The 127,676-nt window shown below is 51.1% G+C and overlaps 1 protein-coding gene and 1 pseudogene across 4 annotated transcripts; both read right to left on the bottom strand.

The window, feature by feature from the left end:
- Window positions 1-27,838: 27,838 nt before the first annotated feature.
- Window positions 27,839-83,014, bottom strand: CERS4 (ceramide synthase 4). Of its 4 annotated transcripts, XM_054464383.2 has the most exons (12): window positions 82,841-82,995; window positions 81,459-81,615; window positions 38,992-39,165; window positions 35,792-35,909; window positions 34,570-34,688; window positions 34,427-34,484; window positions 34,021-34,071; window positions 33,596-33,688; window positions 33,221-33,349; window positions 32,315-32,421; window positions 28,427-28,583; window positions 27,839-28,341 (listed from the first exon to the last, which is right to left on the bottom strand). In XM_054464383.2, exons 3-12 carry the CDS (start codon window positions 39,162-39,164, stop codon window positions 28,159-28,161), a joined length of 1,188 nt encoding a protein of 395 aa, XP_054320358.2. In that variant the 5' UTR covers window position 39,165; window positions 81,459-81,615; window positions 82,841-82,995; the 3' UTR covers window positions 27,839-28,158. The 4 variants fall into 4 exon arrangements, with proteins under 4 accessions (XP_054320358.2, XP_054320359.2, XP_054320361.2 ...); XM_054464384.2 differs by lacking the exon at window positions 81,459-81,615 and having other exon boundaries at window positions 82,841-83,014; XM_054464386.2 differs by lacking the exon at window positions 81,459-81,615 and having other exon boundaries at window positions 38,992-39,197.
- Window positions 83,015-83,550: 536 nt separating this feature from the next.
- On the bottom strand, window positions 83,551-126,609 carry LOC129020333 (GDP-Man:Man(3)GlcNAc(2)-PP-Dol alpha-1,2-mannosyltransferase-like; annotated as a pseudogene).
- Between the last annotated feature and the right edge of the window lie 1,067 nt (window positions 126,610-127,676).

The raw sequence follows: 127,676 nt of genomic DNA, 5'->3' as shown, positions 1-127,676 counted from the left end.
TGTGGTGGCAGGCGCCTGTAATCCCAGCTACTCGGGAGGCTAAGACAGGAGAATCGCTTGGACCCAGAGGTTGCAGTGAGCTGAGACTGCACCACTGCACTCCAGCCTGGGCAACAAAAAAAAGGGAAAGAAACAGGGTCTTGCTCTTCTGCCCGGGCTGGAGTGCAGTGGGTGATCATAGCTGACTGCAGCTTTGACTTCCTAGGCTCTAGCAATCCTCCCACCTCAGCCTCCTGAGTAGCTGGGACTATGGGGCCTGCTCCACTGAGTCTAATTTTTTAAAAATTATTTTTGTAGGGCTGGGCGTGGTGGATCACCTGAGGTCAGGAGTTTGAGACCAGCCTGGCCAACATAGTGAAACCCCGTCTCTACTAAAAATACAAAAAATTAGCCAAATGTGGTGGCACATTCCTGTAATTCCAGCTACTTGGGAGGCTGAGACAGGAAAATCGCTTGAATGTGGGAAGTAGAGGTTGCAGTGAGCTGAGATTGTGCCATTGCACTCCAGCCGGGACGAGAGAGTGAGACTTTGTCTCAAAAATAAAAAAATAAAAATTTGTAGAGACAAGGTCTCACTATGTTGCCCAGCCTGGTTTTGAGTACCTAGGCTCCAGTGATCCTCCCTCCCTGGCTTCCCAAAGTGCTGAGTTTGCAGGCATGAAGCACCAAGCCTGGCCTGTATTTCATTTCATTTTATTTTATTTATTTTTTGAGACTGGAGTCTTGCTCTGTTGCCCAGGTTGGAGTGCAGTGGCATGATCCCAGCTCACTGCAGCCTTGACCTGGTTTAAGAGAGAGGCTCAGCCGGGCGTCGTGGCTCACACCTGTAATCCCAGCACTTTGGGAGGTCGAGGCAGGCAGATCACCTGAGGTCAGGAGTTCCAGACCAGACCAGCCAACATGGTGAAACCCTGTCTCTACCAAAAATATTAAAAATTAGCTGGACGTGGTGGCAGGCGCCTGTAATCCCAGCTACTCGAGAGGGTGAGGCAGGAGAATCGCTTGAACCCAGAAGGTGGAGGTTGCAGTGAGCTGAGATTGTGCCACTGCACTCCAGCCTGGGCGACAGAGATTGTCTCAAAAAAAGAAAAGAGAGAGAGAGAGAGAGGCTTAAGACAGAGGCTGGGTGCCATGGCTCATGCCTGTTACCTCAGCACTTTTGGAGGGTGAGGCAATAGAATTGCTTGAGCCCAGGAGTTTGGGACCAGCCTGGGTAACAGAGAGAGACTCTGTCACTATAAAAAAATTAACAAATTAGCCAGGCATGGTGGCAGGTGCCTGTAATCCCTCTACCTTATTTTAAAATGTAAGTTTTAGGCTGAGGTGGGTGGATCACATGAGACCAGGAATTCTAGAGCAGCCTGGCCAACATGGTGAAATCCCATCTCTACTAAAAATACAAAAATTAGCCTGTCGGGGGCAGGGTGGTGGGGCACGCCTGTAATCCTAGCTACTCTGGAGGCTGAAGCAGGAGAATCGCTTGAACCTGGGAGGTGGAAATTGCCGTGAGCCGAGATCACGCCATTGTACTGCAGCGTGGGTGACAGAGTGAGACTCTGTCTCAAAAAAGAAAAAAAAGGTTTTATTATTCATCCTGGGCATCATAGGGATCTCTGCAATTTTTTTTTTTCTTTGAGACAGAGTTTCGCTCTTGTTGCTGGGATTACAGGCATGTGCCACCCCGCCTGGCTAATTTTGTATTTTTAGTAGAGACAGGGTTTCTCCATGTTGGTCAAGCTGGTCTTGAACTCCTGACCTGAGGCGATCCGCCCGCCTCGGCCTCCTGAAGTGCTGGGATTACAGGCGTGAGCCACTGTGCCCGGCCTATACATTTTTTTTTTTTAACTAGCTGTGGGTGGTGGTGTGCACTTGTAGTCTCAGCTACTTGGGAGGCTGAAGTAGGAGGATTGCTTGAGCCCAGGAGGTCCAGGCTGCAGTGAGCTGTGATCAGGCCACTGCACTCCAGCCTGGGTGACACAGCAAGACTGTCTCAAAGAACAAACAAAAACAAGTAACATACTTGAATCATCCTGAAACCATCCCCACCCCCGGTCCGTGGAAAAATTGTCTTCCATGAAACCGGTCCCTGGTGCCAAAAAGGTTGGTGACCACTGAAGTTAATTCACACCCTGACTTCTGGGTGACAGGGCAAAGTTCCTCCCTGATCCTCAGTTTCTGAATCTCTGAATGGGATGTTGGGGGCCACAGTAGCCTCCTCGCAGGGGAGTGACCTCCCTGGGACCCTTAGAGATGGACTCAGATGGACCTGTTGCCCAGGTTGGAGTGCAGTGGTGTGATCACAGCTCACTGCAGCCTTGAACTCCTGGGAGCAAGAAATCCTCCTGGGCTGGGCACGGTGGCTTATGCCTGTAATCCCAGCACTTTGGGAGGCCGAGCTGGGCGGATCACCTGAGGAGGAGTTCGAGACCAGCCTGGCCAACATGGTGAAACCCCATCTCTATAAAAAATTAGCTGGGTGTGGTGGCAGGCACCTGTAATCCCAGCTACTCAGGAGGCTGAGGCAAGAGAATTGCTTTAACCTGGGAGGCAGAGGTTGCAGTGAGCTGAGATCCTGCCATTGCACTCCAGCCTGGGTGACAAGAGCGAGACTCCATCTCAGAAAAAAGAAAAAAAAAATCCTCCTGCCTCAGTCTCCCGAGTTTTGGGATTATGGGCACATGTATCACACCCAGCTAATTTTTTATTTTTGTAAAGTCAGGGTTGGGCTATGTTGCCCAGGCTGGCCTCCAACGCCTGACCTCAAGGAATTCTCCCACCTCAGCCCCCCACAGCGTTGGGATTACAGGTGTGAGCCACTGCATCCAGCAAGGTTTTTTCTCTAACGTTTTCTCCGTCACAAGTCAGCCTCGGCGGACAACAGGGTATGTCAGGGATGTGTGTGCCCGGCTGTGAGGCTGGTGTGGGTGCCACATGCCACCTAAGTGGACCTCTAGGCTCTGGACCTTCCTGACTGTCATGCATTCTTGTTCTCAGTGGAGCAAACCGCCCCATGCCCGCTGGCTCCAAACACCTGTTGTCACATCCTGTCTCCTGACTCTGGGCTGACCAGGCTGCCTGGGGGTTCATTTGTTCCCTGTGACAGTGGCTGCCATCATCTGGGGGCAGGGCTGGCTGGATGTCCCATCTAGAAGGTCTGTCACGTCTGGGACAGCTGACCTCTCCATGTGGCCTCCCCACGTGGACTCCTGAGCAAGGTGGCCACACTCCTGCCATGGTGACTTGGGGTTCCCCAACGCACAAAGCAGAGACTGTTGGGTCAGTGTCGCCAATGCCGTATTCTGTGGGTTCAGTGGAGTCCAGGTCAGCCCAGATCGTGTGTGTGTGTGTGTGTGTGTGTGTGTGTGTGTGTGTGTGTGTGTGTGTGTGTGTGTGTGTGTGTGTGTATGAGGGAGGGGAACACAAAAGGGCCTGAACACCCTTTTGAGACTGTCTAAAAAACATTATTTATTTATTTATTTATTTATTTATTTTTGAGAAGGAGCCTCACTGTCTCCCTGGCTGGAATGCAGTGGTGCAATCTCGGCTCACTGCAACTTCTGCCTCCCGGGTTCAAGCGATTCTCCCGTCTCAGCCTCCTGAGTACCTGGGACTACAGGCCTGCACTTAACACATCAGGAGAATTTTTTTGTATTTGTAGTAGAGACGGGGTTTCACCATGTTGGCCAGTCCGGTCTCAAACTCCTGACCTCAGGCAATCTGCTCACCTCGGCCTCCTAAAATACTGGGATTACAGGCATGAGCCACTGTGCCTGGCCAAAAAAACCTTTTTTATTTTAATTTTTCTTTTTTTTAAGTCTCCCTCCTCCCTGTCACCCTTTTTTTTTTTTTTTTTTTTTTTTTTTTTGAGGCAGAGTTTCCCTCTTGTTGCCCAGGCTGGAGTGCAATGGCTCCATCTCGGCAAACTTTGCCTCCTGTGTTCAAGTGATTCTCCTGCCTCAGCCTCCCGAGTAGCTGGGATTACAGGCATGCGCCATCACGCCTGGCTAATTTTTTGTATTTTTAGTAGAGACAGGGCTTCTCCATGTTGGTCAGGCTGGTCTCAAACTCCCAACCTCAGGTGATTCACCCACCTTGGCCTTCCAAAGTGCAGGGGTTACAGGTGTGAGCCACCACGTCCGCCCCTCTCCCCCTGCCTTTTTTTTTTTTTTTTTTTAGAGATGAGGTCTTTCTATGTTGCCCGGGTTGGTCTTTTAACTCCTCAGCCCAATTGATCCTCCCACCCTAGCCTCCCAAAGCACTGGGATCACAGATGTGAGCCATGGTGTCCGCTGTTACCCACTCTTAAGGGGATTGTTTGAGACTAATGAGTCCTTTCTCTGCGGGTTGCCATTTGCACCAACAGAACAAGACCAGGTTCAGTAAAGCAAGATAGAAATTTTATTCGTCAATCAATGAATGGAGAAAGGGAGGAACTCCCGCTCAAAGTGTGTGTCCCTGCAGGTGTGATGAGGGGAAGTTTTAAAGTTTCCTAGGGCATGTAGGTGCAGACTGGGGGCGGGGATTCCTGGAAAGAGGTGGGGCTTTCTAGGGGGAACTGAAGTGTTCAGCCTTTCTTTTCTTTTGTACCTGGCATTATATGTGTTTAGCAAAGTGCACCTCTCCCCACTGAAGACTTTTTTTTTTTGTTTTTCTTTTTTTGAGACAGAGTCTCGATCAGTCACCCAGGCTGGAGTGCAGTGGGGCGATCTCAGCTCACTGCCACCTCTGCCTCCCAGGTTCAGGCGATTATCCTGCCTCAGCCTCCTGAGTAGCTGGGATTATAGGTGTGACCCACCACACCCAGCTTTTTTTTTTTTTTTTTTTTGAAACAGCACCTCACTCTGTCGCTCAGGCTGAAGTACAGTGGTGCGATCGTAGCTCACTGCAGCCTTGACCTGGGCTCAAGCAATCCTCCTGCCTCAGCTTCCCGAGTAGGTGGGACTACAGGCATGCATCACCACGTCCGGCTAATTTTTACATTATTTTTTGTAGAGAGAGGGTCTTTTTTTTTTTTTCTTTCTGAGACTGAGTCTCGCTCTGTTGCTGAGGCTGGAGTGCAGTGGCACAATCTCAGCTCACTGCAACTTCTGCCTCTCGAGTTCAAACAATTCTCCTGCCTCAGCCTCCTGAGTAGCTAGGATTACAGGCACGCACCACCACACCCGGCTAATTTTTTTTTTTTTTTTTTTTTGTATTTTTAGTAGAGACAGGGTTTCACATGTTGGCCAGGCTGGTCTCGAACTCCTGACCTCGTGATCTGCCCACCTTGGCCTCCTGAAGTGCTGGGATTACAGGCCAAGAGAGGGTCTTACCATGTTGCCCAGGGTGGTCTTGAACTCTCTGACTGAAGCAATCCTCCCTCCTCCAACTCCCAAAATGCTGGGATGACAGCTTGGAGCCATTGTGCCCTGGCTGTGGAGATTTTACTCTGCCCATGGAGTGAGGATTCAGGCGGATGGAGCACTGCTGAGGTCAGCTCTCATCTTGTGGCTCAGTTGTGGTTAATGGCATCCGGCCTTCATGCCTGTAAGCTAGCACAGCTGTGAGCAGAGGTTAATTTCTTTTTTTTTTTTTTGAGACAGTCTCGCCCTGTTGCCCAGGCTGGAGTGCAATGGTGTGATCTCGGCTCACTGCAACCTCTGTCTCCCAGGTTCAAGCATTTCTCCTGCCTCAGCCTCCTAAATAGCTAGGATTACAGGCACACACCACCATGCCCGGCTACTTTTTTGTATCTTTAGTAGAGACCAGGTTTCATCATGTTGGCCAGGCTGGTCTCGATGTCCTGACCTCATGATCCACCCGCCTCAGCCTCCCAAAGTGCCGGGATTACAGGTGTGAGCCACTGCACCTGGCCAGAGCAGAGATTAATTTCACAGGTTCTGGGGCTCCCTAAAAGAATGGATGTTATAGTCCGGGTGTGGTGGCTCACGCCTGTAATCTCAGCACTTTGGGAGGCTGAGGTGTGGGGTATCACTTGAAGTCGGGAGTTTGAGACCAGCCGCCCTCCTCACCCTCCTAAAGTGCTTGGATGACAGCTGGGAGCCAGTGCACCCTGGCTGTGGAGATTTCAGTATGCCAGTGGAGTGAGGAATCAGGCCTATGGAGCACTGCTGAGGTCAGCTCTCATCTTGCGGCTCATTTGTGGTTACTGGCACTTGGCCTTTGTTCCTGTAACCTAGCACAACTGTGAGTAGCGGTTAATTTCTTTTTTTTTTTTTTTTTTTTTTGAGACAGAGTCTTGCTCTATCACCATGCTGGAGTGCAGTGGCACGATCTTGGCTCACTGCAACCTCCGCCTCCCGGGTTCGAGTCATTTTCCTGCCTCAGCCTCCCGAGGAGCTGGGATTACAGGCGCTCACCAGCACGCCCAGCTAATTTTTGTATTTTTAGTAGAGATGGGGTTTCACCACATTGGCCAGGATGGTCTCGATTTCCTGACCTCGTGATCTGCCTGCCTCGGTCTCCCAAAGTGCTGGGATTATAGGAGTGAGCCACCGCGTCTAGCCGAGGCATAGGAATTTCTATGTTGAAGTCCTCATCCCCACACAATGTGACTGTATTTGAATACAGGGTCTTTTTTGAGAGAGAGTCTCACTCTGTCGCCCAGGCTGGAGTGCAGTGGCAGGATCTTGGCTCACTGCAATCTCCGCCTCCCAGGTTCAAGTGATTCTCCTGCCTCAGCCTCCCAAGTAGCTGGGATTACAGGCGTGCACCACCACGCCTGGCTAATTTTTGTATTTTTAGTAGAGACAGAGTTTCACTATGTTGGCCAGGCTAGTCTCAAACTCTTGACCTCAGGTGATCTGCCCACCTTGGCCTCCCAAAGTGCTGGGATTACAGGTGTGAGCCACCATGCCAGGCCGGATACAGGGTCTTTAAAGGGGTGATTAAGGCCAGGTGTGGTGGCTTACACTTGTCATCCCAGAACTTCAAGAGGCTGAGGTGGGTGGATTGCACGAGGCCAGCAGTTTGAAACCAGCCTGGGCAACATAGGGAGAGCCCGCCTCCACTAAAAATACAAAAAATTAGCTCAGTGTGGTGGTGCACACTTGAATCCCAGCTACTCAGGAGGCTGAGGCACGAGAAATACTTGAGAACAGGAGGCAGAGGTTGTAGTGAGCCAAAGATCCCGCCACTGCACTCCAGCCTGGGCAACAGAGTGAGAGTCTGTTTCAAAAAAAAAAAAAGAAGCCTAGGCGTGGTGGCTCACGCCTGTAATCCCAGCACTTTGGGAGGCTGAGGCAGGTGGATCACCTGAGGTTGGGAGTTCAAGACCAGCTTGACCAACATAGTGAAACCCCGTCTCTACTAAAAATACAAAATTAGCTGGGCATGGTGACACATGCCTGTAATCCCAGCTACTCGGGAGGCTGAGGCAGGAGACTCGCTTGAATCTGAGAGGCGGAGGTTGTAGTGAGCCGAGATTGTACCATTGCACTCCAGCCTGGGCAACAAGAGTGAAACTCCGTCTCAAAAAAAAAAAAAAAAAAAGAAGAAGAAAAGAAAAAAATTTTTTTAATTAGCAGGAGTTGGTGGTGTGCACCTGTGGTCCCAGCTACTCAGGAGGCTGAGGTGGGAAGATTGCTTGATTCCAGGAGGCTGCACTGAGCTGTTAGCGCCATTACACTCCAGCCTAGGAGACAAAGCGAGGCCCTGTCTCAAAAAAAAAAAAAAAAGCTGCTGAGAGGTGACAGCGTGCTGGCAGCCCTCGCTTGCTCTGGGTGCCTCCTGGGCCTCCGCCCCGACTCTGGCCGCGCTTGAGGAGCCCTTCAGCCCACCACTGCACTTGGGAGCCCCTCTCTGGGCTGGCCGAGGCTGGAGCCAGCTCCTTCTGCTTGCCGAAGGTGTGGAGGAAGAGGCAGGGGCGGGAACCAGGGCTGCGCCCACTGGGCTAGCAGGCCAGCGCGAGTTCCGGGTGGGCGTGGGCCCCTGCACTTGGAGCCGCTGGCCGGTGCCACCGGCCCTAGGCAGGGAGAGGCCTAGCACCGGGGCCAGCAGCTGCCGAGGGTGTGCCGGGTCCCCCTGCAGTGCCAGCCCGCCAGCACTGCACTTGAATTCTCACGGGGCCTCAGCTGCCTCCCCGCGGGGCAGGGCTCAGGACCTGCAGCCCCCCATGCCTGAGCCTTCCCCCCACCGTGGGCTCCTGCTCCGCCCCAGCCTCCCTGACGAGCACCGCCCACTGCTTCGGGAAGCCTGGTCCCATTGACTGCCCAAGCCAAGGGCTGAGGAGTCCAGGCATGTGGCCCGGGACTGGCGGGCAGCTACACCTGTGGCCCCCTGCGGGTTCTACTGCGTGAAGCCAGCTGGGCTCCTGAGTCTAGTGGGGACTTGGAGAGCCTTTATGTCTAGCTGAGGGATTGTAAATGCACCCATCAGCACCCTGTGTCTAGCTCAGGGTTTGTAAATGCACCAATCAGCACTTTGTATCTAGCTAAGCTGGTGGGGACTTGGAGAACCTTTATGTCTGGCTAAGGGATTGTAAATACACCAATCAGCACTCTGTGTCTAGCTCAAGGTTTGTAAATACGCCAATCAGCAACCTGTGTCTAGCTCAAGGTTTGTAAATACACCAATCAGTGCTCTGGGGGGGACTTGGAGAACTTTTGTGTCTAGCTCAGGGATTGTAAACACACCAATCAGCACCCTGTCAAAATGGACCAATCAGCTTTCTGTAAAACAGACCAGTCAGCTCTCTGTAAAATGGACCAATCAGCAGGATGTGGGTGGGGCCAGATAAAGGAATAAAAGTAGGCTGCCCCAGCTAGCAGTGGCAGCTTGGGTTGTCTTCCACCATGTGGATGCCTTGTTCTTTTACTGTTTGCAATAAGTTGCCGTTGCTCACTGGGTCCACACTGCTCTTATGAGCTGTAACACTTACTGTAAAGGTCTGTAGCTACACTCCTAAGCTGGCAAGACCACGAACCCACCAGAAGGAAGAAACTACGAACACATCCTAACATCAGAAGGACCAAAACTCTGGACATGCTGCCTTTAAGAACTGTAACACTCATCGCGAGGGTCTGTGGCTTCATTCTTTAAGTCAGTGAGTCCAAGAACCCACCAATTCCGGACACACTGCTACATTGGGTTCTCATCCAATCTGCCTGGTGTCCCTACAAGAAGAAAGAATATGGACACTAAGAAATACAAAGGATGCATGTAGAGAAGAGAGCATGTGAGGGCACACAAGAGGCGGCCGCGGCTCTGTAAGACAAAGCAAGGGGGCTCAGGAGAAACCAGCCCTGGGCCGGGTGCGGTGGCTCACGCCTGTAATCCCAGGCGTGATCATTTGAGGTCAGGAGTTTGAGACCATCCCGGAAACATGGCAAAACCCCATTTCTACTAAAAACAGAAAAATTAGTCGGGCGTGGTGGTAGGTGCCTGTAATTCCAGCTACTTGGGAGGCTGAGGGATGAGAATTGCTTGAACCTGGGGCTACTCAGGAAGCTGAGGCATGAGAATTGCTTGAATCTGGGAGGTGGAGGTTGCAGTGCACCAAGATCGTACCACTGCACTCCAGCCTAGGTAGCAGAGCAAGACTTCATTTCAAAAACAAAAAGCAGGAAACAACCCTGATGACATCTTAATCTTGGACGTCAGCCTCCAGAAATGTAAGTTTCTATTTTTAACCCACCCAAGGTGGTATTTTGTTATGGTAGCCCTAGCAAACTGAAGCTAGTATGATAGCTCAGAAACTCTTTTTTTTCCTTTTTTTTTTCTTAGAGACAGGGTCTTGCTTTGTCTCCCAAGCTGCAGTACGGTGGTGCAATTATAGAATTATAGCTCACTGTAGCCTCAACCTCGCAGGCTCAAGAGATCTTCCCGCCTCAGCCTCCTGATTAGCTGGGACTACAGGTCTGCGCCACTGTGCCCAGCTAATTTAAAAAAAAAAAAGTTTCATACAGATAGGTCAACATGGCCAGACTCCGACTGGTAAAAGCTGGTTTAAAAAGATATTTGGTGAAGGTCAGGTGCAGCGGCTCACACCTGTTATCCAAGCACTCTAGGAGGCTGAGGCACGAGGATTGTTTGAACCCAGGTGTTGGAGATCAGCCTGGGCAATACAGTGAGATCTCATTTCTACTAAAAAAAAAAAAAAAAAAAAAATCAGCTGGGCATGGTGGCACATATCTGTAGTTTCTGTAGTTCAGGCTACTTAGGAGGCTGAGGTGAGAGGATTGCTTGAGCCTGGGAGATTGAGGCTACAGTAAGCTATGATCACCCATTGCATGCCAGTCTGGGCAATGGAGCAAGATCCTGTCTCTAAAAAAACAGTAAAATATATTGAATGCTACTGTGCATCAGTGCTGTTCCTGGTTCTAGCCATGAACAAAATAGCCCTGAAAAAATAGGGCTGAGCCTGGTGGCTTACGTTTGTAATCTCAGGACTTCGGGAGATCAAGGCAGGTGGATCGCCTGAGGCCTGGAGTTCGAGACCAGCCTGGCCAACATGGCAAAATCCCATCTCTGCTTAAAAAAAAAAAAAAAAAAAAAATTAGCAGCTGGGTGCACTGGTTCATGCCTGTAGTCCCAGCACTTTAGGAGGCTGAGGTGGGCAGATCACCTGAGGTCAGGAGTTCCAGACCAGCCTGGCCAACATGGTGAAACCCTGTCTCTCCTAAAAATACAAAAATTAGCTGGGCGTGGTGGCAGGCACCTGTAATCCCAGCTACTTGGGAGACTGATGCTGGAGAATCGCTTGAACCCAGGAGGCAGAGGTTGCAGTGAGCCGAGATCTCCTCATTGTACTCCAGCCTGGGCAACAAGAGCGAAACTCTCTTTAAAAAAAAAAAAAAAAAAATTAGCTGGATGTGGTAGTGCATGCCTGTAATCCTAGCTACTCAAGAGGCTGAGGCAGAAGAATCGCTTAAACCTGGGAGGCAGAGGCTGCAGTGAGCTGAGATCTGCCAATGCACTCCAGCCTGGGTGACAGCAAGATCCTGTCTCCAAAAAAAAAAAAAAAAAAAAAAAAAAGCCGGGTGCGGAGGTTCACCCCTGTAATCCCAGTACTTTGAGAGGTCGAGACCAGCCTGGCCAACATGGTCAAACCCCGTCTCTACTAAAAATACAAAACTAGCCAGGCATGGTGGTGCATGCCTGTAATTCCAGCTACTCAGGAGGCTGAGGCAGGAGAATTGCTTGAACCTGGGAGGCAAGAGGCTGCATGCAATTGTACTCCAGCCAGGGCCACAGAGCAAGACACTCTCTCAAAAGAAAACAAAAAAGCTGGGTGTGGTGGTTCACGCCGTTAATCCCAGCATTTTGGGAGGCTGAGGCGGGTGGATCACCTGAGGTCAGGAGTTCGAGACCAGCCTGACCAACATAGCGAAACCTCATCTCTACTAAAAATACAAAAAATTAGCCGGGCGTGGTGGCAGGCACCTGTAATCCCAATTACTAGGGAGGCTGAGGCAGGGGAATCACTTGAACCCGGGAGGCGGAGGTTGCAGTGAGCCGAGATTGCACCATCGCATTCCAGCCTGGGCAACAAGAGCAAAACTCTGTATCAAAAAAAAAAAAAAAATGAGAAGGTGTTTCTGGCTGCAGTGGGGAGAATGGAGCCTGCAGGGAGACCAGGGAGGGGACAACTGCACTGATCCCAGAAGTCAGGAAGGGGCTGGACCCAGGTGGCAAGTGCAGGTGGTCAGTAATAACTGGCTTTTGGGTCTGTTTTGAAGGAAAAGGCGATGGGGGGCTGCAGGATTGGCAGACACATTGGAAGCAGGTGGAAGGAGGCGTGGATGCCTCAGAACTGTCAGAGGAGAGCCTGGAAAGATGGTGCTAACTGAGAGGGTGAGGAGGATCGGACAAGGCTTGGGTGGGAAACCCCTAGGAGTCCAGATTGGGACCTGCAACACTGGAGCGGCCTGCGAGGCCCCCTTGTGGCAGAGGAAGAGAAGGCACTGGACCCTAGGGTTTGGGCTAGAATGATGAATTTGGGAATTGGCCCAGTTGGGCGTCTGGGCTGGAGAGGAGTGAATGCAGCCAAACCCTAGATGTTTTGGAGCTAAGGAAGAATCAGAAAAGAGACGGAAAGTTGGGTGCGGTGGCTCACGCCTGTAATCCCAACACTTTGGGAGGCTGAGGTGGGCGGATCCCTCGAAGTCAGGAGTTCAAGACCACCCTGGCCAACATGGTGAAACTCGGTCTCTTGTAAAAATGCAAAATTTAGCCGGATGTGGTGGTGGGTGCCTGTAATCCCAGCTACACGGGTGGCTGAGGCAGGAGAATCGCTTGAACCCGGGAGGTGAAGGTTGCAGTGAGCAGAGATCGTGCCACTGCACTCCAACCTGGGCAACAGAGCAATACTCTGTCCAAAAAAACCAGAAAAAAATGAAAAAGAGATGAAAGCGGGGCATGGTGGCTCACATGTTTAATCCTAGCTAGTTGGGAGGCTGAGATGGGAGGATTGCTTGAGTCCCGGAGGTCCAGGCTGGAGTGAGCTATTATTGTACCACTGTGCTCCAGCCAGGGCAACAGAGTGAGACCCTGCTGTATCTTAAAAAGGAAAAAGGGCTGGGTGTGATGGTTCACGCCTGTAATCCCAGCACTTTGAGAGGCCAAGGTGGGTGGATGACTTAAGCCCAAAAATTTGAGACCAGCCTGGGCAACATAGTGAGACCCCATTTCTACAAGAAATACAAAAATTATTTGGGTGTGTTGGTGCTTGCCTGTACTCCCAGCTACTCAGGAGGCTGAACTAGGAGGAATGCTTGAGTCCAGAAGGTTGAGGCTGCAGTGAGCCCTGATCTTGCCACTGCACTCCAACCTGGGCAACAGAGCAAGATACTAACTCGAGAAAAAAAGAAAAAAGCTCGTAGATTAAAGTTCATAGCAGCAGATCAGGCAGCAAAATTTCACCACTGTTCTCTTAGGATCCCTCTAGGCCTGAGAATTATTAAGTTGACATAAAATGGGTTAACAGGCAGGGTGCGGTGGCTCACACCTGTAATTCCAGCACTTTTGGAGGCCAAGGCAGCCGGATCACCTGAGGTCCAGAGTTCAAAACCAGCCTGACCAACATGGTGAAACCCCGTCTCTACTAAAAATACAAAATTTAGCCAGGCATCGTGGTGGGCACCTGTAATCTCAGCTACTCAGGAGGCTGAGGCAGGAAATTGCTTGAACCCAGGAAGCGGAGGTTGCAGTGAGCCAGGATTGCACCACTGCACTCCAGCCTGGGCAACAAGAGGAAACTCCATTCCCCCACAACCAAAAAAAATAGGGCCAGGCGCAGCATGTGGCTCACACCTGTAATCCCAGCACTTTGGGAGGCCAAGGCAGGCAAATCACAAGGTCAGGAGTTCGAGACCAGCCTGGCCAATATGGTGAAACCCCATCTCTACTAAAAATACAAAAAATTCTCTAGGTGTGGTGGCTGGTGCCTGTAATGCCAGCTACTTGGGAGGCTGAGGCAGGAGAATTGCTTGAACCCGGGAGAAGAAGGTTGCAGTGAGCTGAGATCGTGCCACTGTGTTCTAGCCTGGGTGACAGAGTGAGACTCTGTCTCAGAAAACAAAACAAAACCCAGGTTAACAGGAGAGAAGGATACATATTTACTTAATAGAAGTTTTACATGAAATAGAAGCTCTCAGAAGAAAATGAATTTGAGAGGTCAAGGCAGGAGGATCCCTTGAGGTCAGGAGTTCAAGACCAGCCTAGGCAACATAGCAAGACCCTGTCTGTACAAAAAATACAAAAATTAGCAGGGTATGGTGGCATGTGCCTGTAGTCCCAGCTACTCAGGAGGCTGAGGCGGGCGGTGGAGGTTGTGGTAAGCTGAGATCTAGTCACTACACTCCAGCCTGGGTGACAAAGACCCTCTCTGTCTCTCTGTCTCTCTGTCTCTCTGTCTCTCTGTCTCTCTGTCTCTCTGTCTCTCTCTCGTCTTGTCTCTCTCTCTCAAAAAGAAGGGGCCAGGCATGGTGGCTCACACCTGTAATTCCAGCACTTTGGGAAGCTGAAGCAGGTGGATCACTTGAGGTCTGGAGTTTGCGACCAGCCTGGCCAACATGGTGAAACCCTGTCTCTACTGAAAATACAATAATTGGCCAGGTGTGGTTGTGGTGGCACGAGCCTGTGGTCCCAGCTACTTGAGAGGCTGAGGCAGGAGAATCACTTGAACCTGGGAGGCGGGGTTTGCAGTGAGCTGAGATCACACCATTGTGTTCCAGCCTGGGCAACAGAGCAAGACCCTGTCTCTAAGTAAATAAAAATAAATTTAAAAAGGGAATGAAGGCCCAGAGAAGCATTTAGAATCAGTTACTTGTGTACTGAATTGGGCAAAAAATGTAAGTTGTGAAGAAGCAACAAAATTATGTGAGAGGCTTAAAAGATAAGCGTTATTTTATCAAAGGCTATATATAATTCAGTGCCAACTTCCCGTCCTTGATAAGATGTATAGGGAGAACATCTTTCACCTGGGAAATTTTAGGTCTTGTTTTTAAGAAAGAGCCTGGGCTGGGCACGGGGGCTCATGCTTGTAACCCCAGCACTTTGGGAGGCTGAGGCGGGCAGATCACCTGAGGTTAGGAGTTTGAGACCAACCTGACCAATATGCTGAAACCCTGTCTCTACTAAAAATACAAAAATCCACTGGACATGGGGGCACACACCTATAATCCCGGCTACTTGGGAGGCTGAGACAGGAGAATCGCTTGAACCTGGGAGGCAGAGGTTAGAGTGAGCCCAGATCATGCCATTGCACTGCAGCCTGGGTGACAGAGCAAGAGTCTCAAAAAAAAAAAAAAAAAAAAAAAAGCCGGGCACGGTGGCTCACGCCTGTCATCCCAGCACTTTGGGAGTCGGCGGTGGGCAGATCACCTGTGGCTGGGAGTTCGAGAGCAGCCTGACCAACATGGAGGAACCCTGTCTCTATTAAAATACAAAATTAGCCGGGCATGGTGGCTCAGGCCTATAATCCCAGATACTCAGGAGGCTGAGCCAGGAGAATCGCTTGAACCCGGGAGGCAGAGGTTGCAGTGAGCTGAGATCACGCCACTGCACTGCAGCCTGGGTGACAGAGTGATACTTTGTCTCAGAAAACAAAAAAACAAAGAGCCTGAAGATCAGAGTGATCTTTTTGCATATGTTGTTTTTCAAATGCCTTTGACTTAACTGGCTTGTAGGCGGCATACTCTAGAGTGTGTCACAGCATGATTCACAGCCGCCAAAAGGTGGAAACAACCCACATATCCATCAGTGCATGAAGAGATCAAAATGTGCTCGATCCATACAATGGAATATTATTCAGCCATAAAAAAGATGAAGTGGGCCAGGCATGGTGGCTGACGCCTGTATTCCCAGCACTTTGGGGGACCAAGGCGGGTGGATCACCTGAGGTCAGGAGTTCCGGAACAGCCTGGCCAACATGGTGAAACCCCATCTCTACTAAAAATACAAAAAGTAGTTGGGTGACGTGGTGTGCACCTGTAATCCCAGCTACTCGGGAGGCTGAGGCAGGAGAATCGCTTGAACCCGGGAGGCAGAGGTTGCAGTGAGCAGAGATCGCACCGCTGCACTCCAGCCTGGGCAATAGAGTGAGACTCAGTCTCAAAAAAAAGGAAAAATTAATTTTATGCCGTGTGAATTTCACCTTAATAATAAAAACAAAGGTGGGAAAAATGCATCAACCTATTTGTGTGCTGATAGGAATGCTCCAGGGGTGCGGGGAGCGTTGTTGAGGTAGGTGCTTGTCTAGGCCAATGAAGGGGTGGAGGAGTTGGTGGAGAAGGGGGCCTGGTTTTGCTGCATCCAGGGTAAATTGATTCTCCCAGGGCAAGAGGAAGAGACACTGTGTCTGGGTCCTGATGCAGGTCTGCAGGTTGATGGAGGGCGGTGGCTCTGGAAGGTCTCTCCTGCTGATTTCTATTTTCTCAGAGATGCCACCTGGTCTGTGACAAAGATTGGTAAACAGGAGGATGATGTCAGTATTAAGAGGAAATAACAGGCTGGGTGCGGTGGCTGACGTCTGTAATCCTAGCACTTTGGGAGGCCAAGGCCATCGGATCACTTGAGGTCAGGAGCTTGAGACCAGCCTGACCAACATGGCGAAATCCCATCTTTACTAAAAATACGAACATTAGCCAGGCGTGGTGGCCTGTGCCTATAATCCCAGCTTCTCGGGAGGCTGAGACAGGAGGATCGCTTGAACCTGGGAAGCGGGTATTGCAGTGAGCCGAGATCGGCCATTGCACTCTGGCTTAGAAGACAGAGTGAGACTCTGTCTCGGGGGAAAAAAAAAGGGAATAACAGTAGGGGAAGTTCCTAGTAATGCATGTTTTTCCAAGTCCCAGAAAGAACGTAGCAGCAGACGGCAAGTTGCCCCTAGGTGGTGCTCATTCCCCATGTCTGACACCCAATCAGCCTCGGGCTAATCCAGGCTCATTGACCACGTGCTTATCTGGCAGTTCTCCCTAGTCTTCACGCATTTTACTTTTGCTTTAACCCTTTCTGTTTCCCATCAAGTGACCATCAGCATTTTTTTCTACTGTTAAATATACATATAAATACATAAGTAATACAAAAAAATACAAAAAGTACATGAGTATTGTACCTAAAAATAACATAAAATTGACCACTTTAACAATTTTAAAGTGGGCTTCAAAGGTATTCGGTATTTTCACAATGTTGTGTGCTCATCACCACCACGCATCTCTAGAACTGTTTTTGTTTGTTTTTTGTTTTTGAGACAGTCTTGCTCTGTTGCCCAGGCTGGAGTGCAGTGGTGCTATGATCTCAGCTCACTGCAACTTCTGCCTCCTGGGTTAGAGTGATTCTCCTGCCTTAGCCTCCCGAGTAGCTGGGATTACAGGCATGCACCACCACGCCCAGCTAATTTTTTGTATCTTTAGTAGAGATGGGGTTTCACTATGTTTGCTAGGCTGGTCTTGAACTCCTGACCTTGTGATCCACCTGCCTCAGCCTCTCAAAGTGCTGGGATTACAGGCGTCAGCCACCACGTCTGGCCAAGAAATCTTTTTTGTTTGAGATGGGGTCTCGTTATGTTGCCCAGGCTGGTCTCAAACTCCTAGCCTCAAGTCATCCACCCGCCTTGGCCTCCCAAAGGGCTGGGATGATAGAATTTAGCCATGGTGCCTGGCGGCCTCTTTTTTTTTTTTGGAGATGGAGTCGTGCTCGGTCACCCAACCTGGAGTGCAGTGGTGTGATCTTGGCTCGCTGCAACCTCCACCTCCCAGGTTCAAGCAATTCTCCTGTCTCAGCCTCCCATAGCTGGGACAACAGGTACATGCTACCATGCCTAGCTAATTTTTGTATTTTTAGTAGAGATTCGAGATGGGGTTTCACCATATTGGTCAGGCTGGTCTCGAACTCCTGACCTCAGGTGATCAACTGGCCTCGGCCTCTCAAAGTGCTGGGATTACAGACATGAGCCATTGTGCCCGGCCACATCTGTTTTTATCAAAGTGAAATTCATATAACATAAAATTAACCATTGTGAAGTGAATGATTCAGTGGCATTCACAGTGTGGTGCAACCATATCTGGCAGTAGATATACTGCCAGAATATTTTCATGACCCCAAAAGGAAGCCCTGTACTCATTTTGGTGACTCACACATGTAATCCTAGTGCTTGGGAGGCCAAGGTGGGAGGATGGTTTGAGGCTAGGAGATTCAGATCATCCTGGACAACATAGCAAGGCCTCATCTCTACCAAAACTAAAAAAAATTAGCTGGGTGTGGTTGTGTGCGCCTGTCGTCCTAGCTACTGGGAAGACTGAGGCGGGAGGATTGCTTGAGCCCAGGTGTTGGAGGCTGCAGTGATCTGTGATCGCACCACTGCACTCCAGCCTGGGTGACAGAGCAAAACCCTGTCTCTAAAATAAAAAATTTAAAAATAAATTGGATATTCTCCCCCTTTCCCTCTTTTTTTTTCCTCCCCCTTTTCTTGGTATCAGCCTGAATTAGATGAGAAATAACTGTTACTTGAAATGTTGATAAAACTTGATTGGGGCCAGGCGCGGTGGCTCACGCCTGTAATCCCAACACTTTGGGAGGCTGAGGCGGGCGGATCACGAGGTCAGGAGATCGAGACCATCCTGGCTAACACGGTGAAACCCTATTTCTACTAAAAATACAAAAAAATTAGCCAGGTGTGGTGGCAGGCGCCTGTAGTCCCAGCTTCTCGGGAGGCTGAGGCAGGAGAATGGCGTGAAACTGTGAGGTGGAGCTTGCAGTGAGTGGAGATCGTGCCACTGCACTCCAGCCTGGGCGACAGAGCGAGACTCTGCCTTAAAAAAAAAAAAAAAAAGTTGATTGGAAAATTCTCTGGGTTTTGTCCTTTAGGGGAAGGTAGTTTGTTTCTTCCTTTCCCCTTCCCCTCCCTTCCTTTTCCCCTCTCTTCCTCTCTTTCTCTCATTTTTTTCTTTCTTTCTTTCAACAGGGTATCTCCCTCTGTCAACCAGGCTGGAGTGCAGTGGCACCACCATGGCTCACTGTAGGCTTGACCTCCTGGGTTCAAGCGATCCTCCAGCCTCAGCCTCGAGTAGTGGGGACTACAGGCACACACCACCATATCCAGTTAATTTTTAAATTGTTTTGTAGAGACCAGGTTTCTCTGTGTTGCCCAGATGGGTCTCAAACTCCCGGGTTCAAGTGATCTACCTCAGCCTCCCAAAATGTTGGGATCACAGGCATGAACCATATTGTCTGCCCTCTCCCCCAAGTTATTTTCATTTCATTAATATTATGGATTTAGTAGTTTTTTGGTGCCTCTTGGTGCCAGTTTTGCATTTTATATTTTTCCATAAAGGTATTCTTTTCATCTTCATCTTCATTTTCTTTTTGTTTTGAGACGGAGTTTCGCTGATGTTGCCCAGACTGGAGTGCAATGACGTGATCTCAGCTAACTGCAAGCTTTGCCTCCTGGGTTCCAGTGATTCTTCTGCCTCAGCCTCCCGAGTAGCTGGGACTACAGGCAGGCACCAGCAGGCCCGGCTAATTTTTTTGTTTGTTTGTTTGTTTTTTTGTTTATAGCAGCTTTATTCATAATTGCCAAAATTTGGAAACAACCAAGATGTCCTTCAACAAGTGAATGGATAAAAACTGTGGTATATTCATATAATGGAATATTATTCAGTGATAAAGATAAATGAGCTGTCAATAGCTATTAGGAAACATGAAGGAACCTTAAATTAATATTGCTAAGTAAAAGAAGCCAGTCTGAAAAGGCAACAATACTGTTTGACATTCTGGAAAATGCAAAATCATAGACAGTGAAAAAGATCAGTGGTTGCCAGAAGCTCAGGGAGTGGGGAAGGGGAAGAATCAATAGTTGTACCAGAAGGCATTTGGGGGATGGTAAAACGACTGTGTACAGTACTGTAATGGTGAATACATGACACTATGCACTTGCCAAACCCATAGTACTGTGCACCACAAAAATTGATTTCCTAAACTATGCACTTAAATTTTTTTTTTAATTAAGTAGTTCCTTTGTGTTTAAATTTTCTCTGATATTAGTACAGCCACTTTGGCTCTTGCAAAGTTATTGCTTGCATGAGATATCTTTACCATCCTTTTATCTCGAAACTCTTTGAATCAAAGTCATGTCTCTTGTAAAGAGCACATACTAGGTGGGTCTTGTTTTTTGTTTTTGGTGTTTTTTTATTTTTTTATTTTTATGAAGTATTTATTGATCATTCTTGGGTGTTTCTCGGAGAGGGGGATATGGCAGGGTCATAGGATAATAGTGGAGAGAAGGTCAGGAGATAAACACATGAACAAAGGTCTCTGGTTTTCCTAGGCAGAGGACCCTGCGGCCTTCTGCAGTGTTTGTGTCCCTGGGTACTTGAGATTAGGGAGTGGTGATGACTCTTAAAGAGCATGCTGCCTTCAAGCATCTGTTTAACAAAGCACATCTTGCACCGCCCTTAATCCATTTAACCCTGAGTTGACACAGCACATGTTTCAGAGAGCACAGGGCTGGGGGAAAGGCCATAGATCAACAGCATCCCAAGGCAGAAGAATTTCTCCTAGTCAGAACAAAATGGAGTCTCCTATGCCCACCTCTTTCTACACAGACACAGCAACAATCTGATCTCTCCTTCCTTTCCCCACACTTCCCCCACTTCTCTTCAACCAAACCGCCATCGTCCTCACGGCCCGCTCCCGATGGTCGCTGTCTCTTCGGAGCTGTTGGGTACACCTCCCAGACAGGGCGGCCGGGCAGAGGCGCTCCTCATCTCCCAGACAGGGCGGCCGGGCAGAGGCGCTCCTTACTTCCTCCCAGATGGGGTGGCAGCCGGGCAGAGGTGCTCCTCACATCCCAGACGGGGCGGCCAGGCAGAGGCGCTCCTCACATCCCAGATGATGGGCGGCCGGGCAGAGGCGCTCCTCACTTCCCAGACGAGGTGGCCGGGCAGAGGCGCTCCTCACCTCGCAGACGATAGGCGGCCGTGCAGAGGCGCTCCTCACTTCCCAGATGGGGAGGCCAGGCAGAGGCGCTCCTCACTTCCCAGATGGGGAGTCCAGGCAGAGGCGCTCCTCACGTCCTCCCAGACGGGGTGGCGGCCAGGCAGAGGCGCTCCTCACCTCCCAGACGGGGCGGCCGGGCAGAGGCGCTCCTCACTTCCCAGATGGGGAGGCCAGGCAGAGGCTCTCCTCACTTCCTCCCAGACGGGGTGGCGGCCAGGCAGAGGCGCTCCTCACCTCCCAGACGGGGCGGCTGGGCAGAGATGCTCCTCATCTCCCAGACGGGGTGGCCGGGCAGAGGCGCTCCTCACTTCCTCCCAGACGGGGTGGTGGCCGGGCAGAGGTACTCCTCACCTCCCAGACGGGGCGGCCGGGCAGAGGCGCTCCTCACTTCCCAGACGCTGGGTGGCCGCGCAGAGGTGCTCCTCATCTCCCAGACGGGGCGGCCGGGCAGAGGTGTTCCTCACTTCCCAGACGGGGCAGCCAGGCAGAGGCGCTCCTCACTTCCTCCTAGATGGGGCGGCGGCCAGGCAGAGGTGCTCCTTACCTCCCAGACAGGACGGCCGGGCAGAGGTGCTCCTCACCTCCCAGACGGAGCGACCGGGCAGAGGCGCTCCTCACTTCCCAGACAGGGCGGCCAAGCAGAGGAGCTCCTCACATCCCAGAGGATGGGCGGCCAGGCAGAGACGCTCCTCACTTCCTAGATGGGGTGGCGGCGGGGCAGAGGCTGTAATCTTAGCACTTTAGGAGGCCAAGGCAGGCGGCTGGGAGGTGGAGGTTGTAGCAAGCCGAGATCACGCCACTGCACTCCAGCCTGAGCAACATTGAGCATTGAGTGAGCGAGACTCCGTCTGTAATCCCAGCACCTCGGGAGGCGGAGGCGGGCAGATCACTCGAGGCCAGGAGCTGGAGACCAGCCCAATCAACACGGCGAAACCCCGGCTCCACCAAAAATACAAAAACCAGTCAGGCGTGGCGGCGCGCGCCTGCAATCCCAGGCACTCGGCAGGCCGAGGCAGGAGAATCACAGGAGCCCGAGACAGGGAGGTTGCAGCGAGCCGAGATCACGGCAGTACAGTCCAGCTTCGGCAACAGAGGGAGACCAAAAAAAAGGGAGATGCGGGAGAGGGAGACCGAAGAAAGGGGAGACGAGGGAGAGGGAGACCTCTTTTTTTTTTTTTTTTTTGAGGCGGAGTCTTGCTCTGTCGCCCAGGCTGGAGTGCAATGGCGCGATCTCAGCTCACTGCAAGCTCTGCCTCCCGGGTTCATGCCATTCTCCTGCCTCAGCCTCCCGAGTAGCTGGGACTACAGGCACCCGCCACTGCGCCCGGCTAATTTTTTTTTGTATTTTTGGTAGAGACGGGGTTTCACCGTGTTAGCCAGGATGGTCTCGATCTCCTGACCTCGTGATCCACCCACCTCGGCCTCCCAAAGTGCTGGGATTACAGGCATGAGCCACTGCGCCCGGCCTAGGCCCGGCTAATTTTTTGAGATGGAGTCTCACTCTGTCACCCAGGCTGGAGTGCAGTGGCCCAATCTTGGCTCACTGCAAGCTCCGCCTCCTGGGTTCACGCCATTCTGCTGCCTCAGCGTCCCGAGTAGCTGGGACTACAGGTGCCCACCATCAGGCCTGGCTAATTTTTTGTATTTTTTAGTAGATACAGGGTTTCACCACATTAGCCAGGATGGTCTCGATCTCCTGAGCTTGTGATCTGCCCGCCTCAACCTCCCAAAGTGCTGGAATTACAGGCATGAGCCACCGCACCCCACCAATTTTTGTATTTTTAGTAGAGATGGGGTTTTGACATGTTGGCCAGGCTGGTCTTGAACTCCTGGGCTCAAGCGATCCACCTGCCTTAGCCTCCCAAAGTGCTGGGATTACTGGTGTGAGCCACTGTGCCTGGCATATACCCACTTTTAATCGCATGCATCTAGGTTAAGGGGTGGTTTATATGGAAAATTTTAGGGAAGGGGTGCTAATCATTGGGGTGTTGCCATGGAAAGAGGCAGTAATTCCTGGATGTTAGCATGGTAATGTGAAATTGACACGGCACACTGGTGGGCATGTCTTATCGAAAGCTGCTCCCCCCTCCCTTTTCCTTCACCTGTTTTAGCTAGTCCTCAATATGGTCTGGTATCTGAGCCCCACCTCTGAAGTCAAATCCTATCTTCTACCTCACTAGGACTTGCCTAGGAGTTGCAGTGATAGCCTAGACTGCCTTTCAAATTTACTTAGAGACCCAGAGCATTTTAGCCCACGGTGGGTGGCAAAGTTTGCAGGAACTTAAATTCCACTGGGATCCATAATTTCCCTCTTGTCAGGGCTGGTTTAAATGACCCCTCTATAGGGACCAGCCCTACAGGGCCTGTGGGTTTTTCTCCTCGTGTGTGGAGATGAGAGACTGTAGAAATAAAGACACAAGGCAAAGAGAAGGAAAGACAGCTGGGGCCTGGAGGACCACTACCACCAAGACGCAGAGACCGGTAGTGGCCCCGAATGCCTGGCTGCATTGTTGTTTATTGGATACAAGGCAAGGCGGCAGGGTAAGGAGTGTGAGTCATCTCCAGTGATAGGTAAGGTCACGCGAGTCATGTGTCCACCGGACAGGGAGCCCTTCCCTGTTTGGTAGCCGAGGCAGAGAGAGAGAGGGGACAGCTTATGTCATTATTTCTTGTATTTCTTGGAGAGATCAACGGCTTAATACTTTCACTAATTCTGCTACTGTTATCTAGAAGGCGGAGCCAGGCGTACAGGGTGGAACATGAAAGTGAAACAGGAGCGTAACTGCTGAAGCACAGCATCACAGGGAGACAGTCAGGACTCTGGATGGCTGTGGGGAGTGGGGGGCTTGACTGATGTCAGGCCTTCCACAAGAGGTGGTGGAGCAGAGTCTTTAACTCCCCCAAGGAAAGGGAGACTTCCTTTCCCGGTCTGCTGAGTGACGGGTGCCTTCCCAGGCGCTGGCGTTACCGCTAGACCATGGAGCCCTCTAGTGGCTCTGTCCGGGCATAACAGAAGGCTCGCCCTCTGTCTTCTGGTCACTTCTCACCGTGTCCCTTCAGCTCCTATCTCTGTATGGCCTGGTTTTTCCTAGGTTATAATTGTAGAACAAAGATTATTATAATATTGGAATAAAGAATAATGCTACAAACTGTTTAATAATATTGATGTATAATCATATCTATATTTTTAGTGTAACTTTTTATTTTGTATATATTTTTTATTTTACTGGAACAACTTGTGTCCTCGGTCTCTTGCTTCGGCACCTGGGTGGCTTGCCACCCACACCCTCTATGGGTGGGCATCAGCTGAGTTTGGTCGGGTTTTTCTTTCTGCTGTAAAAGGACAGCACTGAGTTCCATGCCTCACAATTGCTGCCCCTCCCTCTCCCCAACACACAGAGGCACACTCCATACCATGCTGCCGGGGGTGGCGGAGAGGTGGCGTCAGAGATTCAGGACTGTTTTTTCTATCTCTTCAGTGTCTTTCAGTGATATAAAGTTAAAACCGGGTACTGTGAGTGCTCAGCTGATTTTTGGTTTTTTTTTTTTTTTTGGAGAGAGTCTCATTCTGTTGCCCAGGCTGGAGTGCAGTGGCGTGATCTCGGCTTACTGCAACCTCTGACTCCCAGGTTCAAGTGATTCTCCTGCCTCAGCCTCCTGAGTAGCTGGGACTACAGGCATGAGCCACCGTGCCCGGCTGGGATTTTTGGTTCTTGGGAAAGTGCTTTTTTGTGTGTAGTTGTTAAATTGGTGTCCTTGTTGGAGGGATGATTGGTGGAGCCTTCTGTTCTGTTATCTTGCGCTGCCTTCTACATCCTGGGCTATTGATATAGAGATGTCATAGACAAATAATGGGCAGTTTTATTCTCTTTATTTCTCCTACTTACATCTTTTGTTTTATGGTTTTTTGTTGTTGTTGTTGTTTTTTAGGCAGAATTTCACTCTTGTTGCCCAGGCTGGAATGCAGTGGTGTGACCTTGCCTCACTGCAACCTCTGCCACACAGGTTCAAGTGATTCTCCTGCCTCAGCCTCCCAAGTAGCTGGGATTACAGGCATGCGCCACCACACCCGGCTAATTTTTTGTATTTTTAGTAGAGATGGGGTGTCTCCATGTTGTTGGTCAGGCTGGTCTCGAACTCCCGACCTCAGGTGATCCGCCTGCCTCGGCCTCCCAAAGTGCTGGGATTACAGGCGTGAGCCACCGCGCCCGGCCTTTTTTGTTTTATTGTTAACTAGAACTCCCAGAATAATTTTGAATAAGGGTGGCAATAGCAGCTATTGTCTTATTTCTTACCTTAAGAGTTATGTGCTCAACAATTAAATATGACATTGAATATAACATTTGACATATATGATGCTTTATTTTCGTTTTTTAGTGTTGGGGTCTTCCACTGTTCCTCAGGTTGGAGTGTAGTGGCAAGATCACGGCTCACTGCAGCCTTGAACTCCTGGTTCAAGTGGTCCTCCTGCCTTGAGCTCCTGGGTAGCTGGGACTACAGGCACATACCACCATGCCTGATTTTTAAATTTTGTGCAGAGATGGGGGTCTTGCCATGTTGCCAGGCTGATCTTGAACTCCTGGGCTCAAGTGATCCTCTCCCTTGGTCTCCAGAAGTGCTGGGATTACAGGTATGAGCCACCGCACCTGGCCTGTCTTTATATTTTTTTCTGTGACTTCTTTTATTTTTCTTTATTAATCTTGCCAGATGTTCATCTATTAGTCATTCAAATAACTTTTAGGTTTGATGATCCTCTCTAATTTTAACTTATCCTGTGTTTTTTCTTCTATTGAGCTTATTTTACTGTTCTTTAAAATCTTCTTAAATGTTTAGCTAATTATTTTTGAGCTTTTTCTTCTTTTTTTTTTTTTTGAGATAGAGTCTCACCCTGTTGCCCAGGCTTGGAGTACAATGGCACAATCTCGGCTCATTGCAACTTCTGCCTCCAGGGTTCAAGCGATTCTCCTGCCTCAGCCTCCTGAGTAGCTGGGATTACAGGCATGTTGCCACCACTGCTGGCTAATTTTTTTTGTATCTGTAGTAGAGACGGGGTTTCACCATGTTGGTCAGGCTGATCTCAAACTCCTGACCTCGTGACCCACCCCCCTTGGCCTCCCAGAGTGCCGGGATTACAGGCGTGAGCCACTGCACCGCACCGGCTGCTTTTTTTTTTTTTCTTTTCTAATATAAGCCTGTTAGGCTACAAACTTCTTCCAAAGGATTGCTTAAGCTACACTCCACAAACATTGACATGTAATATTTTTGCTTTTTTGTTTGAGAGAAAATCTCACTCTGTTGCCAGGCTGGAGTGCAGTGGTGTGATCTCGGCTTACTGCAACCTGCACCTCCCAGGTTCAAGTGATTCTCCTGCCTCAGCCTCCCGAGTAGCTGGGATTACAGGCACCCCCTACCACGCCTGGCTAATTTTTGTATTTTTAGTAGAGATGGGGTTTCACCATGTTGGCCAGGCTGGTCTCTAACTCTCGACCTCAGGTGACCTGCCCACCTTGGCCTCCCAAAGTGCTAGGATTACAGGCATGAGCTACCGTGCCCGGCCACCCATTTTTTAAATTAGGATTTTTGTTGTTGAGTTGTAAGTTATATATATATCCTGGATGCTAGAACCTCTTCAGATATATCGTATGCAAATATCTTCTTCCATTTTGTAGCTTGTCATATCCCTTTAAAAATTGTATTTAATGAGTGTGTCACTTCACTTCAAAAACTTCACCTCTCTCACGCCTGTAATCCCAGCACTTTGGGAGGCTGAGGCGGGTGGATCATTTGAGGTCAGGAGTTCGACCAGCCTGACCAACGTGACAAAACCACCTCTCTACTAAAAATACAAAAATTACCCAGGCGTGGTGGCACGCACCTGTATAGTCCCAGCTACTCGGGAGGCTGAGGCAGGAGGATCGTTTGAACCCGGGAGGCGGAGGTTGCAGTGAGCCGAGATGGCACCAATGCATTCCAGCCTGGGTGACAGAAAGAGACTCCATCTCAAAAAACAAACAAAAAAACTCCACCTCACTTCAAAAACTAGAACAGTGATAGTAATTGATATCTATCTGAATCCCATCCCCTTACCTTCCCAGATCAAAGGTAATTTACTAATTTGAATTTTGTGTTTATATTTTATTATAGTTCTACTAGCTAGGTATTCATGCCTATACATTATCTCATTTGGGTTGCTTTTGAGCTTTATAAAAGGTCAACTGTTGCACACAATGCTGAATGGTTTTCCAGTGTTGGTAACAATTTATACTCCCCCTGATAATGTATGTGAGATTATTGACCCCCCACATTCTCTCCAATACTTTGTTGTCCAGTTTCTTTTTTTTGTTTGTTTGAGACAGTCTCGCTCTGTCAACCAGGCTGGAGCGCAGTGGCGCGAGATCTCGGCTCACTGCAAGCTCCGCCTTCAGGGTTCACGCCATTCTCCTGCCTCAGCCTCCCGAGTAGCTGGGACTACAGGCGCCCACCACCATGCTCGGCTGATTTTTTGTATTTTTAGTAGAGATGGGGTTTCACCGTGTTAGCCAGGATGGTCTCGATCTCCTGACCTCGTGATTCGCCCGCCTTGGCCTCCCAGAGTGCTGGGATTACAGGCGTGAGCCACCGTGCCCGACTTTTGTTTTGAGATGGAGTTTCGCTCTGTTGACCAGGCTGGAGTGCAGTGGTGCGATCTCGGCTCAGTGCAACCTCCACCTCCCGGGTTCAAGCGATTCTCCTGACTCAGCCTCCCAGGTAACTGCGATTAGAGGTGTGCGTCACCCTGCCCAGCTAGTTTTTGTATTTTTAGTAGAGATGGGGTTTTACCATGTTGCCAAGTCTGGTCTTGAACTCCTGACCTCAAGTGATCCCCCTGCCTCAACCTCCAAAAGTGCTGGGATTCCAGATGTGAGTCACCGGGCCTGGCCTCTGTTTATTTTTGGAGCTCTTGAAGAGACAGTGACCTCCCCAGGCTAACCCTTGGGAAGCCTGTGGGATTTTAGCCCACTCCCACCACTGTCCCAAGGAAGGCTCCAGGGACCACAAAGGTGGGCAATCTACCATACTTAAAGGATGGCAGAGACAGGCCTGGTCCGCGACCTACGTGTGAGCTTGGGGAAAAGGACTTGACTGTTCAGAGCTAGTCTGCAAGGGGGTCTTTGAGAGGCTGACCAAGGGTACCCTACGGGTGGAGGGGAGCGGCTTGTTTGAGTTGCTGGCTGGCAAGTCGGGGGCTCATCTGGGAACAGCGTGGGGAGGGGGTGGTCTCTGGGCTCTGTTGCTGTCTGGGGCCCCTGGGCCCTGCATCCTTGGGTGGCAGTGAGTATCCCGTCGATGGGGTATGTAAGCAGAGGCCTGGCTCCCTCGGGGGTCTCTGGGGATGAAGAAGGAACTTTGATGGGGATCCAAGTTCTCAGGCAGAAAATTTATGTTTTAATTGGACCCTTTTCAGCCTGGGGCTCCCCCCCAGTCCCCAGGCTACAGCCCAGAGGTGTCTCTGGCCAGCCACAGCATCCAGCTGCTGGCTGCTGCCTCTGTCCAGTTGCCCAGAGGGAAGAAGGGCGGGTGGGCAGAAGGAAGGGGCTGGAGACAGATCATCAGCCCTCCCCGCCCACCCCGGGTGGGGCCCTCCCTGTCTCCGGAAAGGTGGCCCAGGGGTGCCAGTCCAGTCACCCCAGAAATATCCAAGGCGGTGGACGGGGGCAACCCCCTACAGCCAGCCCCGCCTGGCTATGTGGCCGTTGTGTGCCTGTTGGTCAGATGCCCGGCCACCCGGCTCCGAGGGCCATCAGTGGGGGCTGGCCTGGGCCCTCCAGCTGCCCCATTCTTTAGCTGCAGAGGTTCCTGGGCCGCCGCCGCCTCCTCCTCACTGGAGTCTGATTCTTCCACATCACTACGAATGTCCTTCTCCATCTGGGGAACAGAGAGACGGATGGAGCTCAGAGCAGGGAGGAAGGAGGAGCTTAGGGCTGGGGCCCCCAGGAAGATCCAGCCATACCTGGCCCTTCTTCATGAAGCTATAGAGCATGCGCAGAATGAGGCAAGACCAGAACACGTGCAGCAGCTGCAGCAGCATCAGAAGCCCGTTGAAGAAGTAGTAGCCGAAGAAGGGGCCCCTGTTGCTGATGGACTCGTAGTATGTGGTGTAGAGGATCCTACAGCCGGAGGGAGAGGAGGAGGCTGGGACTTGACCAGCCGCTGTAGCCTCCAGTCCTAAGAATTTCTAACTGGCATGGCCTTCCCTGCTCCGTAACCTTCTATGGATCCCTAGTACCCCCCACCCCATGATACCTACACTCTTGAGCTGGGCATGTGAGGCCCCCTCTCACTTGCTTGTACTAAATGAGCAGAACACACACATAAGCTCCCTGACTAGCCATTCATGACTATGAACCCCACCCAAGCGGGTACTTATGAACTTAGCTGCTTTCCTGGGTGGTACTCTGACACCTCCTCTCTACTCCTCAGACCCCCATCACCTCCCCCTCATCAGGAGGTGACTGCCTACTCACCTCAGAGGGGAGGGGCTTCATGTCTCAGGAAGGCAGGCGGTGGGGCCCTATCTCCCAGGAAGACGGAGCAGGACTCCATCTCCCAGAGTTTAAGAGGGGCGGGGCCTCATCTCCCAGGGAGTATAAAAGGGGTGGGACCTCATCGCCAGGAAGGCAGAGAGGGCGGGGCCTCATCTCCCAGGTAGCCGGACAGAGGCGGGGCTTTGTCTCCCAGGGAGGCTGGGAGGGGTGGGGCTTCATTTTCACTGTGCAACCCAAGCCAGTTGGAAAGAATGTTCCCCAGCACGGCTCCTCCCCTCAAACTCCTCCTTGCTTGTTGCCTGGGACACTGTCCTGGAGCCCAGCTCCCACATCCTCTTCTCAAACTCAGCTCTGGTTCTTTTTTTTTTTTTTTTTTTTTTTTTGAGACGGAGTCTTGCTCTGTCACCCAGACTGGAGTGCAATGGCGTGATCTCGGCTCACTGCAACCTCCACTTCCTGGGTTCCAGCGATTCTCCTGCCTCAGCCTCCCAAGTAGCTGGGATTATAGGCACCCGCCACCACGCCCGGCTAATTTTTGTATTTTTAGTAGAGAGGTGGTTTTTGCCATGTTGGCCAGGCTGGTCTCGAACTCCTGACCTCAAGTGATCTGTCTGCCTCAGCCTCCCAAAGTGCTGGGACTACAGGCGTGAGCCACCGCACCCAGCCTTCCTGCTGGTTCTTTATGATCAACACCAACCCCACTGTTATTTCACACAAGAAAGAAAACAAAAAGCTCACTCTTGACTCTGCCCCTCTGGGCACCAACTTATTTCTTTTCCCTGTAGGCTTATTTCTTTTTCCTTGGAACTCCTTGAAAGTACTGGCTGGGCTGGGTGCAGTGGCTCACGCCTGTAATCTCAGCACTTTGAGAGGTGGAGGCGGGTGGATCATGAGGTCAGAAGTTCGAGTCCAGCCTGGCCAACGTGGTGAAACCCCCATCTCTACTAAAAAAAAAAAAAAAAAAAAAAAAAAAAAAATTAGCCAGGTGTGGTGGTACGTGCCTGTAATTCCAGCTACTCAGGAGGCTGAGGCAGGAGAATTGCTTGAACCCGGGAGGCAGAGGTTGTGGTGGGCTGAGATCACGCCATTGCACTCCAGTCTGGGTGACAGAGCAAGACTCCATCTCAAAAAGTACTGGCTGTAGCTGCTGTTTCTCCTACCCCTCAATCAGCTGTAGGGTGACCAGCGACCTTGCCTTTCTCACTCCACAGTGCTCAGCCCTGTACCCCCACCAGCTGGTACAACAGGTTGCCAGTAGCCCTTCCTCCTCCCTGGGCCCCTTCCCTCTCTGGCTCCCTGCACCCCACCATCTCCCCATCTCACAGCCACTTCTGCCTAATCTCCTCAGGCCTTGAAACCAAGACAGGTGGGAGCCATGGAGGGTTGTAGCCAGAAGAGGGATGTAATCTGACTCATATGCTCCATGGGCCCTGTTCTTCCTCTCTCGACCTGCAAACATCAGGGAGTCTGAGGACTGAGCCTCTCTGTCCATACTGGGTCCCTAGGTGATGCCATCCAGGCTGCTGGCTGCAAATACCAGCCATGGACTGGCAACTCCTACATTACCTCTCTCCCCAGAAGCCCAGACTGGCATGCCCACTGCCTTCTCCATGTCTCCTCTTGAGGCCACGGACCCCTCAAACCCAGCAGGGCTGAGCTCCTGCTGCCTCGAGCAGTTCCTTCTGTGCTTGTTCCATCTGATCCCAGAGGCATCCCCTTGAGTCTGCCCGCTTCTCTCGCCTACCCTGGGTCCCCTCACTCCTGCCCACACTTCCCATGATGTTTCCCCTGCAGCTGCCAGAGGGCACCCAGAACACCTAGGTCAGAATGAATCCCTCCCTCTGCTTATAACCTCCATGGTTCCCATTTCCCCTGGGGTCAAAGCCAAAGTCCTGCCCACAGCCCTCAAGGACCTGCACGGCCTACCCCATCCCCTCCCTCCTCTCCCCCTCACCCACTCTGCTCTAGCCACACAGGCCTCTTCACTCTTTCCCTAACATGCATGGGCTTGCCTCAGGGCCTTTGCACATGCCATTCTCTCTGCCTGGAACGCTCTTCCCCTCTGATCAACGTGGTTCTGTCCCTCACCTCCCTCCCATCTCTCTGTACAAACGCTGCCAGCGAGGCATTCCCTGCCATTCTAATTCCAACGACCCACCCCTCCCATGCTTCCTGCTCCCTTCCCGACTTTTTTTATTTAGAGACAGAGTCTTGCTCTGTCGCCCAGGCTGGAGTGCAGTGGTGTGATCTCAGCTCACTGCAACCTCCACCTCCTGGGTTCAAGTGATTCTCCTGCCTTAGCCTCCCGAGTAGCTGGGATTATGGGCGTGTGCCACCACGCCCAGCTAATTATTGTGTTTTTAGTAGAGACGGGGTTTCTCTGTGTTGGCCAGAGTGGTCTTGAACTCCTGACCTCAGGCGATCCAGCCACCTCGGCCTCCCAAAGTACTGGGATGACAGGTGTGAGCCATCACACTTGGCCAATTTTATTTAAGACGAAGTCTCCCTCTGTCACCCAAGCTGGAGTGCAGTGGTACAATCTTGATTCACTGTAGCCTCTGCCTTCTGGGTTTAAGTGACCCTCCTGCCTCAGCCTCCCGAGTAGCTGGGATTACAGGTATGCACCATCACGCCCGGCTAATTTTTTATTTTTAGTAGAGACAGGGTTTCACCATGTTGGCCAGGCTGGTCTCAAACTCCTGATCTCGTGGATCTGCCTGCCTCAGCCTCAGCCTCCCAAAGTGTTGGGATTACAGGGGTGAGCCACCGTGGCCAGCCTAACTTTTGTATTTTTAGTAGAGATGGGGTTTCACTATGTTGGCCAGGCTGGTCTGGAACTCCTGACCTCAAGTGACCCACCCACCTCAGCCTCCCAAAGTGCTGGGATTACAGGCATGAGCTACCACGCCCAGCCCCTCGAATTTATTTTCTCGTTAGTAAATCTCTCCTTGGCATGCTGTGTAGTTCACCTGGCTGCCTCATTTACCATCCGCTCCCACCCATGCAATGTCTGGCTCACGAGGGCAGGGATCTTTGAACTGTGGCATCTGCTGTGTCACCAGCACACTCAAGAGGCCCCACAAATATTTACTGGGCAGACTTTGGTGCGCTGGCAACTCTGACCCCTCGTCCCACTCCCTGGTCCAGGCCCTCTGAGTAATTATAATTCCGTCTCACCTCTGCGTCTTTGCATATGCTGTGCCCTGTGCCTGGCACACCCTTCCCTGCCTCCTCCTGGAACTCTCCCAGCCAAGATCCCCAGCTCCTTGGGGCAGGGTACCAATGGTGAGGCAGTCCTGGAATCTCAGACACGCCCTCCCACCTCCCTGAGCCCCATGGGAGGGCTGACTCACTGGGTGGGAAAGAGGACCAGTCGGGTGTAGAAGAAGACCAAGGAGAAGATGAGGAAGAGAGCGTCGCACACTTGCTGATACTGCATGTAGTTGACCATCTTACAGGCCTGAGAAGGGCAGCAGGGAGAAATGGGCTCAGGACCAGGGGCCTGGTCTCAAGAAGGTGCTATGGGATGGGACCAGGTGAGTCGGGGTGGGGCCTTGTTTCCAGGAACTACCAACCTTTTCAGGAAAGGTAAAGAGTGTGAATATAGTGCTGGGCACGGTGGCTCACGCCTGTAATCCCAGCACTTTGGGAGGCTGAGGCGGGCAGATCACCTGAGGTCAGGAGTTCAAGACCAGCCTGGCCAACATGGTGAAACCCCATCTCTACTAAAAATACAAAAGTGAGCTGGCATGGTGGCGGGTGCCTGTAATCCCAGCTTCTTGGGAAGCTGAGGCAGGAGAATCACTTGAACCTGGGAGGCAGAGGTTGCAGTGAACAGAGTGTGCCATTGCACTCTAGCCTGGGTGAGAGTGAGACTCCGTCTCAATAAAAAAATGTGAATACATGCGTGCATGCACATGTGTGTAGCTTTATCCTCCAAGGGGGAGGCTGAGAGGGGCAGGGCTTTATCTCCCAGGAAGATGAGGGGGCCGGACCTCATCTCCCAAGGAAGCTGAGAAGGGGGGGGCCTCTACCCAAGGAAGCCAGGAGGGGTGGGGCTGCATCACCCAGGAAGACAGAGGGGGCGGGGCCTTATCAGCCTGGAAGACAGAGGGGGCAAGGCCTCATCAACCCGAGAAAGACAGAGAGGGCGGGGCTCCATCTCCCAGGAAGGTTGGGAGGAATGGGACCTCATCTCCGGGGCACCTGGGAGGGCTGGGTACAGCAGTTGGGAAGGGTCAGGCAGGGGTCGGGCCTACCTCCAGCAGGTAGTCGGAGGAATCGTGTAACAGCAGCACCAGAGAGCCAATGCGCAGCAGGTTGGCACTGTAGGAGAAGGTCATCAGGATGACTGCCACAAAGTGATGTGTCACCTGCTCCTTGAAATCCTGCAGTAGACCGTGGGTCATAGTGGGGACGAGGCTTGATGCTGGAAGGTCCCCCACCCTATGGGCCAAGAAGTGGGTCCTTTCATGGGGTTGGTGTGGCCTCTGGGCCCATGGTCTCTATATCTCCTACAGGAGGCACCAGGGAGCTCTCAAGGTACGGTTGTGAGGCTGCCCTACCACCCAGCACCCCAGCACCCCAGCTCCCTGTCCAGAGACTGGGTCTTCCAGACTCTTGTTTGGCCTCACCTTGCGCTTGACATCAAAGGGCAGCCTGATTAGCAGTGAGAGGTAGAAACCCAGTTCCAAGAGGTACCACCAGTACAGGGATGGCTTCAGAGTCTGCAGCAGGGCAGGACAAAGTTAGCTGTGGGGAGTGAAGGCTCCAATGGGGCAGGGGTATGGCTCGGGGCCCACTCCTTCGCTCAAAACCAGGATACTTGAATCCCAATGAGTGAGCTCCCCATCCCTGGAGGTAATCAAGGGCAGTGGTTTGGTGGAAGCTCCTGCTTCGAGTTTTCTGGCCCCTCTCTATTCCCCAGAGGAATCAGAGAGCGTGGGACTCAGTGGGGAATGATGATGTAGTGTCAGGGTTCGGGTCCCATGCCTATGGCTGCAGCAACTGTGATCATCGCCCTCACCCTCCAAGCCTTCACACTCTCTCTGCCACTCACCTGGTTTGGGTACCTGTCCCAGCACATTACTGGTGCCCACAGCCATGACTCCTGCAGGGAAACGGGTGTCAGGCTGTGCGGAGGTGAGAATCCAGCCTCCCACCCTGGGTCTGCGGTCTCTGGTTCTCTTTCCACAGTCTCATAGATGCTACCTTCACCCAGCCCTCCTTTTTCCTGCCTCTCACTCTCAACTGGGGGGCTCATTCACTGCAGAACCCAAACTTTTGGTGCATGGTAAATCCAAATACCTGTTGAGTGAACATTCACCACCATCTTGCCAAGCTCGCTCTCTCCTCAGCTGCACGTTTTCCTCTCTGGCTGCACCACTCCCCCACACCCCCTCCCGCCAGATCTAGGCCAGGTGGATGAGGCAAGTGAGCAGTCAGCTATACTCCAGTATACTCACATGGTACAGGACCGAGAGGCCGCCCACGAAGGAGGACAGGTAGAAGAGAAACCTCCAGCTGTGGATGGGGAGGGAGCTGTGAAAACAGCAGACACACCCTGCCCTCGCTTCCCTGCACCCCAGAAGCCCCATCCTGGGCTTACCTGGCCTCACAGAACTTCTTGGTCAGCTGGGGTCGATCCTGGTTCCGGCGTCTCCGGAACCATCGTTGGGTCTGCCGCAGTGTGAGGCCACACCGGGCGGCCAGGAGGGACAGCTGGGGCTGGGGCGGGGGTGATGGGGACAAGGGTCACAGAGGTCCTGTGGTGGCTTCTCCCATGTCCCCAAACAGGACTTGGCTCTGCCCTCTCCTCCACTGCAGCCCACGTCTTGCCTAGAGGGTGACCATGTCTATATGGAGAGACAGTGTTGGGGGTCCCAGCGTAGGGCCCTGCAGAACACTTGGGCCCTAAGAGAAGCAAATCCTGTTCATAGGGTAGGCAAGTCGCTGATGGGGATGGGATTAAGAGATGCTGGCAAGCAGCATCCCCTACCCTCAGATAGGCTTCCCTGTGTTCCTCCAGAACTGTCAGTTCTCACCTCCAACCTAGGCAGGCAGTTGAGACCTTGCCCCAGCCCGAAGAGGGAAATTGACAAGTAAAGGGGGAGTCACGTCTAGCTCTCTGGAAGCTGCCCTGTCGCCCCTAGGGTATGTGGTCTTCACCATTCCCCACCCCACTCAGGACGCAGCCACGCCTCCACAGCACAGAGCCTGTCCAGCTGGCAGCCACACCAGAGACGGGAATGGAGGGAGGGTCACAGGGCTGCTTCTGTTACTCCATTCCCTACCAGCTCAGACCTTCCATTCCTCCCCAGGATAGGAGAGCAAGCAGCTACTCTCACCCTCCTAGAATCTGTCCATTGTGCAACTGTGCCCACTAAGGCCAAGGGAGGCTGGGAAGGACGGGTCCTCATCTCCCCGGGAGGCTGGGAGGGGTGGGTCCTCATCTCCCAGCGTGGCTGGGTGGGGTGGGGTTCCATCTCCCAGGGAGGCTGGAGGGGCGCGGCCCATTTCCCAGGGACGCTGGAAGGGGTGGGGTCCATTTCCCAGGGAGACTGGGAGGGACGGGGCTCCATCTCCCAGGGAGGCTGGAGGGGCGGGGCTCCATGTCCCAGGGACGCTGAGAGGGGTGGGGCCTCGTTTCCCGGGGAGGCTGGGGGGCAGGCCCATTTCCCAGGGAATCGGGGATGAAGAGTGGAAAGTAGGGGCATTGCAGGGGTGCCTGAAGCCACCCTGGCTTCTGCCCCAACAAATGGGCCACACACCACCCGCAGGCCCCACCGCCAGGGCAGTAGTGCGGGTCGGAGGGCATGGGGGGCTCTCACCTCCTTGGGCCTGTGCCCTTCCGTGAGAAAGTGTTTCTCCAGCGTGGCGTTGGGCTTCACCTGCCTCCTGGTCTGATCCCTCACACCCAGCCACCGGCTCAGGGGCAGGCCAATGAATCTGGGTGCAAAGGAGACAGAGCCTATCAGCCCAGGTGAAGAGCTGGGACTGCCTGTGTGTGGGGGCAGACATGCTACCAGTGGGAAAACCAAGTCTCGGAGGGGCAAAGTTACAGGCTCAGAGAGCACAGCTGGCACATGGCAGGGTGTGTAAGACTCTTTTATTTTTTTGAGACGGAGTCTCGCTCTGTCGCCCAGGCTGGAGTGCAGTGGCGCCATCTCGGCTCACTGCAAGCTCCGCCTCCCGGGTTCACGCCATTCTCCTGCCTCAGCCTCCCAAGTAGCTGGGACTACAGGCGCCCGCCACTACGCCCGGCTAATTTTTTGTATTTTTTAGTAGAGACGGGGTTTCACTGTGTTAGCCAGGATGGTCTCGATCTCCTGACCTCGTGATCTGCCCACCTCGGCCTCCCAGAGTGCTGGGATTACAGGCGTGAGCCACCGCGCCTGGCCTAAGACTTGGTCTTTCTTCTCCATCTGATCAGAGGGTTCGGAGGCCCAGAGTCAGAAAGGCTCCTGGGGCAGGACTCGATTTTCCACTTATTCCTGGTCTCATCCCCTGGCACCCTGGAGGGGTAGCCTGGCTGCTGTGTTAGATCAAACATAAGAAAGGCAGCTGGTTCGCGCCTGTTATCCCAGCACTTTGGGGCTGAGGTGGGTGGATCACGTGAGGTCAGAAGTTCGTGACCAGACTGACCAATATGGTGAAACCCTGTCTCTACTGAAAATACAAAATCATCTGGGTGTGGTGGCGTGCACCTGTAATCCCAGCTACTCGGGAGGCTGAGGCAGGAGAATTGCTTGAACCTGGAGGTGGAGGTTGCAGTGAGCCAGGATTGCGTCACTGCACTCCAGCCTGGGCGACAGAGCGAGACTGCGTCTCAAAAAAAAAAAAAAAAGCAGCTGGACCTTTGATTTGTCTGCAGCGGGAGGGTGTGCAGACCAACTCTTGGGGTACCCAGGTACTTTTGCCCAATCCCAAGCCAGGGACAAGAGTCTCTTCACTGCCTGTCTCACTGTGGCCTGTGGCCTGGGTCCTGGTCTGATCCCCCGCCAGTCTAGGGGCTCCCCACGGGCAGGGGCAGGGGCTGTTCCCGCTCCAAGCCCCTCCTCCCAGCATCCCCCATTCCAGGGTAGAGACTTGGAGATCAGGGACCCGGGTCAATGACCACATTGCCCACAAGAGGGCGCGCCAACACCACAGGTGGGGACCGAATTTTATATCCACCATCCCTCCTAACATCATCCCTCATTTGGGGAAAGGCTCAGAGCAGCCTAGCAAGGAACTCATTGCAGACTAAATCATGATGCGGAGAGAATGAGCGCTTATTATCTGCTGAGCATGGGGCCAAGTCCATGTGATACACTGGCTCGTCTAACCCTAACTCAGTCCCTATTGTCCTAATGGGTAAACTGAGGGTCAGAGACATGCCCAAGGTGACACTGTAAGCAGGTGAAAGACCTGAAATTTGAACTCAGGATTCTGGTTTTTGTTCCTGCCTCCCACCTCTTAAAGTTTCCTTTTGGAGGTGGAGGGCGGGAGGATCGCTTTAACTCAGGAGTTCAAGACCAGCCTGGGCAACATGGTGAGACCTTGTCTCTACTAAAAATGCAAAATTTAGCTGGGTTGTAGTGTCACTTGCCTGTAATCCCAGCACTTTGGTAGGCCAAGGCGGGCGGATCACCTGACGTCAGGAGTTTGAGACCAGCCTGGCCAACATGGCAAAACCCCGTTTCTATTAAAAATACAAAAATTAGTCAGGTGTGGTGGCACATGCCTGTAATCCCAGTTACTTGTGAGGCTGAGGTAGGAGAATCGCTTGAACCTGGGAGGCAGAGGTTGCAGTGAACTGAGATCGTGCCACTACACTCCAGCCAAGGTGAAAGAGCAAGACTCTGTCTCAAAAAAAAAGGTAGCCAGGCGTGGTGGCACGCCTATAGTCCCAGCTACTGGTGGGGCTGAGGCTTTTGTTCTTTTTTTTTTTTTTGAGATGGAGTTTTGCTCTTGTCGCCCAGGCTGGAGTGCAGTGGCATGATCTCAGCTCTCTGCAACCTCTGTCTCCTGGGTTCAAGCAATTCTCCTGCCTCAGCCTCCTGAGTAGCTGGGACTACAGGCGTGTGCCACCACACCCAACTAATTTTTTTTACTTTTAGTAGAGACAGGGTTTCACCATGTTGGTTGGGCTGGTCTTGAACTCCTGACCTCATGATCTGCCCGCCTTGGCCTCCCAAAGTGCTGGGATTACAGGCATGAGCCACTGCACCCAGCCTAATTTTTGTATTTTTTTTTTAATAGAGACGAGGTTTCACCATGTTGCACAGTCTGGTCTCGAACTCCTGGACTCAAGCGATCCACCCGCCTCAGCCTCCCAAATTGCTGACATTACAGGCATCAGCTACCACGTCTGGCCTAGAGTCAAAAAAAAATTTTTTTTTTTAAAGGGCTAAAACCCCTGTGTTTGAAACTGGAAAACCCTCTGCCTACCCCACTGTCCATCAGAGGCCCTGGGATGCCTTTGGGATGGGATAACACCCCAGCTCACATTTTTTTTTTTTTAATGGAATCTTGCTCTGTTGCCGAGGCTGGAGTGCAGTGGCACAATCTTGGCTCACTGCAACCTCCACCTCACCTCCCAGGTTCAGGCGATTCTCCTGCCTCAGCCTCCCGAGTAGTTGGGATTACAGGTTTGCACCCAGCTAATTTTTGTATTTTTAGCAGAGACGGGGTTTCACCATGTTGGCCAGGCTGGTCTCAAACTTCTGACCTCAAGTGATCCACCCACCTCAGCCTCTCAAAGTGCTGGGATTACAGGCGTGAGCCACCGTGCCCGGCCTCCCATCCCTGTTTTATGAAGATGTTGGCATACCCAGCCCTGAGCTGTAGGCGGTGTTCCTATAAACCAGCAATCAGAGGCCAGAAGTGTGGGTGGTGGTGGCCGGGGGCAGGCTGGAGCCAGGGAAAGCGCTTTGGTGCAAAGCCAGCTTCCACTCGGGACATGCTGCAATGGCAAATTGCACACAGAGCACGAGCACATACTGGAGCGAACGCGGGGGCAATGGGTCGTGGCAGGGCAGACACTCACCTCTCAAAGGCGAGGCGCGTGGCCAGGAGGACCAGTGCCAGAGGCAAGGCTGCCAGCAAGTCCTGGGGGTGGGGGTAGACACGGCCATCCCGGTCTTCCAGCTCTGTCCATGTGACATTGGGTGGTAACCAGAACCTGTCCTGCCAAAACCACTCGTTGAAACTGGACAGCATTCTGTGGACACAGGTTCCAGTTAGCTGGGAGGTCTGTAAGCAGAATGGGTGGGGCAAGTGGGGCCTGGGAGGCTGGAGCCTCAGAACTCCTACTCGGGCCCCTATCAGCGCAGCTGACAACGAGGAGGCGGGACTGGAAGATGGAACTCCCCTTGCCTGGGACTTTGGAACTGTCCTCTGGCCCCAGAAGAGTCCCAAAGCCCCCTATGGCCCAAAGAAGACTTTGGAACTGTCCTCTGGCCCCAGAAGAGCCACCACTTCATTCTCATCACTCCCACTCCATTGCCTGGCCAGTGTTAAAGGCAGAGTTGGGCTGTGTGTCCTCAGGCAAATGACTTGACCTCTCTGAACTTCAAGTTCATCTGTAAAACAGAGTAGTAGGCCGGGCGCAGTTGCTCACGCCTGTAATCCCAGCACTTTGGGAGGCCAAGGTGGGTGGATCACGAGGCCAGGAGTTCAAGACCAGCCTGACCAATGTGGTGAAACCCTGTCTCCACTAAAAATACAAAAATGAGCCAGGTGTGGTGGCACATGCCTGTAATCCCAGCTACTCAGGAGTCTGAGGCAGGAGACTCACTTGAACCTGGGAGGCAGAGGTTGCAGTGAGCCGAGATCAACCTGGGAGGCAGAGGTTGCAGTGAGCCGAGATCATGCCACTGCACTCCAACCTGGGTGACAGAGCAAGACTCCATCTCAAAAACAAAACAAAAAAACAGAGATAGTAATACCCAGGCTTCTCAACCTAAAGTGCTTGGCCTACTGATCTTTAACAAGAGTAATAACAACACAGCCCAAAATAGTAGTTATTACTCTGCACTTAACTGATGCCAAGATGGTAGCCAGAAGTCAAGGGAGTGGCTGTTTGGGGTCAGAAACTTGAGTGGTGGCCGGGCACCATGGCTCATGCCTGTAATCTCAACACTGTGGGAGGCTGAGGTGGGCAGATCACTTCAGGTCAGGAGTTTGAGACCAGCCTGGCCAACATGGCAAAACTCCATCTTTACTAAAAATACAAAAATTAGCCGGGCTTGGTGGCAGGCGCCTATGATCCCAGCTACTTGGGAGGCTGAGGCAGGAGAACCGCTTGAACCCAGGAGGAGGAGGTTGCAGTGAGCCGAGATCATGCCACTGCACTCCAGCCTGGGCAATAGAGAAAAACCGTCTCAAAAAAAAGAACTTGAGTCCTCAAATGTTCAGGAAGGTTTCTTTCCACTGCAGGAAGCTGCCTCTGAAGCAGCCCCCAAAGATGAAGGATTTAAAGAAATCCAGAGGCCGGGTGCAGTGGCTCACTGCCTGTAATCCCAGCACTTTGGGAGGCCAAGGCAGGTGGATCACGAGGTCAGGAATTCAAGACCAGCCTGGCCAACATGGTGAAACTCTGTCTCTACTAAAAATACAAAAATTAGCCAGGCATGGTGGCGTGCACCTGTAATCCCAGCTACTTGGGAGGCTGAGGCAGAGAATTGCTTGAACCTGGGAGGCGGAGGTTGCAGTGAGCAGAGATTGCGCCACTGCACTCCAGCCTGGGTGACAAAGCAAGACTCTTGTCTCAAAAAAAAAAAAAAAAAAATCCAGAGTTCCTTTCCTGGCCATCTTTGGAAGGTAGACTCCCCTCTAGGTGGGAATTTCAGGGGTCTCTCTTGCTATCCCACAGCCCACAAAGCGAGAGGGTAAGAGAGCCTACAGTATAACTGAGCTTGCCGGATAATGGAGTGGCGGTCGAGATGGGGCAGCTCTGGCCAGTATGTCCCAGCCTACTTGAGGAGCCCAAAGAGCTGCTCTCTTCCCTGAGATCTTGAGCCAAGAGTCCAGCCTACCACAGTGGTTCCCACTCAGAAAGTTTGTTCATTCATTCATTTGTCCACCCATCCCCCTGTCCATCTATCTACCTATCCATCCCTCTGTCCACCCATCCAAACATCTGTCCACCCACCCATCATCCATCCACCCATCCAAACATCTGTCCACCCACCCATCATCCATCTACCCATCATCCGTTAATCAAAACATCTGTCCATCCACCCATTATTCATCATCCACCTATCCACTCATCCATCTACCCATCATCCATCTGGCCACCCACCCAAACATCTGCCCACCCACCCATCATCCATCCACCCATCCAAACATCTGTCCCTCCACCCATCATCCATCTGTTCATCCATCAAAACATCTGTCCATCCATCCATCATCTACCTATCCACTCATCCATCTACTCATCATCCATCTACCTGTCCACCCATCCAAACATCTGCCTACCCACCCATCATCCATCCACCCATCCAAACATCTGTCCCTCCACCCATCATCCATCTGTTAATCCATCAAAACATCTGTCCATCCACCCATTATCCATCATCTACCTATCCACTCATCCATCTACCCATCATCCATCTGGCCACCCACCCACCCATCATCCATCCAGCCATCATCCATCTGTTCATCCATCAAAACATCTGTCCATCCACCCATTATCCATCATCTACCTATCCACTCATCCATCTACCCATCATCCATCTGGCCACCCACCCACCCATCGTCCATCCACCCATCATCCATCTGTTCATCCATCAAAACATCTGTCCATCCATCCATCATCTACCTATCCACTCATCCATCTACTCATCATCCAACCACCTGTCCACCCATCCAAACATCTGTCCACCCACCATCCATCCATCCACCTACCCGTTCATCCATCCCTCTGTCCACCCATCCAAAGATCTGTCCACCCACGCATCATCCATCCACCCATCCAAAGATCTGTCCACCCATCCATCATCCATCCACACATCCAAACATCATCTATCCACCTACCCATTCATCCATCCACCCATCATCCATCTGTCCATTCAAACACCTGTCCATCCACCCACTGTCCATCTGTCATCCATCTACCCATCCATCCACCCATCTAAACATCTGTCCACCTGCCCATCATCCATCGACCTACCCATCCATCCATCCACCCATCATCCATCCATCTGTCCACCCATCTAAACATCTGTCCACCTACCCATCATCCATCCACCGATCCAAAAATCTGTCCATCTACCCATCATCCATCCATCATCCATCCATTCATCATCCATCCATCCACCCATCATCCATCCATCTGTCCACCCATCTAAATATCTGTCTATCCACTCATCATCCATCACTCACTTGTGTGTCCTTCCACCCACCCATCCTTCTGTCCATCTATTCCTCCATCTATCCATTTCCCCTTCCATCCATCCATTTATCCATCTGTCCTTGCATCTATCTGTCTGTCCGTCCATCCATCCATCCATCCATCCATCCATCCATCCATCCATCCATCCATCCAGGCAAGAGATGTTCTCCAATTGACTTGTACATGTCAGGTCAGGGCTGGGCCTTGGCGACACAGCAGGAAAATAAAGCCAACACATTCCTGTCCAGCTCACAGACCAACAGAGAAGGCAGCCAATAAACAAGTAAACAGATTCATAAATGAATGAGATGCCAAAGTGTAACGGGCCGGGTAGAAAACAGAGTGGTGTGATTTTAAATGTGATCAAGGAGAGGCTCTCTAAGGAGGCACCATCTGAGCTGGGACTTAAAGATGAGGAGGTCAGGCCAGGTGCGGTGGCTCATGCCTGTAATCCCAGCACTTTGGGAGGCTGAAGCGGGTGGATCACCTGAGGTCAGGAGTTCAAGACCAGCCTGGCCCACATTGTGAAACCTCATCTCTACTAAAAATACAAAAATCAGCCAGGTGTGGTGGCACATGCCTGTAACCCCAGCTACTTGGGAGGCTGAGGCAGGAGAATCACTTGAACCTGGGAGGCGGAGGTTGCAGTGAGTCGAGATCATGCCACTGCATTCCAGACTGGGCGACAGAGCGAGACTCCATCTTAAAAAAAAAAAAAAAAAAAAAAAAAAAAGATGCGGAGGTCAGGCCAGGCACAGTGGCTCATGCCTGTAATCCGAACACTTTGGGAGGCTGAGGCAGGTGGATCACTTGAGCTCAGGAGTTCAAGACCAGCCTGGGCAACATAGCAAGACCCTGTCTCTACAAAAAATTTAAAAAGTAGTCAGGTGTGGTGGCACGTATCTGTAGTTCTAGCTATTCAGGAAGCTGAGGTGGGAGTACGACTTGAACCCAGGAGTTCAAGGCTGCAGGGAGCTATGATCACACCACTGTACTCCAGCCTGAGGGACAGAGCAAGACCCTATGTTTGAGGAAAAAAAAAAAGATGAGAAGATTGTGGGTTTGCACACAAGAAGGTGGGGCTGGGGGAGGGGCTTTCTAGATAAATACGCAGCAGGTGCAAGGGCCCTGAGGCAGGACCATGCCTGGGATGTTGGAGGAACAGTGAGGAGGTCTGTGTGGCTGGTGCAGAGTGAGCAAGGGGGAGAGAGGGAGGAGGGGAGGGCAGGGAGGTGATGAGGGGCAGCACAGAGTCTGCAAGGCATGGGGGCCACAGGGAAGAATCTGGATTACTTCCCCCAACATTTTATTTTGAGATGGAGTCTCACTCTGCCGCCCAGCCTGGAGTGCAGTGGTGCAATCTCAGCTCACTGCAACCTCCACCTTGCGGGTTCAAGCAATTCTCGTGCCTCAGCCTCCCGAGTAGCTGGGATTACAGGCGTGCGCCACCATGCCTGGCTAATTTTTGTATTTTTAGTACAGATGGGGTTTCATTATGTTGGCCAGGCTGGTCTCAAACTCCTGACCTCAAGTGATCTGCCCACCTCAGCCTCCCAAAGTGGGATTACAGGCATGAGCCACCGTGCCCGGCCTTCCCCCAACATGTTATAATAAACATTTCAAACCTACAGAAAAGTTGAAAGAATTTTACAGTGAATACCTGTATTCCCACCACTAGATTCTCCCCTTTGCATTCCATTCTGTTTATTCCATCACCCATCTGCCTCTGCATCTGCCCGTCCATCCCTCTATCCATCATCAGTCTATCTGCTTGTTCCCGATGCATTTCAAAGTAGGCAGCTGACCTCAGGCCACATCGCCCCTACACATGTCAGCACACAGATCATTAACTAGGGTTCAATATTTGCTTATGGGTTTTTCCTTTCAAGGTAAAATTTACCCAAGTGAAATGCAGACTTTTTGTTTTTTTAGACGGGGTCTCACTCTGTCACCCAGGCTGGAGTGCAGAGATCATGGCTCCCTGAAGCCTTGACCTCCTGGACCCGGGTGGTCTTTTCATGTCAGCCCCCGCAGAGCCAGGACCATAGGCACGCACCACCATGACTGGCTAATTTTTTAAATTTTTGTGTAGAGAGAGGGTCTCCCTATGTTATCCAGGCTGGTCTCAAACTCCTGGCTCAAGCGATCCTCCCGCCTTGGCCTCCCAAAGTGTTGGGATTACAGGCATGAGCCACTGCACCTGGCCTGCACACATCTGTAAGGGCATAGTCACTGAGTTTGGACAAAACTATGTACCTGGCTAATCCAGTCTCCTATCACAAATATTTCCTCTAGAAACTTCTCTCATACCTCTTCCCAGTCAACCTCCACCCCTGTCCTGTCATCCAAAGGTAACAACCATTCCAGTTTTTTTTTGTTGTTTTTTTGTTGTTGTTGTTGTTTAGACAGGGTCTCACTCTGTGGCCCAGGCTGGAGTGCAGTGGTGCAATCATAGCTCACTGCAGACTTGACCTCCTGGGCTCAAGTGATCCTCCCCACTCAGCCTCCCAAATTGCTGGGATTATAGGCGTGAGCCACCTTGCGCTGCCCCCCACCACCTTTTTTTTTTTGTCATCAAAGCTTAGTTTTGTCAGTTCTTCATGATAACCTTGCCATGTTACAAAATAAAAATAGGCCGGGCATGGTGGCTCAAGCCTGTAATCCCAGCACTTTGGGAGGTTAAGGTGAGTGGATCACTTGAGATCAGGGGTTTGAGACCAGCCTGGCCAACACGGTGAAACCCTGTCTCTACTAAAAATACAAAAATTAGCCAGGGGTGGTGGTGGGCACCTGTAATCACAGCTACTCAGGAGGCTGAGGCAGGAGAATCGCTTGAACCCGGGAGGCAGAGGCTGCAGTGAGCCAAGATCTTGCCACTGCACTCCAGCCTGGGTGACAGAGTGAGACTCCATCTCAAAAATAAATAAAATAAATAAAATAAATAAATAAAAATAAAAATACCATAAACCCAGTGTTTAGGAGGCTGAGGCAGGAGGATTGCTTGAGCCCAGGGGTTTGAGACCAGCCTGGACAACAAGCGAAACTGTCTCTACAAAAAATACAAAAATTAGCCGGGCATGGTGGCATGTGGCCGTAATCCCAGCTACTTGTGAGGCAGAGGCAGGAGGATTGCTTAAGCCCAAGAGTTTGGGGCTGCAATGAGCTGTGATCATGCCACCGCACTCCAGCCTAAATGACAAAGTGATACCTGTCTCCAAAAACAGAGTAAATCAATAAAAAATAAAAATATATAAATAAAATAAAAAATAGACCTGGGTGCAGTGGCTCATGCCTGTAATTCCAGCACTTTGGGAGACTGAGGCAGGAGAATTGCTTGAAGCCAAGAGTTCAAGACCAGCCTGGGGGGCAGCCGGGAGTGGTGGCTCTCCCCTGTAATCCCAGCACTTTGGGAGGCCGAGGTGGACAAACGGCTTTCCAGGGTGAGACTGCACCATTTTACACTCCCAGCAGGGGAATGTGGGGGTTCCGTTGCCCTTGGTTCTATTTTGAATAACGCAGGGATCCTCAGGGTGTTGGTTGCCATGCAGGGCGTAGCATTTTGGAGGCCAGAAGAGGGTGCTGTGGCATGTCCAGTTGAGATGAGGTAGAGATAAGGGGATAGATTCCAGAGACATTTTAGAGGTGGGGCCCCCCAAGAGCCAAATGCTTTCCAAAGTGGAGCCAGAAAAGAGGTTGGGAGAGGAAATTGGCAAGATATTGGTCAAAGGATATGAAATTTCAGTTAGCAGGAGTAGTAAATCCAAGAGATCTGTACATGATGATGATTTTAGTTAATAATATAGTATATACTGGAAAATTACTAAGAGACTACATTTTCTGCGGGGAGGCAATCTCACTCTGTCATCCAGGCTGGAATGCAGTGGTGCAATCATAGCTCACTGCAGCCTTGATCTCCTGGGCTCAAGCCATCTTCCTGCCTCAGCCTCCTGAGTAGCTGGGACTACAGGCTCCAGCCACCACACCCAGCCATTTCCTGCCTTTTCTGGCTTTAGAGGCTGCCTGCATCCTCCGGCTCCTGGCCCCTTTCTCCATCTTCAGAGCCAGCAGTGGCTAGTTGGGTCTTTCTCCCACCTCGTCATTCTGACAATGTCTCTCCTGCCTCCGTCTTCTTCATTTTAAGACCCTTGTGATGACACTGGGTTCACCCAGATGATCTCCCATCTCAAGCTCAGCTGATTAACAACCTTAATTCCATCTTCAGCCTCACCCCACTTGGCCACTGAAGCTGTCAGCCTTCCAGTCTGAAGAACTGGATGAACCAGAATGGGTGAGCTGATTTCAGGACGGTGTCAGGCTAAGTGTCAGACAACACAAATTGTGGGTGTGGGGGTGGGCAGCTAAAATGTTCCTGTGGGCATGTGGAGGAGGCAGGAGCTACTCAGGTTTGGGGCACAGGCTTGCGGTGGGTGGGGCCTGGGTAGGACTTGTCAGCGAGTGGCTGTTGAAATCCATGAAGATGGATGGAATCCTCTATCTATCAGCAAGGGGTCAACAAGACCCTGTTTTGCGGGGTGGGGCGGGAAAGGAAGAGAGTGCACATGAGGGGGCAGGCTGAGTACCATGCTATGGGGCAACTGACATTTAGGCATCAGTGAAGTATTAGAAGCTGCTGCTAGCATTGGATACTCTGGTTGGGGAGGGGCACTAGAAGTCAGTGACCCAACAAGCAGTCAAGGGTGTGGGATATCAGCTAGTCTAGACCTACAACGAGGCCCAGGCATCCCAGACAGAGTAGACACATGAACAGCTGGGTGGATGTGGGGACTTCAGCCCAGGTGGTTGATTTCTCAAGAAAAAGAAACCATCTTCACTAGCAGACAAGGTTGGCTTGATCCCGTGTGCCCATGGGGGCTCAAGGACACATGGCCAGCTTGGCACTCTTGGTCCCAACTGTACTCAGCCCTCACAGCCAGAGCCATGACCACTGCAGGGTATCTGCAATCCCCTAATTTTTTTTTTTTAAGAGACAGGGTCTCATTTTGTCACCCAGACTGGAGTGCAGTGGCCTGATCATAGCTCACTGCAGCCTCAAATTCCTGGGTTCAAGCCATCCTCCCACCTCAGTCTTCTGAGTCACTGGTACAGCCTTCTCAGAGACCCTGCTACCTTTCTGACAGACCCCCAGGTGCAGATGGAAGGGGGCTAGGTGTCCCAGGAAGGCCCAGGCATCCAGACCCCCAGCTCCATGTTTTCCCCTCACCCAAGGGTCTTGGATGCATCCTTGCACACCTTGGTACATTCAAGTCATGATGAGTGTAGGGAATGAGGGAGAACCACAGGAGCAATGGCTTCTCACAATCTCAAGCCTCGCCTCTGCTGATGTGCCCAGCTTCAATGCCCACCAGTTTACTGGCTGATACTTTGCTCTCACCAGACCATATAGTTTCACACATCCTAGCCTTTACAAATACTGGCCTCTGCCTAGAATACTCATTTAGTATTTGGGTGCTGAAGTCACAAAATGGTGGGGAAAACAAGCAACATCTCTGACCTGAAGGTCTTAAACACTTTCTTTCTCTGCTTGGCAAACTCCCATGCATCCTTCAAAACCCAGCTCAGTTGTCACCTCCTCCTGAAAGCAGCCCGATTGCCCTGCTTTGGATCCTATTAAAGCACCCTCCCACAACCCTGTCTTACTGTGATGCCAGGAGCTGGCCAGTGTTTTTGCAGGGAGGATTGGAGAAGGAAGCATAACCAGTTCTAAACTCTACTCTCCTCTGCTGAATCATGCCCATTACTTCCTGAGTGGAACAGAAAGGGGAACAGATGCACTTTCTAAACCAGGGACCTCTCCAAGGAGGCTTCAGACTGATATGCCCTGATTGCAGAGGTCTGGCCCCAGAGGTCCTACTCTCTCACTAACCTCACCAACCTGTCTCTGTCTGTTCCCTTCCCTCTTCTCCCTCTTAAAGCATAAATAAAAGATGCTGTGGTTTGAGAAAAGAACAGGGTCTGAAGCCCAGCAGACTGGCTGGAGTCCTAGCTGCAATGCTTCAAAGCCCTGGGAGCCTCAATTTCGTCACCTGCTGGTGGGACAGGTGCCTTCCTTGAAGGGTGGTTAAGCAGCTCAGAGACCTTGCACCTGGGGCATTGAGGCAGAGTCTGGCCTACGGGAGGGGCTCAGGTATGGCTGTAACCAGGCACCTCAGGCCAACAAGGCTCAACTTCTTCTGCTGAGGGAAGGGAGGAAATGAGGCTGAGGGATGTGTTCCTCACTTTCTAGCTTTTCTCTTTTGGATCCAGTTCTTCTGTTTGTTCCCTGTCATCCTCTGTCTTCCTGGGCCTCAGTTGTTCCATCTGAAAAATGGGTACAGCTAGATTCCCTCCTTGTTCTACCAGGCTATTGTGAGGCTCAGGGCAGGCGGGCAGTTTATAAACACTCCATGCTGATATCACAACAGATCTGATTCCTGATTCCTGCCTCACCCGTTTACCAGCCACGGAACGTGGCCTATCTGTGCCTCAGTTTAATCTGTAAAATGGAACAAACAATAGCCCCTCTTCCACATGGAGTGGTTCGGAATGGCACTTGAGATGGAGTGAGCACCTAGTAAAATTTAGAGGACCGAGTGCAGTGGCTCACACCCAGCACTTTGAGAGGCCGAAGTGGGAGGACTGCTTAAGGTCAGGAGTTCAAGACCAGCCAGGGCAACATAGCGAGATTAAAAAAATTTAAAAATTAGGTGGGCATAGTGACGCACACCTGTAATCCCAGCTACTCAGGAGGCTGAGGTGAGAGGACTGGTTGAGCCCAGGAGTTTGAGGCTGCAGTGAGCTGTGATCACACCACTACACCCCAGCCTGGGTGACAGGGCAGATCCTGTTTCGGAAAAAAACCCAAAAAAACAACTTAGAGACTGTGATGATTACTAGTAGACAGGAGGCGGGGGCAGGATGGGCAGTGGTCTGGAAAGAAGGGGTGCTGGCTTCTAGATGGTTCTTCCAAGCCCTTAGGATGGTTTCCAGCATCTGAGGTGCCTAAGGCTGCTGGAAGCTTTCCTTGCCTCTGCCACCTTCCCTTAAAGCTGCAGCTGATGTGTTTGAGCTGGGCTGGACGACAGCAGCTTCAGGGTCATCTGCAGAGCCACTGTGTGGGTGGCAGGGCCAGTGTGACCAGCCCGAGTCTCTTCTCCCCTCACCCCACCTGCCCCCAAGCCTGGCTGCTGTTTGAAGCCTCCCTGGCCCCACTCCCAGCTTGGCCCCTGCCACCTGGGAACCAAACTGATAATCCTTCTTAGTGGCTAAAAATAGCCCCGGATTGGGGGAAAGAGAGAGAATGGGGCTTTGTACTGACACGGGAGGTGGGTTGCGGGGGATGAGCAGAGGATCCCTGCCCCTCTTCAGGGGTCTGAGTGAGAAGGACTGGTTCCCACAGCTTCCCCGAACCCCCAAGGACCCCGGCACTGCTCAGCAGATCAGAGCTACGCACATAGGTTTGTTTTGTTTTGCTTTCAGTCTAGCTGGAAATACAGGACTTGTCCAGGGTTGTGAAAAAGGCAATTAATTCAGACCCCAGATGTCTGGGCCTCCCAGAGATGAAAACACACACACACACACACACACACACACACACACACACACACACACTCTTGCATACATTGACTCACTCACCCGCCCCTGCAGCCTGGCCCGCTGCCTAGGGTCACCTGATTCCTGCAGCCAGAGGCTCAGGCGGGAGCACGTGATGTGCTGGAAGGAAGGGGGCTGTTTGCAGATAACCACGGCCTGCCTCGGCACCGGGTCCTGGCTGTCCCTTCCAGATGGACCTGTCTCTTCCACTCTGAGCCTCTCTGAGCAGGGGTCCCACAGGGTGCTAGTGACCAGACATGCTGCCGGTTGAGGTACCACTCCCCCCAAAGACCCCAAGGTGGACCCCAAGTCTAGGGTTCTGCCTTACCTGAGCCCCTTATTTCTGGACACATTCCTGCCCTCTACATTCTGGCCCTGCTGCCTCCCCAGCTTAATCCATAGCAACTGCTGCTTGCTGGGCTTCCAACTCACCAAGCTCACTTGTACCATGTTTGCACACCAGACAGTCACATACATGTCTGACTGTGTCATCATTCTTATCTCAGCTCAAATGTCACCTTCTCCAAGAAGCCTTCTCAGACTACCACCAAAGAGGCCACCATATTATTCTGTCTCCTGATCCTGTGTAGTTCCTTCAACCCTCTTGTCCCAGTTGATCTGTTTCATTGGGGTGTCTTTACCCCAAGGCATAAGTTTCATGAAAGCAAAGAATGTTGTTTGAGTCACTGCTGTATCCTCAGAGCCTCAGACAGGGCTGGACACATTAGATGCCACATAAATGTTTGCTACATGGATGTATGAGTAGAATAGACAGATGGACAGGTGGGAGGGTGCAAGGACGTTAGCTCAGGTGGTCAAACTCTCTAGAAAAATAACCCACCCTTAACAGGCATGGTTGGCTTGATCTCCATAAACATTCCCATAAAGGAAACGTGGGAACTGGGAAGCCCAAGGCTCAAAGCAAGAAGTGACTGGAGACAGGTCACAGGTCACTCAGTCAGCAAGGGGGAGAGTCAAGGCTAGAAGCTCCCTTGGGTGAGGAGGGGGCTGCTCTGCTCCCACAGTGGGCTTAGCGTAAATAGGACCCTGTGGAGGCTTCCCCAGGCCTACCTCTGCTGATTAAAGTTTCCCCAAAAAGCAAGCTTCTCCTTCTACTTGCCCTCTAAGCTTTCAGGGTACTAGAAGCTAATCATGCAATTTTTTTCTTTTTTTTTTTTTTTTGAGACGGAGTTTTGCTCTTGTTGCCCAGGCTGGAGTACAGTGGCGTGATCTCGGCTTACTGCAACCTCTGCCTCCTGGGTTCAAGCGATTCTTTTGCCTTGGCCACCCGAATAACTAGGATTACAGGCATTTGCCATCATGCCCGGGTAATTTTTATATTTTTAGTAGAGACGGAGTTTCACCATGCTGGCCAGGCTGGTTTCGAACACCCGACCTCAGGTGATCCACCTGGCTCGGCCTCCCAAAGTGCTGGGATTACAGGTGTGAGCCACTACACCTGGCCACAATTTCTCTTTCTTAAAGAGATGGGGTCTCGTTCTGTTGTCCAGACTAGAGTGCAGTGGCACCATCGCAGCTCACTGCAGCCTTGAACTCTTGGGCTTAAGTGATCCTCCTGCCTCAGCCTTCCAAGCGGCTGGAACTACAGGAGCATGCCAGCACAGCCAGCTAATTTTTGTTATTTTTTTTTGTAGAGATAGGGTCTTGGTATGTTGCCCAGGTTGGTCTTGCACTCCTGGTCTTGAGCCATTCTCGTACTATAGCTTCGCAAAGTGCTAGGATTACCCACACAAGCCCCCACACCCAGGCTCAGTGTGCAATTTCTTAATGTCTATGCCCGTGGAAGCTCAGGAGCCTCCGTAAGCTGGGCCATGTCCCCTGGGTATCCCCAGCCTCCTCCCCTATTGCATCTTCTTGGAACCATTCCCTGGCAGCCATCTTTCCTGTCAGCCCCCTCAAAACCTACAACCAATACTGGACCATGAGAATCCCCCAGCAGGTGCCCACCCAACTCTGGCCTGGTGCTGGCTGCGGGAAGGAAGTAAAGAGGGGCCTCTACCTCCTTACCCTTCTGGAATCATCTCTCTCTTCTGCAGCTCTATTCAAGCTGTGGTTACCTCAGCCCCATGCCATTCAGATGGTACGATTCCCAAGACCAGCTCCAAGCCTCCAGGCCTCTGCATCAGTGCCCTTTTTCAAAACCTACATTCCTCCGCCCTCTTCCCTGGGCCAGTTCCCACTTGCCTTTCAAGTCCTGGATCAGATTAAAATCCCTATTTAAGAGGCCTCTCCTGCTCTTCCTTTTTTTTTTTTTTGAGACGGAGTCTCGCTCTGTCGCCCAGGCTGGAGTGCAGTGGTGCGATCTCGGCTCACCACAACCTCCGCCTCCCGGGTTCACGCCATTCTCCTGCCTCAGCCCCACCCTGAGTAGCTGGGACTACAGGCGCCTGCCACTGCGCCTGGCTAATTTTTTGTATTTTTGGTAGAGACAGGGTTTCACCGTGTTAGCCAGGATGGTCTTGATCTGCTGACCTCGTGATCCACCCGCCTCGGCCTCCCAAAGTGCTGGGATTACAGGTGTGAGCCACCGCGCCAGGCCCCTGCTCTTCCTATGCTAGGCAGAGCCCCCTCCCCAGCCAATCCCCTCCCTGCCCCTAGGCCTTTCTTCTGAGCCAGCCCTGGCTCCCTGGAGGTTGGAGTACTCAAGTCTGCCTCTAAATCCCTCCCCAATTAGTGATGGTCAGGCCAGGGTGAGATCTCCAGGGGCCCCCAGCATCCCAGAGTAAATGGGGGAGGTCCCTGAGGGAGGAGAGAGGATCTGGTCTCTGGGGGTTGGAGGGAAAAAATGAGCAGTCCCCAGCCCCAGAGGTGGAGTAGTGGGGCAGGGGTGGTGGTGGGGGATTAGCATCTGATTGTTAACTCACGCAGAGACAGGATTAAGTATACACGTGGGAGTGTGAGGGGGTCCCACTTGGGCTATTAATGGTAAAAAATAAAAATAAAAAATAAAAATAAAAACAGCATTACAGAGGTATAAGCAACAGGCAAGAAGCTGTACGTGTTTAAAGTGTGAGATCCAACACTTTTTTTTTTTTTGAGACGGAGTCTCGCTCTGTCGCCTAGGCTGGAGTGCAGTGGCGCATTCTCGGCTCACTGCAAGCTCTGCCTCCCGGGTTCACGCCATTCTCCTGCCTCAGCCTCCCGAGTAGCTGGGACTACAGGCACCCACCACCACGCCCGGCTAATTTTTTTGTATTTTTAGTAGAGTCGGGGTTTCACCATGTTAGCCAGGATGGTCTCAATCTCCTGACCTTGTGATCCACCCGCCTCGGCCTCCCAAAGTGCTGGGATTACAGGCGTGAGCCACCATGCCTGGCCTACTTTTTTCTGTTTTTTTTGAGATGGAGTCTGTATGCCCAGGCTGAAGTGCAGTGGAATGATATTGGCTCACTGCAACCTCCACTTCCTGGGTTCAAGTGATCCTCTTGCCTCAGCCTCCCGAGTAGCTGGGATTACAGGCATCCACCACCATGCATGGCTAACTTTTTGTGTTTTTTGTGGAAATGGGGTTTCACAACGTTGGCCAGGCTGGTCTTGAAATCCTGACCTCAGGTGATCTGCCTGCTTCCGCCTCCCAAAGTGCTGAGATTACAGGCATGAGTCATGGCACCCAGCAGCTCCAACACATTTGGATATATGTACACACACATGAAATCATCCCCTCAATCAAGATCATGAACAGGAGGCTGGGTGAGCTATACCTAGTCCAGCAGCCTTTACCAGGTCCAAGGTAACAGGATCTCTATCTATAATCGTCTCTATGTTCCTGGGGCAGATAACTGTGGAGAACTAACAGCAAGGTGCCTTGCAAGCTAAGAAATAAACAGATTTCTTTCTTTTTTCCTTTTCCTTTTTTTTTTTTTTTTGAGACAGAGTCTCGCTCTGTTGCCAGGCTGGAGTGCAGTGGCGTGATCTCGGCTCACTGCAACCTCCACCTCTCGGGTTCAAGCGATTCTACCGCCTCAGCCACCCTGAGTAGCTGGAATTACAAGTCCATGCCACGATGCCTGGCTAATTTTTGTATTTTTAGTAGAGATGGGGTTTCGCCATGTTGGCCAGGCTGGTCTCAAACTCCTGGCCTCAAGTGATCCACCCGCCTTAGCCTCCCAAAGTGCTGGGATTACAGGCATGAGCCACCGCGCCCAGCCCTGTTTTTTCTTTTCTTTTTTTTAAAGATAGGGCCTGGCTCTGTTGCTCAGACTAGAGTGCAGTGGCGAGATCGCGGCTCATTGCTACCTCTGCGTCTTGGGCCTAAGTGATCCTCCCACCTCAGCCTCCCAAGTAGCTAGGACTACAGGCAGGTGCCACCACGCCCAACTAATTTTTGTACTTTTTTGTAGAGATGGGATTTCACCATGTTGCCCAGGCTGGGCTCAAGCGATCCTCTTGCCTTGGCCTCCCAAAGTGCTGGGATTACAGGTATGAACCACCACGCCCAGCCATAAGCAGAAATTTGACCCAAACTCTTGGGAAAGTTTAAGAAACACCTAACATATACAGAGCTCCCCCTCCAAAGAAAACCTTACTAACACATATGTCATGTTAGGAAACGTCTTTCTCGATTTGAACAAAACTCTGGTATACCAAACAACAATTTATGAAACAGGACATGTAAAACCTTTTCAACTAGAAGGCATTTTGTTTTTTTGTTTTGTTTTGAGACAGAGTCTCACTCTGTCGCCCAGGCCAGAGTGCAGTGGTACGATCTTGGCTCACTGCAAGCTCCACCTCCCGGGTTTACGCCATTCTCCTGCCTCAGCCTCCCGAGTAGCTGGGACTACAGGCGCCGGCCACCACGCCCGGCTAATTTTTTTGTATTTTTGGTAGAGATGGGGTTTCACCGTGTTAGCCAGGATGGTCTCGATCTCCTGACCTCGTGATCTGCCCTCCTCGGCCTCCCCAAGTGCTGGGATTACAGGCGTGAGCCACCGCGCCCAGCCTGTTTTGTTTTTGTTTTGGAATAGGGTCTTGCTCTGTTGCCCAGGCTGGACTACAGTGGCACGATTGCAGCTCATTGCAGCCTCAACCCACCCGGGGCTCAGGTGATCCTCCCACCTCAGCCTCCTGAGTAGCTGGAACCACAGACACATGCCACCAGCCTGCCTAATTTTAAAATTCTTTATAGAGATTGAGGGGAGGGTCTCACTATGTTGCCTGGGCTAGTCTCAAACTCCTAGGTTCAAGCAATCCTCCCACCTCGGCATCCCAAAGTGCTAGGATTATAGACATGAGCCACCACACCCAGCCTGAACTAGAAGTTTTATTTTTTATTTTTATTTTTGACAGGGTTTCCCTATGATGGCCAGGCTAGTCTCGAACTCCTGACCTCAGGAGATCCACCTCCTTCGGCCTCCCAAAGTGCTGGGATTATAGGCATTAGCCCTCATGCCCGGCCTGAACTAGAAGTTTTAAAACAGCAAATGGGGAAAAAAAAGCAAAAAGATGGCCCTGTAATCCCAGCACATTGGGAGGCCGAGGCAGGTGGATCACCTGAGGTCAGGAGTTTGAGACTAGCCTGACCAACATAGCGAAACTTCGTCTCTATTATATCAGGTGTGGTGGCTCACGCCTGTAATCCCAGCACTTTGGGAGGCCGACGGGGGCAGCTCACGAGGTCAGGAGATCAAGACCATCCTGGCCAACATGGTGAAACCCCGTTTCTACTAAAAATACAAAAATTAGCCAGGCGTGGTGGTGTGTTACTGTAATCCCAGCTACTCGGGAGGCTGAGGCAGGAGAATCACTTGAACCTAGGAGGCGGGGTTTGCAGTGAGCCGAGATCATGCCATTGCACTCCAGTCTGGGCAACAAGAGCGAAACTCTGTCTGGAAAAAAAAAAAAAAAAAAGAAAGAAAAAGAGAAAGATACAATATGGATAAATCTTGAGGACGTTATGCTGAATGAAATAAACCAGTCACAAGAGGACAAATCCTGTATGATTCCACTTATATGAGGTCTCTAGAATAGTTCCATTCATAGTGACAGAAAGTAGAATGGGGCAGGGCGCGGTGGCTCATGCCTGTAATCCCAGCACTATGAGAGGCAGAGGCAGGTGGATCACCTGAGGTCAGGAGTTTGAGACCAGCCTGGCCAACAAGGTGAAACCCCATCTCTACTAAAAATGCAAAAAATTAGCTGGGCATAGTGGTGCGCGCCTGTAATCCTAGCTACTTGAGAGGCTGAGGCAGGAGAATTGCTTGAACCCGGGAAGCAGAAGTTGCAGTGAGTTTAGATCAAGCCACTGCACTCCTGCCTGGGGGGGATAGAGCAAGACTGTCTCCAAAAAAAAAAAATAGGTGGGTGCCAGGGGAAGGGAAATGGGGAGTTAAAGTTGAATGGGTAAAGTACAGAGTTTCAGTTTTGGAAAACAAAAAGGTTCTGGAAGCTGGGGGCTGTGGCTCATGCCTGTGGTGTAGCTACTCAGGAGGACTGCATGAGCCCAGGAGTTGGAGGCTGCAGTGAGCTATGATTGCACTACTGTACTCCAGCCTTGGAGACAGAGGGAGACTCTCTTATTTATTTATATTTTTTTGAGATGGAGTCTCGCTCTGTTGCCCAGGCTGGAGTGCAGTTGCACAATCTCAGCTCACTGCACGCTCCGCCTCCTGGGTTCACGCCATTCTCCTGCTTCAGCCTCCTGAGTAGCTGGAACTACAGGCACCCACCACCATGCCCGGCTAATTTTTTGTATTTTTAGTTGAGACGGGGTTTCACCGTGTTAGCCAGGATGGTCTCGATCTCCTGACCTTGTGATCCGCCCGCCTCGGCCTCCCAAAGTCCTGGGATTACAGGCGTGAGCCACCGCGCCCGGCCGACTCTCTTATTTTGAGACGAGGTCTCTGTTGCTCAGGCTGGAGTGCAGTGGTGTTATCTAACTGCAACCTTCACCGCCCAGGCTCAAGTGGTCCTCCCACTTCAGCCTCCTGAGCAGCTGGGACTACAGGCATGTGCCACCATGCCCAGCTAATTTTTGTGTTTTTGTTTGTAGAGACAGGGTTTCGCCATGTCACCTGGGTTGGTCTCAAACTCTTGGAATCAAGCGATCCACCTGCTATGGCCTCCCAAAAGTGCTGGGATTACAGGCGTGAGCCACCACACCCAGCCTATTTCATTAAAAAAAAAAAGATGGGTGCGGTGGCTCACACCTGTAATCCCAGCACTTTTGGGAGGCCGAGGCAGGTGGATCACATGAGGTCAGGAGTTTGAGACCAGCCTGGCCATCATGGAGAAACCCCATCTCTACTAAAAATACAAAATTAGCCAGGCGTGGTGGAGCATGCCTGTAATCCCAGCTATTCGGGAGTCTGAGGCAGGAGAATTGCTTGAACCCAGGAGGCAGAGGTTGCAGTGAGACAAGACCACACCATTGCACTCCAGCCTGGGCAACAAGAGCGAAACTCCGTCTCAAAAAAAAAAAAAAATTAAAAAATCAAAGAGGGCCTTTCATGCAAAATAAAAAGGAAAAGGTTTTGGAGATTGGCTGTGCAGCAATGTGAATATATTTAACGATACTGAACTGTTCACTTAAAAATGGTTAAGATGGTAAATTTTATATGTATTTTATCACCATTAAAAAATGTTTTAATTTTTTTTTTTGAGACAGAGTCTCGCTCTGTCGCCCAGGCTGGAGTGCGGTGGCGCGATCTCTGCTCACTGCAAGCTCCACCTCCCGGGTTCACGCCATTCTCCTGCCTCAGCCTCCCGAGTAGCTGCGACAACAGGTGCCGCCACCACGCCTGGCTAATTTTTTTGTATTTTTAGTAGAGACGGGGTTTCACCGTGTTAGCCAGGATGGTCTCGATTTCCTGACCTCGTGATCTGCCCGCCTCAGCCTCCCAAAATGCTGGGATTACAGGCGTGAGCCACCGCGCCCGGCCCCACAATTAAAACATTTTTTAATTTTAAAAATTACTAAAGGAGGTATGGGGTGGAGGAAGAGCTATGTTCAATGGCTTGGGAGGATTATGGAGTTAAAAAAAATAAAAGCAAAGTACAGAGAGACACTTATGGCCTGATACTTAATTTATACAATGGAAAACCACAAGAGTTCTCCTTCTGGTAATGGTGAAGGCAGCCACATCAGGCCAGCTCTTTCATAGATAACAATGATAAACACTGAGCTAAATATAAAAAAACAACTACCTGGGCTGGGCACGGTCGCTCACACCTGTAATCCCAGCACTTTGGCAGACTGAGGTGGGTGGATCACCTGAGGTCAGGAGTTCGAGACCAGCCTGGCCAACATGGTGAAACCCCGTCTCTACTAGAAACACAAAAAGTAGCTGGCATGCTGGTGGGCGCCTGTGATCCCAACTACTCGGGAAGCTGAGGCAGGACAATCACTTGAACCCGGGAGGCGGAGGTTGCAGTGAGCCGAGACTGCACCACTGCACTCCAGCCTGGGCAACAGAGCAAGCCTCTGTCTCATAAAAACAAAAACAAAAACTATCTGAAAGCTCTAATGCTGCAATATCCAGTATGGTAGTCACTACCTATATGTGCCCATTTTAAATTTAAATAAATTAAAATTAGTGAGGCTGGTCTCTGTGGTTCACGCCTGTAATCCCACCACTCTGAGAGGCTGAGGCGGGCGGATCACCTGAGGTCAGGAGTTCGAGACCAGCCTGGCCAACATGGTGAAACCCCATCTCTACTAAAAATACAAAAAATTAGCTGGGCATGGTGGTACGTGCCTGTAATCCCAGCTACTCGGGAGGCTGAGGCAGGAGAATCGCTTGAACCTGGGAGGCGGAAGTTGCAGTGAGCTGAGATCGCACTACTGCACTCCAGCCTGGGTGACAGAGCAAGACTCCGCAAAAAAAAAAAAAAAAAAAATTAGCCGAGTGTGGTGGCTTTTGCCTGTAATCCCAGGCTGAAGTTGGAGGATTGCTTGAGGCCAGGAATTTGAGACCAGGCTGGACAACATAGAGAGACCCTCATCTCTTAAAAAAATAAAATAAAAAGATTCAGGCTGGCTGCAGTGGCTCATGTCTGTAACCCCAGCACTTTGGGAAGTCAAGGCGGGAGGATCACTCGAGCCCAGGAGTTTAAGACCAGCCTGGACAACATAGTGAAACCTCACCTCCACTTCAAAAAAAAAAAAAAAAAAAAAAAAAATCAGCAAGGCATGGTAGTGTCTCCCTGTAGTCCTAGCCACTCTCCAGGAGGCTGAGGTGGAAGGATGACAAGCCTGGGAGATCTAGGCTGCAGGGAACTGTGATCACACCACCAGCACTCTAACCTGGGCAACAGGGTGAGACCGTGTCTAAAAAAAAAAAAAAAAAAAAGGTTTTAATAAATATGTTGCACTAACAACATTTGTATACTCAATAGCCACGTGTAGCCAGTGGCTACCACTTTGCAGAGTACAGATATGGAACATTTCCATCATTGTAGAAAATTCTAGGCCGGGCACAGTGGCTCATGCCTATAATCCCAGCACTTTGGGAGGCCGAGGTGGGCGGATAACCTGAGGTCGGGAGTTCGAGATCAGCCTGACCAACATGGAGAAACCGCGTCTCTACTAAAAATACAAAAAATTGCTGGGTGTGGTGGCACGTGCCTGTAATCCCAGCTACTAGGGAGGCTGAGGCAGGAGAATTGCTTGAACCTGGGAGGCGCAGATTGCGGTGAGCCAAGATTGCGCCATTGCACTCCAGCCTGGGCAACAAAAGGGAAACTCTGTCTCAAAAAGAAAAGAAAAGAAAAGAAAATTCTACTGGAGGCGGGGTGTGGTGGCTCCTACCTATAATCCCAGCACTTTAGGAGGCTGAAGTGGGCGGATCTTGAGGTCAGGAGATCGAGACCATCCTGGCTAACACAGTGAAATGCTGTCTCTACTAAAAATACAAAAAATTAGCTGGGCGTGGTGGCAGGCGCCTGTAATCCCAGCTACTTGGGAGGCTGAGGCAGGAGAATTGCTTGAACCTGGAAAGTGGAGGTTGCAGTGAGCCGAGATTGCACCACTGTACTCCAGCCTGGGTGACAGCAAGATTCTGTCTCAAGAAAAAAAAAAAAGAAAAAAGAAAAAAATACAATCCTACTGGACAGTATCACTCTAGAGAGGAAAAACAAGTAGCAGTTGGAAGGGAATCTATAAATGGAAGAAAGAAATGGCACTGGGTGAATTTCTCATTTTTATTGCTATTCATTGGAGATAAAAACTGGCTTAAAGATTAAGAGGATAGGGCCGGGTGTGGTAACTCATGCCTATAATTCCACTGCTTCGGGAGGCTGAGGTGGGAGGATTACTTGAGGCTAGGAGTTTGAGACCGGCTTTGGCAACATAGTGAGACCCTGTCTCTACCAAAAAAAAAAAAGAAAAAGAAAAAGAAAAAGCTGGGTGAGGTGGTACATGCCTGTAGTCCCAGCTACTCAGGAGGCTGAGGTGGGAGGATCCTTTGAGTCCAGAAGCTATGATTGCACCACTGCACTCCAGCCTGGGGAGACTGTCTCTGGAAAAAAAAAAAAAAAAAAAAAAAGACAGGGCGGCAGTGGCTCACGCCTGTAATCCACGCCTGTAATCCCAGCACTTTGGGAGGCTGAGGCAGGCGGATCACGAGGTCAGGAGATCGAGACCATCCTGGCTAACATGATGAAACCCCATCTTTACTAAAAATACAAAAAGAAAATTAGCTGGGCATGGTGGCGGGCATCTGTAATCCCAGCTACTCGGGAGGCTGAGGCAGGAGAATGGTGTGAACCCGGGAGGCAGAGCTTGCAAACCCGGGAGGCGGAGCTTGCAGTGAACTGAGATCGCGCCACTGCGCTCCAGCCTGGGTGACAGAGCAAGACTCCATCTCAAAAAAAAAAAAAAAAGAAAGAAAAAAAGAAAAAGAAAAAGAAAAGAGCCAGAGATGGAAAGCCCCATATTCTACATTAAAAGTCTGTGTACATCTCTTGCTGACTCTTAGCCCATGGATATTGGATGTACTCCAACTAGCCCTGCTGAAGCTAACAGAACTAGGCCAAGATTTCATCGGCTACCCACCACAGGAGAAACAGACTTTGGAGTCTGAGTCCAGCCAGGTTAACTGCCTGATAAAAACATAGTTAAATTTTAAAAAATCATTGCTCTTCAAAGGAACATAACAGAATCCAGCGACTCTACAACGCATCTTCCACAATGTCCAGAACTCAATCCAAAATTTCTCGACATCTCACAAAATTGGAAAATATGGCCCATGCTCAGGAAAGAAGGAAGTTAAAGGAGACTGGCCCTGAGGTGACCCAGATGTTGGAATTAGCAGAAAGGTCTTTGAGGCAGCTATTATGTCTGTAATCCCAGCACTTTGAGAGGCCAAGGTGGGTGACCACTAGAGCTCAGGGGTTCAAGAGCAGCTGGGCAACATGGTGAAACACTGTCTCTACAAAAAATACAAAAATTAGCTGAGCGTGGTGGCATAAGCCTGTAGTCCCAGCTACTTGGGCGGCTGAGGCAAGACGATCACTTGAGCCCAAGAGGTTCATGCTGCAGTGAGCTGTGACTGCACCACTGCATTCCAGCCTGGGCAACAGAGTGAGACCCTGTCTCAAAAACAAACAAACAAACAAACAAAACAAAAAACAAATGGAAATTCTAAAACTTAAAAATATACACAAGCTGAAATTTAAAAATTCACTGTGTGGGCTTGATAGCAGATTGGAGATGATAAAAGAAAGTGTTAACAATTTAAAGACAGATTGATAGCAAATATCCAAACTGAAGAACAGAGAAGAAAAAAGTTTAAGTAAAAATGGATAGTGGTAATGGTTGCACAACACTTTGAATGTACTTAATACTACTAAGTTGCACACTTAAACATGGTTAAAATGGTTAATTTTATATTACATATATTTTACCTCAATTTAGAAAGTGTATAGAGCCTTGGTATTTTCTGGATGATATCAAAAGATCTAACTTATGGCTGGGCACAGTGGCTCCCGCCTGTAATCCCAGCACTTTAGGAGGCTGAATTGGGTGGATCACTTGAGGCCAGGAGTTCGAGACCAGCCTGGCCAACATGGTGAAACCCTCTCTCTAATAAAAATACAAAAATTAGCCAGGCGTGGTGGCACATGCCTGTAATCCCAGCTACTCGGGAGGCTGAGGCAGGAGAATCATGTGAACCTGGGAGGCAGAGGCTGGAGTGAGCCGAGATCCGAGATCGCACCACTGCGCTCCAGCTCAGGCGAGACTCCGTCTCAAAAAAAAGAAAAAAAAGAAAAAGAAAAGAAAAAAAAAGGTCTAACTTGCATGCAATGGGAGTACTAGAAGGAGAAAGGAAAGAGAATGGGGCAGGTGAAATATTTGAAAAAATAAGAAAGAACACCAAAGGATTTTGATTTTTTTCCCTATGGCTACATATATGCACATAAACACACAGAAGAAGGTTGTAAGGCCAGATACGGTGGCTCACACCTGTAACCCCAGCACTTTGGGAGGCTGAGGCAGGAAGATCACTTGAGCTCAGGAGTTTGAGGCCAGCCTGGGAAACACAGTGAGACCTTGTCTCTACTAAAATTAAAACAAACAACAACAACAAAAAACAACTAGCTGGGTGTGCTGGCATGCACCTGTAGTCCCAGCTATTTTAGGGGCTGAGGCAGGAGGATCACTTGAGCTCGGGAGGTTGAGGCTATAGTGAGTCCTGAACATGCCACTGCATTCCAGCCTGTCTGACAGAGTGAGACCCTTTCTCAAAAAACAAAAAAGGCCGGGTATGTTGGCTCACACCTGTAATCCTAGCACTTTGGGAGGCCAAGGCAGGCAGCAGATCACCTAAGGTCAGGAGTTCAAGACCAGCCTGGCCAACATGGTGAAACCCTGTCTCTACTAAAAATACAAAAAAAATAGCCGGGCATGGTGGCAGGCGCCTGTCATCCCAGCTACTCCAGAGGATGAGGCAGGAGAATCACTTGAACCCAGGAGACTGAGGTTGCAGTGAGCTGGGATCGCACTGAACTCCAGCCTGGGTGAGAGCGACACAAGAAGAAGAAGAAAAAGAAGAAAGAAGAAGAAAAAAGAAGAAAGAAGAAGAAGGCTATTAGGGTATAGTCCACATTCATGTGAGTTGTTATATTAGGCAGCTGGTCCGGGTTGGGATGGGAGCCAGTGAACCTCTCTTGTGTTTTACTGATCATAGCTCACTGCAGCCTCCACTTCCTGGGCTCAGGTGATACTCCCAGCTCAGCTCCCCAAGTAGCTGGGATTACAGGTGTGCACCACCTTGCCTAGCTACTGTTTTAATTTTTTGTAGAGATGGGGTTTCACTATGTTGCCAGGCTGGTCTCAAACTCTTGGACTCAGGCGATCCGCCTGCCTCAGCCTCCCAAAGTACTGGGATTACAGGCATGAGCCACCACACCTGGCATTCATGGATTTTTTTTTTTTTTAGATGAAGTCTCACCCTGCTCAGGCTGGTGTGTGCAATGGCGCAATCTCCGCTTACTGCAACCTCCGCCCCAGGGGTTCACGTGATTCTCCTGCCTCAGCCTCCCAAGTAGCTGGGATTACAGGCATGTGCCCCTATGCCCAGCTAATTTCTGTATTTTTAGGAGAGACAGGGTTTCACCATGTTGGCCAGGCTAGTCTTGAACTCCTGACCTCAAGTGATCCTCCCACCTTGGCCTCCCAAAGTGCTGGGATTACAGGCGTGAGCCACCATGATCGGCCTTCACTGATTTTTTTTTATAAGGAGTGGGTTTAAGGGTGACTTCTTAAAAAAAAAAACAACTTTTTTTTGAGACGGAGTTTTGCTCTTGTTGCCCAGGCTGCAGTGCAATGGCAGGATCTCAGCTCATTGCAACCTCCGCCTCCCGGGTTCAAGCAATTCTCCTGTCTTAGCCTCCCGAGTAGCTGGGATTACAGGCACCTACACCACGCCCAGCTAATTTTTTATATTTTTAGTAGAGATGGGGTTTCGCCACGCTGGCCAGGCTGGTCTCAAACTACTGGCCTCAGGTGATCTGCCCGCCTAGGCCTCCCAAAGTGCTGGGATTATAGGTGTGAGCCACCATGCTCGGCTGACATATTAAAACATTTTTTTAAATTGTGGTAAAATACTCATAACATTTACCATTAATCGTGTTTAATTATACAGTTCAGTGGCATTAAATATTTCACATGGTTGTGTAACCATAACCACCATCCAGCTCCAGAATTCTTTCATGTTGTAAAACTGAAACTCTGGCAGGGTGCGGTGGCTCACACCTGTCATCTCGGCACTTTGGGAGGCCGAGGCGGATGGATCATGAGACTCTGGCAGGGCGCGGTAGCTCACACCTGTCATCTCAGCACTTTGGGAGGCCGAGGCGGACGGATCATGAGGTCAAGAGATCGAGACCATCCTGGCCAACAAGGTGAAACTCCGTCTCTACTAAAAATACAAAAATTGGCTGGGCGTGGTGGCGGGTGCCTGTAATCCCAGCTACTTGGGAGGCTGAGGCAGGAGAATCACTCGAACCCAGGAGGCAGAGGTTGCGGTAAGCCGAGATCACGCCACTGCATTCCAGCCCAGCAACATAGTGAGACTCCATCTCTAAACAACAACAACAAAAACTTGAAAATCCATGCCTAATAATCAATAATTCCCTGTTCCCTCTCCTTTGGCACCCACCATTCTACTTTCTCTCTGTGTGAATCTGGTGACGCTAGGGGCCTCATATAAGTGGAATCACACAGTATCTCCCCTTTTGTGACTGGCTTATTTCACTTACCATAATGTCCTCAAGGTTCACCCACATGACATGTTACATCCTTCCCTTTTAAGGCTGAATCAGGCTGGGTGCAGTGACTCATGCCTGTATCCGAGCACTTTGGGAGGCTGAGACGGGTGGATCATTTGAGATCAGGAGTTCGAGACCAGCCTGGGCAACATGGTGAAACCCCATCTCCACTAAAAATGCAAAAATTAGCTAGGCGTGGTGGCCAGCTTACTTCCAAGTAAGTCCCAGATACTTGGAAGGCTGAGGCATGAGAATTGCTTGAGCCAAGATCAAGGCAGAGGTTGCAGTGAGCTGAGATCGCACCACTGCACTCCAGCCTGGATGACAGAGTGAGACTCTGTCTCAAGGAAAAAAAAAGAAAAAAAACCCGAATCATATTCCAGTGTATATGTATATATTAAGGGTGACTTTTTAAATAGAAAATTATAGTACAGGAAAATGAAAAGATTTCCACTGAAGGTGTGGTTGTTACAGGAGACAGGGTTGATACAGGAGAGGGGGCATTTTTGGTAGGGAATGAGCCCTCTACCCCCACCTCACTACTTAAGAAACCAATTCTCTTTTTTTTTGAGACAGTTTCGCTCTTGTTGCCCAGGCTAGAGTGCAATGGCACGATCTTGGCTCACTGCAACCTTAGCCTCCCAGGTTTAAGCAATTCTCCTGCCTCAGCATCCCAAGTAGCTGGGACTACAGGCATGCGCCACCACGTCCAGTTAATTTTGTATTTTTAGTAGAGACAGTGTTTCTCCATGTTGGTCAGGCTGGTATCGAACTCCTGACCTCAGGTGATCCGTCTGCCTCGGCCTCCCAAAGTGCTGGGATTACGGGTGTGAGCCACTGCGCCTGGCCTAACTTTTGTATTTTTAGTAGAGACGGGGTTTCACCATGTTTGCCAGGCTGGTCTCGAACTCTTGACCTCAGGCAATCCGCCTGCCTCAGCCTCCCAAAGTGCTAGGATTACAGGCGTGAGCCACCGCGCCCAGTCTGGTCTTGAACTCTTTTGCTCAAGCAATCTGCCCACCTCGGCCTTCCAAAGTGCTGGGATTACAGGCATGAGCCGCTACACCGAGCCAAGAAACAAATTCTCCATCAAGATCAGCCCCTTTGGTGATGTCCCTGCTCACCTTCCAGGGTGGAGATAATTGTGAAATCTGGGTTATGCTCTGATGGCATCCTTCCTTCACTCAACCTGCTTTAACATCTGCCCCTCCTTCTCCCACCAGCTGTTGGCTGGGCCCCTGTGCTGCTCCCTGGTGATAGCATACATGGAGGTAGATTCATTTAGGGCCAAGCAGGTGCAAAGCCAGACTGTTCTGTGGGAGAGCAGGCTTTTGCCCACACCCACACCAGGATTATCCTAAGGCACCAGTGACCAATAGCATCGGTACCATCCCAGGTATTATCCATCAGACGCTTACCCAGGGACAAGCCCTTACCTCCCTGCATTGGAAATATCAGCCACACCCTGAGGAAGATACTGTTACCATTCTTTTTTTTTTTAAGACAGAGTCTTGCTCTGTCACTCAGGCTGGAGTGGAGTGCAGTGGTGTGATTTCGGCTCACTGCAACCTCTGCCTCCCGGATTCAAGCGATTCTCCCTCCTCAGCCTCCCAAGTGGCTGGGATTATAAGCCTGCGCCACCACACCTGGCTAATTTTTGCATTTTTTAGTAGAGACGGGGTTTCACCATGTTGGCCAGGCTGGTCTCGAACTCCTGTACTTAAATGATCTGCCCGCCTTGGCCTCCCAAAGTGCTGGGATTACGGGCGTGAGTCACCTTGTCTGGTCACCATTCTCATTTCACAGATGAACAAACTGAGTCTTGGAGACATGCCGGATCACCTACACAGGGTCACATAGTTGACAAATGGCCAGGCAGTAATTTGACCCCAGCTCTGTGGCACCGGGCATTCCAGACAGACATGGGCCCAGAGACACTCAGCTCATCAGCAGTAGCCTCAGAATTATTGGAAAACACGGCTGGGTGCGGTGGCTCACGCCTATAATCCCAGCACTTTGGGAGGCCGAGGTGGGCGGATCACCTGAGGTCAGGAGTTCAAGACCAGCCTGGCCAACATGGAGAAACCCCGTTTCTACTAAAAATACAAAAATTAGCTGGGCTTGGTGGTGGGCACCTGTAATCCCAGCCACTCAAGAGGCTGAGGCAGGAGAATTGCCTGAACCCGGGAGGCGGAGGTTGCAGTGAGCCGAGATCGCTCCATTGCGCACTCCGGCCTGGGGGACAAGAGTGAGACTTCGTCTCAAAAAAAAAAAAAGAATTATTGGAAAACAGGACTTGCCTTCATGCTTCTATTCACTGTCCACTGCCACCTCTCTGGCCCCACCCTACTACTCCAGCCTTTGGCTTTTGCCATCAGTCACAGCTCCCATGGCCAATCCCAAGTGGTCAATTCCTCTGAGCATGAAACTGGGACCCTCTAGTAGCATCTCCTCCCCTTGCTCATCCCTCCTTCCCAGAATCATGACCTCCTGGTTCCCCTCCTTTCCGCTGTTTTCTCTAATTCGTGCTGGGTTTTCTCCCTAAATTATGCCAGTCCTGGATCCCCTCACGCCATCCGCTCTCCCTGGGAAATTCACCTGCCTGGACGTTGCGGTCAGCACATCCATGCTGTCAGTTTCCAGATTTCTGCTGCTTCCAGGTCGCCATCCCGCCAAAGCCAAACCTGCTGCCCCAATACCTCCCATCTGCGTGCTGTCCAGACACGTCAGGGCTGAAGTCATCTCCCACAGAGCCTTCTTTCCTCCTCTGCTGGCTTCTTGGCCAAGATCCCACCCTCCACCCACTATTCAGGGACAAAATTCTGAGAGTCATCTCTGACTCCATCTCACACCCTCTCGGCACTCAGCTCCTCATTAAGCTCTGCGATTACGTCCGTCTTTCCCGCGAAGGTCCCTCCTCTGCCCAATTTCCACAGCTCCCATTTCTTGATTGAATTATGGCGGCTGCCTCCCCACTCAGCACCCAGGTCTTTCTTCTTGCCTGCAAATCAGACCCGCAGCTTCGAATCCTGCAAATGCTCTCACTGCCCTGGCACTGTGCTCCCCAGCAAATGGACCTTGGCAAATGCCATTCCCCTACCACTAATGCCCTCCCTTCAGCCTGCCAAATTCCTCCCAGCTCTTCACCACTCTGTTCAACAGACACTTCCTCTAGGAGGGCCTACCAATCACTGCTGGGCTGGGTTAGGGGACACTCCCCTCCTGGGTTCTCCTACCTCATCTTTCTCAGAACTTTTGGGGCAACAATTTTTTTTTTTTTTTTTTTGCGATGGAGTCTCGCTCTGTCACCCAGACTGGAGTACAGTGGCACAATCTCTACTCACCACAATCTCCGCCTCCCAGGTTCAAGCGATTCTCCTGCCTCAGCCTCCTGAGTAGCTGCGATTACAAGCGCGTGCCACCACGCCCGGCTAATTATTGTATTTTTAGTAGAGACAGGGTTTCACCATGTTGGTCAGGCTGGTCTCAAACCCCTGACCTCGTGATCCGCCCACCTTGGCCTCCCAAAGTGCTGGGATTACAAGCATGAGCCACCGTGCCTGGCCTTTTTTTTTAAAAAAAAAAAAAAAAAAAAAAAAAGTCACCCAGGCTGGATGGAGTGCAGTGGTGTGATCTCAGCTTACTGCACCCTCCACCTCCCAGGTTCAAGCGATTCTCTTGCCTCAGCCTCCCAAGTATCCGGGACTACAGGCATGCACCATGATGCCCGGCTAATTTTTTTTGTATTTTTAGTAGAGACGGGGTTTCACCATGTTGGTCAGGCTGGTCTCAAACTCCTGATTTCAAATGATCCGCCCGCCTCGGCCTCCCAAAGTGCTGGGATTACAGGCATGAGCCACTGCACCCAGCCATGGACAACTGTTTCTTGTGTTTTTGTTTTTGAGACAGGGTCTTGCTTTGTTGCCCAGGCTGGAATGCAGTGGCATGATCAAGGTTCACTGCAGTTTCGACCTCCCAGGCTCAAGTGATCTTCCCACCTCAGCTTTCTGAGTAGCTGGGTTTATAGGTGTGCACTGCCACACCCGGATACTTTTGTCTTTGTTTTTTTAAGACAGAGTTTCTCTCTGGTTGCCTAGGCTGGAGCACAATGGTGCAGTCTTAGCTCCCTGCAACCTCCACCTCCCAGGTTCAAGTGATTCTCCTGCCTCAGTCTCCCAAGTAGCTGGGATTACAGGTGTGTGCAACCATGCCCAGCTAATTTTGTATTTTTTTAGTAGAGACAGGGTTTCACCATGTTGGTCAGGCTGGTCTCGAACTCCTGAGCTCAAGTGATCCTCCCACCCCAGCCTCCCAAAGTGCTGGGATTACAGGCATCAGCCATCACACCCGGCCCGGCCAATTAAAAAAGAAAATTTTTTTGTAGAGACGAGGTCTATGTTTCCCAGGCTGGTCTCAAACTCCTGGGTTCAAGTGATCCTGCTGCCTCAGCAGGATCCCAAAGTGCTGGGATTACAGGTACATGCCGCCATGCCCAGCTAATTTTTTTTTTTGGCAGAGACAGGGTTTCCCTATGTTGCCCAGGCTGGTCTCAAACTCCTGGCCTCAAGTGATCCTCCCACCTCAGCCTCTCAAAGTGCTGGGACTATAGACGTGAGCCACTGCACCCAGCCAGGGACAACTATCTTTCCCCATATCCTGGTGATGAGGACCTCTCCATTTTCCCAGCACCTGACACACGATGGGTAGCAGGAAACTGTCCACCGACTGCACAGATGAATAAAAGGCTCAACTGAGACCAGGGCACCCAGGATCCCAGAGAACAACCAAGCTCCAGTTTCAGGCTTTCCCTCCACCCTCGTGGCCACCTGTCCCTTTTCCACCTGTGCTGTGAGGCACTCACTGCTCTCCTTCAAAAGGCTCATGCTGGCCAGGCACAGTGGCTCACACCTGTAATCTCAGCATTTTGGGAGGCCGAGGCAGGTGGATCATCTGAGGTCAGGAGTTCGAGACCCGCCTGACCAACATGGAGAAACCCCGTCTCTCTTAAAAATACAAAATTAGCCAGGTGTGGTGGCACATGCCTGTAATCCCAGCTACTTGGGAGGCTGAAGCAGTAGAATCGCTTGAACCTGGGAGGCGGAGATTGCCGTGAGTCAAGATCGCGCCATTGTACTCCAGCCTGGGCAAGAGGGAAACTCCGTCTCACCAAAAAAAAAAAAAAAAAAAAAAAAAAAAAAAAAAAAAAAAAAAAAAAAGAAGGCTCATGCTGGCCAGGCACTGTAATCCCAGCACTTCTCGGAGGCTGAGGCAAGAGGATCATTTGAGCGCAGGAGTTCCAGACAACATAGTGAGACTCCAACTCCACACACACACACAAAAAAAAGGTAAAAATTAGTTGGGCATGGTGGCACATGCCTGCAGTCCCAGCTCCACAGGAGGACCTCTTTGAGCCCAGGAGGTCAAGGCTGCAGTGAGCTATCATTGCACCGCTGCACTCCAGCCTGAGTGACAGAGCAAGATCCTATCTATAAAAATAAAATTTTAGGCCGGGCACAGTGGCTTATGCCTGTAATCCCAGCACTTTGGGAGGCCAAGGCAGGCTAATCACCTAAGGTCAGGAGTTGAAGACCAGCCTGGCCAACATGGTGAAACCCCGTCTCTACAAAAAAATACAAAAATTAGCTGGGCATGATGGCGGATGCCTGTAATCCCAGCTACTCAGGAGGCTGAGGCAGGAGAATCGTTTGAACCCGGGAGGCCGAGGTTGCAGTGATCCAAGATTGCACCACTGCACTCCAGCCTGGGTGACAGAGCGAGACTCCATCTCAAAAAAAAATAAATAGGGCCGGGCGCGGTGGCTCACGCCTGTAATCCCAGCACTTTGGGAGGCTGAGGCAGGTGGATCACGAGATCAGGAGATTGAGACCATCCTTGCTAACACAGTGAAACCCCGTCTCTACTAAAAATACAAAAAATTAGCTGGGCGTGGTGGCTGGCACCTGTAGTCCCAGCTACTCGGAGGCTGAGGCTGAGGCAGGAGAATGGCGTGAACCTGGGAGGCAGAGCTTGCAGTGAGCTGAGATCGTGCCACTGCACTCCAGCCTGGGCAACAGAGCAAGACTCCGTCTCAAAAAAAAAAAATAATAATAATACATAAAAAATAAATAAGTCAGTAAGTAAATATAAAATAAAATTTTAGTCTGGGTGTGGTGGCTCATGCCTGTAATCCCAGCACTTTGGTAGGCTGAGGAGGACGGATCACTTGAGGTCATGAGTTCGACCTCAACATGGTGAAGCCTCGTCTCTACTAATAATACAAAAAAATTAGCTGGGCATGGTAATCCCAGCTACTCGGGAGGCCGAGGCAGGAGAATCGCTTGAACCTGGGAGATGGAGGTTGCAGTGAGCCAAGATCGTGCCACTGCACTCCAGCATGGGTGACAGAGCAAGATTCCGTCTCAAAAAAATAAATAAGAAAAAAAGTTAAAAGGCTCACATTGTTTACCAAAATACATTTATTTTCATAAGACACTTTCTCTCCCTCCCTCTCTCCCTGAAAGAGCAAGCCAGCACTGGTATCACGTACAGAGGCTAGCCATGAAAACAAATACAATGAACACAAAACAAAGTGCAGTCTTGACCAGTTCCCGATGTTGGCAAGGCTGCCAGCCCAGGCCCTTGGGCACTCCAGATTCAAGGGGAGGTTAGCAAGTGTCTGTTACCATGTCTTGAAGGACACAGCAGCAGAACCAGGTGCAGTGGCTCACACCTGTAATTCCAATACTTTGGGAGGCTGGGGTGGGAGGATTGCTTGAGCCTAGCAGTTCAAGACCAGCCTGAGCAACACAGCAAGACCCTGTCTCTGTTAAAAAAAAACAAAAAACAAAAAACAAAAAAACAAAAAAACAAAACACACACAGGCCGGGCGCGGTGGCTCACACCTGTAATCCCAGCACTTTGGGAGGCCGAGGTGGGCAGATAGTGAGGTCAGGAGATCGAGACCATCCTGGCTAACAGGGTGAAACCCTGTCTCTACTAAAAAAAAATACAAAAAAATTAGCCGGGCGCCTATAGTCCCAGCTACTCGGGAGGCTGAGGCAGGAGAATGACATGAACCTAGGAGGCGGAGCTTGCAGTAAGCCGAGGTTGCACCATTGTACTCCAGCCCGGGCGACAGAGCAAGACTCCGTCTCCAAAAAAAAAAAAAACAAAAAACAAAAAACAAAACTCAAAACAGCAGTAGTAACAGAAGCCCTTAGCCTTGATGCCATGGGAAGGCGGCAGAGATTTCGGGAGGGAGCGATTCTGGGAGTTCTCCTGGCAACGCGGGCTGCCCTAGGAGGCTGTCCCATCCCTGGAGGTCACTCAGAAGCTGGCTGGCCTCTTGCAGGTGACAGCAGCCCGAGTGGGGAAGCTGGGTCAGAACAGGTAGGGAGGCTCAGCCGGATGCAGTGGCTCATGCCTGTATTCCCAGTACTTTGGGAGGCCAAGGCGGGCAGATCATCTGAGGCCAGGAGTTCCAGATCAGCCTGGCCAACATGGTGAAACCCTATCTCTACTAAAAATATAAAAATTAGCTGGGCATGGTGGCGCATGCCTGTAATCCCAGCTGCTCAGGAGGCTGAGGCAAGAGAATCGCTTGAACCTGCGAGGCAGAGATTGTAGTGAGCTGAGATTGCACCACTGCACTCCAGCCTGGGTAACAGAGCATGACGCTGTCTCCAAAAAAGAAGAGAGAGGGAGGCTGATGGTGGAGGAGGTGGCAGAGACAGGAGCCTGGGGGAGGGGTGCTGAGGTCCAGGTAGGGTGTCTTCAAGGGGTGGGGGTGGCAGATTGGGATGAGTATCTGGGGTAGATCTGGGAACTGCCTGCTTGGGCAGGAATATGGGGACACACAGCCGAGGGGTGGGAGGGGGCGAGGAGAGTCAGGTGGGCAAATTCCAGGCGTGGAATTCTAAGATGGCACCATCCGAGAGGGAGGAAAACAACAGGGTGAGGGCAGCAGCCGTGGAGCTCTAGGGTCCCCAGGCATCCACTTAACTTTTTTTTTTTTTTTTTTTTTTCTAGAGACAACAGGATTCCACTCTGTTGCCCAGGCTAGAGTGCCGTGGCATGATCATAGCTCACTGCAGCCTCAAACTCCTGGGTTCAAATGATCCCCCTGCCTCAGCCTCCCGAATAGCTGAGACTACAGGCACTCATGCCACTATACCCAGCTAATTTTTTTTTTTGAAACAGAGTTTTGCTCTTGTTGCCCAGGCTGGAGTGCAGAGGCACAATCTTAGCTCATTGCAACCTCCACTTCCCGGGTTCAAGCGATTTTTCTGCCTCAGCCTCCTGAGTAGCTGGAGTTACAGGTATGTGCCACCACACCTGGCTAATTTTTTTGTATTTTTAGTAGGGACGGGATTTCACCATGTTGGTCAGGCTGGTCTCAAACTCCTGACCTCAGGTGATCCATCTGCCTTGGCCTCCCAAAGTGCTGGGATTACAGGCATGAGCCACCGCGCCTGGCCTCAAGTCACTATCTTGATACCCACCCATCTAGTGAAGCAAGAAGCCACAGAGAGCCCCTGCAGAGCACATGTCTTCCGTCAGCCCTCTGGGTTGGATGGGTTGGCACAGAGAAGGGCCCCCAGTGGGGAGGCAGAGGCTACCTATGGTCCCTTTAAGGACCGGAGGTGTTTGTGTAACTGGAGGCAAAGCACTTCCTCTCAGATGACGGTCCAGGACCGCCCCTCCTCTGGGATACACACAGATGGAGTCCATCCCTCTCTCAGCAGTGGCTCTGAGTACCACCCTATCCCTTCCCCATCTCAAGATCTTCTGGGAGGCTCCCCGTGGCTTCTGACCTGGCATTCGAGGCCTTTGTGACCTGGTCCAGCCCACCGCCCTGTCCTGGCCTCCCTGTCTGCCCCCCGCCCGCAGCCACCCTGACTCCGAGGTTCTCGGCCTAGGGTCTCCACGGGCGGATTCCCAGAGTCTCCTTCAATTTTAGGAATGTTGCTCCGATGCCATTCCCGGATGCCAGGCCTTTGCCTGGGCCGCTCCCTCTAAATCACTGTTCAGCATTCCGTTATCTGATGCCTGGCATGGTTAAACCTTCAAGTGGGCAGCTTGCCTGTGGCTGCCTCCAGGAAGTCTTGAAGACTCCCAGCCTGGGTCAAGAGCCTCTCCTTGGTCACGCACAGTGGCTCACGCCTGTAATCCCAGTGCTTTGGGAGGCCAAGGCGGGCAGATCACCTGAGGTCAGGAGTTCAAGACCAGCCTGGCCAACATGGTGAAACCTCATCTCTACTAAAAATACAAAAATTAGCCGGGTATGGTGGCACGTGCCTGTAATCCCAGTTACTTGGGAGGCTGAGGCAGTAGAATCGCTTGAACCCGGGAGGCAAAGGTTGCGATGAGCCAAGATTGCACCACTGCACTCCAACCTAGGTGACAGTGAGACTCTGTCTCAAAATAAAAGCAAAAACAAAAAAGAAAGGCCAAATGCAGATCCCAGCACTTTGGGAGGATGAGGCGGGCAGATCACTTGAGATCAGGAGTTCGAGACTAGCCTGGCCAGCATGGCAAAACCCTGTCTCTACAAAAGAATACAAAAATTAGCCAGGCGCGGTGGCTCACGCCTGTAATCCCAACACTTTGGGAGGCCGAGGCAGGCGGATCACGAGGTCAGGAGATCGAGACCATCCTGGCTAACAGAGTGAAACCCCGTCTCTACTAAAAATACAAAAAAATTAGCCAGGCGTGGTGGTGGGTGCCTGTAGTCCCAGCTACTCGGGAGGCTGAGGCAGGAGAATGACATGAACCCGGGAGGCAGAGCTTGTAGTGAGCCGAGATGGAGTCACTGCACTCCAGCCTGGGTGAAAGAACGAGATTCCATCTCAAAAAAAAAAAAAAAATAAAATAAATAAATAAATAAATAAATAAATTAGCCAGGTGTGGTAGTGGACACCTGTAATCCCAGCTACTCAGGAAGCTGACGCAGGAGACTCGCCTGAACCCGGGAGGCAGAGATTGCAGTGAACGGAGATTGCGCCACTGCACTCCAGCCTGAGCGACAGAGCGAGACTCTGTCTCAAAAAACAAAAAAGGAGCCTCTCCTTGCCTTCAGTGTCTCTGATTGCTTTCCTTGTACCCTGGTTAATCTGCCTTGTAACTGTCCAGGGACACGTCTGTCTCCCCGCTGAATGAGGAGTCTCTGAGAGGGCAGTAAACAAGTCCAATTCCTGTCTCAGCCCATCACTCACTCCCACTCAGGCCCCAGCCCTAATGTCGCCTTTTCAGAGGGGTCCTGACTGCCCAAAATAAAATACCGTCTCCTTGCGGTGCCAGGTCCCTCTGTCATCTGTACTTTGCAACTGGGGAAAGTGAGGCATGGAGTCATCCAAAGTCATAAAGTAGGGAGTAGAGTCTGGGACTTGGACCCAAGCCTGCCTGTCTCCAGAACCTGCCTGTTACCTGCCACCTGAGGTACCCTACCCCCAACGCCATTCACCCCCCAACGTCCAACCTCTCAGGCTGCAGCCATAAGGACCCGGGATGCCTGGGATCACTTCACATTTATTGGGTGCCCACTGCATACCAACTACACACTGGGATCCCAGCAGAGAACAGAGTAGACAAGAATTTTCACTCCATGGAGCCGATATTCTGGACATGGTGGAGATGAGGGAGTGGCAAAGACTCTATATCTTAATTTTTTTTCTTTTTTTTTTTTTTTTTAGAAATGGGGTCTTGCTATGTTGCCCAGGCTGGTCTTGAACTCCTGGGCTCAAACGATCTGCCCAACTTGGCCTCTCAAAGTGCTGGGATTACAGGCATGACCCACCTGATCTGGCCCTGCATTTTGATAATTTGTTTTGTTATTGTCAGGTGGAGAGAAAAATAAGGCAGGAAAAGCAATGAGGAGTCAGGCAGTGGGGGCTGCAATTTTCTTTTTTTTTTTTTTTTTCTGAGACAAAGTCTCGCTCTGTCACCCAGACTGGAGTGCAGTGCCACCATCTCGGCTCACTGCAACCTCCATCTCCCAGGTTCAAGTGATTCTCCTGCCTCAGCCTCCCAAGCAGCTGGGATTACAGGCGCCCGCCACCATGCCTGGCTAATCTTTGCATTTTTAGTAGAGATGGGGTTTCACCGTGTTGGCCAGGCTGGTCTCGAACTCCTGGCCTCAGGTGATCTGCCTACCTCAGGCTCCCAAAGTGCTGGGATTACAGGTGTGAGCCACGGTGCCCGGCAGGGCTACAGTTTTAAAGAGGGAGGTCAGGAAGCCCTCCCTGAGAAGGTGGGGAGGTGAGGGAGGAAGTCCTGATGATAGAACATTCTAGAAAGGGAGAAGAGCCAGTGCAAAGGCCCTGAGGCAGGGCCAGGCATCCTGGACTCAAGGCACAGAGAGGTGGCTCGTGTGGGTGGAACGGAGGAGTGCGTGGGAAGAGATGAGGGCAGGGAGGTGACAGCCTTTCATTCATTCATTCATTCATTCATTCATTCGAGATGGAGTTTCACTCTTGTTGCCCAGGCTGGGGTGCAGTGGCATGATCTCAGCTCACTGCAACCTCTGCCTCCCAGGTTCAAGCAATTCTCTTGCCTCAGCCTCCCAAGTAGCTGGGATTACAGGCTCATGCCACCATGCCTAGTTAATTTTTGTATTTTTAGTAGAGACAGGGTTTCACCATGTTGGCCAGGCTGGTCTCGAACTCCTGACCTCAGGTGATCCGCCCGCCTCAGCCTCCCAAATTGCTGGGAATACAGGCGTGAGCCACCATGCCTGGCCTCCATTTATTTTTAAAGACAGGGTCTCGCTGTGCCTTCCAGGTTGGGGTGTACTGGCGTGATCCTGTCACAGCAGCCTCAAACTCCTATAGCCTTCTGCTTATGCCTGCCCTCACCAACATCCCAGATGGAGAAACAAAACCCAGAGGACCACCTCCCTCCCGTCCCGTCACTGTCTGGGTGCTATCACCCTAAAAAGCCCAGCCCCTATTCCCCTGTCCCTGCTGTGGCTCATCACACCTGCCAGATCACAGAGGAGTGCCAGGGACAAGGGACGCCCCCTCCCAGTTTGGACGCGGACGGAGGGGACAGTCCAGGTCACAGTGCCGTGGCTCGACAGAACCTCAGATCTAGGCTCCAGCATCCAAGTGTCCAAATTCCCTCCCAGTGAAGCCCAGGTTCGTGGTGGGGGTGGGGAGGGTGCCCAGGCTCTTGTGGGGTACAGGGAGAGGGGACCGAGTTCTCTTTTGCCTGGGAAGGGAGTGACTGCAGGCTAGAGGCTGGTCCATCCCCCAGACACACCCGCTGCTTGTTTTTTGTTTTGTTTTGTTTTTTTGAGACAGAGTCTTGCTCTGTTGCACAGGCTGGAGTGCAGTGGTGTGATCTCTGCTCACTGCAACCTCCGCCCCCCTGGTTCAAGCAATTCTCCTGCCTCAGCCTCCTGAGTAGCTGGGACTACAGGCACACACCGCTGCACCTGGCTAATTTTTCTATTTTTAGTAGAGACAGGGTTTCGACATGTTGGCCACGCTGGTCTCGAACTCTTGACCTCAGGCGATCCACCCACGTCGGCCTCCCAAAGTGCTGGGATCACAGGTGTGAGCCACCGCACCTGGCCCTGCTGCTTGGCTTTTGCTGTTTGTCCTCTAGGCCCCTGATCGAGGCTACCATCCCTGCATCCCTAGGGCTCCCCCATCACCTATCTGAGAACGTCCTGGCTCCTCCATCCAGCTCTGGCTGCTGCCATCGCTTCATCCTCCTCCTCCTCCTCCCCCTCCTCTTCCTTTTTCTCCTCCTCCCCCTCCTCCCTCTCCTCCCCTCCTCTTCCTCCCTCTCCTCCTCCTCCTCCCCCACCTCCTCCGCACTGCCCTTCATCTCTTCTGCTTCCATACGCTCATCAGTACCCTTCCCTGGCTACTTCCCTCTCCCAGTTCAGCTGAGCCCCATTGTGTGGAGGGGAGGACGAGAAGCCTTGGCCACTGAGTGGTCCTCCTCTCCTTCCTCCTGCCAGTTTCCTCAGCCTTCAAGGTTCGAGCACCCCAGCACAGGTGACCACTGCACATACAGGACGACAAAGTAACCGTGCAAAAGCAGTAGGGTCCCATAACCTTTTACCCCTCAAGTCCCCTTGAGCAAGGACTCTCCAGGGTCTGCTGTGGTTGGACTGGGGGTTCCCAAGGACCTTCAGTCTCTTCATCTACTCCTCTCTCTACTCTATGACTCCTTGCTTAGTTTGCTCCAGGCACCCCGGTCTCATTGCGTTCCTCCAACACACCATGCCTGTTCCAGCCTCAGGGCCTTTGCACCTGCTGGGCCTTCTGCCTGGGGCACTCTTCCTCCAGATGTCTAGCTGCTCCTTCAAGCCTCATCCTTGTCCCCATCACCTTCTCCCTGCGGGGACATCAGCTCTGTAAGCCTTCCTGTGGCTCACTGTCTGTCCCCATTGCCTCCCACTGCAGACACTTCCTAAGTCTGTGCTGAATGAACAAATGATAGACAGACAGACAGGGGTGGGAAGAAAGTGGGGCCAGGCACAGGGCAGAAGGGGTCCCCAGGGCATGGCTGGTAGGAAATGATCACTCTTCAGATACAGTGTCGTGGGACCCTGGATTAAAAGCTGTCTCTAGGAGTCCAGGAGAGGGTAGGGAGGGAAAGCTGAGCTGAGCTCCAGGCGGTTCAGCGTGTGTGTGTGTGACAGCATCCCATTAACAAAGGTATAGAGTCCAGACTCAGGGAGGGGAAGGTCTCTTCTATGCTACTCTGTATTTTGTTTGTTTGTTTGTTTTTGAGACAGTGTCTTGTTCTGTCATCCAGGCTGGAGTGCAGTAGTGCGATCTTGGCTCACTGCAACCTCTGCCTCCTGGGTTCAAGCAATTCTCCTGCCTCAACCTCCCAAGTAGCTGGGATTATAGGAGCATGCCACCACACAGGGTTAATTTTTCTATTTTTAGTAGAGACGGGGTTTCACTATGTTGGCCAGGCTGGTCTCGAACTCCTGACCTCAGGTGATCTGCCCGCCTCGGCCTCTCAAAGTGCTGGGATTACAGGCGTGAGCCACCGCACCGGGCCCCTCTATGCTACTCTGGTCAGAGCCATGATGGGTCTGAGGGGCCTATTCAAGGATGGCAAAGAAAAGCCTGTGCTTGGCCAGGCACGGTGGCTCATGCCTATAATCTTAGTGCTTTGGGAGATTGAGGCTGGAGGCTTGCTTGAGGCCAGTAGTTCAAGACCAGCCCGGGCAACATAGCAAGACCCCTGTCCATCTGTATAAAAATTTTTTTTAACGATTAGCTAGGCATGGTGGTGCATGCCTGTGGTCCCAGCTCTCAGGAGGCTGAGGTTGAGCTCAGGAGGTCAAGGCTGCAGTGAGTTATGATCATGCCACTGCACTCCAGCCTGAGCAACAGAGCAGGATTCTGCCTTTGAAAGAAAGAAAGAGGCCGAGTGCAGTGGCTCATGCCTGTAATCCCAGCACTTTGGGAGGCTGAGGCGTTTGAGCTCAATAGTCTCAGACCAGCCTGGGCAACTGGCAAAACTCTACAAAATCATACAAAAAAATGCAAAAATTAGCCAGGTGTGGTGGCTCATGCCTGTAGTCCCAGGCTGATTGCTTAAACTTGGGAGGTGGAGGTTGCAGTGGGCCAAGATTGCACCACTGCACCCCAGCCTGGGCAATAGAGCCAGAACTTGTCTTGAAGAAAAAAAACAAAAACAAGGAAGAAAAGCAAAGAAAAGAGCTTGTACTGAAAGGCATGGGGAAGAGAACAGGGTTGGTAAAGAGCAGCCACAACAGAGAGTGAGACGGGCTGGCCACGGTGGCTCACACCTGTAGTCCCAGCACTTTGGGAGGCCGAGGCAGGTGGATCACCTGAGGTCAGGAGTTCGAGACCAACCTGGCCAACATGGTGAAACCCCCATCTCTACTAATAATATAAAAATTAGCTAGGTGTGGTGGCAGGCACCTGTAATCCCAGCTACTCAGGAGGCTGAGGCAGGAGAATTGCTTGAACCTGGGAGGTGGAGGTTGCAGTGGGCCGAGATCGCACCATTGCACTCCAGCCTGGGCAACAAGAACGAAACTCCATTCCAAGAAAAAAGATGCCTGCTACTGAATTATCAAACAGGGGTTTCAAGACCCTTTCCTCCTATGACATTCCCAGCTCCCTTGGCTCCCAGCTTGCCACCCACTCCTGGTTTTCCTTTTGCCCTCTTTCTGCTGTCTCCCAAGCTCCCAGTTTGCTTTAAAGCCCATCCTACGCCATACCACCTGGGTGTCTAGTGGCATGGCAATTTCCAGATGCTGAGAACAGATTGCTGACTTGCACCTAAAGCTGCTCCCCCATGAGCAGCTGCTCCCTTCCCCGGCCTCTCCATATCTCTCCAAGATCCACCCAAGTCTCACCCGTCCACGCCTTCACCTGGTCCAGCCCCATCATTACTCTCCTGGCCTGGTGCAGTCCCTTCCATCCTGGTCTCCAGGCTCCTGCCTTTGACCCCTGCAGTCTGTTCCCTGAGCTCTAAATAATGCCAAATGCTTGTTCGAGGCTGGCAGGCCGGCTCTGCCCTTCCTCCTCTCCCCTCTTCTGGATCTTACAACCCTGGCTTTGTGGTTCTTTCATCCAAGCACCCTGGCAGTTTCTCTCCTCTGCAATTTGCCCACTGGTCTCTTGGCCTGGTTAACTCCTCCTCACCCTTAGCGACCCAGCCAACTGTCACCTCCTCCAGGAGGCCTTCCCTGACTCCTCCTTAGGCTGAGTCAGGTGACTCCTCTGGACTCCCCCTGACCCCAGGCATGACTCTGATTTTTTTTTTTTTTTTTGGAGATAGTCTCACTTTGTCACCCAGGCTGGAGTGCAGTGGCGCGATCTCGGCTCACTGCAAATTCTGCCTCCCAGGTTCAAGAGATTCTCCTTCCTCAGCCTCCCATGTAGCTGAGATTACAGGTACATGCCACCACGCCCGGCTAATTTTTGTATTTCTAGTAGAGATGGGGTTTCACCATGTTGGCCAGGCTGCTCTCGAACTCCTGGCCTTAGGTGATCTGCCTGCCTCAGCTTCCCAAAGTGCTGGGATTACAGGCGTGAGCCACCACACCCGGCCCCTCTGTGATATTTTAATAGCCTCCAGCTCTGTGATACTCGTGATATTTTAATAGCCTGTTTAGCATGTATTCACAACCAGCCAGGCACTGTGTTCAGCTCTTCACCTATAGGTCATGACTGCTATTATCCCATTTTACAGGTGGAGAAACTGAAGCAAGAGGTGGTGAAGTCAGTAGCCCGGAGGCCCTCAACTCAAAGTGGCAGGACAGGGCTGGGGGGTGGTCAGGCTCAAGCCCAGCTGGTCGGAAAGGGAGAAGCTTGTGGTGCTCAGAGAAGGGGACAGGGCAGCGAGCTCCCAAGGCACCTGCCTTTCTGTGCCATCCCACGGGTGGGAGGAGGGAACCTGGGCCCACTTCTGCTGCCAACTACAGGCATCCCAGTGACTCCTGAGCCAAGACATTCTGTGCCAGGCACTGGATCAACCGCTTTATTCAACCTGCAGACAGCCCTGGGTCAGGAGGTGGACACTGTTGTGAATTTCTTAGAGGAGAAAATGGAAGCCCATACATCCCCCTGAACTCCCACCGGCCGTTAGAGCCCTCCCTGGTTCCTTAGGGGTGTGGCTGCCACCGAGATCTGCCTAGCCTCGGCTTTCATTGATCCATGAACACTCCCAGGCTCAGATACTACTGACCCATTTTACAGATGGGTAAACTGAAGCTCAGAAACCTTTCCCTGGGGGCCCTACAGCCAGTTCAATGACCAAGGCCGCCCCCCACCCCCCACCCCCCAGGCTCAGAGTACCTCTGCTGGCAGTGGGTGAGCTGGAAAAACAGGTAAGGAAAGTCCTCAATGCCTCTTCCTCCACGCCTGGCTGGGCCTGCTGGGGCCCAGGTGCACTGAATGAGGCTTCTAATCAGCCCCCCAGCTCCACTTCTGTGTTTATTCACAGCAGCTGCTCCTGGAAGGCAGACCCATTTGAGGCTGGGGAGGCCGAGGGCTTCAAAGACAATTCCACAGTCCAGGAACCCTATCGCCATATAACAGACCCAGGTCGCCCCAGTGGGGTCACCCTGGCCTCTGCGCTCAGATGCCTGAGACCTTGCCTGAGCTCAGACTGGAGTCGATGGGAGCATTCCCCCATCTCATAGGTTTTGCAAACCACAAGAGCCTCTCCCCCGCCCCCCTCCCTGTGTCCCCCAGAGCAGCTTCTCCTCAAGTCTCCCATCCCAGCAATGAAAGCCTCTTCTATATACTTCTAACTACCCAGGAGAAACATCGGTCCCCCACGCGCCACTTGCAAACAGAATTAGACGATGTTCCTGTGCCAAAGCGAATTTTCAGTTCACCCACTTCCTATCACACCTTCCAGCCAGGTCAAGCCAGCAGCCCCCTTCCAAGTATCCCCATCTCTCCTACCCACAGCGGCTACGGGATGTTCTTAAGACACAATCCGATCACGCCATGCACCTGCTGTTCCAAGCCTCCCTGGTCCCCACCGCCCCGAGAACGGGTTCCACACTCTCCTCGCCGCTTCCCAGGCCCCGGCCAACCTCTCTCCACCTCAGACCCTCCCTCTCCGCGTTTCAGCCACGCTGGCCTCTTTTCTGCTCCGCACACACTCCCGGCTGGGCCCTGCCACACAATCTTGCTGTTTCCTGGGCCTAAAAAGCTCTCGCTGGCTGGTCCGACCAGGCCAAATGATATCCCCGCCTGGGCACCTCCACCTCACCCCGGCCGCCTGATGGGCTAGCTCGGGCTTGGAATGACGTGTTTAAGCGGTTCTCAGAAGCCGTCTACGCGGCCGGGCTGCGGGCTCCGAGGCCAGGGCCCCAGCTGCGTCCCCAGCCCTGGCACGTCGGGGGCACGGGGCGCTCCCCCGGCTCACACATCCGGATTCCCCCGCGTCACGAGGCCAGGATCGCCCCTACTCGCTCCCGCCCGTTTCGCAGCCGCGTCCTCGGGCACCCGCTGCGCCCTGGCCCTCGTGGGGGAGCGCGGATCGTTCGGGGAGACGGCCCAGATGGGAAGCCCCGAGGGGGACAGTCCCTGGAGGGGTGATGGGGGCTGGAACCCAGCTGCGAGTGGGGGCCGGGCTGGGGCCGCCATGGCCGCGGAGGCGGGACCGGGGCCCGCCGTGAGGGTGGCGTTCGGGGCGGTGTTCGCGGCGCGGGGTGCTCGCTTACCTTGGGGCGCAGGCGGCCGGGCGCACCGAGGGCCGGCGGCGGGGCTGGGGACGGCGCGCCTAGCGGGGTACCTGGAGCAGCTGCAGACACGCGCCGCCCGCTCCAGGCAGCCGGACTCTGCTCCCGGCCGGGCCTCGGCCCCCAGCAGGGGAAAAAAGGCTTGAGTGGGGGGAGCCCGGGGCGGGGCCGTGGGGGCGGGGCCTGGGCGGGGCACGCGCCCCGGAACGGTGTGGCCTGGCGCGGGGCTGGGGCCTGGCGCGGGGCTGGGGCCCTGGAGAGGCGGGGCCTGGTGCAGGGCCTTGGAGGGGCAGGGCCTGGAGCGGGCGCCGGGTCCTCCGGGCGCTTGCTCCCCTCGACGCAACTAGGCCTCTCCCTGGCCCCCGACCCCGCACCCGCACCCCATCCCCGCCCCCGTTCCCGCTCCGCCCATCTCTGCCCCGCGGCGCGCCTGGCCCGGGTCCAGCCTAGCGTTTCTAGTCTGCGCCTTATCTCTCGCCTTTGAACCCAGTATTGTCCGCTGCGCGCTCCGTCCGGCCCCGGCTTCACCCCTGTTCGCTGTCTGTCTCCCCGGCCCCCTCCCAGGTCCCCTCTTCTGCCCGAGATGCTCTGGCCCTGCTCATCTGTCCACACCCCCACACTCCCGGGGCGCGCTGAGCCTCTGGGGCGTTCAGTTGGGTGGTGCACAGGGGAGGCCCAGACTTCCCCAGGCCTCAACGGCCACCCTGGGTACCCCGAGTCTGGGGCCCTGTTGGAGGGCCAGTCCAGGGGTTCGCCCGAGGCGCGCGCGGGGTCAACCGAGGCGGTGAGGGCACCGGGCAAAGGCTGCGATTTGGTGGGGTGCAGGGGTCAGGCGACAGAACTGGGGAGATAAGATGGGAGATAGGCCGGGTGGGTGGTGGCGCAGCCCTGGTTTTGGCTGAGGGCAGCAGCAGTGGGGGCTGGGCCCCCCCTTGCCTGGTAGAACCGAAAATGACCCAGTCTCAGCAGCGCGCAGGGGCAGGGAGCCTGGGCGATCCCTGAACAGAGGACAGCCCCAGGGGGTTTCATAGTCGCTGGCCCACCGCATGTACTCTGGGCAAGTGGCTTCGCCTTTGGACAATAAGCCTCTGTAAAATGGGGATAATAAACCTTTCTCTGACTCAGCTCAGCAGACCCAAGACCCATGGGGTGAAGTTGGGGCCTCCCTGCCATAGGGCCCTAGGCAAGCTGAGATTTGATTTCCTCACACAGACAGGGGCGCGGGGGCGGGGCGGTCAGGGAGGCGGGAGACATCTGTTGCAAGTGTGGAAGAACCTGTCCCTCCAAGTTCAGACTCCTAGCGTTTGCACTTGGCCTTCCCTCTGCTACACTATTTCTCTTTTCTTTTCTTTTTTTCTTTTTTCTTTTTTTTTTTGAGACGGAGTCTTGCATTGTGGCCCGGGCTGGACGGCAACGGCACGATCTCGGCTCACTGCAACCTCTGCATCCCGGGTTCATTCGATTCTCCTGCCTCAGCCTCCCGAGTAGCTGAGATTACAGGCGCTCACCACACCCGGCTAATTTTTTATATATAATTTTTTTTGGAGAGACGGGGGTTTCACTATGTTGGCCAGACTGGTCTCAAACTCCTGACCTTGTGATCCGCCAGCCTTGGCTTCCCAAAGTGCTGGGATTACAGGCGTGAGCCAGCATGCCCGGGCTTCTCTTTTCTTTTTTCAAAAAAATCTGTTAGAGGCTGGGTGTGGTGGCTCACACCTGTAATCCCAGCACTTTGGGAGGCTGAGGCGGGTGGGTCACCTGAGGTCAGGAGTTCGAGACCAGCCTGGCCAACGTGGCAAAATCCCATCTCTACTAAAAACACAAAAATTAGCCTGGAGTAGAATTGCGTGAACCCAGGAGGCAGAGGTTGCAGTGAGCGGAGATCGTGCCACTGCACTCCAGCCTGGACAACAGAGTGAGACTCTATCAAAAAAAATTTCGTTAAAGATGAGAGTCTCACTCTGTTGCCCAGGCTGGAATGGAATGTCATGATCCTAGCTCATTGCAGCCTGGGACTCCAGGGCTCAAGCAGTCCTCTCACCTCAGCCTCCAGAGTAGCTAGGAATATAGATGCCTGCCACCATGCCTGGCTAATTTTTTTTTTTTTTTTTAATAAAAAAACTTTGGTAGGCAGGGTGTGGTGGCTCATGCCTGTAATCTCAGCATTTTGGGAGGCCGAGGCAGGTGGATCACCTGAGGTCAGGAGTTCGAGACCAGCCTGGCCAACATGGCAAAACCCCGTCTCTACTAAAAATACCAAAGTTAGCTGGGCATGGTGTTGCGCACCTGTAATCCCAGCTACTCGAGAATCTGAGGCAGGAGAATTGCTTGAACCCAGGAGGCAGAGGTTGCAGTGAGTCAAAATCGTGCCGCTGCACTCCAGCCTGGGTGACAGAGCAAGACTGTCTCAATTAAAAAAAAAAAAAAAAACAACTTTGGTAGAGGTGGGGTCTTGCTATGTTGCCCAGGCTGGTCTGGAACACTTAGGCTCAAGTGATTCTTCCACCTCCACTTTCCAAGGTGCTGGGATTACAGGCAAGAGCCGCTGTGTCCCAGCCTCTTTCCCTTTTCAAAAGCATCCATCCTTCTCCCTGAGCCCTCAGTCCCCTCCTCCTTCCTCCATTGCCTGCTCTACCCCACCCCCACCATATTCACTTGTTTATTTTCTCCTCTCCTTCCCTCCAAGAGCTTGTTTGCACACCTGGAAAAGAAAGATAATAAAGCAACTTTTCTCAGTTGTCGTGACTAGGGAGTTATTGAATATCACACGTCGCACACTCCAGGGTGCTCAGAGCATGGCATTTGTTTGTATTAATAATAATATATGACTGGGCTTGGTCACTCACACCTGTAATCCTAGCAATTTGGAAGGCTGAGGTGAGTGGATTGCTTGAGCTCAGGAGTTTGAGACAAGCCTCGGTAACATGGCAAGAGCTCCATCTCTACCAAAAATACAAAAATTAGCCAAGTATGGTGGTGTGCTCCTGTAGTCCCAGCCACTCGGGAGGCTGAAGTGGGAGGCTGAAGTGGGAGGATCACTTGAGCCCAGAAGTCAAGGCTACAGTGAGCTATGATCATGCCACTGAACTCCAGCTTGGGCAACAGAGTGAAATCCTGTCTCAATTAAAAAAAAAAAAAAAAAGGAGACACCAGCCTGGGCAACATAGTGAGACCCCGGTATCTACAAACAATAATGATAATATAATACAGGATACATGGTGGAATGGTGGAGTCCAAACCCCAGGGGAGAAGCCCCAGGACTCCGGACAAGTGGAGTAGGAGAGCTCAAAAGAGGACCTGGGTGGGCCAGGGCTGGAGAGAGATTTCAGGTGGAAGGTACCACATGGGGCAAAGGTTGGGAAGCTGGAGGAAGACACCTGGGGTCAGCCAGGCAGGAAGGGACCCAGGCTGCACCTTCTGCAGCTTGGCAGCTTCTCACCTGTCCTCACCTTCCACCCCGATCCCTGAGCATGGAGCTCAGGCCGGACCCCAAGCTTGAGAGTGAGTGGGTGTTCAGGGCAGGCTTCCTGGACAAGGTGACATCTGAGCCCTGAGAAATGAGCGGGTGGGGGAACTATACTGAGAGGAAGTTTCCTGGGAGGACAGCAGGGCTGGCCCAGCCACAATAAGCCCTCCTGGGTTCTCTCCAGGGAGAGGCACCAATGGACTTATTTATTTATTTTGAGATGGAGTCTCACTCTGTCATCCAGGCTGGAGTGCAGTGGTGCAATCTCAGCTCACTGCAACCTCTGCCTCCCAGGTTCAAGTGATTCTCCTGCCTTGGCCACCCGAGTAGCTGGGATTACAGGTGCACACCACCACGCCCGGCTAATTTTTGTATTTTTTGTAGAGATGGGGTTTCACCATGTTGGAGAGGCTGGTCTTGAACTCCTGACCTCGAGTGATCCCTCAAGGGATTATGGGCATGAGCCAATGCACCTGGCCAACAATTGGACTTAAAATTAGGAAAGAACAGAGTGGGAGGCTGGGGAAGGTGCCACTCCACCGTGGGCAGCTGGATGGGAGGACCTGGGGCCTGGCTCAGGGGTGATGGACAGGAAGAGAGGGAGGGATTCCAGGGGGATTTAGAGGTAAAATTACCAGAACTCAGGGGATGAGGGGAGGCTAGAACCTGGCTGGTGGCAGTGAAGGCCACCTCCTCTGCTCGCCTTTCTCCAAGGGTCCCCCTGCTCCATGCCTAAATATCCTCATCTGCCCAGAATAGGTACTTGGCACCTGATCTCCCCTACCTGCCACCTGGCCCCTGCCAAGCTTCCCAGGGCACTTGGCAACCCAGCATGAGTCCAGCAAGCAGGCTAACCGGTTCTCATTGATGATGCCTCCTGCCAAGCCAGGCCGTGCATACACCTGAGGTTCCTAGTGGTTGAGCCGAATCACAGCCCTAGAACCCCGGGTGAGGAAAGGGCAGTGGCAAACCTTGTCCTGGAGCAGTGACAACCTGGTCAGTGCCAGGGCCTGTGCAAAGTGATGTAAAAAGATGGACATGACCGGCCACCTCTGTGAAGCAGGTGCACTTAAGCTTCCCATTTTAGGCCAGCTGGGACGGCTCGAGCCTTGTAATCCCAGCACTTTGGGAGGCCGAGGTGGGAAGATCGCTTGAGCCCAGGAGGTTTTTCTTTTTTTTCTTTTTTGAGACGGAGTCTCACTTGGTTACCCAGGCTGGAGTGCGACCTCTGCCTCCTGGGTTTAAGCGATTCTCCTGCCTCAGGAGCAGCTGGGATCACAGGGGTGCACCACCATGCCTGGCTAAGTTTTGTATTTTTAGTAGAGATGGGGTTTCACCATGTTGGCCAGGCTGGTCTCAAACTCCTGACCTCATGTAGTCCACCCGCCTCCCAAAGTTCTGGGATTACAGGCATGAGCCACCACGCCCAGCCTAAAGAATTTTAAGAATTAGCTGGCATGTACCTGTAGTCCTAGCTACTTGGAAGGCTGAGGCAGGAGGATTACTTGAGTCCAGGAGGTCGAGGCTGCAGTGAGCCATGATTGCACCACTGCACTCCAGCCTGGGTAATAGAGCGAGACCCTGTCTCAAAGAAAAAAAAAAAAAGAAAAATCCCATTTTAGAAATGAGCCCAGAGTGGTACAGAAAGCTACACAAAGCCACACAGCCACAAGGTGGATGAACTGGGAGGAGGTGTTTTACCTAGCTCTGCCTGCCGTTATCTCTATTCAGCAGGCAAGAAAAACCTTGGCCAGGCATGGTGGCTCATGCCTATAATCCCAGCTACCCAGGAGGCTGAGGCAGGAGAATCGCTTGAACTCAGGAGGCGGAGATTGCAGTGAGATTGCACCACTGCACTCCAGCCTGGGTGACAAAGCTCAAAAAAAACAAAAAGACAAAACCATAATAACAAAACCTGGAGCCAGAGGCATTGTGACCAGCTATCCCACATTCTGGGGACTGACGAATTTCCTGGAACACGGAATGTCAGGCCTCTGAGCCCAAGCCTGCACGTGTGTCTCTAGATGGCCTGAAGCAACGAAAGAATCACAAAAGAAGTGAAAATGGCCGGTTCCTGCCTTAACTGAAGACAGTGCCTTGTGAAATTCCTTCTCCTGGCTCAGAAGCTCCCCCACTGAGGACCTTGTGACCTCTGCCCCTGCCTGCCAGAGAACAAACCCCTTTGACTGTAATTTTCCACTACCTACCCAAATCCTATAAAAACAGCCTCACCCCTATCTTCCTTCACTGACTCCTTTTTTGGACTCAGCCCGCCTGCGCCCAGGTGATTAAAAAGCTTTATTGCTCACACAAAGCCTGTTTGGCGGTCTCTTTACATGGATGCGCGTGACATGAAATTTTTAGGGCTAATGTCAGGACAGTCCCAAGCAAACCATGACACTTGGTCACCCTACCAATGTAATGTCCAACCTTGTTTTTACTAACCCTGTTTTTAGACTCTCCCTTTCCTTTAATCACCTAGCCTTGTCTCCACCTGAATTGACTCTCCCTTAGCTAAGAGAGCCAGACAGACTCTATCTTGGCTCTTTCACTAGCAGCCCCTTCCTCAAAGACTTAACTTGTGCAAGCTGACTCCCAGCACATCCAAGAATGCAATTAATCGATAAGATACTGTGGCGAGCAATATCCGCAGTTCCCAGGAATTCATCTGACTGATAACGCCCAAAGCCCCGCGTCTATCACCTTGTAACAGTCTTAAAGCCCCTGCACCTGGAACTGTTTACTTTCCTATAACCATTTATCCTTTTAACTTTTTTGCCTATTTTACTTCTGTAAAATTGTTTTAACTAGACACCCCCCCCTTTCTAAACCAAAGTATAAAAGAAAATCCAGCCCCTTCTTCAAGGCCGAGAAAACTTTAAACGTTAGCCGTCTCTTGGCCGCCGGCTAAATAAACGGACTCTTAACTCGACTCAGTGTGGCGTTTTATCTAACTCGCTCAAGTACAACATCAAGAGGTGAGATGACTTGCCCAAGGTCACACAGCTACCACAAGCGCCCCCATGCCAGCACTCACCTATTTAAGACACCATCCCCTCTCCTAGACTTGATGGGGAGGACTTTAGGGGAACCCTGGAAGCAGTTGGGTTTTTTTCCCTTTGTGTCAAAATATCCTTTTTAAAAAAAATTTCAATAGTTTTTGGGGTACAGGTGGTTTTTGGCTACATGGCCAAATAACCACTAAAGAATTGATTAGCGGTGATTTCTGAGACTTTGGTGCACCTGTCACCTGAGCAGTATACATTGTACCCGATATGTGCGTTTTTTTTTTTTTTTTTTGAGACAGGGTTTCACTCTTGTTGCCCAGGCTGGAGTACGGTGGTGCCATCTCTGCTCACTGCAACCTCCGCCTCCTGGGCTCAAGCGATTCTCCTGCCTCAGCCTCCTGAGTAGCTGGGATTACAGGCAAGCGCCACCACACCTGGCTAATGTTTTTTGTATTTTTAGTAGAAACGGGGTTTCTCCATGTTGGTCAGGCTGGTGTTGAACTCCCAACCTCAGGTAATCCGCCCACCTCGGCCTCCCAAAGTGTTGGGATTACAGGCGTGAGCCACTGCGCCTGGCCGATATGTGGTCTTTTATCCCTCACCTCCCTCCCCACCCTTTCCCTCTGAATTCCCAAGTTTTCTTTTTCTTTCTTTCTTTTTCTTTCCTTCCTTCCTTCATTCGTTCCTTCCTTCCTTCCTTCCCTGTCTCCCTTTTTTTTTTTTTTGAGACAGCATCTCACTCTGTCGCCAGGCTGGAGTGCAGTGGCGTGATCTCGGCTCACTGCAAGCTCCGCCTCCCGGGTTCACGCCATTCTCCTGCCTCAGCCTCCTGAGTAGCTGACACTACAGGTGCCTGCCACCACGCCCGGCTAACTGTTTGTATTTTTAGTAAAGACGGAGTTTCACCGTGTTAGCCAGGATGGTCTCGATCTCCTAACCTTGTGATCCGCCCACCTCAGCCTCCCAAAGTGCTGGGATTACCGGCATGAGCCGCTGTGCCCAGCCTCTTTCTTTTTTTGAGATAGGATCTCTCTCTGTTACCCAGGCTGGAGGGCAGTGGCACAATCATAGCTCACAGCAGCCTCCACAACTCCTGGGCTCAAGTGATCCTCCTGCCTCAGCCTCTAGAATAGCTGGGACTACAGGTGTGCACCACTACACCTAGCTCATTTATTTATTTATTTATTTTCTGTAGAAATGGGGGTCTCCTTCCTACCTTTCTCTTTCTTGGGAAAGTGTTTTACTTTGTGTTGCTTGTAACAGCTTTAGAGATATAATTTTCATACCATCCAATTTACCTATTTCAAGTTTTCAAGTCGAAGGTTTTTGATCCATTCACAGAGTTCAGCAGTTCTCACCATCTTGTTCTTCTTTTATTTGACAAATATTAATTGTATATACTTACCAGGTACAGTGTGATCTTTTGATATATGTATACTTTGGGAACCACTTTGCTCTTTTTTTGTTTCGTTTTGTTTTTCTTTTTCTTTTCTTTCAGAGATAGGCTCTCATTCTTTTGCCCAGGCTGGAGTGCAGTGGTGTGATCATAGCTCACTGCAGCCTCAACCTCCTGGGCTCAAGTGATCCTCCCACCTCAGCCTCCTGGGTAGCTGGGACTACAGGTGTGCACTACCATGGCCAGCTAATTTTTAAAATTTTTGTAGAGATGGGGTCTTACTGTGTTGCCCAGGCTGGTCTCAAACCTGTGGCCTCAAGTGAGCCTCCCACTTTGTCCTCCCAAAGTGCTGTGATTACAGGTGGGAGCCAGTGCACCTGTCCCCATATTGTTCTTTTTAGCGGCTACATAGGATGCCACAGTTGAGCCAGACTTTGCTTATCAGTTTCCTATTGCTGGACTAGGCGTTTTTTGTTGTTTGTTGTTGTTGTTGTTGTTGTTTTGTTTCATTTTTTGAGAGAGAGTCTTGCTCTTGTCGCCCAGGCTGGAGTGCAGTGGCACGATCTCAGCTCACTGCAACCTCTGCCTCCCCAGTTCAAGCAATTCTCCCGCCTCAGCCTCCCCAGTAGGTGGGATCATAGGCGCCTGCCACCACGCCTGGCTAATTTTTGTGGTTTTAGTAGAGACGGGGTTTTGCCATGTTGGTCAGGCTGGTCTTGAACTCCTGACCTCAGATGATCTGTCCGCCTCAGCCTCCCAAAATGCTGGGATTACAGACCTGAGCCACCGCGCCCGGTCTAGGTGGTTGTTTTTGATCCAAGCAATGGTGAAATGAATAACCTGCTGTAGAGGTCATATGTCAACCCAGCATGAAGAGATCTCATCAGTAAATTCCTGGAAGTGGAATTACTTGTCAAAGGGTGTGAGCAGTTGTATCGTGGATAACTATTGCCAAAGATTTCTCCACAAAGGACTCATCCTCCACATGTTATCAAACATTCTAATCTTTGCTAACTGAGAGGTTTAAAAGTATGTAGTTCTCATTTGCATTTTTATTTATTTATTTATTTTTTGAGACGAAGTCTCTCTCTTGTCTCCCAGGCTGGGGTGCAATGGCGTGATCTCGGCTCACTGCAACCTCCGCCTCCCTGGTTCAGGCGATTCTCCTGCCTCAGCCTCCTGAGTAGCTGGGACTACAGGCGCCTGCCACCATGCCTGGATAATTTTTGTATTTTTAGTAGAGACGGGGTTTCACCATGTTGGCCAGAATGGTCTTGAACTCTTGACCTCAGGTGATCTGCCTGCCTCGGTCTTCCAAACTGCTGGGATTACAGGCATAAACCACCGTGCCTGGCCTGCATTTTTATTATTTCGAGTGAGGTTGAACATCTTCTCTGTGTTTAAAAACTGGATCTCAGATCCAGGCACGGTGGCTCATGCCTGTAATCCCAGCACTTTGGGAGGTCAAGACCAGAGGTCAGGAGTAGTTTGAGATGAGCCTGGGAAATAGTTAGGTTCTGTCTTTCTTTTTTTTTTTTTTTTTTTTTATTTTTTATTTTTTATTTTTTTATTTTTTTTATTTTATTTTATTTTATTTTTTTATTTTTTTTAATTTATGAAGTATTTATTGATGATTCTTGGGTGTTTCTCGGAGAGGGGGATATGGGAGGGTCATAGGATAATAGTGGAGAGAAGGTCAGGAGATAAACACATGAACAAAGGTCTCTGGTTTTCCTAGGCAGAGGACCCTGCGGCCTTCTGCAGTGTTTGTGCCCCTGGGTACTGGAGATTAGGGAGTGGTGATGACTCTTAAAGAGCACGCTGCCTTCAAGCATCTGTTTAACAAAGTACATCTTGCACCGCCCTTAATCCATTTAACCCTGAGTTGACACAGCATATGTTTCAGAGAGCATGGGGCTGGGGGAAAGGCCATAGATCAACAGCATCCCAAGGCAGAAGAATTTCTCCTAGTCAGAACAAAATGGAATCTCCTATGCCCACCCCTTTCTACACAGACACAGCAACAATCTGATCTCTCCTTCCTTTCCCCACACTTCCCCCCCTCTTCCTTTCAACAAAACCGCCATCGTCCTCATGGCCCGCTCCCGATGGTCGCTGTCTCTTCGGAGCTGTTGGGTACACCTCCCAGACAGGGCGGCCGGGCAGAGGCGCTCCTCACCTCCCAGACAGGGCGGCCGGGCAGAGGCGCTCCTTGCTTCCCAGACGGGGCCGCCCAGGCAGAGGCGCTCCTCGCTTCCCAGACCGGGCCGCCCGGGCAGAGGCGCTCCTCACTTCCTCCCAGACCGGGTGGCAGCCGGGCAGAGGCGCTCCTCACCTCCCAGACGGGGCGGCCGGGCAGAGGCGCTCCTCACTTCCCAGAGGGGGCGGCCGGGCAGAGGCGCTCCTCACTTCCCAGATGGGGCGGCCGGGCAGAGACGCTCCTCACTTCCTCCCAGACGGGGTGGCGGCCGGGCAGAGGCGCTCCTCACCTCCCAGACAGGGCGGCCGGGCAGAGGCGCTCCTCACTTCCCAGACTGGGCGGCCGGGCAGAGGCGCTCCTCACTTCCCAGACTGGGCGGCCGGGCAGAGGCGCTCCTCACTTCCCAGACTGGGCGGCCGGGCAGAGGCGCTCCTCACTTCCCAGACGGTGTGGCGGCTGGGCAGAGGCGCTCCTCCCTTCCCAGATGGGGCAGCCAGGCAGAGGCGCTCCTCACTTCCTCCCAGACGGGGTGGCGGCCAGGCAGAGGCGCTCCTCACTTCCCAGAGGGGGCGGCCGGGCAGAGGTGCTCCTCACTTCCTCCCAGACGGGGTGGTGGCTGGGCAGAGGCACTCCTCACCTCCCAGACGGGGCGGCCGGGCAGAGGTGCTCCTCATCTCCCAGACGGGGCGGCCGGGCAGAGGTGCTCCTCACTTCCCCCCAGACGGGGTGACGGCCGGGCAGAGGCACTCCTCACCTCCCAGATGGGGCGGCCGGACAGAGGCGCTCCTCACTTCCCATACAGGGTGGCAGCCGGGCAGAGGTGCTCCTCACTTCCCAGATGGGGCAGCTGGGCAGAGGTGCTCCTCACTTCCTCCCAGACGGGGTGGCGGCCAGGCAGAGGCGCTCCTCACTTCCCAGACTGGGCGGCCGGGCAGAGGCACTCCTCACTTCCCAGACTGGGCGGCCGGGCAGAGGCGCTCCTCACTTCCCAGACTGGGCGGCCGGGCAGAGGCGCTCCTCACCTCCTAGACGGGGTGGCCGGGCAGAGGCGCTCCTCACTTCCCAGACGGTGTGGCGGCTGGGCAGAGGCGCTCCTCCCTTCCCAGATGGGGCAGCCAGGCAGAGGCGCTCCTCACTTCCCCCCAGACGGGGTGGCGGCCAGGCAGAGGCGCTCCTCACTTCCCAGAGGGGGCAGCCGGGCAGAGGTGCTCCTCACTTCCTCCCAGACGGGGTGGCGGCTGGGCAGAGGCGCTCCTCACCTCCCAGACGGGGCGGCCGGGCAGAGGTGCTCCTCATCTCCCAGACGGGGCAGCCGGGCAGAGGTGCTCCTCACTTCCCCCCAGACGGGGTGACGGCCGGGCAGAGGCACTCCTCACCTCCCAGACGGGGCGGCCGGACAGAGGCGCTCCTCACTTCCCATACGGGGTGGCAGCCGGGCAGAGGCGCTCCTCACTTCCCAGATGGGGCAGCCGGGCAGAGGCGCTCCTCACTTCCTCCCAGATGGGGTGGCGGCCGGGCAGAGGCGCTCCTCACTTCCCAGACGGGGCGGCTGGGCAGAGGTGCTCCTCACTTCCTCCCAGACGGGGTGGCGGCCGGGCAGAGGCGCTCCTCACCTCCCAGACGGGGTGGCCGGGCAGAGGCGCTCCTCCCTTCCCAGACGGAGTGGCCATGCAGAGGCGCTCCTCACTTCCTCCCAGAGTGGGCGGCCAGGCAGAGGCGCTCCTCACTTCCCAGAGTGGGCGGCCGGGCAGAGGCGCTCCTCACTTCCCATAGGGAGTGGCAGCCAGGCAGAGGCGCTCCTCGCTTCCTCCCAGACGGGGTGGCGGCCAGGCAGAGGCGCTCCTCACCTCCCAGACGGGGCGGCCGGGCAGAGGCACTCCTCACCTCCCAGACGGGGCGGCCGGGCAGAGGCGCTCCTCACTTCCCAGACGGGGCGGCTGGGCAGAGGCGCTCCTCACCTCCCAGAAGGGGCGGCTGGGCAGAGGCGCTCCTCACTTCCCATATGGGGTGGCAGCCGGGCAGAGGCGCTCCTCACTTCCCAGACAGGGTGGCGGCCAGGCAGAGGCGCTCCTCACCTCCCCGATGGGGCAACCGGGCAGAGGCGCTCCTCACTTCCTCCCAGACGGGGTGGCGGCCAGGCAGAGGCGCTCCTCACCTCCCAGACGGGGCGGCCGGGCAGAGGTGCTCCTCATCTCCCAGACGGGGCAGCCGGGCAGAGGCGCTCCTCACTTCCTCCCAGACGGGGTGGCGGCCGGGCAGAGGCACTCCTCACCTCCCAGACGGGGCGGCCGGGCAGAGACGCTCCTCACTTCCTCCCAGACGGGGTGGCGGCCGGGCAGAGGAGCTCCTCACCTCCCAGACGGGGCGGCCGGGCAGAGGCGCTCCTCACTTCCTCCCAGACGGGGTGGCGGCCGGGCAGAGGCGCTCCTCACCTCCCAGACGATGGGCGGCCGGGCAGAGGCGCTCCTCACTTCCCAGATAGGGCGGCCGGGCAGAGGGGTTCCTCACATCCCAGACGATGGGCGGCCAGGCAGAGATGCTCCTCACTTTCTAGACGGGGTGGCGGCGGGGCAGAGGCTGTAATCTTAGCACTTTAAGAGGCCAAGGCAGGAGGCTGGTAGGTGGAGGTTGCAGCGAGCCGAGATCACATCACTGCACTCCAGCCTGAGCACCATTGAGCATTGAGTTAGCGAGACTCCGTCTGCAATCCCAGCACCTCGGGAGGCCGAGGCAGGCAGATCACTCGAGGCCAGGAGCTGGAGACCAGCCCGGTCAACACGGCGAAACCCCGTCTCCACCAAAAATACAAAAACCATTCAGGCGTGGCGGCGCGCGCCTGCAATCCCAGGCACTCGGCAGGCCGAGGCAGGAGAGTCACAGGAGCCCGAGGCAGGGAGGTTGCAGCGAGCCGGATCATGGCAGTACAGTCCAGCTTCGGTAACAGCGGGAGACCGAAAAAAAAAACTTTTTTTTTTTTTTTTTTTTTTTTTTTTTTTTTGAGACGGAGTCTTGCACTCTCATCTAGGCTGGAGAGCAGTGGTGCGATCTCAGCTCACTGCGAGCTCTGCCTCCCAGGTTCATGCCATTCTCCTGCCTCAGCCTCCAGAGTAGCTGGGACTACAGGCGCCCGCCACCACGACCGGCTAATTTTTTGTATTTTTTTTTAGTAGAGATGGGGTTTCACCATGTTAGCCAAGATGGTCTCGATCTCCTGACCTCGTGATCCACCCGCCTTGGCCTCCCAAAGTGCTGGGATTACAGGTGTGAGCCACTGCGCCCGGCCTGGTTCTGTCTTTCTATATACATATTTGTAAGTGGATCTTGTCCAGGCGTGGTGGCTCATGCCTGTAGTCTCAGCTACTCAGGAGGCTCAGGGAGGAGGATCACTTGAGTCAGGAGTTTGCAGCTGCAGTGAGCTATGATTGCACCGGTGCCCTCTAGACTGGGCAACAGAGCAAGACCCTGTCTCTAAAATAAAACTTTTTTTTTTTTTGAGATGGAGTCTTGCTCTGTCACCCAGGCTGGAGTGCAATGGCATGATCTCGGTTTACTGCAACCTCCACCTGCCGGATTCGAGTGATTCTCCTGCCTCAGCCTCCCAAGTAGCTGGGATTACGGGTGCCTGCCACCATGCTTGGCTAATTTTTTCTATTTTTAGTAGAGACAGGGCTTTACCATGTTGGCCAGGCTAGTCTTGAACTCCTGACCTCAGGTGATTCACCTGCCTCAGCCTCCCATGAGCCACCATGTCTGGCCTTTAAAATAAAACATTTTTAAACGTGGACCTCTAGTCTTTCCCTGGAAACATTTTTTTTTTTTTTTTTTTTTGGCAGGTGACAGCCTTTTTGTTATTGGTTTATAGAGCCTCTTTACTTTTATCATGGTAGAATATATATAGAAGCTCTTTTTAGTATTAAGGAAATTATTTCTTATTCTGTGAGCTGCAATCTTCTTCCTCCATTTTTTTTTTTTTTGAGATGGAGTCTTGCTCTGTCACCCAGGCTGGAGTGCAGTGGCGTGATCTTGGCTCATTGCAGCCTCTGCCTCCTGGATTCAAGAGATTCTCTTGCTTCAGCCTCCCAAGTAGCTGGGATTACAGGCATGCACCACCACACCCAGCTAATTTTTGCATTTTTAGTAGAGACAGTGTTCACCATGTTGGTCAGGCTGGTTTTGAACTCCTGACCTCAGGTGATCCACCTGCCTCAGCCTCCCAAAGTGCTGGGATTACAGGCGTGGGCCACCATGCCCAGCCCTTTGGCGACTTTTATGTTTATTTTATTCTTAGAAAGGCCTTCCCTGTGCATTCAGTTGTACATCAGCCCCCGACCTACCCCAAAAAAAGCCTTTGCATGGCTCATACCTGTAATCCCAGCACTTTGGGAGGCTGAAGTGGGAGCATTGCTTGAGACCAAGAGTTCAATGCTGGAGTGAGCTGTGAGATGTGATTGCACCACTGCACTCCAGCCTGGGAAACAGAGTGAGACTCTTGTCTGAAGAAAAATAAAAATTAAAAATAATAATTTGAGGCCAGGCATGGTGGCTCACGCCTGTAATCCCAGCACTTTGGGAGGCTGAGGCGGGCGGATCATGAGTTCAGGAGATCGAGACCAACCTGGCTAACATGGTGAAACCCCGTCTCTACTAAAAATACAAAAAAATTAGCCGGGCATGGTGGCAGGCGCCTGTAGTCCCAGCTACTCGGGAGGCTGAGGCAGGAGAATGGTGTGAACTCGGGAGGCGGAGCTTGCAGTGAGCCGAGATCGCGCCACTGGACTCCAGCCTGGGCGACAGAGCGAGACTCCGTCTCAAAATAATGATAATAATAATAATAATAATTTGAGTGTATTTCAGTGTAGGGAAGGGCTTTTTTTTTTGAGACAGAGTCTTGCTCTGTCGCCCAGACTGGAGTGCAGTGGCGCGATCTCGGCTCACTGCAAGCTCTGCCTCCTGGGTTCAAGGGATTCTCCTGCCTCAGCCTCCCAAGTAGCTAGGATTACAGGCACGCACCACCATGCCTGGCTAATATTTTTTGTATTTTTAGTAGAGTCAGGGTTTCACCATATTGGCCAGGCTGGTCTTGAACTCCTGATCTTGTGATCCACCCACCTTCGCCTCCCAAAGTGCTGGGATTACAGGCATGAGCCACTGCAGCTGGCCGGCTTTTTGTTTCTTTCCTTTCTGTTGTTTTGTGTTTCAGAGATAGTGTCTTGCTCTGTGGCCCAGGCTGGAGTGCAGTGGTGAGATCATAGCTTACTGCAGCCAGGACCTCCTGGGCTCAAATGATCCTGCTGCCTCAGCCTCCTGAGTAGATGGGACACAGGCATGAGCCACCACGTCAGGCCGTGCATCCAGCAACCATTGGATCATATCAACTTTAATCCAGGATAACCTCATCTTAACTTGGTTACAACTGCAAACACCCTGTTTCTAAATAAGGTTAAATTCACAAGTGCCGGGCTTTAACAAATCTCCTTGGAGGACACAATTCAAACCACACTACCCTACAAGCATATTTTTCTTTTTTTCGAGACGGAGTCTCGCTCTGTCGCCCAGGCTGAGTGCAGTGGCACGATCTCGGCTCACTGCAAGCTCCACCTCCCAGGTTCACGCCATTCTCCTGCCTCAGTCTCTCGAGTAGCTGGGACTACAGGTGCCCGCCACCACGCCCAACTAATTTTTTGTATTTTTACTAGAGACAGGGTTTCACCATGTTAGCCAGGGTGGTCTCAATCTCCTGACCTCATGATTCGCCTGCCTCGGCCTCCCAGAGTGCTGGGATTACAGGCGTGAGCCACCATGCCTGGCTGCATTTTTTTTTTAATGTGTTCATTTTTCCAAAAATTGACTCTCTAGAATCATACTGGAAAGTTAAATGTAAACTATTGCATACAAATTTGCAGAGGAAAAAAATGCCTTCCCTTCAAAAAAAAAAAAAAGCTTTCAATGAATTATTTCTTTTTTGGTTTTGAGAGTTAGCTTGTAATTTCCATTACAGCCCACGTCTTGTTAACTACAGCATGGAATGGATTCATTGTCATAATTGGTACTTTCCAGAAGATACAGTTCTTTCCCATCAATGCTTTTCACCTCTGTTCTGGGGTTTTCATGCGTGTTTAATTAGAGGGGGCTTCTTTTCTGGGATCAGTGAGCCAAAGCTAATGAGCAGGCTCCTTGGTCAATCCAGGTCAGTACTGGGGGCGTTTGATGGGGAGGTGTGGGTGAGAACAGGATGTTCAAGGCATGAGTAGGATCCCAAAGAGGAAGTGTCCCTCAGCTGAGGGGGTGGGTGTGTGTGAAGAGGAGCTGTGGAGGAGAGAAGGGGCTCTATTGAAACAAAAGTTGGGCTGGTGTAGTGGCTCATGCCTGTAATTCCCATGCTTTGGGAAGCCAATGTGGGAGGATTGCTTAAGGGCAGGAGTTTGAGACCAGCCTGGGCAACATAGAGAGACCCCACCTCTACCAAAAAAAAAAAAAAAACCAGACGTGGTGGCACGTGCTTTCGGCCCCAGCTACTTGGGAGGCTGAGGTGGGAGGATCGATTGAGCACGAGAGTTCTAGGATGCAGTGGGCTATGATGGTACCACTGCATTCCAGCATGGGTGACCCTGTCTCAAAAAAACAACAACAAAGCCGGGTGCAGTGGCTCATTCCTGTAATCCCAGCACTTTGGGAGGCCGAGGCAGGCAGATTACTTGAGGTCAGGAGTTCGAGACTAGCCTGGCCAACATGGTGAAACCTCATCTCTACTAAAAATACAAAAATTAGCCGGGCATGTTGGAGGGTTCCTGTAATCCCAGCTACTCAGGAGGCTGAGGCAAGAGAATCGGTTGAACCTGGGAGGTGGAGATTGCAGTGAGCCGAGATCGCACCACTGCACTCCAGCCTGGGCAACAAGAGCAAAACTCCATCTCAAAAAAATAAAAATAAAAAATAAGCCAGGCGTGGTGACTCACGCCTGTAATCCTAGCACTTTGGGAGGCCGAGGCGGGCGGATCACAAGGTCAAGAGATCGAGACCATCCTGGCTAACAGAGTGAAACCCCATCTCTACGAAAAACAGAAAAAATTATCCGAGCGTGGTGGCGGGCGCCTGTAGTCCCAGCTACTCGGGAGGCTGAGGCAGGAGAATGGCGTGAACCCAGGAGGCGGAGCTTGCAGTGAGCTGAGATTGCGCCACTGCACTCCAGCCTGGGCGACAGAGTGAGACTCCATCTCAAAAAAAAAAAAAAAAGACAGGGTCTCGCTCTGTCGCCCAGGCTGGAGTACAGTGGCATAATCATAGCTCACTGCAGCCTCCAGCTCTCAGGCTCAAGCCGTCTTCAGCCTCCCAACTAGTTGGGACTACAGGTGCATGCCACATTTTAAATTTTGTTAGAGATGGGGTCCCACTAAGTTGCTCAGGCTGCAGACACTATTTGAAATGAACTCATCTGATCCTGCAACAGCCTTGTGAGGTGGGTCCTCTTAATTCCTCTTTGACAGGTAAGGAAACTGAAGCCCAGAGAGGTTAGGACACTGGCCCAAAGTCACACAGTCTGTGAGCCGCTGGAACCAGAACCTAGGAGCTGTGTTTCTGCTTTCGTGTAGACAGATGCATTTTCCTTTAATACATCACTTTTTAGATGCAGAAGGGCAGGATCAGGGAGGTGGAGCGACTTGCCCAAGGTCTGGCAGTGAGTTAGTGACCCTCCAAGCCTGTGCGTCTGTGTGAGGCTTTGGGCTCTAGTTGAGAACGGGCAAAAACAGCGGTCTTGAAGGAAGCCTGCCTGGTATCTGTGTCAGTGAGGATGTGGGCTGCCGGGCTGGGTGGTGGAGACGGGTGGCTGGAGATAGGCTGGGGCGTGTCAAGTATGAACATTTAGAGTATGAACTAGAAATAAGACAGCCCTGACTGGGCACGGTGGCTCATGCCTGTAATCTTAGCTCTTTGGGAGGCTGAGGTGGGCAGATTGCCTGAGTTCAGGAGTTCGATACCAGCCTGGGCAACACGGTGAAACCCTGTCTCTACTAAAATACAAAAAATTAGCCGGGCGTGGCGGCATGCACCTGTAATCCCAGCTACTCGGGAGGTTAAGGCGGGAGAATTGCTTGAACCCGGGAAGCAGAGGTTGCAGTGAGCCGAGATCGTGCCACTGCACTCCAGCCTGGGTGACAGAGCGAGACTCTGTCTCAAAAAAAATAAAAAAATAAATAAATAAAAGAAATAGACAGCCCTAACCCCGCCCCCCTGTGACATCCCCAACTAGGCTGGACTACCCCCATGTCTGCAACAGGCTGGGGCATCCTCCGGAAATGAGTGGCGGGAGGGAGGCCAGGGCTGGGCCAGCAGAGTTGGGGGAGGGGATGGGAGTGCAGGGCTGGGGACACAGGAAGAGGCTGCAGGAAAAGAGGGGCAGTGTCCAAGCTCAGGGTCTTGGGACCTTTGGGGTTCCTGCCTTGTCTCCCTGCAACTCTGGAGGAGCAAGAGGCCTGGGGTTTCTCAGTTCTTTCCAGCCCAGGAGTCCCCTGGGGTGGCTCAGGGAGTGGGGACTTCCCTGGAGGAAAGGACCATGGGGTGAGCATCTAAACTTTTGCATTTGACTCAGAGCTTTGTCTCTTATTTTGTAAAACCCCAGTGTATGTGTGATATGTGTGCATTGACTACAAAAAAGAAAAAAAGAAAAAAAGAAAGAAAAGAAACCTAGGCCAGGCACGGTGGCTCATGCCTGTAATCCCAGCACTTTGAGAGGCCAAGGTCGGGGGAACACCTGAGGTCAGGAGTTTGAGACTAGCCTGGCCAACATGACAAAACCCCATCTCTACCAAAAATACAAAAATTAGCTGGGCGTGGTGGCGGGTGCCTGTAATCCCAGCTACTCGGGATGCTGAGGCAGGAGAATCGCTTGAACCTGGGCGACAGAGACTGCAGTGAGCTGAGATCGCACCACTGCACTCCAACCTGGGCAACAGAGAGAGACTCAGTCTTGAAAAAAAAAAACAAAAAAACCCAAAAACCTACTATCCCCATATATAACTAATTTGTGCTGTGCACCAAGAACCTGCTTTAAATTTCCATTGCAATTTACAAACCCCATATTATACCAGGCAAGGTTAGTGGCTGTTGAAAATACCACCAGGACAGGGCTATCTAAAGACACATTCAGTAGTGCGTTAACTATACAAAAAAATAAAAATAAAAAAAGACACTGTGTAGTTTCAAAACAAATCTTACACAGCCTTACATTTCAATTTTTTTCTTTTGTTCTTTTCTTTTTTTTTCGAGACTGGGTCTCGCACTGTCGCCCAGGCTGGTGTACAGTGGCGTGATCTCGGCTTGCTGCAACCTCCGCCTCACAGGTTCAAGGGATTCTCCTGCCTCAGGCTCCTGAGTAGCTGGGACTATAGGCACATGCCACCACACCCAGCTAATTTTTGTATTTTTAGTAGAGATGGGGTTTCACTATGTTGGCCAGGCTGGTCTTGAACTCCTCACCTCATGATTCACCCACCTCAGCCTCCCAAAGTGCTGGGATTACAGGCATGAGCCACTGTGCCCAGCCTCAGGTTTTTTCTTTAAAAAGAGTGAATTGTGTACAAGGGGGTTAAATGCTTAATGGAAAAGAAAGAAAAGAAAGAAAGAAAGAAAGAAAGAAAGAAAAAGAAAGAGAAAAAGAAAGAAAGAAGAAAGAAAGAAAGGAAAGAAAGAAAGAAAGAAAAGAAAGAAAGAAAGAAAGAAGAAAGAAAGGAAAGAAAGAAAGAGAGAAGAAAGAAAGAAAAAGAAAGAAAAAAAGAAGAAAGAAAGAAAAAGAAAAAGAAAGAAAGAAGAAAGAAAGAAAGAAGAAAGAAAGAAAAAGAAAGAAAGAAGAAAGAAAGAAAGAAGAAAGAAAGGAAAGAAAGAAAGAAAAAGAAAGAAAGAAAGCAAGGAAGGAACTGCTAGAACCAACTTATTCATCATCATCTTCTTAATCTTCCCAGCCCAAAGCCTCCTGGGCCCCTAGATCCGGGTAGGGGTGGGAGGGAGGGTCTGAAGGAGAAGGATGCTTCCCAGAGCAGAGGCATTCAAGCTGAACCTCAAAGAACAAGAATGTGCCGGGGCAGTCAGGCAATTATGCAAAGCTGACTGCAGGTGCAAAGGCCCAGAAGTTGGAAGCTGCACCTTCGGGGCCCAAAGTTAATGGTGTGAGAAGCAGAGAGAGCAGGTAGAGATCAGGCTGCAAGACAACCAGAGCTGAAGTACAGAAAGTCCTTGGGAGTCTGAGTAAAGACTTTGATCTAATCTTGGGGGTAATAGGGAGCCATGGGAGAGTTTAGAGCAGGAAGGAACATAGTCTTAGTTGTGTGCCCCAGGATTTCCCCTGGTTGCTTTATTTTCTTTTCTCTTTTTTTTTTTTTTTTTTTTTAATTTGAGACTCGGTCTCACCATGTTGCCCAGGCTGGAGTGCTGTGGCGCGATCGTGGCTCAGGGCAAACTCCACCTTCTGGGTTCAAGCAATTCTCCTGCCTCAGCCTCCAAAGTAGCTGGGACTGAAGGCATGCACAACCACGCCAGGCTAATTTTTGTATTGTTACTAGAGATGGGGTTTCACCATGTTGGCCAGGCTGGTCTCAAACTCTGACCTCGTGATCCACCCACCTTGGCCTCCCAAAGTGCTGGGATTACAGGCATGAGCCACTGCGTGTGTCCTTCCTTCCTTCCTTCCTTCCTTCCTTCCTTCCTTCCTTCCTTCCTTCCTTCCTTCCTTCCTTCTTTCCTTCCCTCCCTCCCTCCCCTCCTCCTCCTCCTCTTCCTCCTCCTCCTGAGTAGCTGTGATTACAGGTGCATGCCACCTCATCTAATTTTTAAGTGATCCTCCTACCTGGGCCTCCCAAAGTGCTGAGATTATAGGCAAGAGCCACCATGCCTGGCCATCCCTGGTTGTTTTCTATCAGAGGGGCTGCAGGAGAAGGGGTGGGTAGGAGAAGTGAAATCACCCAGTGCAGAGTAGGTAAGGTCTAAACAGGACAGAGGGGTGGAAGGAAGATAAGATATATATATATTTTTTAAAATTTTTAGAACCTTTTGTTTAAGTATAACACACATAAGGCCCAGCACGTTGGCTCATGCCTGTAATCCCAGCACTTTGGGAGGCTGAGGTGGGTAGATCGCTTCAGCCCAGGAGTTTGAGACCAGCCTGGGTAACATGGCAAAACCCCATCTCTATCATAATACAAAAATTAGCCAGGCATGGTGGTGCACACCTGTAATTCCAGCTACTCGAGTGGGGGCTGAAGTGGGAGGATCACTTGTGCCTGAGATTTGCAGTCAGTGGAGATTGCGCCACTGCACTCCAGCCTGAGTGATAGAGTGAGACCCTGTCTCAAAAAAAAAAAAAAAAAAAGAAGAAGAAAGGAAGAAAAGTGGAGCACACTTTTAGTAAAGAAAACAATACATAAATTCATAAATGTGGCCCGGTGCGGTGGCTCACGCTTGTAATCCCAGCACTTTGGGAGGCCGAGGCAGGTGGATCACCTGAGGTCAGGAGTTCAAGACCAGCCTGACCAACATGGTGAAACCCTGTCTCTACTAAAAATACAAAAATTAGCTGGGCATCCTGTAATCCCAGCTACTTGGGAGGCTGAGTCAGGAGAATCGCTGGAACCCAGGAGGTGGAGGCTGCAGTGGGCCGAGATCACACCCCTGCACTCCAGCCTGGGTGACAGAGCAAGACTCCGTCTCAAAAAAAACAAAAACCAAAACAACAACAACAACAACAAAATCATAAATATATGCCTTAAGGAATTTTTATCATGTGAATGTACATGTATAGCCAGGACCTAGATTAGATCAGGAACAGAACAGTGGCCGGGCATGGTGGCTCACACCTGTAATCCCAACACTTCGGGAGGCCAAGGCGGGTGGATCACAAGGTCAAGAGGCTGAGACCATCTTGGCCAACATGGTGAAACCCTGCCTGTACTAAAAAAACAAAAAAATTAGCCAGGCGTGGTGGCAGGCGCCCGTAGTCCCAGCTACTTGGGAGGCAGAGGCAGGAGAATAGTGTGAACCTGAGAGGCGGACCTTGCAGTAAGCTGAGATCAAGCCACTGCACTCCAGCCTGGGCGACAGAGTGAGACTCTGTCTCAAAAAAAAAACAAAAAAAAAACAACAGTCTGGGCACGGTGGCTCACTCCTGTAATCCCAGCACTTTGGGAGGCCGAGGCAGGTGGATCACGAGGTCAGGAGATCGAGACCGTCCTGGCTAACACGGTGAAACCCCGTCTCTACTAAAAATACAAAAAAATTAGCCAGGCATGGTGGCGGGCGCCTGTAGTCCCAGCTACTCGGGAGGCTGAAGCAGGAGAATGGCGTGAACCCGGGAGGTGGAGCTTGCAGTGAGCGGAGATTGCGCCACTGCACTCCAGCCTGGGTGACAGAGCAAGACTCCATCTCAAAAAAAAAAAAAAGAACAGAACATCACCAGCCCCTAGAAGTCCCCCATTGTACCCTGTCCTGCTACTCTCCATAATGGGTAAACCCATTTTTTTTTTAAGAGATAGGGTCTTGCTCTGTCACCCAGGCTATAGTGCAGTGGTGCAATCATGGCTCACTGCAGCCTCGACCTCCCAGGCTCAAGGGATCCTCTCACCTCAGCCCCCTCAGTAGCTGGGACTACAGGCACACACACCATCACGCCCAGCAAATTTTTGCATTTTTTTGTAGGGATGGGTTTCACTATGTTGCCCAGGCTGGGTTGGAACTCCTGGCCTCAAGCAATCCTCATGCCTTAGCCTCCTAAAATGCTGAGATTATAGGTGCGAGCCACCGTGCCCAGCCCTTATCTTGATTTTTAACAGTCTAGAATCACTCTGTCTGCTATTTGAACATTATATAAATGAAAACAAGCAGGATGTTTCCTTTATGTCTGGCTTCTTTTGTGTAACACCAGGTTTGTGTGGTTCATCCACATTTTTGTAGGTTACAGTTATTGTTCCTTGCCATTTTTTTTTTGTTTGTTTTGTTTTCAGCAGAGTCTCGCTCTGTCACCCAAGCTTGAGTACCATCTCAGCTCACTGCAACCTCTGCCTCCCACGTTCAAGTGATTCTCCTGCCTCAGCCTCCCAAATAGCTGGGACCACAGGCCTGCGCCACCACGCCCGGCTAATTTTTGTATTTTTAGTAGAGATAGGCTTTCACCATATTGGCCAGGCTGGTCTCAAACTCCTGATCTCAAGTGATCCTCCTGCCTTGGCCTCCCAAAGTGCTGGGATTACAGGCATGAGCCACAGTGTCCAGCCCATTGCCATTTGGTATAGCAAGGTTTCTCAACTGCTGTTGACATTTGGAGCTGAATAATCTTTGTTCCTACACATTGTAGGTATTTAGCGGTATCCCAGGCCTCTACTCACAGCATAACAGTAACACTCCTCCCTTTGGTTCTGACAACCCAAAACATCACTAGACATTGCCAAATGTCCCCTTAGAAGCAATAAGATCACCACCCAGTCGACTGGGTGCAGTGGCTCATGCCTGTAATCCCAGCACTTCGGGAGGCCAAGACAGGCAGATCATCTGAGGGCGGGAGTTTGAGGCCAGCCTGACTGATGTGGAGAAACCTCATCTCTACTAAAAACACAAAAATTAGCCAGGCGTGGTGGCGCATGCCTGTAATCCCAGCTACTCAGGAGGCTTAGGCGGGAGAATCGCTTGAACTTGGGAGGCAGAGGTTGCAGTGAGCTGAGATCATGCCATTGTACTCCAGCCTGGGCAACAAGAGCTAAACTCTGTCTCAAAAAAAAAAAAAAGAAAAAAAAAAGAAAAAAATCATCACCTGGTTGAGAACCACTGTCTTCCCTTTTGTGAACTTACCACAGTTTATTTACCTAAACTTTTTTAGGCATTTGGGTTGTTTCCAGTTTCTGGCTGTGACAAGCAGAGGTGCTGTGAACATTCTGGCCGGTTTCTGGATGAATGCAAAAATGTATATTCTTTAAGTTTATACTTAGGAGTAGAAATGCTGATTCATATTGTGTAGGTGTTTGTTCAGCTTTCTGGATATTGCCACAGTTTTCCAAAGCGGTTGTACCATTTCACACGTTCTCCAGGAGCGTGGGAGTAGAACTTGGTATTAACTTTTCTTTCTTTTTTTTTTTTTTTTGAGATGGAGTCTTGCTCTGTCACCCAGGCTACAGTGCAGTGGCGTGATCTTGGCTCACTGCAGACTCCGCCTCCTGGGTTCAAGCGATTCTCCTGCTTCAGCCTCCCGAGTAGCTGGAATTACAGGCGCCCGCCACTGCACCTGGCTAATTTTTGTATTTTTTAGTAGAGACAGGGTTTCACCATCATGGCCAGGCTGGTCTTGAACTCCTGACCTCATGATCCACCGGCCTTGGCCTCCCAAAGTGCTGGGATTACAGACGTGAGCCACTGCACCCGGCTAGCATTTTGGGTTTCATATGCATTTCTCTGATGACTCATGAGGTCAGCCCTCTTTCATTTATCAGCCATTTAGAGATCACCTTTTGTGAAAGGCTTATTTGTCTTTTGGAGTTTTTGTCCTTTTCATTTTCTTTCCTTCCTTCCCTCCCTACCCTCCTTTCTTTCTCTCTTCCTCTTCCTTCCTTTCTCTTTGTCTTCCTTCCTTCCTTCCTTTCTTTCTTTCCTTCTCTTTTTTCTTTTATGTGACAGAGTTTCGCTCTTGTCGCCCAGGCTGGAGTGCAGTGGCACAATCTCAACTCACTGCAACCTCTGGCTCCTGGGTTCAAGTGATTCTCCTGCCTCAGCCTCCCAAGTAGCTGGGATTACAGGCGCCCACCACCATGCGCAGCTAGTTTTTGTATTTTTAGTAGAGACGGGGTTTCACCATGTTGGCCAGGCTGGTCCGAAAGTCCTGACCTCAGAGGATCCACCTGCCTCGGCCTCCCAAAGTGCTGGGATTACAGGCATGAGCCACTGTGCCTGGCCTCCTTTTCATTTATCTCTTTCCCTCTTTCTTTCTTTCTTTCTTTCCTTCGTTCCTTCCTTCCTTCCTTCCTTCCTTCCTTCCTTCCTTCCTTCCTTCCTTCCTCCGTTCCTTCTTTCCCTTTCTCTCTCTCTCTCTCTCTCTCTCTCTCTCTGTCACCCAGGGTGGAGTGCAGTGGTACAATCATAGCTCACTGCAGCCTTGACCTCCTGGGCTCAAGTGATCTTCTTGCCTCAGCCTCTCGAGTTGATGGGACTACAGGCACCTGCCACCATGTCCAGCTGATTTTTTGTAGAGAGAGGGGTCTTGCTATATTTTCCAGGCTGGTCTAGAACTCCTGGACTCAAGTGATCCTCCCACTTGGCCTCCCAAAGTGCTGGGATGACAGTCATGAATCACCCCACCCGGACCCACATATAACTTTTTTTCTTTTTTCTTTTTTTTGAGACAGTCTCACTCTGTCATCCAGGCTGGAGTGCAATGGCACAATCCTGGCTCACTGCAACCTCTGCCTCCTGGGTTCAAGGGATTCTCATGCCTCAGCCTCCAGAATAGCTGGACCACAGGTGCGTACCACCACACCTGGCTAATTTTTGTATTTTTAGTAGAGACAGGGTTTCGCCATGTTGGCCAGGCTGTTCTTGAACTCCTGACTCAAGTGATCTGCCCATCTCCACCTCCCAAAGTGCTGGGATGACAGGCATGAGCTACCGTGCCCAGCCCCCCACATATAACTTTTGACTCCCTCAAAACTTAACTACTAGGCTGGGCTCGGTGGTTCACACCTGTCATCCCAGCACTTTGGGAGGCTGAGGCAGGAGGAATGCTTGAGTCCAGGAGTTCAATACCAGCCTGGACAACATAGCAAGACTCCATCTCTAAAAAAACTAAAAATTAGCTGGCCATGGTGGTGCATACCTGTGGTCCCAGCTACTCAAGAGCCTGAGGTGGGAAGATCACCTGAGCCCAGGAAGTCAAGGCTGCAGTCAGCCATGTTTACACCACTGCACTCCAGCCTAAGTGACAGGATAAAACCCCATCTCTAACAAAAAAAAGGGCTGGGCACAGTGGCTCACACCTGTGATCCCTAGCGCTTTGGGAGGCCAAGGCGGGCAGATCACCTGAAGCTGGGAGTTCGAGACCAGGCTGACCAACATGGAGAAACCCCATCTCTACTAAAAATACAAAATTAGCCGGGCGTGGTGGTGCATGCCTGTAATACCAGCTACTTGGGAGGCCGAGGCAGGAGAATCACTTGAACCCAGGAGGTGGAGGTTGCAGTGAGCCAAGATCTCAGCATTGCACTCCAGCCTGGGCAGCAAGAGCAAAACTCTGCCTCAAAAAAAAAAAAAAAAAAAGAAAAAAGAAAAAAAAGAAACTATCAGAATGTCCATCAATGAGGGAGTAGAGAAATGAAAGGAGGATGAAATGTAATGGTAAGGTAATGGAATATTAAACAGGAGTGAAAAGGAATAAGTAACTCTCTCTGTCTCTGTGTCTCTCTAACTTTCTCTCTCTTGCCCTTGCTCTCATTCTCACTCTTTCCAGCGCTACTCTATGTCAATATACATGCATCTTAATGTGGTGCTATTTCAAAAAGAAATTCAAGTTGTGCAATGTTAGTTTAGTGTGATACTGTTTATATAAATTTGAAACATAACAGCACTCTGGGTTGCTTATGGATACAATTCCACTTAAAAACAGATACAGATTAAGGAAGTAATGGCCTTTTTTTTTTTTTTTTTTTTCCTAAGTACTTGTAGGTTTCAAATGTGTCTCCCTGCAGTGACCAAAGAGAGCAGATCACTATAGGTCAGTGGCCAGAGGAGTCCAGGGGTCAGAGTGGGATGTGACTGAATGATCAGTATAGCCAAGGGATCAATATGACTGAGGTAGCCAGACCAACCACATAGAAGGTAGACTTTTTATTTTTCCTTTGAGACAAGGTCCCACTCTGTTGCCCAGGCTGGAGTGTAGTGGCATGATCATAGCTCACTGCAGCCTCAACTTCCCAGGCTCAAGCCAGCCTCCCACCTCAGCCTTCCGAGTAGCTGGCACTACAGGTGTGCACCACCATGCCTGGCTAATTTTTCTTTTCTTCCTTTTTAGACACGGTTTCCTGCTATGTTGCCCAGGCTGCAGGCTGGTCTCAAACTTCTGGGCTCCCAAAGTGTTGGGATTACAGGCATGAGCCTTTGTGGCTGGTGGAAGGTAGCTTTTTCTTTTCTTTTCTTTTCTTTTTGCCAGAGTCTCACTTTGTCTCCAAGGCTAGCGTGCAGTGGCATGAGCTCAGCTCACTGCAACCTCCGCCTCCCAGGTTCAAGCGATTCTTTTGCCTCAGCCTCCTGAGTAGCTGGAATTACAGGCATGGGCCACTGTACCCAGCTAATTTTTGTATTTTTAGTAGAGATGGGGTTTCACCATGTTGGCCAGGCTGGTCTTGAACTCCTGACCTCAGGTGATCCTCTTGCCTCGTCCTCCCAAAGTGCTGGGATTACAGGCATGAGCCACTGCCCAGGGCTGGAAGTTAGCTTTGATGCAGCCATTTGTCCTGGGGCCCCATGAACAAGGTGTGCTCTACAAGAAAGAGTGCAGATGGGATGTGGATTCTGGAAATCATATGTAAGATTTGCAACCTCGTGCATGGTTCTGAGTATCTGTAGCTTGCAGCAGGTCTAGACATGCCAACTCTTGATTTAGAGCTCAAAAGTCATCAGGGTCTTATGGGCCAGCTGAGGACACCAGGGGTCAGGCACCAGGATTTTCTTTTTTTGCATTAAATCAATTTTTTAGGCTGGATGCAGCACCTCATACCTGTAATCCCAGCACTTTGGGAGGCCGAGGCGGGATTGCTTGAACCTAGGAGTTGGAGTCCAGCCTGGGCAACGTAGTGAGACCCTATCTCTACAAAAAAATTTAAAAATCTGGCTGGGTGCTGTGGCTCATGCCTGTAATGCCAGCACTTTAAGAGGCTGAGTCCAGCGGATCACATAAGGTCAGGAGTTCAAGAGCAGCCCGGCCAACGTGGTAAAACCCCATCTCTACCAAAAATACAAAAATGGCCTGGGTGTGGTGGTGCATGCCTGTAATACCAGCTACTTGGGAGGCTGAGGCATAAGAATCACTTGAACCTGGGAGGCAGAGGTTGCAGTGAGCTGAGATTACACTACTGCACTCCAGCCTGGGCGACAGAGCAAGACTGTCTCAAAAAAAAGAAAAAAAGAAAAGAAAAGAAAAAGAAAAAGAAAAAAAAAAAGCTGGATGGGGTGGCTCATGCCTGTAATCCCAGAACTTTGCGAGGCTGATGCAGGTGGATCACCTGAGGTCAGGAGTTTGAGACCAGCCTGGCCAATGTGGTGAAACCCCGTCTCTATTAAAAATACAAAAATTAGCTGGGCATGGTGGCGCACACCTGTGGTTCCAGGTCCTCAGGGGGCTGAGGCAGGAGAATTGCTTGAACCCAGGGGATGGAGGTTGCAGTGAGCCGAGATCCACTGCACTCCAGCCTGGGCGACAGAGCAAGACTCTGTCTCAAATAAAAAAAAAAAGAAAGAAAGAAAGAAAAAGAACAGCTTCATCACCCCCTAAAATTCCCTTACACTGCCTGTTAGGAGTCACATCCTTCCTTCTTTCTCCTTGACAACCACTGATCTGCTCTCTGTCACCATAGTTTAGCCTTTCCGGGACTGTCGTATAAATTGAATCAGTCACATACTGGGTAGCCTTGTGAGACTGTCTTCTTTCTTTTCTTTCTTTCTTTTTTTTTTTTTGGATGGAGTTTCATTCTTGTTGCCCAGGCTGGAGTGCAATGGCACGATCTCGGCTCACTGCAACCTCCACCTCCTGGGTTCAAGCGATTCTCCTGCCTTAGCCTCCCAAGTAGCTGGGATTACAGGCATGCGCCACCATGCCTGGCTAACTTTGTATTTTTAGTAGAGACGGGGTTTCTCCATGTTGGTCAGGCTGGTCTCGAACTCCCGACCTCAGGTGATCTGCCCACCTCGGCCTCCCAAAGTGCTGGGATTACAGGCGTGAGCCACCGTGCCCAGTGAGACTGGCTTCTTTCACTCAAGCAGAGGAAAACAGTATTTTTTTTCCCATGGGCTTTTTTTTTTAAGACAAGGTCTGGCTCTGTCACTGAGGCTGGAGTGCAGTGATGCAATCACAGCTCAGTGCCAACTCCACCTCCCAGGCTCAAGCCATCCTTCTGCCTCAGCCTCCCGAGTAGCTGGGACTACAGATGCACACCACCACACCTGGCTAATTTTTTTTTTTTTTTTTTTTTTTTGGTAGAGATGGGGCCTTGCTATGTTGCTCAGGGTGGTCTCAAACTCCTGGGCTCAAGTGATCCTCCTGCCTTGGCCTCCCAAAGTGCTGGGAGGACAGGCGTGAATCACTGCACCCAGCCCATAAATGTTCTGATTTATAGCAGTTCAGGTTTGCAGCAAAATTGAGTGGAAAGTACAGAGATTTCCCACATATCTACCCTGCCCCCCAAGCCTAGCCTTTTCCTTATCAATGTCCGCCACTAGAGTGGTGCATTGGTTATACTCGATGAATCTCCAGGGATCCGTCCTCATCACCCCGAGTCCACAGCCTACATTAGGGCTCACTCTTTTTTTTTTTTTTTTTTTTTTTGAGGAGTTTTGCTCGGCTAGTTTATATATTTTTTTAGGCAGGCTCTTTCTCTGCCATCCAGGCTAGAGTGCAGTGGCACCATCACAGTTCACTGCAGTGTCGACCTCTCCAGCTCAAGCCATCCCCCTGCCTCAGCCTCCCTGAGTAGCTGGGATTACAAGTGCACCATCATGCCTGGATAACTAAAAAAATTTTTTAGGCTGGTCACGGTGGCTTACACCTGTAATTCCAGCACTTTGGGAGGCCAAGGTGGGCAGATCACTTGAGATCAGGAGTTCGAGACCAGCCTGGCTAACTTGTTGGAACCCTGTTTCTACTAAAAATTCAAAAATTAGCCGGGCGTGGTGGCACGCACTTGTAGTCCCAGCTACTCAGGAGGCTGAGGCAGAAGAATTGCTTGAACCTGGGAAGCAGAGGCTGCACTGAGCTAAGATGGCACTACTGCACTCCAGCCTGGGTGACAAGAGTGAGATTCTGTGTTAGAAGAAAAGAAAAAATATAATGTAATTTAAATTAATTTATTTAGAGACATGGTCTCTCTCTGTCCCCCAGTCTGACCTGGAACTCCTGGGCTCAAGCAATCCTTCCACTTCAGCCTCCTGAGTATCTGGGACCACAGGCTTGTGCCACTGTGCCCAGCAAGAGCTCATTTATTTTAATTAATGAGTTCCCATTGTCTGAAAGTACCACTGTTTATTTATTCATTAATCTCCCGAAGGGCATCTTGGCTGCTTCCAAGTTTTATGCAATTATGAATAACACTGCTATAAACATCCATGTGCAGGTTTTGTTTTGTTTTGTTTTTGTTTTTGTTTTTGAGACAGAGTCTCACTCTGTCGCTCAGGTTGGAGTGCAGTGGCACGATCTCGGCTCACTGCAAGCTCCGCCTCCTGGGTTCACACCATTCTCCTGCCTCAGCCTCCCAAGTAGCTGGGACTACAGGCACCTGCCACCATGCCCGGCTAATTTTTTGTATATTTAGTAGAAACGGGGTTTCACCGTGTTAGCCAGGATGGTCTCGATCTCCTGACTTCATGATCCTCCCGCCTCGGCCTCCCAAAGTGCTGGGATTACAGGCGTGAGCCACCACGCCCGGTGAGTTTGTTTTTGTTTTTTGAGTCGGAGTCTCGCTGTGTCGCCCAGGCTGGAGTGCAGTGGTGTGATCTCGGCTCACTGCAACCTCCGCCTCACGGGTTCAAGTGATTCTCCCGCCTCAGCCTCCCGAGTAGCTGGGACTACACGCACACGCCACCACACCCAGCTAATTTTTGTATTTTTAGTAGAGACAGGGTTTCACCATATTGGCCAGGCTGGTCTTGAACTCCTGACCTCGTGATCTGCGCACCTCGGCCTCCCAAAGTGTTGGGATTACAGGTATGAGCCACTGCACCCGACCCATGTGCAGGTTTTCTTGTAGACATGAGCTTTCAACTCATTTGGGTAAATATCTAGGAGTGAAATTAATTGGTTATATGGTAAGAGTATGTTTAGTTTTGTAAGAAGCTGTAAAACTGTATTCCAGAGTGGCTGTACTGTTTTGCATTTCTTTCAGCAATGAGTGAGACTTCGTGTTGCTATATGGGAAACATCTTTTTTTTTTTTTTTGAGTCAGTCTTGCTTTGTCACCCAGGGTGGAGCACAGCGGTGTAATCTCAGCTTATTGCAACCTCCACTTCCCGGGCTCAAGCACTTCTCATGCCTCACCCTCCCGAGTAGCTGGCATTACAGGCATGCACCACCACACCCGGCTAATTTTTGTATTTTTAGTAGAGATGGGGTTTTGTCATGTTGCCCAGGCTGATCTCGAACTCCTGGCCTCAAGTGATCCGCCCACCTCAGCTCGCAAAGTGCTGGGATTACAGGCGTGAGCCACCACTCCTGGCCATATAGGCAACAAAATTTTTAATTACGGCAACATCTAGAAAAAAATGTTTTATCCTGTATCCTGCATTTTTCTTTTCTTTTCTTTTTTCTTTTTTTTTTGAGATGGAGTCTCACTCTGTCGCCCAGGCTGCAGTGCAATGGGCCATCTTGGCTCACTGCAACCTCTGCCTCCCAGATTCAAACAATTCTCCTGCCTCAGCCTCCCAAATAGCTGGGATTACAGGCTCGCGCCACCACACTCTGCTAATTTTTTGTATTTTTAGTAGAGATGGGGTTTCACCATGTTGGCCAGGCTGGCCTTGAACACCTTGCCTCAAGTGATTGGCCTGCTTTGGCCTCCCAATATCCTGCTTTTTTCTTTAAAAATAGTATGAAAACATTTTACATATTGTTAAAGAAAATCTACAAACATTTTTCATAACTGCACATTGGATCTTATCACGTGATTGTACACAGCGTACCGGATACCTCAGGCTTTGCACTAACCGAATATTAAAATAACAATAACAGAAGCATTGTTATATGTAAATATTTGCCTATTTCTCATATTTCTTTCTCATGGATTCCCAGCAGTGGAAATACTGGCTGGAAAAAGGCAAACACGTTATGATTCTTGGTACATGTTGCCAAGAACTCACCAGAAGCCTGAAATTTATGCTAAAAGCAGCAAGCTGGCTGGGCACAGTGGCTCATGCCTGTAATCCCAGCACTTTGGGAGGCTGAGGAGGGTGGATCACCTGAGGCCAGGAGTTTGAGACCAGCCTGGCCAACATGGCAAAACCCCATCTCTACTAAAAATACAAAAATTAGCTGGGCATGGTGGTGTGTGTCTGTAATCCTGGCTACTAGGGAGGCTGAGACAGGAGAATCACTTGAACCTGGGAGGCAGAGGTTGCAGTGAGCCGAGATTATGCCACTGCATTCCAGCCTGGGTGACAAAGCAAAACTCTGTCAAAAAAAAAAAAAAAAAAAGGTTAGATTAAAATAGACAAAAGATGTCTCGTTCTCTTTCCTTTTTTAGAGACAGAGTCTTACTGTGTTGCCAGGCTGGGGTGCAGTGGAACTATCATAGCTCACAGAAGCCTCAGCCCCCTGGGTTCAAGTGATCCTCCCACCTCAGCTTCCCAAGTAGGTGGGATTACAGGCATGTGCGACCATACCCAGCTAATTTTTATTTTTTGCAGAGATGTGGTCTCACTACATTGCCCAAGCTGGTCTCAAACTCCTGGGCTCAAGTGATCCTCTCACCTCGGCCTCCCAAAGTGCTGGGATTACAGGCATGAGCCACAGCACCTGGCTAAGAATTCCTCTGTAAGTTTTAAAGAGACAACTCAGTACATTGCTTGACCATTTTGCCCTCTGTTCTTAAGCTTAGAAAATGCTTTGACATCTCAGAGATTTAAAATCCATTTGCAGCTGGACGCAGTGGCTCACGTCTGTAATCTCAGTACTCTGGGAGGCCAAGGCAGGCAGATCACTAGAGGCCAGGAGTTTGAGACCAGCCTGGCCAACATGGTGAAACCCCGTTTCTACTAAAAATACAAAACTTAGCTGGGCAAGGTGGCACATGCCTGTAATCCCAGCTACTCGGGAGGCGGAGGCAGGAGAATCGCTTGAACCCAGGAGGCAGAGGTTGCAGTGAGCCGAGATTGTGCCACTGCACTCCAGCTTGGGCAATAGAGTGAGACTCCATCTAAAATAATAATGATAATAAATAAATCCAAAGAACTTAGTAAACTCCTTTGGTGTCACAAAGCTGTTTGATGACAGAATCAGTATTATAACCTGGAAGTTCAAACTCTGGCCTGGCGCTTTTTCTTATTTTATAGCTAGTCTTTGAGGTAAGATTTGTACTGTTAATTCATTCTGCCTACCCATCTACACACAAATAAATAATTTTAAATAGAGCAAAAGTAGAGGAAGTAGGGAAGGAAAAAAGGATTCTGGAATTCCATAAAAGTTTTGTGTTTTTTTTCTTTTTTTTTTTTTTTTTTTGAGATGCAGTCTCACTCTGTCACCTAGGTTGGAGTGCAATGGCGCAATCTCGGATCACTGCAACCTCTGTCTGCCTCCTGGGTTCAAGCGATTCTCCTGCCTCAGCATCCTGTGTAGCTGGGATTACAGGCGCCTGCCACCATACGTGGCTAATTTTTGTATTTTTAGTAGAGACAGGGTTTCACCATGTTGGCCAGACTGGTCTCAAACTCCTGACCTCAAGTGATCCACCCACCTCGGCCTCCTAAAGTTCTGGGATTCCAGGCGTGAGCCACTGTGCCTGGCCTGTTTCTTTTCTTTTCTTTCTTTTTTTTTTTTAAATTGAGACAGGGTCTCACTCTGTCACCCAGGCTGGAGTATGGTGGTGCCATCTCAGCTCACTGTGGCCTCAACCTGGGCTCAAGCAATTCTCCCATCGGGCTCCTGAGTAGCTGGGACTATAGTTGTGCACTACTATGCCTGGCTTTGCTGCTTTTTGATCTGATAACAGAAAATGGCCTGTATCCGCAACATAATCAGAAGTAGATAACAAACCAGCTGGTTAAAAGGAACTTGCAAAAGAACAATACACCTCTTTGGTCAGGTGTGGTGGCTCATGCCTGTAATCCCAGCACTTTGGGAGGCCGAGGTGGGTGGATCACTTGAGGTCAGGAGTTTGAGACCAGCCTGGCCAACATGGTGAAATCCCGTCTTTAATATAAATACAAAAATTAGCTGGGCGTGGTGGCAGGTGCCTGTATTTCCAGCTACTCGGGAGGCTGAGGCAGCAGAATTGCTTGCAGCTAGGAAGCGGAGGTTTCAGCGAGCCAAGATCACACCTTTGCACTCCAGCCTGGGTGACAGAGAGACTCTGTCTCTAAATCAATCAATCACATGCTCCTAACACAGTCCATGAAGGGGGTCAACTCACTGAACTACCAGAAATTGATTATGGTTACAGAAAATGTCGTAGGTTGTATGTTTGTAGAGCCGTATCTGCACACACACATATGCACTTTTCCATGCTTGTTATTCAGATAGCAGCTGCATTAAATTTATATCATCCCAGCTACTGGCTTAGTAGCCAAGAATCTATATAGAGTTGTAGGGCAGTGATAAACATAGGGTTTTAGAAAGCATTTACTATAGATTGTTTTTTTTTTTTTTTTTTTTTTTTTGAGACGGAGTCTTGCCCTGTTGCCCAGGCTGGAGTGCAATGGCGTGATCTCAGCTCACTGCAACCTCCGCCTCCCAGGTTCCAGCGATTCTCCTGCCTCAATCTCCTGAGTAGCTGGGATTACAGGCAGGTGCCACCACGCCCAGCTGATTTTTGTCTTTTTAGTAGAGATGGGGTTTTGCTGTGTTGGCCAGGCTGGTCTAGATCTCCTGACCTCGTGATCTGCCCACCTCGGCCTCCCAAAATTCTGAAATTACAGGCGTGAGCCACCGCACCCTGCCTAGATTGTTACCTTTTTTTTTTTTTTTTTTTTGAGATGGAGTCTCTCTCTGTCGCCCAGGCTGGACTACAGTGGTGCGATCTCGGCTCACTGCAAGCTCTGTCTCCAGGTTCACGCCATTCTCCTGCCTCAGCCTCCCAAGTAGCTGGGACTACAGGCGCCCGCCACCACGCCCGGCTAATTTTTTGTATTTTTAGTAGAGACGGTGTTTCACCGTGTTAGCCAGGATGGTCTCGATCTCCTGACCTTGTGATTTGCCCGCCTTGGCCTCCCAAAGTGCTGGGATTACAGGAGTGAGCCACCGTGCCCGGCCTAGATTGTCACCTTTAATTAAAGTAACTTTTAGCTGGGCATGGGCCTGTAACCTCAGTTACTTGGGAGGCTGAGGCAGGAGGATCATTTGAGCCCAGGAGTTCAAGGCTGTAGTGTGCCATGATCCTGTCTGTGAATAACCACTGCACTCCAGCCTGGGCAACATAGCAAGACTTTCTCTCTCTCTCAAAAAGGTAACTTATAATTTTCATAAATTTTGAACTCCTTGAGCCCAGGAGTTCAAGACCAGCCCTGGTAACATATTGAGACCTCATCTGTACAAAAACTTTAAAAATTAATTAGGTGTGGTGGTGTGCACCTGTAGTCCCAGCTACTCAGGAGGTTGACGCAGGAGGATCACATGAGCCCCAGTGGTTGAGGTTGCAGTGAGCTATAATCATGTCACTGCACTCCAGCCTGGGTGACAGAAAGACCCAGTCTTTTTTTTTTTTTTTTTTTTTGATGGAGTCTTGTTCTGTTGCCCAGGCTGGAGGGCAGTGGCGTGATCTTGGCTCACTACAACCTCTGCCTCCTGGATTCAAGCAATTTCCTGCCTCAGCCTCCCGAGTAGCTGGGATCACAGACATGCGCCACCAAGCCCGGCTAATTTTTGTATTTTTAGTAGAGACGGAGTTTCACCATATTGGCCAGAGTGGTCCTGAACTCTTGACCTCAGATGACCCACCTGCCTTGGCCTCCCAAAGTGCTGGGATTACAGGCGTGAGCCACTGCGCCTGGCCCACAATATATGTGTGTGTGTGTGTGTATATATATATATATATATGTTTCTGAGACAGAGTTTCTCTCTTGTTACCCAGGCTGGAGGGAAGTGGCACAATCTCGGCTCACTGCAACCTCCACCCCCAGGTTCAAGCGATTCTCCTGCCTCAGCCTCCTGAGTAGCTGGGATTACAGGCGCCTATCACCATGCCTGGCTAATTTTTGTATTTTTAGTAGAGATGGGGTTCCACCATGTTGGCCAGACTGATCTCGAACTCTTGACCTCAGGTGATCCTGAGCCACCGCACCCAGCCAAACAATATATATATTTAAGAATTTAAGGTCAGGCATGGTGGCTAACACCTGTAATCCCAGCACTTTGGGAGGCCAAGGCAGGTGGATCACTTGAGCTCAGGAGTTCAAGACCAGCCTGGCTAACATGGTGAAACCCTGTCTCTACTAAAAATACAAAAACGAGCTGGGCGTGGTGGCAGGTGCCTGTAATCTCATCTACTTGGGAGGCTGAGGCAGGAAAATGGCTTGAACCTGGGAGGCGGAAGTTGCAGTGAGCTGAGATCACGCTACTGCATTGCAGCCTGGGCGACAAGAGCAAAGAAACACTCCATCTCAAGATAAATACATAAATAAATAAATAAATAAATAAATAAATAAATAAAATAATTAAATAAATAAATGTACCAGAATTTTTCTGTGTTCCAAAACTGTCAGAACAATTCTAAAGAGCTAGCCAATTTTTATACGTTTCCTTTCAACACTTCCTTTTTCTTTAAAAGAAAGGAAATTTTCTTTGTTCTAAAGTAACGTGATTTAACAAATAGGATTTACAAGATATAAATTATACCAAAATTCAAGATTAATTTTTTCTTTCAGATCCCATATTTTTTAGAATTTGAGACCAAATACGAATCTACCATATTTACATTTCAGCTATATCAGATTAGCTTTTCCATATAGGTGATTTTGTGTTTGTTCATTGAAATAAATACCTTGCCTATGTACCTACTGTTGAGAACATTTACTTAGGCTAACATTTTGTGTTTTTTTTTGTTGTTGTTGTAGTTTGTTTGTTTTTCTTGAGGCAGAGTTTCGCTCTTGTTGCCCAGGCTGGAATGCAATGGCGTGAGGTTGGCTCACTGCAACCTCTGCATCCCAGGTACAAGCAATTCTCCTGTCTCAGCCTCCTAAGTAGCTCGGATTACAGGCATGCACCACTACCTCCGGCTAGTTTTTTGTGTGTTTAGTAGAGATAGGGTTTCACCATGTTAGTCAGGCTGGTCGGGAACTCCTGACCTCAGGTGATCCACCCGCCTCAGTCTCCCTAAGTGCTGGGATTACATGCATGTGCCACTGTGTCGGGCCTTTTTTTTTTTTTTTGAGACAGAGTGATGCTCTGTCAACCAGGCTGGAGTGCAATGGTGCCATCTCAGCTCACTGCAACCTCTACCTCCCAGGTTCAAGCAATTCTCCTGTCTCAGCCTCCCAAGTAGCTGGGACTACAGGTATGGTTCACCATGCCTGGCTAATTTTTTGTATTTTCAGTAGAGACGGGGTTTCACCATGTTGTCCAGGCTGGTCTCGAACTCCTGACCTCAGGCGATCTGCCTGCCTTGGCCTCCCAAAGTGCTGGGATTATAGGCGTAAGCCACCATGACAGCCTAGGCTATGTTATTATAATAGGAAATCAGTTTAAAAAATACTGATATATGAAGATGCTTAAACATTTAAAATATATTTAAATTTATTTATTTATTTATTTATTTATTTATTTATTTATTTTTGAGACAGGGGCTTTCTCTTACCCACCTTGGAGTGCAGTAGTGGACTCACTGCAGCCTCCGTCTCCTTTGCTCAAGCAATCCTCCCACCTCAGCCTCCTGAGTATCTAGGATTACACCTGGCTAATTTCTAATAATTTTTTCTGTAGAGACAGGGTCTCACTATGTTGCCCAGGCTGGTCCCAAACTCTTGAGCTCAAGCGATTCTCCTGCCTCAGCCTTCCAAAGTGCTGAAATTACAGGCACGAGCCACCATGACCAGACCCATTTTAGATAAAATATCTTTAATTTGCACAAACATGATAATATTTAGATAACTTCTCTGCAGGTGATAAGAATGTCACGTCAAACTCCTTATCAGAGAGTCTACTAACAGATGCACAAAGGTTTTTTTTTTTTTTTAATTTTTGAGACAGAGTCTTGCTCTGTCACCTAGGCTGCAGTGCAGTGGTGCAATCTCAGCTCACCGAAACCTCCACCTCCTGGGTTCAAGCGATTCTCCTGCCTCAGCTTCCTGAGTAGCTGGGATTACAGGCACCCACCACTACGCCAGGTAATTTTTGTATTTTTAGTAGAGATGGGGTTTCCCCATGCTGGACAGCTTGGTCTTGAACTCCTGGCCTCAAGTCATCCGCCCGCCTTGGCCTCCTGAAGTGATGGAATTACAGGTGTGAGCCACCGCGACCAGCCTAGATGCACAAACATGTTTTCTGATCTGGCCTCTCTTTTCTGCAGACAGGGAAAGGGTCTCAGTATAACCTTCATGCTCAGCCCAAAATCCAGTTCTGTCTCCTTCATGGGGAACAGTGATGTCAAGCTCTGGCCCCTGAATAGTGCACAAAGAGAATTATACTAAGCCTGGGCAACATAGCGAGATCCCCATCTCTACAAAAAAGAAAATAAATGAGCTGGGAGTGGTGGCACATGCCCGTAGTCCCAGCAACTCAGGAGGCTGAGGTGGGAGGATTGCTTGAGCCCAGGAGTTCCAGGTTGCAGTAAGCTATGATCATGCCATCGCACCAATCCAGCCTGGGTGACAGAGTGAGACTCTATCTCTCTCTCTCTTTTTTTTTTTTTTTTTTTGAGCCAGGGTCTCACTCTGTCAACCAAGTTGGAGTGCAGTGGTGCCATCTTGGCTCACTGCAACCTCTGCCTCCTAGGCTCAAAAGATCCTCCCACCTTAGCCTTCCGAGTAGCTGGGACCACAGGTGCATGTCACCACACCCAACTAATTTTTTGTATTTCTGGTAAAGACAGGGTTTCACCATGTTGCCTGGGCTGATCTCAGACTCCTGACCTCAGGCAATCCTACCGCCTTGGCCTCCCAAAGTGCTGGGATCACAGGTGTGGGCCACTATGCCCAACTGACCCTATCTCATTTCTTTATTTATTGGATTTATTTATATATATATTTTTGGGGGATGGAGTCTCACTTTGTCACTCAGGCTGGAGTGCACTGGCGAGATCTCAGCTCATTGCAACCTCCACCTACCGGGTTCAAGCAATTCTCCTGCCTTAGCCTCCAGAGTAGCTGGAACTATAGGTGTACACCACTATATCCGGCTAATTTTTTGTATTTCAGTAGAGACGGGTTTTCGCCGTGTTACCCAGCGTGGTCTCACACTTCTGAGCTCAGGCAATCCGCCTGCCTCGGCCTCCCAAAGTGCTAGGATTACATGGGTGAGCCACCGCACCTGGCCTGGACCGACCCTATCTCTTAAAAAAAAAAAAAAAAAAAGAGGCCGGCGTGGTGGCTCACGCCTATAATCCCAGCAGTTTGGGAGGCTGAGGTGGGCAGATCACGAGGTCAGGAGATCAAGACCATCCTGGCTAACACAGTGAAACCCAGTCTCTACTAAGAATGCAAAATATTAGCCGGGCATAGTGGCACCTGCCTGTAGTCCCAGCTACCCGGGAGGCTGAGGCAGGAGAATCGCTTGAACCTGGGAAGCGGAGCTTGCAGTGAGCCGAGATCCTGCTACTGCACTCCAGCCTGGGTGACAGAGCAAGATTCTGTCTCAAAAAAAAAAAAAAAAAAAAATTGTGTTGGCCAAAACTTTCACAACACCCATCCCAAAATACTTGTTCCACGTGGTATGCAGATCAACTGTCTCTTCAGACAAGCACTTCTTTAATCTTTACTTCATCAAAATGGAATATTTCTTTGAAATTCCACACCTTTTTAAATTCCTAAATCCTCAGACAGCTTTCTTAGTTGGCTCACTTGAAGTTTCATCATCTTTGTTACAACAACCTCTAATGAGAACAGGTTTCAATAAAGGAGGTGACTCAATCACGTTCTTGTATTTGAGATAGAGTCTTGCTCTATCACCCAGGCTGGAGTGCAGTGGCATGATCTCAGCTCACTGCAACCCCGCCTCCTGGGTTCAAGCAATTCTCATGCCTCAGCCTCCCAAGAAGCTGGGATTACAGGCACATGCCACCATGCCTGGTTAATGTTTTTTGTATTTTTGGTAGTAACATGGTTTCACCACATTGGCCAGGCTGGTCTTGAACTCCTGGCTTCAAGTAATCCACCTGCCTCAGCCTCCGAAAGTGCTGGGATTACCGGCATGAGCCACCGCACCTGGCCTCAATCATCTTGTTTAACTATTTCTCAAAGGCTCTGATCTGCAAAGAAGATTAATTTCAGGTCTGAACTGGCCAACGGAAACCACCAAATGTCCTGGGGTCATCTTTTTCTGAAGTCAGGGAATGTTCAGAAATGCCCGCATACCACGTGGTGGATAAACAATATTAGCGTAATTCCCAGCTTTCCACAGTGAAAGGATATGGTTCAGTGTCCAAGAAGAATTCATCATGAGTACATCACTGCAAGAACCAAAGACTCCTGCCGGGCGTGGTGGCTCACGCCTGTAATCCCAGCACTTTGGGAGGCCGAGGCAGGCGGATCACAAGGTCAGGAGATCGAGACCATCCTGGCTAACATAGTGAAACCCCGTCTCTACTAAAAAAATACTAAAAAATTAGCCGGGCGTGGTGGCAGGTGCCTGTAATCCCAGCTACTCGGGAGGCTGAGGCAGGAGAATGGCGTGAACCCGGGAGGCGGAGCTTGCAGTGAGCCGAGATCGCGCCACTGCACTCCAGCCTGGGCAACAGTGAGACATCATCTCAAAAAAAAAAAAAAAAAAAAAGAACCAAAGAGTCCACAAATAAATCGAAAACTAAATAGTAGTAGATGAGCTTTGCTTTGCTGAGGATTCGTGGTAACGAAGGCTGTGTTATTTTATTCAACATTTCGTACCCATGCCTGTAGTCTCAGCTACTTGGAAGGCTGAGGTGGGAAGATCACTTGGGCCCAGGAAGTCGAGGCTGCAGTGAGCTGTGATGGTGCCGCTGCACTCTAGTCTGGGCAACAGAGTGAGACCTTGTCTCAGAAATAAATAAATAAATAAATAAATAAATAAACAAACAACATAGGCTGGGTGCAGTGGCTCTTACCTTTAATCTCAACACTTTGGGAGGCCAAGGTGGGTGGATCACTTGAGATCAGGAGTTCAAGACCAGCCTGGCCAACATGATGAAACCCTGTCTCTACTGAAAATACAAAAATTAGCCAGGCATGGTGGTGTGGGCCTGTAATCCCAGCTACTTGGGAGCCTGAGACAGGAGAATTGCTTGAACCCAGGAGGCAGAGGTTGCAGTGAGCTGAGATCACACCATTGCACTCCAGCCTGGGCAACACAGCGAGACTGTCTCCAGAAAATAATAATAATAATAATAAAAATAAACATAATAGTAATAATAACCTGTTTCAAGATACTTACTTTTTCTGCAGGGCTCTTGAAACCACACCATAAAACTCATTCGCCTTCTCCACTAGCATTGCAGTATGGATTCAAAAATTCAAATAGGCCAGACGCGGTGGCTCATGCCTGTAATCCCAGCATTTTGGGAGTCTGAGGTGGGCAGATGGCTTGAGGTCAGGAGTTCAAGGCCAGCCTGGTCAACATGGTGAATCCCCATCTCTACAAAAAAAAAAATACAAAAATTAGCCAGACATGGTGGCACATGCCTGTATTCCCAGCTACTCAGGAGGCTGAGGCAGGAGAATCGCTTGAACCCAGGATGTGGCGGTTGCAGTGAGCTGAGATCACGCCACTGCACTGCAGCTTGGGTGACAGAGTGAGACACTCTCAAAAAAAAAGGCTGGGTGCAGCGGCTCACGCCTGTAATCCCAGCACTTTGGGAGGCCGAGGCGGGCAGATCACGAGGTCAGGAGATCGAGACCATCCTGGCTAACACGGTGAAACCCCGTCTGTACTAAAAATACCAAAAATTAGCCAGGTGTGGTGGCGGGCGCCTGTAGTCCCAGCTACTTGGGAGGCTGAGGCAGGAGAATGGCCTGAACCCGGGAGGTGGAGCTTGCAGTGAGCCGAGATAGCATCACTGCACTCCAGCCTGGGTGAAAGAGCAAGACTCCATCTAAAAAAAAAAAAAGGCAATCACTATTTGATTTTTTCCATTTTTTTGCTGGTTGACACTGATTTTTCTTTCTTGATAGCAGCAGATTCCTCAAAGGATGATGACCAAATATATACATAAAGTTCCACATACAATTAGCTCATGAAAGAACAGTGAATTAAATTACCTCAACAACTCAAAGACCAGTCCCCTCCCATGGGGCCCCATCTTCCGAAGACCCCCAAACCAGGAGGCACTTCATTGTTTCTCTCCTCTATGAGCTCCTCCACACGCTATCATTTCTTTTTCTTTCTGTATTTTTATTATTAAGACAGAGTCTCACTCTGTTGCCCAGGCTGGAGTGCAGTGGCCCAATCATAGCTCAATGCAGCTTTGAACTGCTGGGCTCAAGCGATCCTCCCACCTCAGCCTCCCGAGTAGCTAGAACTATATAGGTGCATGCCACCATGCCTGGCTAATTTTTTTTCTTTTTTTTTTTTGTTGAGACGGAGTCTTTCTCTGTCACCCAGGCTGGAGTGCAGTGGCAGCAATCACGGCTCACTGCAACCTCTGCCTCCCGGATTCAAGCTATTCTCCTGCCTCAGCCTCCCGAGTAGCTGGGATTACAGGCACTTGCCATCATGCCCAGCTATTGTTTTTTCTGTATTTTTGTAGAGACAGGGTTTCACCATGTTGGCCAGGCTGGTCTTGAACTCCTGACCTCAGGTGATCCACCTGCCTTGGCCTCCCAAAGTGCTGGGATTACAGGCATGAGCCACTACACCCGGCCATCCTGGCTAATTTTTAAAAATTATTTTTAGAGACCGGGTCTCACTATGTTGCCCGGGCTGGTCTCAAACTCCTGGCCTCAAGTGATCCTCCCACCTCAGCCTCCAAAATTTATTGGATTATAGGCGTAAGCCATTGCACCCAGCTTCTCTTTTAATTTTCTAGGCTATTTATAGGGTCCACAATAGATCATGCCAGCCCCTCCGCTAAGGGTTATCCACCAACATCTCATTTAACCTACACCATCCTCTCCAGAAGTAAATATTGCATTGGTGCAAAAGTTATTGCGGTTTTTGCAACTAAAAGTAAAGGCAAAGCTGGACACGGTGGCTCACACCTGTAATCCCAGCATTTTGGGAGGCTGAGGCAGGTGGATCACAAGTTCAGGAGTTCGAGACCAGCCTGACCAACATGGTGAAACCCCATCTCTACTAAAAATACAAAATTAGCTGGGTGTGGTGGCGTGTGCCTGTAATCCCAGCTACTTGGGAGGCTGAGGCAGGAGAATCACTTGAACCCGGGAGGTGGAGGTTGCAGTGAGCCAAGATCGTGCCACTGCACTCCAGCCTGACAACAGAGCGAAACTCTGTCTTTAAAAAAAAAAGGTAATGGCAAAAAATGCAATTATTTTTGCACCAACCTAATATTATTTCTCTCATGTCACAGATGAGAAAACTGAGGTTTAGGGGGAATCTCTAAATTGTCTAGTGTCATGTGGCCAGAGACGTAATTCATACCTGGACACCTCACTCCGGATGCTGTTCATGGCCCTACTCCTCTTTGGTGGGTAAATACTCCGGGAAAGGCACGATTTTCTCCTAGTGTGAACTCAGGGTAGGCAAAATAGCCTCGTCCAGTCACAGAAGGCCCCTGACCTGCCCGAGAAAGGTGCTCCAAACCCCGCGCTCTGTGGCTTCCCCCACCCTTGTGTTTTTGGTCTCCCAGGGGGAAACTGAGGCAGCCTGGGCAGTGGCCAATGATCCCAGACATTAGCAGAAAGAAATCCCGAATTTTCCTTGGCAGAGGGAAGCCTCAGGATCCACAAAGCAGGAACCTGTGACTTGACGGCAATTCCCGGAGCTCCCAACCCCGCTGACACCCCCGTGAAGTATGGCGTAGCCCACGCCCAGAATCTCACTCCCTATGACTTGTAACTACTGTCTTTTCTTTTCTTCTCTTTTCTTTTGAAACAGAGTCTCGCTCTGTTGTGCAGGCTGGAGTGCAATGGCACCATCTCGGCTCACTGCAACCTCCGCCTCCCAGGTTCAAACAATTCTCATGCCTCAGCCTCCTGAGTAGCTGGGACTACAGGCACCTGCAACCACTCCCGGCTAATTTTTTGTATTTTTAGTAGAGACGGGGTTTCACCGTGCTAGCCAGGATGGTCTCGATCTCCTGACCTTGTGATCCGCCCGCCTCGGCCTCCCAAAGTGCTGGGATTACAGGTGTGAGCCACCTCGCCCGGCCTTGTCTTTTCTTTTCTTTTCTTGTCTTGTCTTTTGAAACAGAGTCTCGCTCTGTTGTGCCGGCTGGAGTGCAATGGCACGATCTCGGCTCACTGCAACCTCCGCCTCCCAGGTTCAAGCAATTCTCCTGCTTCAGCCTTCCGAGTAGCTGGGAGTACAGGCTCCTGCCACCACGCCTGGCTAATTTTTGTATTTTTGTAGAGATGGGGTTTCACCATGTTGGTCAGGCTAGTTTTGAACTCCTGGCCTCAAGTGATCCGACTGCTTCAGCCTCACAAAGGGCTGGGATTACAGGCTTGAGCCACCGTGCCTGGCACTACTCCCACTTCTATAGCCCCTTCATCTCTCTAATCCTTTTATCCTCATG

The sequence above is a fragment of the Pongo pygmaeus genome, chromosome 20 (genome assembly GCF_028885625.2).
Source record: "Pongo pygmaeus isolate AG05252 chromosome 20, NHGRI_mPonPyg2-v2.0_pri, whole genome shotgun sequence".
NCBI lineage: Eukaryota > Metazoa > Chordata > Mammalia > Primates > Hominidae > Pongo > Pongo pygmaeus.
This window is presented reverse-complemented; position numbering and strand designations above follow the sequence as displayed.

What these genes read in the sequence shown, in the direction of transcription:
- CERS4 (XM_054464384.2), bottom strand. Translation starts at nt 39,164, where the DNA reads ATGCTGTCCAGTTTCAACGAGTGGTTTTGGCAGGACAGGTTCTGGTTA. An exon ending in AAGGGCACAGGCCCAAGGAG is followed by an intron (nt 34,689 to 35,791) that starts GTGAGAGCCCCC and finishes CCCCCGCCCCAG; the next exon opens with CCCCAGCTGTCCCTCCTGGC. An exon ending in GGGACAGGTACCCAAACCAG is followed by an intron (nt 33,689 to 34,020) that starts GTGAGTGGCAGA and finishes GCCCTGCTGCAG; the next exon opens with ACTCTGAAGCCATCCCTGTA.